The sequence below is a fragment of the Thermobia domestica genome, chromosome 4 (assembly GCF_964235325.1).
Source record: "Thermobia domestica chromosome 4, izTheDome1.hap1.1, whole genome shotgun sequence".
Classification (NCBI taxonomy): Eukaryota; Metazoa; Arthropoda; class Insecta; order Zygentoma; family Lepismatidae; genus Thermobia; species Thermobia domestica.
The window spans coordinates 199,557,660-199,701,838 of record NC_137457.1 but is presented as its reverse complement, the minus strand read 5'-3'; the positions used below and the strand labels follow the sequence as shown (position 1 = coordinate 199,701,838).

At 35.9% G+C, this 144,179-nt stretch overlaps 2 protein-coding genes across 2 annotated transcripts; both read left to right on the top strand.

The window, feature by feature from the left end:
* The first annotated feature begins 27,556 nt into the window (after nt 1-27,556).
* Nucleotides 27,557-115,331, top strand: LOC145683008 (uncharacterized). The gene is made up of 2 exons (XM_081754363.1): nt 27,557-27,885; nt 115,298-115,331. The coding sequence occupies exons 1-2, from the start codon at nt 27,557-27,559 to the stop codon at nt 115,329-115,331; spliced, it is 363 nt and encodes a 120-aa protein (XP_081610489.1).
* Nucleotides 115,332-115,440: 109 nt separating this feature from the next.
* LOC145683007 (protein GVQW3-like) lies at nt 115,441-116,055 on the top strand. Its single transcript, XM_081754362.1, has one exon. It carries the CDS (start codon nt 115,441-115,443, stop codon nt 116,053-116,055), a length of 615 nt encoding a protein of 204 aa, XP_081610488.1.
* The last annotated feature ends 28,124 nt before the right edge of the window (nt 116,056-144,179 follow it).

Below are 144,179 nucleotides of genomic sequence, written 5' to 3'. Positions count from 1 at the left end.
TCGCGTGGGCTCGCGCTCACTCGGGCTTGCGCTCACTTATCCCAAGTGAGTTCGCGTTCACACAGACTCACGCTCACTTGGGCATGCGCTCATTAATCCTAAGTGGTCTCGCGTTAACTAGGACTCGTTTTCACTTTTCTCGACTGAGCTCCCGTTAGTGATCACTTTTGTCAATTGGACTCGCGCCCACTCGGACTCGCAATCACTTCCTTCAACCGGGCTCTCAACTAGTCTCGCGATCATTTCGGCAAACTGGGCATGCCATTACACGGGTCTCGAGCTCAATTCCCTCAAATGGGCTTGCGCTCACTAATTCTAAGTGGGCTCGCGTTCACTCGAACTCGCTTTTACTTCTCTCGATTGAGATCGCGAATGGGCTCGCGAGACCGAGCTCGTGAGTTTGGACACATATGACAAAAACAGCGCATGCATGGCTCGCAATGCACATCCTTTTCCAAAGCAAACATTGTACAATTCTTGATACCGGTATCTCAATAAATAGTATTCCGTTTATACTTTTATACTATTTTCTTTTATAGGTCAAGTCATCGGTTCGGTTTTGTATATACACAGAGTATTGGTATACAACCTTTTCCTTTATATCTATTCCTTCTATCAAAATGAAACTTGGTACGCTCTTTTTTGACCCCTGTAGTATTTTTCAACATACATTTGGATTGTGTCCTTTTATCTCGGACCACTCCAGAGAGGGCAAATTTGATGAGAGGTATTTTTGAAGGGAATTTTTGCCAATTTCACGTTTTCAAATACATAGCACCTCTAGATAATTTCTTTCATGCTGAAGAGAATGAATTAAAAAGCATGACTTTAAATGAACAGTGCTGATGCAATGACTTTTTCACTGCGAGTCTACAATTTTTTATGCTAATAGAATTAATGGTCTCCAGGAACTTATTCCATTGTCCATGGCACCTAACTTTTTGTGCATGAGCAAATTTTTGTTATGTTTATCGAATGGACTAGGTTTGATTCGGATGTCCGGACGACACATTCATGTAGACATTTTCCTTGTGAGATTCGCATGTCATTTGAATACGGCAATATGGATACTGGATTGTCCTTACATTCCGACACATTTTTCATTAAAGGTATTTATAAATTCACTTTTTACACAAAACATACTTTCGGATACCGTTTCTGACACACACACACACACACACACACTATCTCTCTCGATGTATCCAGATTTCGTATCCTGTTTTACCCGGGGATATACTGAATGGAAGCATACAGTTTCTTTTTGGGACACGCGGAATGCTGACGTTCCTGGAGGAGTCCTCCGACCGAGAAAGATTTACAGCCACTCTTCCATTCAATTAGCTGCATAATTATAAGCATAATTCCTATTTCGTTGTTTTTACGTTTTGTTTACAATTTTAATCATTTGTCCTAGTATATTGTCCTCTTATTACTTCTGATTAATTATTTGTTATTTTGCTTAATATCCTATAGTCCTCCTGAATTAGCTATGATTTCGTTTATTTCTTTAATTTTTAATTTATTTCTTCCCTCTAGCTTTCTTCCAGTAACAGACCCCATAATACGTGATGTTCGGGTGTGCCTATTTCTTCGCACTGACATCTTGGATGCTCTATTTGTCCCATTTTGCGTAACGCGTGACTAACAAGTAACACTTCCCAAGTGTAACACTCCGATTTTGATAAAATTTGGCAGGTAGATACTACATATGAAATAATCGAATACGTGTTTTTTTATTTTCTGCGGGAAAACTGTTTTCGGGATCAAAAGCCCCATCAAATGTTTTGGAAGTTGGCACCCGAAAGGAGAAAACAAGTGGACCGAAGTGAACGAATTTGTGCACAGATGTTGTAGACGTAAAATGAGAAATACGTTTTTCGTATTTTCCTGGATAAAACGGTTGAGTGGGGCCTGGATCTCTTCAAACCTTTGATCGCGAAATATCAAAAATTGTAATAACAGTATACCAGAATTGCCTAAAGGACATGAAGAATTGGAGCAAATTTTGCGTAGGGAGAATAAGCAAAAGATAAACGAACACAAGTTTTTTTATTTTCTGGGGAAAAACGGTTTAGGGGAAAAGGATGCACCCAAAATTTTGAAATTTGTTGCACGAAAGGCAAAAAGAAGTAGACCTAAGTGAACGAAATTGTGCACAGATGTTGTAGACGTAAAACGAAGAATACGTGTTTTGTATTTTCTGGAAAGAAAAAAAACTCTTCGGTGGACCGAGGAGTTCCGTGGCAGAAGGATTGCAGCGAACAGAACGAAATTGTCCGTAAAACTTATGTGTACAATAAGGCCTTTCGTGTTTCACAAGTGTCTCCATCCGATTTCTTCAAATTTGGCAGATCAACAGTAAGCACAAATAGTATAGCGTACTTTATTGTATTTCAGGAAGCGCCTTTAACCCTTACAATGTTTTTTCCGCATAAACAAAAACACGTGTCTATTTATTTCTTCCTTGCTGTTGAGGTGTCAAATTTGAATCAAATCGGATAGGGATATTTGAGAAAGACGAAAGAGCTCATTTTACATATATAATATCTACATACAGTTTCATTTGCTTCGTTCCACTCCTTCCTGCAATATTACGGTAATATTTATTTTTTTCGGAGGGGGCCTTGGCCTCAACACTGTTTCGCCCGCACAAATTAAAAGACGTTTCGTTTGTTTTGCAAATTGCCCCTACATGAAGTTTCGTTGCAATTCTCCATATCCTTTAGAAACTTCTGACGTATACTTATTTGCACTTTTGATATTTTGTAATCAACGGTACAAAAGGTCTGTGGCCCTCACAATATTTTTTTTTTTTTTTTAAGGAAAATGCGAAACATATAGTCCCTCATTTTTCGTCTACAATTCCTGTATACAGTTTCATTCACTTTCGTTAACATATTGCCTTTTAGTGGTCAACTTTCAAAATTTTCTGTGCGGGCTTTTGCCCCCTAAAACCGTTTTTTCTCAGAAAATAAAAAAATATTCGTATATTTTTGTTTATTGTCCCTACACAAAGTTTCGTTGCAATTCTTCATGCCCTTTACACATCTGAAATACGGTTATTAGCACTTTTGATATTTCGTGACCAAGGTATGGAGGGGTCCTTGCCCCATTTAACCATTTTTGCAGGAAAATACGAAACACATATTCCCTCATTCTACGCCTACAATATCTGTGCGCAATTTCGTTCACTTCGGTCTACTTCTTTATGCCTTTCGAATATCGACTTCCAAAATTTATTGCGGGAGGAGGCTTTTGCCCCATAAAACAGTTTTTCCGCAGAAAATTAAAAAAAAACACGTATTCGTTTGTTTTATTTGTAGTATCTAGCTGCAAAATATTACTAAAATCGAAGTGTTACTATTGGGAAATATCACTTGTTAACATATAAATATCACTTGTTACAGTCCTGACTGGCAGCAATCAGTTGTAAGATTAAGTATATAGTAAAGGCTGAAATACTGCAAGTCAGAGCGATCCAGCTAAGAGTCGGATTCAGCGCAAAGGCTAGTGTACTTTGCTAGATTACTCTCACAGCTATTGCCTGAATGTTTGCTTTGGGAAAGGATGTGCATTGCAGACCATGCCTGCGCTGCTTTTGTCATACCTTTCGAAACTAGCGAGCCCGACGCTCCTGAGCACGGCACTCGCACTCAGCCGTGCTCTGGCTAAATAATTTTGCACCAGCCTGAGTGAGCCCTAGTCTCAATAAAATAAATAAGCGCGAGTCCGACTGACCTTTAGTCCAGTCGAGAGAAATGAATGCGAGACTGGATGAGCGCGAGCCTAGTTGTGAGAAGTGATCGCGAGCCTCAGTGAGCGCAAGCTCTGTTGAGAGAATTGAGCGCGAGTACGAATGTACGCGACCTCACTTAGGATTAGTGAGAGCGGGCCCTTTCGAGAGAATTGAGTACGAGTCCAGTTTCTGGAAGTGATCGGGAACCCGACTGAGCGAGAGCTAGGCTGAGAGAAGTGATCCCGAGTGCGAACCCAGTTGAGGGAAGTTAGCGTGAGCTTGAGTGAGTCTGAGCTCAGTTAAGATAAGTGACCGCAAGTCCGAGTAATTGCAAGCCCAGTTACTATAATTCAGCGAGAGCCTACTCGAGAGAATTGAGTGCGAGCTCATGTGAGCGTGAGCCCAGTGTGGGAAAGTGATCACGAGCCTAGTCAAGAGAAGTGATCGCAAGCTTGAGGCATGTTAATGGAAATGAGCAAGAGCCCGAGTGAGCGTGAACCCAGTTAAGAATAGTGAGTGCAAGCTCGTGTGAATTCAAGCCCGAGTGACTACGAGCCCAGTCGAGAGAAGTGAGCGCGATCCCCATTGAGGTAAGAGATCGCGATCCTAGTTGAAAGGAGTGAACTGGAGCGCGACCGAACTTAGTGTAAAATGTTCATCTATGGTCCATGGCAAAATGTCCTCGGGCAGTTTTCGCTCATGCAGTATTTGCATGCGTTGTTTCTGTTCTTGCGTGGTTTTTGTTCATACGCTGTTTGATGCGTGGTATTTCTATGCGCTGTTTTTGTCGTTACGCGGCTTTTTTTCATGCGCTGTTTTTGTCCTTGCGCAGTTTTTGTTCACGCTCTGTTTTTGTCTACGTGGTATTCGCATGCGCTGTTTTTGTCTTTGCTCGGTTTCTGTCAACGCGGTATTTGAATGCGCTCTTTGTGTCCTTTCGCGGTTTTTGTCCACGCGGTATTTGCTAGCGCTGTTTGACAATAGAGATTTTTGGGGTTCCACTAAGCCTGGGGTCCGGAGAATAGGCTCCACTGGCTCCGTCCTTAACCCGTTCCTAATTTTAGGAACACATTTAGGCAGTTTTAAGCATACCATTTTGATTAATTTTTGAAATATTACGCAATAAATAACTAATATTCTCTTTCTTTCAATCAATTTTCTCATGCAAAGCAGGACAAAAGACCGTCTCTCTATTTCACTTAATTATTTTATATCCCACTAAAAATAAACGACATTTACTACAGTTGTCACGGGTAAACTAATTATGTATATGCATTATAAATTGTTCTTACAGTGTAATTCTCCAAAAACAGTTTCTGGCAATACGGAAAACAGTTCCAAACAATGTCATACTCTATCTAAGTACATTATATAGCATGTTCCCGCTTTTAACAATGTAAGTAAGGGCAAAAATGTACAAACGTGAAAGATCTCCTCCCCAGATTTTGAAAATTCATTTACAAGTATAAGAAACTAAAAAAAAAATCAGTTTTGCTTAATCTCGTAAATCATATATTGTTGCTAAAAGAGGGACGTTTCTCCGGTCTCCAATTAGTTTAAAAAATAAGCAGTGAGACAATAAATTTATGTACAGCAAGCAAAAAGTCTTTCCAACAGTAGCGGCTCTTGAAGGAAGTCACTGCACAATTCTAAAATCCCGTCTTTCTGTAAGTAAAAACACAAACATTAGCTAAAAGAGCTATGTATTCCCCAAAACTACCGTATGTGTTCCCCCCATATACATATAATACAATACAGATTCCATCTCACACACCCTCGCTGATAAAGCTCGCAAAATCAACACAAAGTGATAATAATACTTCTTCCTTACTATTCGGCTGATGTACATGTCTTGAGCTCAAGTTCAATCCCCGGTGAAAGCTTGAATCTCACTTTAGGACCACGTCTCATATAGCCTCGGTGCTGAACAAGACGCTAAACTGAAAATCAAGTCAAGTAACACTTAAGGTGCTTAAAATATGGGTTCCATTCCCAGCGATAGTTCAGATCCCAAGATATATAATAGAATATTATTTATATAATAATACGAGTCTTGTAAATATAGGTCCGCGTTTCATATAGCCTGCGTATTGACCATCACTTAACTATATCTATCTGCTTTAGGACATTCATTCTTACTGATACAAATATCCTCGATGCTACAATATATCTTTCAACATTATCTATATTGTAGTTCTCAGTGTAAGCAGTCACAAGCTCCATTCCCGGGGGTCAACCAAAACTATAAAAATATTTCAGCCCATCCATTCTGAACGAAATTTTCCCTCTATTTACATTACGTAAATGCCGGTATGATACCTAGCATATACAGTAGGTCCCACACCGCATCCCGCAATCCTTTCTTCCCTCCTCAAATTCTATAATCAACAAAAACGTAAACCCATATATTGATACGTAAAGATGGCATCTAAATCCTAGTATATTCAAGTGTGATGAGTAATGTTAATCCTGCATTATGTTAACAGCACAGCTTAACTAAATTAATAAAAAATAACTTACCTTCCTGCTTCAAACTTCAGTCGTGGAACACCAAAACTACAGAAACACAACTCCAGGCGCACACAAAGACAGAAATAATCTGACTTTTCACAATCCAGTCTTATATAAAGAGACGTAAAAATGAAAAAACAAAATAAAAAAATACACGCGGTCAACTTCTGTTCATTCAATCTAGCATACAAAGAAACCCTACTACAATAATCCCCGTGGTCAAGTTCTGTTCCCACAATAATACAAAGGTGCTCCGCCCGAAACCAATCTAACACTTTTTTGTTAACAAAAGCCAACTCGACAATACAATACGGTAAATAATCTAACTAACTAACTCTAGGGCCTATGGAACCCGGAGGTTCAATGCTGAGTTCGCAAATCTCTTCACTGACTTCTATCCTTAGCCAACTGGATCCAGTTTCTACTTTGTATTCCTATCTGTGCGAGACCCATCTTAATATTGTCGTCCTATCTGTGCCTTGGTCTTCCTAATCGCCGTTTTCCGATTAGTCTTCCAGTAAAGACTTTGAAAGCGTTTCTACTTTCTTCCATTCTAGCTACAAGACCTGACCACCTAAGTCTCCTAGACTTCAAGACCTTAACAATGTTGGGTAAACCGTATAAATTATGTAGTTCGTCGTTATGAAGTTGCCGCCAATTCCCATTTTAGTTCCTCTTGGGTCTGAATACTCGTCTCAGGTTCTTATTCTCAAATACTTTAAGTCTATGTTCTTCCTTCAGAGTAAGCAACCATGTTTCGCAACCATACAAAACAACAAGCATGATTATCGTTTTATATGTTTTAAGCTTCAAATTGCTCGACAGAATTCGCGAGGACAAGAGATTTTGAACCGAATAGTAACACGAATTTCCTGCTTTTAGTCGACATTTAATTTCTTCGTGAATATGATTTTCGTCTGTTAATATTGATCCTAAATATTTGAAAGTATCCACTTTATCAAAATTATTATTTAATATATTAACGCATATATAATTTGCCGTAATAGATCCCGACGCACTTCCATGTATTTAGTTTTCTCTGCATTTACTTCTAAACCCATGTCCCTGCAAGCGTTTAATAAGATCTCTGCATTTCTTTCTATTGTTCTCCTATCATCCCCTATTAAATTTACATCATCAGCATATACCATTACCTAGAGAATACCGTTCAAATCTAGGCCCTAGTTGCCATCTTTGATTTTCCTTACAGCGTATTCCAGCTCAAACGTAAATAATAATCGTGACAACGCATCTCCTTGTTCCAGACCATTTTCGACGAGAAAGCTCGTGGACAAAAATTTTCCTACCCGGACTTTACTTTGGGATTCATTTAAATATATTTTAATTACCGTAATACAATTAGCTTTCTCGGTATTCCAAGTTCTGTAAGAACGTTGTATAATGTTTCTCTTCAAACGAGTCGTAGACCTTTCTAAAATCAATAAATAGTTGATGTACCGGGTTATTGTATTCCCACTTTTTTTGGGGTATTTGGCGAATGGTAAATATTTGGTCGATAGTTGATCGATTTCGTCTAAATCCGCACTGATAATCTCCAATAATTTCATCTATGTATGGGGTCAATGTTGCTAATAGAATATTTGAAAGGATTTTATAGGATGTTGACGAAAGAGAAATGCCTCGATAATTATTACAGTCAGTTTTGTTGCCTTTCTTGTGAATTGGAACAATAATTCTTTCCACACTTGTGGCAATTCTTCCTTGTTCCAGATAAGGAAAATAAGTTTGCCTATCTTGTTCCACAATTTTTCGCCTCCAACTAAAATTAATTCATCCGGAATTTCATCTACACCCGGAGATTTGTGTTTCTTTAATTTCATTATAGCGGTTTCTACTTCTATTTGGTTGGGTTCTGGAATATACGGTTCTGCGATGCGTATCTCCCTTTCCCCACGCACATTAGTGTTTGGCTGCGTGTTCAGCAAATCGTCAAGGAAAGCGGTAAATAATCACTTTTTTATTTTCAATACTTTAAAATACTCTCTTCCCAGTACCAATAGATATACCTCCGCTCTGGGCTGCAGCTTGTTAGTTTACACAAAATGTTGAAAAATAAATTTTATTATGTTTCTTTCTCTCTTTTCTTCTTTCCAAATACTAAAGGTTACGTGAGTGAACCACAAAGAATTTTTGTACTATTTAACTTTCACAATATATTATCTCGCTTCCTTTTTTTTCACAAAAAATATCTCCTATTGCCTGTTAGAAACAGTACAAATAAACACAGTATACTTCAAGCCGCAAAAGGCCACAAATGTAATATATATTTTTCTTTACATTATTCAATTCTTAACAAACCAAAAGTTACAATGGGAATAGCTTCTTCTATTCAAACTCGGATTTCTTTCATCTCACAAGATGATCCATTCTCTCAAAGTGATCTATTTCAAGCAACTCTCGTGCAGTTGTTACAAACCCAACTCATTCTATATACGTTCCACAGAACAAAGGTACACAAAAAACTGTATCTCCATGCCTTTTCAAATCCAACTGCTCTTTTCTTTAAAATCACATAATTTCGGTCTACAAACAATAACTAGGATGTTAGAGTTCTTCTTCAGGTAAGCAAAATGACTTAAAATTCCAAGAACCGATACAATACTCTGCAACTTCCTGTGTAGGGTGGATGTGCTAGTCTTCGACCACCCTCTAGTTGCCGACCACTTTTCACTTTAAAACCGTGTATTAATCTTGTTTTGCGATAAAAAGGCATGATTTTCCGTTGTAATTGAATTGCAGCTTATTCTGAACCAACCCCAAAGATACTTTCAAAATATATTGCACGTGCACTCACTAATAGCCAATCAAATGCGTGCTTACGGACGACTCACTGAGTTTCCGATAACATTAATCTGTTGCAAATGACAACGATAGCGCCCTGTTTTTCGTCCTTTTCCGTAGTTTTATCGCACCAGGTAAGAAATACACATATTATTCTGTTACATGGGACTGTAGAGCACATTTTAGTAATAACATTTTAATGATAATTGTAAGATTTGTAGAATAAATCGATAAAATATAGTGGTCGGACAATGACTTATGAAATATTCTTTGTTAACTAGTGCTCGATCACAGGGTGGTCGAGCACTGAAAAATTGTTGAAACGTCAATAACGATTAACTTTCGGTTCGTTTGCATGAAATGAGTTCCTAGTTGTCAATTCTGAAGTTATAATGATGTACAAAAACATTTACTAGTGTTCGACCACTACTTTTTGTAATAGATTTGTAATGGTCGAGGATTAACTTTTTTTTCCAGTGTCTGATCATGCTTTGCATTCGTATTTTCTGGCAGAATTCCTTGGTTCAAGCATTAATCCAGTGATCAATTTACATTTGTATAAGCATCTGCTGAATGTTACTGTTAGTAACTCAATATTTACCGAATGGCCGTGGCCCAATGATAGTGGTCTCGGGGGTCAGGCTACGGATCATAAGACGACAATCCACTTGGGGTTCGAATCCCTTTGAAGAGCAAGGTCGTTTCTAACTGTCCTCGATATTTCTGTGTTCGTGTCCCTGTCGTGATTGGATTACGCCAAATTGGCACGAGGAGCCTTGAGGCTGAATGTCCCGTTTGAGATGAAATTTAAAAGAAAACTGTAGAGCGTTCGCTTAGCATTCGGGAGGTCCTGGGTTTGATCCCAACGGCCGATCATCCTGATTAAGGTTTTTCCTCAGTTACACCAAGCAACTGCTGGCATGGTACCTACAAAATAAGCCCTGGGCGTCTATCTTCCAACATAGTCTCCCCCATTCTATCCCGGCCGGAACCTTAGATATCTAAAGGCCATGAAATAAATTCAAATTCAAGTAATTGAATATTCATGCAGTTTTCCAAGTTTTCATGCAAAATTAAGGGCATTGTTAGAGTACGACATTTCATTTGAATAATAAATTTATTATATTTGTGCTAATTTGTTTAATACTGAACTACACCATTCTCGCTTCGTCGTGGAACTGCATTCAAATACTGTTAGCGGAATATCTACCATCAGCTTACGTCTGGAATACGCTTGTTTTCCTTGCATGTCCTTAAGAATTTTTCTGTTTCTTTCAGAGATAATGAGTCTGAGTAGGCCTAAGCTTAAACTGCCAGCTTATTCAAACGAGGATTTACAAAAAGCTCTGGAGGCTTGTCGCAAAAAAGAGCACTCCATACGAAAGGCATCAGCAATCTATGGAATTCCTCGGGTAACGCTGATGGATAAAATTTCATGGTCGCAGTCCCGAAGAGCGAAGAATGGGTCCAGAACCGTACCTAACAGAGAAAAAAGAAAAGGGATTAGCAAACTGGCTCATTAATATGAGCAAAAGGGGCTTTCCACAGAAGAAACACGATCTTCTGAACAGTGTTAAGAAAATTGTTGATGCAGAAAAACGTAAAACGCCGTTCAAAGACAATCGACCTGGTGAAACCTGGTACCACGCTTACATGAGAAGACACCCGCAAATCGTGTCCCGCACTCCCGAAACTTTGAACAAGGCGCGATACGCTGTAACCGAGGAAAACATTCGCTTGTGGTTTCAGGACCTTGAGAAATACTTGGAAGAAACGGGACAATCTGATATCCTGAATGAATCTGAGCGAATATTTAATGCTGACGAATCCAGCTTTCAACTGTGTCCTAAATCAGGAAAAGTGTTGGGGCCCAAAGGATGGAAAAATGTGTACGAGGTGAAGGGCAACGAAAAAGAAACATTAACAGTGCTTTGCACATTTTCCGCAGCAGGAGAAATTGTGTCTCCAATGGTCGTATATCCGTATGTAAGACATCCTCCAAAAGACGTCATCAGTGCAGTTCCTTCAGAGATTTTTATAGGTAGATCAGATAGCGGCTGGATGCGAAGTGAAACATTCTACGAATGGATAGCAAACGGCTTCCTTAAATGGGTGGATGATCACTCTATTAAGAAACCAGTCCTTCTGCTAATCGACGTCCACAAGACCCACTTAACAATGGAAGTCAGCGAATTTTGTTCATGTCATGGTATAGTACTCTACTGGCTGCAGGGGGCGCGGTGGCTCAGTGGTAGAGCGTTCACCTCCGTTGCTTGGGGTCCCTGGTTCGATCCCAGCTCGCGCCGTGTGGACTTTGTGGTGGACAAACACCGTGCTCGTGGGTTTTCTCGGGGTTCTCCCGTTTCCTCCCACTTTCTTCATTCCACCATTTCACTCATTTCTCATTATCACCGTCTCCTTTAGCCTAACCGGCATAACCGTGGGACGTTAAACTTAAAGATTTCATTTCTACTGCCTGCCACCGAACACCACACATATTCTCCAACCCTGCGACATGTCAGTGTTCAAATCGTTAAAAACGGAATGGAAGAAGACAGTTCGAGAGTTCTACATGGAAACTGAGCAAAATGTTACACGCATTACTTTTGCACCACTAATTAAAAGAGTGATTTACAAGGCAGCAACCCCATTAGTAATTAAAAACGGATTTAGAAGATGCGGTTTATACCCGTTCAACCCAGAAGCAGTGGATTACTCTAAGTGCTTAAAAGACTCCAGAACACCTACAGGACAAACACACTTACTACTGGTACCAGCAGCAGTGTCAAAAGCGGATGTTGAGACTGCGGTAAAAGTATTAAGGCACTTTTCTGTATGGCTTGCTGAAGATGGCTATGATACAGAAAAAATCATCCAGTCGATAAAAGATGCTCAGAATGAGAAGGAAGGTACATCTGCAGCCCCATCTGAAGAGCAGTCACCTCTTAGAATGTCGATCCCTGTCCACACCGGCACTACAAACAATGCATCAGCCATTTTCCAAACTGAGAATACCAATATTCTCACAGAGATCTTGCAGACAATTCCATTTGTTGAAAACGATCCAGTTGGTGAGGCAGCAGAACCAGTTGCTAGTACTTCCAACACGTTTACTGAAGTCAGTGCAGCAGCTGGAGCAAATCAAGGAACTTTATCGAATCCTGCCAGTTCCAGTATTCTTGCTGAGTTTTGTAATCAAGGAGAGATGTCAACAACCACTTCTATTGTTCCGTCTCCAAATACAAGCAGTCTGTCTCTCACAACAAGAGTTGCAGCAAATCCTGTAAGTTGCTGTCTCACAGCAACTACTGATCCTGCTCCATTAACCAGTGATCAAGCAGCCACTAACAAAGTGACGCCATCAAAAAAATATCCCTAAGTTTTCACAACACCAACGTTAAGGAAGCATCTATATTGGCCAAAAAGCCCCATAGATAAGAAGAGATCTGGATACCGTAGTGGACAGCAGAGACACTTTTCAGCCATCAGCTCTGACGAATTCAGGACATATCTCCGAGAAAAAGAACAACTGGCAAAGGCAGAAGAAATCAGAAAACAGAAGAACAAAGAAGAAAGAGCAAAGAAGAAACGAGAAAGGGAAGAAAGAAGAAAGGAAAAAGGCAATAAAAGGGCAAAAGATGAAAATCAAGTGGACCCAATCTACAGTGTCCCAACTGAGGTTACAGCAGTGGACTATGGTGATGGAGCACCATGCTCTGATTGTGGTGAAATAATAAATGACTTTGCCAATGACGACCAGGACAAGCCCGTGGGCTGCGATTCATGTATGCGTTGGTACCATTTAAAATGTACTTATCTTGCTGGGCTTACATACGATGAGGTAGAGCAATCCTATTTTACTTGTGATCATTGTACCCGGGCTTAACAGAAAATGTTCAGTGCCTCTTAAATGTATGTAAGTTCTTACTATGTCTAAGTTCATACGACGTCAAAGTTGTTGCTTGTAAGAGAGATAAACTATAATAGAATAAGAAACAGGGGAGAAACCAAAGACAGGGGAGAAACCAGATGTTTCACAAGGGGAGAGACCACAAACTGAACATGAGAATTTACATTATTGTAGTAGTTGCCAGTTCAATTGTGCACGTGGTATATATTTTACTAGAAGTGTAACACAACAATAAGCATAAAAATGGAGAGTCACAGCAATAAAATAAGAAATGTGCACGTAGAATAGTAGTATATGTTTGTTTCTATATTCTGATTTTAAATTTAGTATATATTCTTTCATAGTTGTAAATGTTAATGATAGTAATTATTAAGTTGAATGTGTATGTTGTGATATTATGTGATATTGTCTCTGTGATGTAAATGTATGTAATAGTACATTTTCTGCTTATTTCAGAAAAAAAATAAGAAAAGAAAGTAAAGAGGAAATAAATAAAGCATCCCCTTTTTCTGTTAAAAGTGAATTAACAAAGATTAGCCTGCCTACTGTAATTAAGAAACACATCAGCCAAGTGGTGGTCGATGACTAAACAGTATGCGGTCGAACACTAACGAAAAGTGGTCAAACACTAAAAAAATCAGTCAATGCTCTTCCTCCGACTAATACTATATAAATAGTATAAGTTATCTCAGTTTTGGATAAGATATAGATAAGATATAGCTTTATGAACACACGTGTGCTAGTTGCGTCCTCCTAAGTTGTCCCACTCAGTGAACAAAGATTAAAGACCATATGAAAATGAGTTAGGTGGTCGAGGACTGGCGCATTTACCCTAATTTCACATGTACCCATTCAAACTAAAAGAATGACACGTACCAAACTCACCTCAGGCTCGTGACAATTATTTCTCGAAGGACTCGCTAAAGAAACAACTGTCATACGGAAAACATGAAATTCTTAGAATTCCAAAATGTTTCTCAAACGATACTACTGATTTCCATTCTCTCATATTTAAAATAAAACTCTAGGCAGTCTCAAAGAAAATGTAAGTGTGTTCCTAAACATATATCACATCTCCTTGTCGAACGTTAACAATGTCCGAAATTTTCTCGGTTCCAAATCAAAGGAACAACAACAACATATTCTTCACCAGGTGTATGTCACAGATGTTAAAATTCCTGGAATTTTAACTGCATATTCTCTCTCTCTGTCATAGACAAAAATACAATCTGTCAACAACAATAAAGAATTATCTTGTAAGTATAAAATATCGCCTCACCCCAGCTGATACAAACTTTAAACTCATAAATTAACTTCTTCTAACAACACCGCTCCACTAAAACCCTCTGATGGTTCCCCCTATTTCCGTACACGTGTGCAAGCTTCAAGCACCCAACACTAAATGCAAACTCAATTTTTTCTTACAAAACTTATAAATTCTTAAAAGTACCAATCAATGACATGGTTCCGTTATTTTCCAAGGTGTTGGTACAGCCTTTATCCTCTCCCATTTCGTCCACAAACAAAAATATTCCAATCTCAAACATTTAAGTTTTGATGTAATTCGAAAAAACGCCTAAAGATTTCCTGTCATCTTCAATCTTTCACTCCCCCGTCGCCAGAAATCTTTGCTTTTTGTAAGTTTTTACGTAGCACAAAGTGGAAAAGATCTAGTTCAACAAACAAATCTTTCCTTCTTTTCAAAAGTAGATGGTAGCACTACTCTTTTCCTCCTTTCATATAAAATATTTTGGTTAACTAAAGTATAATTACAGAATATTTTATTTTCTAGTTTATTATATAATATTAAAATCCATAGGAAAATTCAGTGATTAAATAATATGTCGATTACACTCAAACAAAGATAAGAAAGAAAAGTAGGCGGAGGTAAACGATTCGTTATCAGAAATAAATTTGCGACAGATATAGTACGGACTAAAGGTGAGTACGTGCATGTTATCCGAAGGAAGTCCGGCATCACGAGTCCGGTTCCGGTCTCAGCCCACTTCATAAACGGGCGGCCCATTTCGTGTCTCATCGGCGTGCATCGTACTTCTCCAAAAGATGTGCTGACGTCACCAGTAAGTAAATATTTGATTTATTTATGCATGCATTCAATTATTTTAATTGGTAGAACAACTTTAATTCGTAATTAGAGATTACTCTCACTGTGCTAAACATTATGCATATGTAAATCATAAGAGATCGTAATTATGAATTTATCTCATTGTTCGGAACATTATGTCATACGTAAATAACAATTACACATGTAAGGAACGCGAAAAAACTAATTCATATTATCATTAACATATAACTACCGCGTACTCTTTTATAACTTCAATTGTATACAGCGTACTTCTTCATGACTTCAATTGCAAGGAAACTCATTGCACTAAGTACAAATCCTCATTACAGTACATGATGTAAACTTAAAAATAAATCATAAAAGGGAACAGTAAGAACATTACGATACAAAATATCGGAAATCTAGCTACTTTTTCGCTGCAACACGGCAAAAATCACTAAAAAATCAGAAAATCTATCCATTTAGGGGAAAAAGTATTAGTGCAATTACTCTAATTACAGGAAACACTGCGGTTTTGTATATGGATTCCCTCCTTACCTACTATCTTTGACCGTAAGGTCGCAGATAGGATCTCTATAGAGCCCCGCAGCAGGCTAAGCAGAGGGAAGTTAGGGACCCAATGCTCCATGGCAAGCAGAGAGATGGTTAAGTAGCCAACAGAGCCCCTTAACAGGCTAAGCGACTGAGGTTAGGATTCCCAGACAGAGCCCCGTAGCAGGCTAAGGCAGGAGATAGGATAAGCGTAGTCCTGTAGCAGACTAGAGGCCTTGGGATATGTTACTCCTAATGTTCCGTGTCAAACAGTAGAAGGGTCACCAGAAAACTGGTACCAAGTTGCTGTCGTCCACCAAATTTATAGGAGTCCTTGGGTGGCGGTGGCGCGTCTGGAGGTAATAGTGGATCCATCTGATGTGTAGAATCCTCTTGCAAAACCATGTGCTGGTGTTTGTAAACACAGGCGTGTAGAATTGTTTATATAGAGCACCACGTGGGACATTGCAATGTCTATAATTCATTGCTAATACATAATTGGCAGTATTTATTCTGCTGTAGCAAATTGTATCAATTATTGTTTGTATTTTTCTATCACACATACAAGGGCCCCATGTTGTGGTTTCCAAGGGGGTCAAGTATAAGCGATGTTTCAAAAATAGTTTCAAATTTTGCTGTAACTAATGTAAAAATTCTATTGGATTTTCGATATTCTGAAGTACAATTTCCTCTAGGGACGAGCCCCCTACCTTGCCCCCCTTGATGGGCGCCCTTGCACACATATACTACAAACCGTTACACACGTACTACTTGTAAATTGTCACCGAGATAAAATTGATGATCAAATGAGAGCTAGGATATAGCTTATAACAGAAGAATGTGAGACTGTGTATTATGCAAGCAATAGTATACTGATTTATCTAACTTTCCATGCTAAAAAACAATAAACCTAACCATTTTCTCTAACTTTTCTCAGCACATAAAATTCCTTAACCAAACGTGTTTGCCAATTAATTCAAAAGATAAAGTTCTTCCTAACTACACATACTTAATTTCTAATATACATTGAAATATTGAAAATCACCCTCTGCAGAATTACAATCCATGAAGTGTTGAAGATTAATGATACCATCGAGCCAGTCTTCATATCTTGTTCCGTTCTTTGCTTCTACCTCTGTTGGTGCATTTCGAATGATTTGTAAGTCTCATCAAGGAGAAAAATAAAAGGGAAGAGAGAGAGAGAGAGAGAAGTGAAAGGAGCATGGAGATAGTTGAGTAATACCAAGAGAGGTAGTTAAAGAAATAACGGCTAATGAAAAGGATAGAAAAATAAACGGAAAGAAAAAGAAGTGATGGAACTTTGGTTCTGCTAAATGCACTTACATTAGCGGAGAAATGATTTGAAAGAAAGAAAATAGAAGAAAATAACGCAACCATAACCTTTAAAAGATCGTTAAGACATCGATTGTCGAATTTTTAGCTTGACGAGTAAAAAGGAAAAGAAATGATACATTCTATTTTATCCTCTTATTCCTAAAGCAGAGACAGAATCTCAAGTACGTAACCGTGCTGTTGTTTTGCTTCCACTTTAAAATATAGACTCACGTTCAATATAGTTTGGTGCTAAATTTCACAGTCAAAGAAAGAATTTAATACAAGGGAAGCATATAAATACTTCTATTATACTATCAGAAGTTTCTTATTGGTTAAAGAAAAGGAGTACGCATAGTATAAGGGGTGCGTAAACCAATGTAACTTAGATCGCGACCTACACCTAGATATATATAGAGTTGAAGTTGAAAATCCATATGCTATTGACCTTAAATACATTGTTTTAGTATGAGAAGTTGTTTATTAGCTGGAAAGGGAAGAACGAATAGGTATATGATACTGATTTTCATAAGGAAAGCACAAAATATCTTTCAGCACGTGAAAGTAGCTTATTAGCTGAAGAAATGGAGAACGTATACCATATATGCTGCTGTCCTTTACTATTGTGTAAGGTTATCTAATCTACAGGAAAATGATTAGGTCTTTCACGTGAAAATGATAGCAACAAAGTATTTAGAGGCGGGACTAAAGTAATGTATTTGGGTTTCCAGATGTGGTTTCTTCCTGTTCTGCCTAATGACCCTCTAGCACTTTACGTGGGACGTAAAACTCAAAGATTTCATTTCATTTCATTTTTTCTCTCTAGCACTTTGTAACAATTTTTATCTAATCTTCAGACAGAACAGGAATTCCTGCTCTGTCTAATTCATGTTATGCCTAATTCTCGCAAAAGGGATATTTAAATTTAGAGGAAAATTATTAGTACCCATTTTCCCTTGATATTCAAATACTATTCCAGAACCCTCTAAAATTAAATTCTCTGAAATGGAAACACAGTATATATACTGTAATTCATTACGGAAAAATAAGTCATACAGTCATATTAAAAAAAAAAAAAAAAAACTTCACATAAGCTCTATCTTTAGCATGAACCTCCGTGGAGGATTATTCTCAAAACTGTTCTTTGTAACGTAAGTTTTGCAGTAAAAACAATCCTAATGAGTCGCACACTATGGTGCAATACCTATAGTGTGCTATGACTGTCAGATCAAAAATCTAGACTTTGCTTTCTTTCAAATGCTACTATATTACTGCACACAAACTGATATTCGATAAGATTTTTTCTCATGGCTTTTTTCTCTCATTTTGTTCATTTTATGAACACTAAGAGAAAACTACAGCATAATAAAGCTTTTTCTTATATTTGACTATAACATCAAGAATGTAAATTCTATTTGAAATTGAAACTAAATTTGTATGTACCTTATTAGAGGAAAGACATTTAAAAAATAATTCTCAATCTTATTTATAAAACAGCTCCGATTAAATAATATAGTATAAAATTCAATTTGCGTAGCTTACGCCAGCTAGTAAGGACAACTAAATATAAGGCCTGTCATGTCTCCTTATTTGAAATAAGCAACTTAGGTTTCAATATGGAAAAATGGTTGGCCAACTACAATCAAGAAGTAGTTTATGTCAATTTCGGCCAATCAGAAGAAAGTATATGTTGCCGTTTAGAACTACTTCGGTGAGAAAACTGAGTGTCAACGAATTCTTATTTGTAATAGGCCAGATATTCCTCCACCTTCTAAATTAGAACTGTTCTATGAATTACGTAAAATTCTCTAATGGCTTTCCACTAAGACATGTACATCATATTTGCTTTGAATTTCAAATAAAATTTACTATCTTTGGTGTTAGTAACGTAATGAAAATATTTATAGCCCATTGTAAGTACTGCATCGCAGTGTACGACTCCTTAGAATTGCTTTTACTTGAAAGTTAATGTTACAGCGAGCAGTTTAGCGAGTGATTTTCCACGAAACTTAAGTCACTATACATATTACGGTGGGTCGAAACAAACGCTTTTCTTGAAATACAATCCTCGTTACAGAAAACTACATTCAACTTATGTAATTCAGTATTAATGGAATCAAACCTAACAGTTCGTCATGGTTGCATATAATATGTCTATCTAAAGAACTTTTGGATATAACGATAAATAGCCCATCTGACGCACTTGAATAGGGATTTTTTCCAGGGCCGCAAATTACGTTTAACCGTATAGTAAGAAAAGCGCGCCAGCAGTAAACGAAAAAAAAAAAAGACTGGCAAACGGAAAAAATAGCAACGGGAAAAGGAAACTGATTATCAAAAGAGACATTGAACATAGGCCTCTAATACTGAAATAGACTCTGAACAAAATTGTCATCCATCACGTAGTCATGTCAAGCGTATTCAATAATTTGGAGTGGGATACACCTGTTTCGGTGTAGGACGTTTCGCTAAAGGACGTTTAGGTGTAAGGCTGGTTCGGTGTAAAGTTTCAAATCTTTACACCGAAACGTCCAATCCTTCTTACGAAAGTTTTTCAATAGGAAAAAATAAACATTCCTCAAGTTATTAATTAGGAAAAAATGAGCTCATGAAAAAAAAAATAAAAGATTTAAACTAAAAATTAAATGTTGCCTTGAAATGTTACTTATCTGAACGAGAAGAGCACGCTTAATGTTTTCTTAATGTTGATACTAACAGAAGCTGGAAATTTTACTAGAAACTAAATACAAGTATCCTTATGTATATCATGTATTAGTGGAAGTGTCAAATCAGAAGCAAGACTTTGTTGGCGTTTGAGAGAAAAGGACGACGAAACTCAAGATACGCGCATCGGGAATTCGAGTCGAATGTAGATGCTTCGTACCTCTCATTACGGAACTTCTTAAAAGCTCTTCTAAGAGAGGAATTTCTACGTGGGATTCAAATAGAACGAATGGTGGAGATGAAGTCAGAAAAAAATGCCGTCGTTACAAAGAGGCTGAGCAATATTTGCACAAATGCAAACTTAATGATATAATTACTTTGTTAAAAGGAGTTGCATACAATTTTAAATTTTAAATTTTATGATTCTGGCTCAGTAGTAGAGCGGTGGCTCAGTAGTAGAGCGTTCATCTCTGGTGCATGGGGTCCCTGGGTCGACCCCAGCTCGCGCCAAGTGAACTTTGTGGTGGACAAACACCATGTGTGGGGGTTTCCTCGGGGTTCTCCCGTTTCCTTCCACTTTCTTCATTAAACCATTTCATTCATTTCTCATCATCACCTATCCGGCTTAATGAGGGACGTAAAACTCAAAGATTTTATTTTTCATTCTATCAGAATGCACTCCAATATCATTCTGTAATTGCCTGAATATTTTAAACAGTTTACGCTATGGCACGGCACCTACACGATGGCACTCTGAGTGTAAGATCACAAAATTCAAAGTACTTTTAAAAAAATGAAATTCGATTTTATTTTTTCCTGTGGAAATTAGGTCTCCCTTTTTCTTCATTACGAATATATAATTAATGCTCTAAAATATCTTTTTTTTACACGAAAACATTCCTTACAGCCAAATGTTCTCACACCGAAACATCCTGCACCAAAATGTTCTACACCAAAACGTCCTAGAGCCATTTGGAGTATATTGTAATAAAATAGATATGTATAAAAAAAATCAACATACGAGTATATCGCTAGATGAAAAAAAAAAAAAAACATATTCATTCAGGGATGTAGTCAGCAAGATGTCTTATGAGAACATGACTCAATGTGTTACTAAGGAAGAAAGAAGAATGCTATATTTCAACTCTGAACAACTTGACAAACTTCCATCAAACAATAGTAATAATAAAGAATACAAATATTTTTATAAGTTTCATTTAAATATCGTGAACAGGCATTCCAACAATCAGAGATAAGCATTTGTTTTCATTTTCTAATTTTGGCCAATCACAAACAGGCATTTGTTTGCACCTTACAGATGGATATGATTCTTTTACCATTGAGAAGTAGGTTTTTTCTCGATTGTAAAATACTATAACATTTAAATTCCACTCAACTGAAGAGCTTTTATATACACTATCTTACTACATGTATGCCTATAGTAATAATTGTTATTTAGGATAAGAACAGAAATCGGTAAATTAATGACACAGTAAAAGAATGGTTGTCCGTAATTGCTTATATACATCGCAATATGCAACCTAATCTGTTAGGTCATATTGTCCCAATTTCTATATTTATTTTACAATCATTCTTAATATTTTCACTTCTGAACGAGGAAATGTTGACCAAATTACCTTAATACCGAAAGTCACTTGATTTTCTAATACAAATTCTCTTATTACTACTTTTAAGAATTTTCCATGTCATGCCCCTCATGAGAGAGTATCAATTTATGTTTTCACAAGAGCAATTATATGTCTTTAACTATGTTATCGCTCAGTTAGTTGCACTATCGCAACCAGAAAGGATACGGACAAAATCTCGCGGCCGAAACCTCGCCGCCTAAAATCGCGCCTGGTTAAAACCTCGCCGTCCAAAAACTTTGCGGACCAAAATCTCGCTTGGCCAAAACCTTGCGGAATGAAACCTTTCCTTAAAATATACCCAATGAGTTTCTTAATATGCAATTCCATATTACAAATAATAATAATAATAATAATAATAATAATAATAATAGTAATAATAATAATAATAATAATAATAAAAGAAAAAGAATATGCAAAATATCGTGAACGTGGGCTTTCTCGGGGTGTTCCCGTTTCCACCCACTTTCTTCATTCCATCATTTCCTTCATCCTGATCATCCACGTCTCCTTTAACCTACAAGACATAATTGAAGGAAGTAAAAACTCAGAGATTATTTCATACTTTCATAAATACTGTATTATTAGATTTTGTTAGAATTTCTTAAGGTCACCGTCAAAGTGAAATAAAACCATCCCAGGCTCAAACCTCATAGGGTCTTGCCCCTATGACGGCCATTGTTCACATGATGGCTACAAGCACTTAATTTCAGCAGTAATCACAGAACGCCGCTAGTTGTGAGTTTTGTAGATGAAGAGGGCCACGCTGATTTCGAGATGAAATGGTCATCGTAGGGATAGTTGAGATAGTAGAACCAGCGCAGAAGCAAACGCTGGCGTCAGACTCTGCAGAAGTGAAAAGTATAGTTAGCGTTTTTTTTTTTTCCTGTTACTAAATTATTGCAATACTCAGATAATAGGGTAAACAGTTATATATGAAGGTCATTCTATGCTGATCCTTGGTAAATCTCTTGACGTTTAGCGATTCCCAATAGAATTCACTTGCGACGTTGTCAGATTTTCTGTACGTTAGTATGTGACTGAAACATCTTTTTCGAAGTGCCGTTTCAAGTTTGTGTGTGAAGTGAGTCAATGCTATCTCTGTCATTGGCTAGCCTAATGAAGGAGACCACGCCCTAAAAATCAAGAGATTTGGCGTTTCCTTTAAGTAGAAATGCATATACTTGTAGAATAAGAATTTGAATGTAAATTAGCAAAATCAGATTTAAAACAAAATTCCACTTGGAACGTCAGCATTTAGAAAAAATAGTTTTAATCTAAATCGTTATTAACCAGGCAATTAAGAAACCTTATGACTGGGTTATGAAATAAGACCTGCTTGTACAAGGTGTCCAATACAAATGCAACCCGGAGTTTGGGATAGTAGAACTTTTGAACCTGAAGTGATACACAAATAATGGTTATACCAAAATGAAGCCTTGTTCATGCATATGTTTTTAAACTAGGAAGCACCGATTGAAGTACACTAGAAATCACATAGTGTTTCCAGATGTAACCGAAGGAGGTATATATATATATATATATATATATATATATATATATATATATATATATATATATATATATATATATATATATTTGCAAAACATGTAAAGTGACTCATAACTCATACGTATGGATGTTCTGTCGTTAATTTTCAGTTTGTTTAGTTGGAGTAGCTTAGACACTCTGGAGCAGAAAAATAATTTTTCATTTCCACCGATAACTAATCGGATGAGGCCTCTGTAAGGAGAAACTAGGGAAATCGAAGTTTTCACAAATTAACACTCTTAATTCTCAACTTTGCTGATTTTTCAGTGCATCAAAAGGTGTGCTAAGGATCTGTCTACATATCCCTTTTTTTTTTTTTTTAAACAATGAGAAACAAACTGAAATTATCATGATAAAATTTTTACTTGCATGCACCCGGCAACACAGCTAATCATTTCTATGGGGCTATTTAAAGCAAGAGGTATACAAGAACAATTCTCGAACTATTCAAGACCTGGTAATGAGCATTCGCAGTGCCATTGAGAACACTAACACTTCTAATCTTCGTGAAGTTGCCGCCAACCTGGTGAAACATGAAAAGGATGGAGTGGGTCAAGTTTTCTGAGTGGGTCAGTGGGTCGTGGGTCAACACCCACCACCCACTGCGACCCACCAACTCTGTATGATTTACCGACCCACTCTGCTCACTGCATTGTAGACAGTATCTTCTGAAGACTGGTAAATTTGTCTTCGTTTTACTTTCAAAACCTTCATTTCCCTTTCTTTTCCATTTGTTTCTGTCTACTTACCTGAGGTGAATATAACTAACCAAAAAGAACTTCAGGCACTTTTGGATATTGATATTTGTAATTATAATAATAGCAATAGGACTTATACTACTACTTGGCTTTCAATACCTGTGAGGTTTTAGAAGAGATAACTACTGGAAAAATACATTTTTGAATTACTGTAATATATAAATTATTATATAAAAATTGAATGTAACTATGTGTGCCTGATCATCACGGTCAAATTGCAAAGTCAAATGAAATTATTTTTGGTATATAGTTAGGCCTTAATCCAAACTGAGATGTTATATTGCTTTCATTATAATGCATAATATCCTAAGGAGGTAGTGAGGATTCGAATTTTTGCGAAAAAAAAATAGTATCTCGCAAGCCGTTAAACTTACGGAGCTGAAATTCAGTGTATTAACTCTTTATTGAAAATAAACAGAATATGTTCTAGCATTTTTTTAAATTCTCCTTGATGGATGGGGGGAGCACTTTCTATATATGGAAAATTGGTAGTGAGTTGGTTTGTAAAATTGATCGAAAACGATCGATGTTGCTTAAGAAAAAAAATCAGAAACAAAAAATACAGTGCTTGGCTTCATATATCCATTGCTTTCTACTATAATAATTGCTGAAGCTTATGTTTATTATATGGACCGCTTACAGCACAGGGCAATCAACCCATAAAATTGTGAGAAAAATAGGCATAAATTTGTACTGTAAGCTTAATTACACGGAAATTTTAAGTTTTGATTGTAGGCATAATTATATGAAAAATTTTACATTTTTTCGCCTTAACGTTAGTCTACTTACGTTAATTTGGAACTTTGAAAATTCATCCTCTTTTCCACTGAAAAGTACCGATAATTAAACAAGGAAATAATTATACTATGATAATTGAATTGAAATTCATCGTAATTTGGCACATGGCAAACAGCAGTGTGGTAATTGAAGGGGAAGAAGGAGGGAAATTCCCATTCATCTCTCAACACTTTCCAGAAACCTCGTTCCCTTTCGCTTTCTAGACGATGGAGGGAACTTGGTAATGCCATCAAACCTTCATGTGTAAATACAAAAGTTAAATTTATAAACAAATAAGTAATCATCAACTTATCAGGCTTTAATTGACAATTTATTCACAAGATTCTCTATCGAAGGCGTGGTAGATGAAGTTTCTGTTCTCCATGAGTCGACATTGCCAACTGACATGGTCGATATGGAAAAGAAGTTGTATGGTGATAGAGAGATGATACCTCTTGCTGAGTATTTCAAAACTGACCAACAAAAATCGTTATCAGACTTAAGTCTAACAAGCATATTGTCGATGAGGAGTTGCAGAAATTGGGTAGAAGTATTATCAATTTCCACGACAGAGTGCGAACGGGAATTTCCCCTTATGAATTTACAGATGACTGATATTAGAAATAGACTAAGTGCTCAACATTGTTTAACTTGTTTGTTCATCAATGTTAATGGCCCACATCATTCCGCTGCAGATGGTTGACCACGAAAAAGTTACCAGCAGGAAATAAACCCGATTTCAGATTTGTTTTAAGGTGGGAAATTACGAATTATGGAAAATGTATACTTGTATTACTAATGGCTTATTTGTGTTATTCAACTTTGCACCTAATTTTTAATAAGTCTCTTCTTTGCTTTAGGTAAAAAACTTTAAATAAATATTCATAATAATTGCAATTATGCATATTTGTAACTTAAGTTTAACGAGGTGTTTTAGTGATTACATAAATTACAATTATGAGCATACTTTATGCAGATGCTCTCACATAGGGTACCCGAGCACCTTTCTACACTATGAAAAACTAATTTTTCAAGTCGTTTGTGAGAAAAATACTGTGAATTGAGAAACCATTACCTTTTCCATATTGTACAGGGGGTATTTTCCTGCGAGTAGAAGTTTCTTTTGGAATGCGTTCAGGAATTAACAATTGCAAGAATACTCTCTTAGTACAGTATATTTTAGGCACACACTAATTTCCCCCCCACCTCGGACTGTTTCAATTTCCTCACTGACAAACACTTTACCATATTATATTGTAAAGGTCAGATCGACCATTATTGTAAGAGTGGTGCTTGAGCGATTGACAAGAAATTCAAACTCCGATTAGTGACAATTTCACAGTCTTGTTTTATTACAAGTGTAAACTCTTTAGTCAGTACAGAAGAGGCCATAGATCGTGTTCAGAGCTGATGACGATAGATTCTGGTGGATGGTGGATGGTGAGTCAGAGTAGGTCACAGTGGATGAAAGTGGTTCATGATGGGTGGTGGGTTACGGTGGGTCAAAGTGGGTCACGGTGAGTGGTGGGTCAGAATGTGTCACGGTGGGTGATGGGTCATGGTGGGTGGTGGGTCAGTGGGTCGTGGGTCAAGTTTTCATTGACCCACGCCAACTCTGGAAACGTGTGAACCAGTGTTTGAATCAAAACAGAGGACACTCCCAGCGTCCGCTGTAGAGCTGGTAACTCATTTCTGATAATAGCAGTGTTGGCGGGTGCATGTAAGTAAACGTTTTATCATGATAATTTCAAAGTTTCTTTTTCGTTGTTTTTAGTAACAGCGTAATGTAGACAGATCCTTAACACACCTTTTGATGCACTGAAACATCAGCAAAGTTGCCAATTTATGAAAACTACAATTTCCCTAGTTCCTCCTTACAGAGGCCTTATCCAATTAGTTACCGGTGGAAATGAAAAATTATTTTTTCTGCTCCATAGTATCCAAGCTACTCCAACTAAACAAACTGAAAATTAACAGCAGAACATCCATACGTATGAGTCAATTTACATGTCTTGCAAAAAATTGATTTACACCTTTGGTTATATCTGGCAGCACTGTGTTTTTCCAAGTGTACTTCAATTGTTGCTTCTTAGTTTAAAAATATATGCATGAACAAGGCTTCATTTTGGTATAACCCTTATTCGTGTATCTCTTTAGGTTCAAAAGTCCTACTATCCCAAACTCCGGGTTGCATTGTATAGTGGACACTCTGTATTATCGATAGGATTAATCTCTAAACGAGGCCGGATCAAGAGAAAGGACTCAGAGATCAGTCCACAAAACAGAATGTTTAGCATAAATTTGTACTATGTAACAATGTGAATTACGTGTTACTGTTATCTTAGCAAAACATGAAGTAGTTTTGCGCCTCAATCCAAATTCTTTTCTAGAATCTCTCTATATAATAAAATCTAAAATGACAAAAGGATAGTACTTTATTTCCCACTGTCAAACATGGAGCGAGAACAACTTTTGATTTTGTAATTATTTGTTACATAGTAATTTTGGTAATTGTAAACATCTAGCTAGGTCTACTAAGGAGGAATATTGTAATTGAGTGCTATGTAAGTTTGTAGATCTAGTGCAATATGCTATGTGTAACTAAGTACATGGCTGTTATAAAATTGTTTTCATTTTGTGTCTTTTCAGATAAAAATGAGTCCTTTGCAACACAAGCATATCCGCACAACTGATCGTCAAAATTGGGATGAGGAAAATATGAAACTAGCTATCAATGAAATTAGGGATGGAAGTATGCCATGCAAAGCTGCAGCAAAGAACTTAAAGGTTCCTCGTACAACTTTGAGAAGGAAGTTGAAACTGTTAGCTACACCAGTTAGTGTAAAAGTGCCCACTGAAATGCAGCTAAAACCTAGGATGGGAAAAAACAGTGTTTTCTCCCTAGAGGATGAGAAGAAACTAGCCTGTCACTCTGGAAAAGAAAGGTTTTGGTTTGACGGCGAAAGATGTGCAAGTTCTTGCATTTCAATTCGCAGAAAGAAATATCCTGAAGCACAATTTCAACAAGGACAAACGTTGTGGTGGAAGAAAATGGTTAGATGGGTTTCTCTCGTGAAATCCATCATTATCTAAGAGAACACCTGGGGCTTTGACTCTAGCTCGTGCAAGAGGTCTTACGAAAAGTGTTGTTCGATACTTTAGCAAAACTTGAAACTGATGTTACGTCTGATACTATTAGCTGTGATCCTGAATGCATGAAATGGACTAGCGCTGAACAACAAACCCGTAAAGATGATAGCAGAAAGAGGCAAGAGGACTATCTCGCAGGTAACAAGTGTTGAACACGGAGAGAACATAACCCTTATAGCATGTATCAATGCAGCTGGACAATTCATTGCTCCCATGATCCTCTACAAAGGTAAAACACGTCGTCCTGAATATGAAAACAGATTTCCCCCTGGCATACTGGTTTTGCATTCAGAGTCTGGATATACTAATAGTGATCTCTTTTTAAACCGTCTTACAGAGAAAAAATGTAAACCAGGACTCGTATTACTCATCTTGGATGATCACACATCGCATACTCAAAATGTGGAAACTCTAGTAGAAGATGACAAGAAGTATGATGCCACAAACATAGTCATTTTCATTTTTATATAGGATAGATTTTCAAAGCACGCATTAGAATTTTTCTTCTCATTATTTCAATGCAATTACGTGTTATTACTAGACTTTGGGTCGATATGCACTTAGAAAAACGGCAAAATATGCATGAAAATATGCGCTTAATATCACTAAAATATGCACTAAAATATGCAAATATGCACTAAAAATTATAAATATGCACCAATCAAAAGCTAAAGTTAAATGAAGAATTTTATTATCTTTAGAGACAAAAGTTGTATTACTTGAACTACATATACTTGGTGTATAACTATGATGCATTCATACTACAATACACAACTATGTAGTTTTCAGTGTTTTCTGACAAAACAAACTGCATTTATCAGTCAAAACATTACTGTACATCGAAAATGTTCCTTTCGTGTCACGGATCGTTAAGGGACACTATTTGAAAGGAGCAATGTTACTTGTTGATAAATCTGAAATTCGTGCGTCGTTGTACCCATAAACACTTTATTTACATTAGACAAGAATTTTATGCCAGGGTTTTTAGCGTCTATTGACTGTGCGTTTCCAAGAAATGCTTGTTTCGGTTTTAATGTTTTTAGCTCCACAAGCATCGAAGGCTTCTTGAATATATTTGGTTATCTTGTTTCTTCTTGTTCAATCAGCTCACAGTCAGTATACTTATATAACCTCTCTCTCTCTCTCTCTGTATATATATATATATATATATATATATATATATATATATATATATATATATATATATATATATAAAAGAATGCGCCAAGTATCTGTTAATAAAGAATAAATATACTCAGAGAAGTAAATAAACATTTGTGGCTTAAGCATATAATAAAACCTACCTAGCGAAATTGAACAGGACTCGCAAAAATTTCCCTTAAAGGTTTTAAAACTAAGATAGATCTATAATAATAATAATAATAATAATAATAATAATAATAATAATAATAATAATAATAATAATAAGGTATATACATATAATGGACATAATGAGATAAAATGATGTACATAGCCCTGCCATATTCAGTTACAGTATTTATTTATGCTACGAATTAATACACATTAATCTTACAGTGAACAAAAAAGAGCCTACATACGGTTTCAAAGGCAAAGACAAAAAGTGGATTCTGTACCTTTATCAGTGCTCTTCCCTCTACTTTTGGCTCCCTTTTGATCTATTGTGTATATGATGGTCCTTTGTTTATGTCTCTAGACTAGCTAGAGAACAAGTTATTGGTATTTGGAAATAACTTTAAATTGCACTTCGTTCAAAAACTCGAACAGTATCTAGAGCCTTATATGGCGATGGACTAAAGGTTAAATGTGTAAGGTAACAAGTAAACGAAGACCTTCACAGACTACGTAGTTTATATACCTAACCTCTCACAGAATGTCTAAATTTTTTCTAAACGCTGCATTCCGGAACTTGAACATTAAAGTGCAATATTTTAACATCCGTTGTTTGCAACCCAAGTTCCGCCTAATCAAGAGAATTTAACCTTTTTTACCTTTAAATTCATGGAACCGTGAAATATTTCCTGTTGAAGACAGTTTTGACTATATTAATAGCCTGTATTCAAAAATCTTATGTTCTTGTTTAAAAGAAGATAAATCCACTTGAAATTTTTTTTCATTTTTTTTTCAAGTAAATTACCATTTACTGATAATTTTGACTTAAATTTAGTTGGGGTCTAGTACAGGGTGCGGCACGTAAAACCGGCCCGTCGTAATATTCTGGTATATTGTGTTTTTGGCAACACTTAAATAATCTACCTTCCTACCAAGAGATGGCGTGTCGAGGTCGGTTCGACTTACGTGACCTGCAGCAGCCACGTGCAGCCGCAGCCAGTGAAACTTGTCGAAACCAGTTGAGAAAAAGGCCTCGTTGTGTTAAGCCGGGTGAGTGTCAGTGTGTGATAATGCCGTATTCGATACCCGAGCGTGTTGCCATTGTTGAAGGGTTCGTTCTCACTGGATCTTTTGTGAAAACAAAGAATTTGTTTCGGGAGAAATTTCCAGGACGTTCTGTGCCAGCAAAAAGCACCATTCAGGAATTGATTGAAAAATGGCGGCGTACAGGATCGGTTCAAAATGCTCCCAGGAACAGACGACCATCTGTCTGCACACCTGAATTAAAGATGCAGGTGGAGAAGATAATGACAAGAAGTCCTCGAAAGTCAACCAGGAGATTGAGTCAACAGGTTCATGCGAGTGAGAGAAGTTGCAGACGTGTTTTAAGGGGACTGAAGTTAAAACCGTACCGGATAAGTGTTGTGCAAGAACTGAAGAAGCCTGACCTGCAGAAGAGGGTGCATTTCTGTTCATGGCTGTTGAGTAATGTTGCCAATGGTTTCTTGGATCCACTAATGCTCATCATGAGTGACGAGGCGTGGTTCCACCTGTCTGGGTACGTAAATTCCCAAAACAACCGGTATTGTTTACGGGCCGGTTTTACGTGCCGCACCCTGTAGCATTCTAGTCGTTTTTACATTGTACTTGTCCATTATATGCTTCAATATTATTTAAAAATGTATAACAATATAACTTTTTTACAAAAGTACTAATACATTTAGAGAAACATCAAAATTAACACATTTAAAACAGCAAACAGTAAAAATTAAACATAATTTTGGTACTATATAAACCGACAATTATAAAAACGAAGGATAATACATTATGATTAATAAGTGTTTCAGTCCTCTATATTTAGATTTTGCCATAATCCCAATCACACAATAATAAACAAAAATATCATTTTATACTGTGTATGTCTTTGAAGTAGCAATTATTAACATTCAGAAAATGTTTATATTTATTTTAGATAAAAATTTTCATCCAGCTTGGGTGAAGATGGGAAGGAGTTTAATATGCTAATGGCATTGCCTCTTTGTATGGCTAGGCTTATCCTTTGTGCCAAAAAGTAACCACTTCTAGGATCTGATTTATTAATTAATTTTGATCCTAATTCCTTTAAAAACATTCTGGCTTCTTTGCTAAAAACGCCCATTGTTTCCGTGGCAAACACAATAAAAATGTAATCTTCTTTAAGTTTTGAATATTTAGAATGTTTCCGCATACACGCTGTCTCTGCTGCACTCCCCGCTTCTTCACTAGTTGACGTTAAGTAAGATGGGGCAAAAGTATCTACACATGTTACATCCCATACTAGACACTGGCCCCTTTTCCAAGGTGTGAAAGTAATTCCATCTGGCCGCTTATTGTCATTCCGATACATTCCTGGTGGCTCTAAAATGTTAGGACAGTCTATACTGGTGAGGGTTCGTTTTATTATTTGATTTAATTCACTGTGACGTGAAATTCTCCCTCCACTTTTGATGCAATTACTTTTTGCATCAAATTATGTATAAATCCTAGAATATTTTCTTCTAGCGTAACATTGTCCGTTTCAAACAGTAATAATTTACAATATATAATATTGATACTTTAAATGGAATAAAGTTATTTGAGCGAGACATGGAGCATGAATGGGAAGAAGATAAAGTTATCGAAAACATAACAGAAGACTTAGTAGGAAAGTTACGTTTCGAGAGACCGAAGTGTGTATCAAAGCAACACAAACTTATATTTAAATACTCTCATAAATTTCTTAAAGGAAAACTTGGGAACTTTTCTTATCTCTGAAAGTAACTGCTGTGACAAATTTTAGCTTTCGTAAAGGAAATATTTCAATTAACACACGAACTACCAAAGGGTTCATTTTGACCCCTCAACATCATTCATCATTCTTTAATGTGTGCATACTAAGCATATGGCACCACTTTACTTCTCTCTAATGAGTGTAATCATATCATAAATATCATATTTGAATTATTTTTGGTTTTCTTTAAAAATGAAGATTTACCTAGAACTATCAGTGGGGTCATTTTGACACCTGCCTATTTATTTTGAAAATGAAAATGAAAGTGGTCAGTTTTACGTACCACGATTATGCCGGCTAAGCTAAAGGAGACGGTGATGATGATAAATGAATGGAATGGTGGAATGAAAAATGTGGGAGCAAACGGAAGAACCCCGAGAAAGCTTATGCAACGGTGTTTGTCCACCACCAAGTTCACTTCCTATTTATTTTATTCTGGATAAAGAAAGACGATTTTTTTGAGTATTGTTTATACTTTTTATCAAAGTGTATTATAGATGCTCTTGCATCAATTGTTAACAGCCATTAATTAGTAGTGGTTGTTTCGAAGAACGAGTTTCACTGTTTACTAATCACGTTGTCTTTAGGTAGTAAACAACTTACAGCAGCAGAGTTTCTATCACATTTATAGGATATTGACAACAGTGCTTCTGGCGATGAAGACAGTAACAACTGGTTTGAAAACGAAGATGTTACAGACTTTGAAAAACAAGATCTTTTCAGTAGTGCTGATGATGATGTCGAATATACTGATTCTGATTCTAATGATAACGATGCAAGGGAATTCTACTCAAATTAGTGGTAGGCCTAGTGAAGTGGCTCCGGATCAGACTGAGTGGACGGTAGTGGGTGTAAACAACAAGACATGCTGACGATTACAAAAACCTTATATAGTTCGTATCAAACCAGGACCCACATCATTCGTTATGCGTAATATGGATGATGCTTATGCAAGTGCACAAGACTGTTTGTAACCGACTCCATACTGCGAAATATAAAGAAGTGCACAGAAGCACAGGCCCGTCGAGTTTTAGATTATCCTAACTGTTCAACTTCTCTCGATGAATTTGATGTATTTATTGCCTTGAGGATGAATAACGTAAGTGTAAAGTGTCACGTCTGAAATGCTTGGCTGCAGCTTCTTTCGGAATGTCACGTCCAGAAACAGATTTTAAGAAATAATTAGATTTATAGGGTTTATCTCAAATCTACGAGGAGCAAAAGACGTAAAACTGACAGGTTTTGCTTATTTTCTGATATTTGGTATCAGTTTCTTACAAATTCCCGAAGGTGCTACAATCCCTATACTTCCTGCACTACTTATAAGTGGCTCTTTCCAATGATATCTGTCCATTTATTCAGTTCATGTGTAGGAAGCCGGACAAATAGAGTGTCACATCTTGGATGCTTGTTGAAGTGAAGAACAAATGATTTGTAAATAGTATTCCATATTTAGGAAAAGATGAAAAGAGGCCAACGAACATCTCTCTTGCTGAGCATTACATCTTGTGAAACGCTTCATACACTCGGGATTGCATGTAACGTCAGACAACTTTTTTACGTCTCTACATCGTGCAAAGGAACTAAAAATTAATGGAGTATGTTTGCTTGGTACTCTCCGAAGCAGAAATGGGGAATATCCATCTTCCATACATTCCCATAATAAAGGTTTGTATACAACAGACTACTCGAAACCGTCGACGATATCACTCACGACATATCAATGCAAGAAAAACAAATAAGTACTGATATTGAGCACCCTTTATACTAACAAACAGGTAATGAGTGGTCACAAGAAGAAACCTGAAAGTTTTGTTTTACTAGCAGCAGAAAATTGGTCCACTGTTTACCAGATGGCTTGTAAATATTCTGTCAAGACTATTAGATGGCCGGTACAGCTCTTTTATAGCCTACTTGATTTGGGTGCAATAAACTCTCTTGTCTTGTACGGAATATTAGTAGGATACCAATAGGAATATTAGTAGAAAAAACTTTTTCTCAAGTTGGCAAAGGAACATTCTGAGAAAAGGAGACAACAGCGTGTTTCGAAGGGTTTGCCAGCAGCATCACCGACTTCTACCGGAAAAATGGAAGAAGTGCGAAATCGGAACATGCAACGGAAACAAAACTCTCGATCAGTGCATTGAAATTGATATCTATATGCCTCAATGTAATACTATTATCATAATTTACGAGATTTACTCTAGAAACTTGCAATACTCGTTTATATGCAGACATTTTATATTTTAAATAAATGCGTAGCCTATTGGTATAATAGACGTTCCTGAGTTTATTTTTAAAATGATTTCAAGTGTACATTTATGCACATATTGTCTAACTTTTTTGGGTGTGGAAGACTATTGTTTGATACCTAGTTGAAGCTAGTGTAGATTGTAAAGCATATTGATTTTTATATCCCGTCACATCAAGTCTTGGTTGCTAAATTGCAACCTAAAACCTCTAAAACACAAGGGGTCAAAATGACCCCTTTGGTAGTTCTTGTATAGTTAATTTCCTGGTGGTTCTAGTGTTAATTTAGAGTTCATTTTCAAACGGGCTGTTCATTTCTTCCCGTAATACATTCTTCAACGGTTTCTTTGGAATGACAAAGAAAAAAGAGAAAAGCCACATCTACATTATTTCATTATTTCATAGTTTATAAACTCCTTACCAGTCTTCAAACTGCTATGAAAATAACTTATAAGAAGGCCAAAAAATACAGCACTGCTGAAATTTCATTTTTTGATGTTGAACAAAATAGAAAAGTCATCTTCTGAAAACAAGGTTACTTACTTTGAAAATATTATTTGCTTAATATACATTTTGCATAATATATATTCTTCTTGAATTAGGGGCCGCGGTGGCTCAGTGGTAGAGCGTTCACCTCTGGTGCTAGGGGTCTCGGGTTCAAACCCTGCTCCAAGTGAACTTTGTGGTGGACAAACACCGTGTGCGTGGGTTTTCTTGGGGTTCTCCCGTTTCCTCCCACTTTCTTCATTCCACCATTTCATTCATTACTCATTATCACCGACTCCTTTAGCCTAACCGGCATAACCGTGAGACGTAAAACTCAAAATTTCATTTTCATTTTCTTCTTGAATTGTCAACGTCTCCCAACCTCAATCCATTGTTTCAGAAGATAACTTTTAGAAGATTTTTTGGATCCGTTTAGTTGTAGTGCTACATACTTATCGAAATTATGTCCAGTTTTGCCCATCCAAGAAAACAATTTGTACCATTCAAATGAACAAAGGAGGGCTATTTCAAAATTTGGCCACATCGATCACGTGTAGTGCATCTTTAAATTCGAATTTTAACAAGCTTAAAATTTTGTTCAATTTTTGTGGACTCATGTGTCACCAACAAATCATTTGGCACTAATGAAATAAACGAGGTAGAGCCATTTCAAAAATTGGCCACTTCGATTACCTGTAGTGCGTCACCTTCAAATTCGAATTTTGTCCAATTACCATTAAACAATGTACTATTCAAATTAGCAAAGGAAGGGAACTTCAACATTTTGGCCACTTCGATCACCTGGAGTGTGACATCTTTAAATTCATATGTCGAAACTAGCTTAGAATTTCCCCTAATTTTTTGTGTAAATTTTTGTACTACCAAGATAGTTGATATTCGAATTTGAAAATGTCTCACTACAGGTGATCCAAGTGGCCAAATTTTTAAATGACCGTCTCTGGTTTATTTTAATGGTACAGAATTTATTCTTGGTGTTACAAAAATGTTCTAAATTTCGACACAATTCTGAGCTAATTAAAATTCGAATTTGAAGATGTCGCACTAGAGATGATTGAAGTGGCCAAATTTGAAATGGCCCTTCCTCGTTTATTTGAATGGTACAAAATTATTTCTTAGGTGGATAAAAATAAACAAATTTCTGAGCTAGTTAAATTTAAATTTGAAGATGTCACATTGCAACTAAATGGGCGCAGATTTTTCTTTTGGTATTCTTATACTGTCACATGACCATACAATTTCAAATCCACACACAATAGTAGCAACTTTAACTGCCGAGATGAGTGACGTGGAAATTTTATTGTAGGTGATTTGACACCGTTATTTATATATATTTTTTTTCAGAAAGGGTACAGTCACGCATCATTGACGGAAGGATGAATCACTCACCCCTTTCTTATTCTCCTTTCCATTACCTTGGAAAATATTCTAAACCGACAACAATGAACTATTTAAAGATCTTGAGTTTATTTATATTAGAAACTTGAAATTCCATTTGTTAGGAAAGTTGTTGGACGTCAAAGTTATGAATTTGGTCGCTCCTTGAAATATGCATTTATATGCAGTAACGACATAAACATGCACTAATATGCAAATATATGCACTATACAACTCTGCCCTTTTACTCCAAAACACCTGAAACGAATTTCTGTTTAAAGAGCATATTTATATCACGTCAGGAAAAAAGTGCAAATATTCAAAAATCCGAAGTCTAGTTATTACTAGGGATGCGCACGAGTCGAGACACACTTTGCAAAATTCGAGACGAGTCGAGACAGCTCTTAAAAATCTCGACTCGACTCGAATGTCTCGAAAATCTTTCTATAATTTTTAACATTATTTTGAAGAAAGTACTTATTCAGAAACACTCGGCACGAGAATTTTGGAAACTGGAGGACTTGTCAGGTATTCGAGGAGTGCTGTGGTGAGTGTCTTCAACAAGTGGCGAAACCAAGGGGAAACGACGTCCAAACTTCGAGGTGTTGGGCACCCCCAACCTCATTGACTAGGTAAACTCATGTCCAAAATTATTGTCGCATGTCCATAAATATGTTGTTGTAGCAATATGATGTGACAATGAATGCGCCCGTTATTTCTTATAATGTTAGTATGTGTATGCGGCAAATTTCATGTCAAAAGAGCAGTTAACTAGGAACAATAAAACGAAAATAAATCTTTCTTGTCCATTTAGCAACATTTTGTTTTACTCACTCTAATTTTCGTATTTATAATTATTTTCCTATGAAATTTACCACAAACATACATTTCCGGGTTATGTACATAGTATCAGTATTAAAAGTACCCTACAAAATCATTATCAAATTATATTGTTACAAGAAGACAGTTATAGATATGAGACAATCATTTTGAACATGAGGGTACATATATCGGACATCGTAGGCTGAGCAGACTGGTAAAACAGGACAGACAGCGAACTGCGTCGGAACTAACATCAGAGTTTGGGCCAAGTACAAGTGTGTCTGAGCTAATGTAAAATTTCCGGAAATTTTGAACCTGTTAGTAAAAAAACATTTTTTCGATTTCTTTCCGGAAAAATTGGAAACATTGAAAAATGTTTGTATTAGGTTAATTTTATTAGTAATGATATCTTTTTTACAAACGCGTGAAAAATATAAGTTCAAAAATTTCAATATTGCGAATATTAAAAGATAGCACTGAAAAATAAAACTATTCCAATTATTATCTGTATTAAAATACTAGATTTACGTGTATATGTTTGTCCCCTCAGAAAAGTTTATATGTTTGTCTGCAGTCCTTTCGACAATGAGATATTGAACCCACAATTGCTAGAAACGTGCCGTTTTCATTGATCGATTCCAAATTGTGTGTAAATTGTCCAGTTCCAATGAATATTTAATAAACATGACCATTAGTTCTTTATTAAATTTTTAGGGGCACACTGGAAGTACTGAAAGTTTTGAAAAAGTAAAGCTTCCATACCCTAAGAGTTATGTATTCCAACATCACATAGTTGTATATAGGAATTTTATATTTCTCAGGTGCTTGCTTGATGGCCAAATGATAAGAAAACGGAGATAACCATTTCTCCAGTCTAAGATGAATCTTCATTGTTTGGAGAGTTTTTTTTTAAATGAACTCCCTATATAACTGACATAATTAATTGTATGTGAAATTTATATACTTATTACATAATACATGCAAAAAGAAAGAAAACACTGGTCATATATGAATTAGAAATTCTAACCACCAGTAGCCTTAAACCTTGCAAACGGTGCGAGATATTGAAAAAAAGTCGAAAAATTTCCCCTTTATGATACTCCTTGCCGATTTTTATGAAGGCGTTCTTCACTTGTATCGGTAAAGGGACACGTACAGGTTATGAGGAACGACAAGGAGATTCATACTCATATGTGAATGATGCGCTGTGTAGAGAGCGCAGGTTCAGCTAATTGAAAATTAATAGTCTGCATTTATTTCTGTTATGTCCTTTATTCGTGGATGTGCATTTATTACAGAAATTGCCGTTACAGTTACATACATGCATTAATTATAATTACGTACAAGCCTACCAACATGAAGTGTTCTGTTGCAACGAATAGGTCTTTTGAATAAAACTGAGCTCTCAATATGCTCTTTGGTCTGGTGAAGTTTTGTTAATTTTAACCAAATTACTTCTTAAGAGAAAGAGCAGTAGTTATATTTCACTTATACTCATGCACTAAAATATATAATTACTATTATTTAATATTTTAATATAGACACTTATATAAACTTTATGTACAAAATCTTGTATCTAAACAAATACATGTTCTCTAGTGCGACAGATTATCTATTACAATCAAAATGAAAGTGACTATGTTTCTACCTTAATAACTCGTGAATCATCAGACCGACTTCGATAAAATTTTCAACATAGATCAGGTTCGGGATGATTTTTATCATTTCACTTTGAAGGTTCAACTTGAGGGAAGGGGAGAGGGTAAAATGACATATTAGTGTCGAATCCACAATTTTCAGGATCGCTGAAATGAACAACGACACTTCCGATCCCATTTAAATCAAAATTCAGCCCCACAACTTGGAAGAGGGAGGACATATATAAAAATTATTGAAAATGGCCGGTATTAGTGTCGAATCGATAATTTTCGAGGTCGCTAAGATGAACAGTAACACTTCCGGCCGTTTGAATCCAAATTCAGCCCCGCAACTTGGAGGAAGGGAGAATATATATATATATATATATATATATATATATATATATATATATATATATATATATATATATATATATATATATATATATATATATATATGTGTGTGTGTGTGTGTGTGTGTGTGTGTGTGTGTGTGCCGATTTTTTCTGTCCGTACGCAACGGTGCGGCATACTGGCATCTTTTAATGGTAGCGGAATATTTCGTTTTCTGTCTTAAAAACGGGTTGACAAGAAACTTAAAAAATATCAAATAGTGAATATATAAGTTTATTGAAAATCAGAGATTTGTTTGTTTGTTTGTTTTCGTTTTCTTTTTTTCTTTCAGGAGAAAGAGCTGCAAATCTTTGTTCCTTTTTGAAGCCATTTAATAATATTCAGGACATTTCCCTCGTTGGAACGTCCTCGCGCTTCTCTTTGTTCATTCCTTTTTCACACGGTAATATAAACCATAAAGACTTTGAACCGACCAGATTTTTTTTGAGAAGATTGACGTCTCACAACAAATTTGTCTGTCGCTAATTCATTGGCCATTCCATAGAGATGGAAAGTTGAGGGTTGAATTCCTGAAATAAATAAAGCAATAAGGCAAAAGTAGGCGGTGAGCTAAAGTCAGACTCTCTCTCTCTCTCTCTCTCTCTCTCTCTCTCTCTCACACACACACACACACACACACACATACACATATGCATACTCGACATGGGCATTCAGTAAATGGAAATGTGCAGTGCATTCAAGATGCAGAACTTCTAGAAAATTTCAATTGAATTATCTATACAAACCGGCTACAAGTCTTTTGTTTTGGCTACGGGTGCAGTCCAAACTACTGTTTCCTCCTACCAATTTTATAATTTAGGATTTAGCTTCTTACGGGATGTGTAGACTACCGAAGAACCACACAGATGTTATCGAAACTACTGTGCTATTGTTTCTTTGTATGCTTTGGCAGAAAATTCTTTGGATATCGAAGCCCGGTCACTTTTGTTACTTGCGGACACGTTGAGAAAAGCAATTTAGTAAACCAAGCTTTCAGTCTAAATCTTCGTCGCGCTCTGAAGTTTGCGCTCAATTACAGCTGGAAAAAATCGAAGTTCTGACCGCAGTGGCTCAAAAGATCCTGTGAATCTGAACATTTTGCAAGCTGCTTCGGTTTCGGGGACACTAAAACGTGGTGGAATGAATTTTCAGCAATGAAGTATCTTCCATTTAGTTGCTCGTGTGATTTGTTGCGTGGTGTGGCAGACAAGAAAGCTGTAAATATTTTCGAATAATGAAAATTTTAATTGAATTTTAAACGTACCTATAAGTGTGTAGTGTGTAGAGGAACGTCGAGTAGTTATCTCCAGATATGACAAAAAATATAGTCGCTTTTTTAAAATTGCCAAGGACCATGTGAGTACATTTCTTATCCTATGAACCATGTCTTAAAATATTATGCTGTCTTTTCGTAATTTACGTTGCTATCTGGAATAGTCTATAAAACTTAGATATTTCAACAGGGACGAACGCAGGGGGTGGAATTTGAGGGTCCGGAACCTCCGAAATCCTGATTTTTTCTCCAAATTTAGTCTAATTCTAGGGGCAAGTTTACAAATTTTAATAAAATTTATCCTCAAATTGAACTTGAACCACCCGAATACTTTTGACCCATCCGAAATACATAGGGTGTCTCAGTGGTAGAGCGTTTACCTCCGGTGCTTGGAGTCCCTGGTTCGATCCCAGCTTGCACCATATGGACTTCGTGGTGAACAAACACCGCGCCCGTGGGTTTTCACGGGATTCTCCCGTTTCCTTCCACTTTCTTCATTCCACCATTTCATTCATTTCTCATTATCACAGTCTCTTTTAGCCTAACCGGCATAACTGTGGGACGTAAAACTTCATTTCACTTTTCCTTCTCCAAAAAGTTCTGCGTACGTGCTTATATTTCAATTATCTTTTATGAAAATGCTGTTCTACTCAAAAGTGTTGGGTTTATATAGATAGATAGATAGATAGATAGAGAGAAAGAGAGAGAGAGAGAGAGAGAGAGTAAGATAAATAGATATAGATATATACATGATCGAAAATGGCGATCGAATCCATACTTTTCGGGGTCCCTGAGATTAACAGAAGGTGCCGTTTGAATCCAAAAATTCAGCCCCATTCATACACCTAAGATGGGACGGGAACAGGTAAAGTAATTGAAAATTACTGACATAGTGTCGAATTCATAGTTTTGTTTCTCGATAAGTTCATTGGTGATAGTTTTGGTGACCTTTATGTCCAAAATGAAACGTATTCTCCCCGTGCGAAGAACGGGTATTCTACTGGTCTGTAATAATAACGAAGGGAAGAGTCACATATTCAATCCTTTAATATATTTCTCGCTGCTCAAATTTACTCACTTGTGCAGTATATGTGTGTATGTGTAAAAAAGATTATATCTCTTTTTGAGTTATTCGAAAAACGTAAAATAATAGAGAGGGAGGATTTTACCAGAAATCCGAAAACTAAAAAAGTAAAATTAAAACCTGTTGCTTTAAGAATTTTTCCTGTTTGCAAACTACATTGTATAATGCTGCAAACATGTTACAGCAAGTAAGATTACTGTCATCTGACGAAGAAATAGTTCTTAAATTATATTTTCCGGTTTTTGTTCATATTTCTGAACAAATTATTTTTTATTAATGGGTTCAAAATTTTTGGAGATTTTACCGATCTCAATAAAATTTTAAACATAGATGAGGTTCGGGATGCTTTTTATTATTTCACTTTGAAGGTGCAACTTGGGGGAAGGGAAGAGGGGAAAATGATATCTATTAGTGTCGCATCAATAGTTTTCGGGGTCGCTGTGATGAACAGTGACACTTCCGGCTGTTTAAATCCAAATTCAGTCCCATTAGTACTCTAAGGGGGAATGGTGGCATGTAAAGATAATTGAAAATGACCGATATTAATGTCGAATTTATAGTTTGGGGCTCCATAAGTTCATTGGTGACAGTTTCGGTGCCCTTTGTGTGTAAAATGAAATGTACATAGTTTTGGTTCTCGATAAGTTTATTGGTGATAGTTTTGGTGACCTTTATGTCCAAAATGAAACGTATTCTCCCCGTGCGAAAACGGGTATTCTACTCGTCTGAAATAATAACGAACGGAATTTTCACATACTCAAAACTTTAATATATTTCTCGCTGCTCAAATTTACTCACTTGTTCGGTATATGTGTGTATATGTAAATAAGATCGTCTCTCTTTTTGAGTTATTATATAAATATACAAAGAATAAAGAGAGATTTTACCAGAAATCAGAAAACTAAAAAGTAGAATTAAAACTTGTTGCTTTAATTATTTTTCCGTTAGCAAAATACATTGTATGTACAGTAATACGTCGATAATCCGAAAGTCAAAAATGCGAACGCGGTCCCTAGAAGCTTTTTACATTTTGTTTTAATATAACGCTATCGATAAACAAACAATAGTGTGTCCGTCGACGTTGTGTGAAGTCAGAGTTTTTACAAAAGTTCATTCATACGTAATTGTTTGTCATATTGTACATATTTTTATTTTTTATTTTCTCTTTTCTATAAGTTTTAAGTGTGACTTACAAGATCAGTGTATTTTAGTGCACGAACAGATTCTTCAGAAACATTAAATGTAAGTAACCTTTCATATGGTATTGGTGTATGTGGTGAATAACCACTGTATCGATATAAGAACATACCGTACACTATATGTAAGCCTAAGTCGCATTTTCTTGGTTTTTTTCGAAAATCCGAACTACCTGTTTTCCCAATTAGTTCGGATTTTCGAGTTCCTACTGTATATGCTGCAGACATGTTACAGCAAATAAGATGACTAGCATCAGGCCAAGAAATAGTTTTTAAACTATATTTTCCTGTTTTTGCCAATATTTCCGAACAAATGATTTTTTCTAATGGATTCAAAATTTTCGGAAATTTTATATAGAGCAAGGAAGACATCTATAAAATACATGTTTGATTTAACATATTATCTAAAATGATTCTGGCCCCGCTATTTTAACACTTCCCTACCATCAAGGGGGAACTTCATAAGATTGCTCGAGATAATTTTAATGCTTCTATACTAATTAAGCTAACTAGGATTATATTTTAGTTTCTTTTGTAGCCATAACTACGTTCTATCATGGTGCTAACTTTGAAGTGTTTGGATGAGTGGACAAATTTCCCTATTCTAATTCAAGAAACATAAGTACTCAATTATTTTAACTCTAAACTAGTAAATACGAAATAGTTTTAATTTTGAAAGCATAATATAATAAAATATTCGAAAATTTCAATTTAAACAAATTTTCCGTTTTTTTCCAAGTTCGGGAAAACCATAAAAAGCTGGCTTTTTACCCAAAATTTCCGTTTTTTTCCCAGGTCTTCACAAAACTAGTCTGAACACACAGTGCACCGAGGACTCCAAGAATGGGTCTCCGCTGCCGACGACCCATTCATGTGCGAATGTTAACACTACGATATCGGCAACTACGACTGAAATGAACACGTGACCATCGCCACTGGACGTTGGCATAGTGCCAGAGCGTTTCATTGTCTGATGAATCCCGATAACTTCTTCATCATGATGAAGGGAGGGTGCGAATCCGTCGTATTCCAAGGGAACAGCTCTTTGACACCTGTACTGCGAGACGGAGACAAGCTGACTGCGGCTTAATTATTATCTGGGGAACATTCACGTGAGCATCCATGTGTCTAGTGGAGCTCGAGCAAGGCACCATGACGGCCGAGGCGTATTGCACACTGCTTGCAGACTACACACACCCGTTCATGACGACCATGTTCCCCAACGGTAATAGCATTTCTCGACAGGATAATGCACCATGTCACAAGGCCAGGAGTGTGATGGAGTGGTTCGAGGAGCGCAGCAGCGAGTTTCAAGTGATGTGCTGGCCCCCAAACTCGCCGGATCTGAACCCAATTGAACACATCTGGGATTTGATTAAACGTGACGTCAGGGCGCATCGCCCTCTCCCCGGCATTAACGGGAATTAGGTGACCTGTGTGTGCACATGTGATGCCAACTCTCTCCAGCGACCTACGAAGGATCATTGCGTGCATGCCAAGACGTGTCGCCGTTGTTATCCGTGCCAAAGGTAGGCATACTGACAATTAGGTAGGTAGTCATAATGGTCTGGCTAATGTGTGCGTATATTTTAACTCGTATATTTTGTCTCGACCCAAATTTCGAGACGTCTAGTTATTACCAAATATGTACATATAGCAATATATAGAGCATTCTACATCGAAGAAATCGTAGTGACAACGTTTTATACTGACGACATTTCTTCCCAGGCGAGATTATGTCCCGCGTAGTTTAGTCCAGGCGAGATTCTGTGTCCCGAGATCAGTACCGCGAGGTTTTGGCCAGGCGAGATTTTGGCTATGACGAGATTTTGGGACTCGAGGCTTTGGCAAGGCGAGGTTTTGGCCAGCAGAGGTTTCGGCCCGGCGAGATTTTGGGCCGCGAGGCTTTGGCCAGGCGAGGTTTTGGTCCGCGAGGTTGTCGCCGCGAGGTTTTGTATCCAAAACCAACCAGAAGGATAAGATATCTTCGGTGAAATTATAGATGGCCAACATATATCGCGTAGATGTACTAGTAGTAAAATAATGATGATCTATGAATGCTAAAGTAATTTCAGAGAAGCTGAAATGATGTAAGAAAATCAAGAGGTCCTGACAGCAACTGCAATTGTCGGGAAAATAATTAGTATTAAATTTCTAAATTTCCCTTAAATCTAAATATCACTTTTTACGAAGATGAGGCAGAAGGGGAATTAGGCAGAACAGGATTCTTGTTCTGTCTAAAGATAAGATTACATAAAAAAAAAGTGTGTTACAAAGTGCTGGAGAGTCATAGGCAGAACAGGAAGACACTGCTCTGAGCTTAAGGCTGCAAACTAATGCGTCACTTTCCTTTCCATGGAATATCACTTTCTTTGTTAGTTCCTCCTAAATTTACAAAGTATATTTTTAGACTTGCAAACTATTTTATCCATAAGTATGGGAAGTTTTATAAATGGCCATGTTCGTTCGTCCTTCTGTCATGTATCAGAACAAAAATGGGAAGAGATAGCGATATTATTATATAGATCCTATATTACAAGAATTTATTCAACGGAAAGAATGAAGCCCGTAACTGTTTATGTTTATCAAAGACAAAAATTTGCGTCCTATGACAAATTACGTAATTTAAACCCACGGCCCTAAATAACAAATTCTTACAGCAGCATTAGAACAAGCTATTATGAGAAAATCCTCGATTTTCTTACTTGATATTTTAGAAGCCAGGGACACAATAAATGATCGATTAAAAATCTCATTAAGTGATGATGACTTACAACGTGTGCACCGTATCGGAAAGAAGAGAAATGGCAATGCGCGCCCAATTGTCTGCAAATTCTTCTCGGACAAAAAGAAAGAGACTGTCCTAAGAAACAGGATCAAACTTCGAGGCACAAATATATATATTGAACAAGACTTCTCTTACAGAGTTCGCGAGGAGCGCAAAAAACTAAATCAGCACATGATTAAGGCAAGAAGGAACGGCAGCTTTGCCTATCTTCAATTTCGCTATCTCTACATCGATGGCAAGCGTTATAGTCTATACGACCTTGAACCAAACACGCGAGAGGCAGCGGTCCCCAGAGAGAGAAGAGAAACACCACCAGAACCCTCAATCCCCGCGGCGAAGGCAGACCTAAATAATGGACAAAAAGAGGAAAAGAAATGTTCAACCTCCATCTCGAATGCAACGGCAGAAAGCGAAAACGCATTTCCACCCCCTCCAGCTCTAAGGTCATCCACCCGTCAATCGAGTACACAAGAACTCTATGAACAGAAAGACTACCCCCTCTCAAAACTCCTCCCCCTTCCCGTACGGAATATCTCGTACGGAAACAATGAAATAACTGTGACAAGGCTCCGGTTGAAGACCAAGAAAGTGTAAGTATAGATAAAGACTCTCTAAAAATATTCTATCAAAATGCTCGTAGCTTACGTGGTCGAACATGTGATTTCTTTTGTGGTGTATTAACTAACAATTACGATCTAATTGCAATCACTGAGACATGGATTAACGAATCTCATTATGATGCTGAGTTATTTGATAACAGATATACTGTGTTGAGGCAAGACAGAAACTCTGTCAAAACCTGTAAAACAAGGGGTGGGGGTGTTCTTATTGCAGCCCTAAGTAAACATTGCATGTTCCTATTGGACAGGTGTGATGATAATTATGACTGCTTGATTGCCAAAATAAACAGTGAGGGGAAAACAATATATATTTGTGTTGTGTATTTCTCACCGGGATCTAATATTGAATTGTATAATGATTTATTTACTCGACTTGAAATTAATTGTCCTCAAGGTTGTCCTGTTCTCCTGATTGGTGATTTCAATTTATCGGAAATAAACGGTACGGAATTTAATTTTGAAACAAGCTCTTCTAAATGTAAGAATTTATATGAATTTATGTCCTATTATAATTTGCAATCATTAAATAATGTGACGAACGAAAATAATCGTACATTAGATCTGGTTCTCTCTAATATAACGAATATAGAAGTCAGTAGGGAATATTGTCCACTAATTCCAGAAGATGTACACCATCCATCCTTAGTAATAAACGTGATGCAGCAGGGGACCGCGAAGATTAAAAAGAAAACTAATATATCAGGATATAATTTTAGGAAAGCTAATTTCTTAGAGTTGTATCTTGAATTCTCATCTATTGACTGGAACTGCCTAAAGAAATATGAAAACGCCAATGACCTAGTTGATAATCTCTATTATATTATTTATAGTGTATTTGACAAGTGCGTGCCACTTAAAAACAACTCAAGAACAGCTTATCCGTGCTGGTTTACACATGAAATTATCAAAAAAATCAAAACTAAAGCAAGGTATCATAAAAAATACAAATGTAATAAAGAAGTAAATTATCTCAATAAATTCAATGAATGGCGTAGGGAAATAAAGAAAGAAATTAAGCTGGCATACAGAGCGTTCATACAAGATTCTGAAAATAACATTAATAACAATGCTAATGAATTGTGGAATTTTATAAAAAATAAGACTAAGCATCTTCTTGGGGGGAAATTAAATTATGAGGGACGCGACCTTTATCATAATGATGAAATAGCTAATGCTTTTGCACAGTATTTCTCGTCAGTATATGTGCCAGATACAGGTTTCACTGACATTCCTACGAACAATTTATTAACTTTTGTAAGTAACAAACTAGAGTCACTTACCATTGAGGAAATCACTCAATCTGAAGTAGTAATGGCAATCAAAAAATTAAAGCCCAGAACTGCTGTTGGCCCTGATGGAATACCTCCATATATCATAAAGGGTTGTATAGATGCGTTTACATATCCGCTAAGGATTGCATTCAATCTCGCTTTAAAAACATGCGTTTTTCCGGATAAATGGAAATCATCTATAGTTTGCCCAATACCAAAAACCAATGATAAACACAAAATAAATAACTACCGGCCTATATCAATTTTACCTACTTTTGCAAAGATATTTGAACAAATCTTATACCGACGGATAATTGACCACATCCAACCCGTAATCTCACCTTATCAACATGGCTTTATCCCACACAAATCAACAACAACAAACCTTGCACTTATCACAGACTTTATAGCAAATTCCTTAGATGTAGGATGTCAGGTTGATGTAATATATATAGATTTTGAAAAAGCATTTGACAGAGTCAATCACAAGGTATTATTACATAAGCTAGGCGAATATAATTTCTCTTCTCCCTTGATCAAGTTCTTTTCATCATATTTAAATAATCGTAAACAAACTGTTATCTACAAGGAATATAAATCATCTGATTATATTGCATATTCTGGAATTCCCCAGGGCTCTAATCTAGGTCCGTTATTGTTCCTTTTATTCATTAACGATCTCCCTGATCATATATTATTAAGTAACATATTGCTTTTTGCTGATGACCTCAAAATATACGGTAGGATAAAGACCATCCATGGCTGTCTCGATTTACAACGTGACATGGAAAATATTGCTAATTGGTGTTCTCTTAACAAACTTAATGTAAACATAAACAAATGTAACATTTTATCGTTTACCAGAAACAAAAGTCAAATAGAGTTTGATTACTCAATGAATCAGATCTTACTAAATAGATTAAATTCAGTCAAAGATCTTGGAGTTATATTTGATACGAAACTGACATTTAATAACCATGTAGAGAACATAGTTAACGAATCTCTCAAGATGTTAGGGTTCATAATTAGAACTGGAAAGGAATTTAACAATAGTACTACACTAACAAAAATGTATTATGCCTATGTCCGATCAAAACTGGAATATGCTGCTGTGATTTGGAACCCATCACAACAACAATACAGACACCAAGTGGAAAAGGTCCAATCTAAATTTATCAAATACTTGATGTACAAGACAACTGGAATCTATCCATATTATGAAAATTATCTAACATTAATAGACAACTTCTGTATCCCTACACTTGAGCAAAGGCGAAATGTGACAGATTTGATTTTTCTCCATAAAATAGTACATAACGAATTTAATTGTACGGATCTCATATCAACATTAAATTTTCGTGTCCCGACACTTAAAACTCGTGCTAATAACTCTGGTCTGTTTTATTGCAAAAAAGCAAGGACCAACGTATTATTGAAATCACCAATTTGGAGAATGTGTTCTACTTACAACAAAATATGTATCAAACACAAAGAAATTGACATCTGCAATATGAACTCTAGGTTTAAGAAAACTATTGTAAATGTATTATGTAATACACCAACACTATAATTGGGCTTATGCCTGTTGTGTTGATGGCAAATAAATAAATAAATAAATAGACTAGAAATAGAAAAGTAAAGCCTTGTAATTGTCTAAATATATTTCTAAGGAAATTTTGTGTAACTTTAGCAGTAAATTAAAATTGTGTAACTTTCAAATATGGTTATAATTATACTTTGCAGGAAAACGTTTTGAAAATACATTTTGTACAAGAGAACTTTCAGTGAGATATACCGATATTTTCTTAAAAGTTATACGTATTGTCACAATGTATTTTTTAAAAATATTACCTAGTTCCGACGACACAATTTCTTAGCTAGATTAAAGATTTTTAGCGTATTATGATGAAGGACTTGATGAAATCAAACAAGCACTTTGCTATTTACTTGAAAATTTCAGGCCCCTCTGAAAACAAAAAAACAAAAAAAAACTCAGTTCGTTATTATTATTGTACTGATGCAATGTAAGCACAGTTCTGAAGGAAATTATTTTAAAATACTTCTTAATTTTCTTTATTCTCTTTATATTATTCAATTTTCGTGGTATAGAAAAACTTCAGTCTTGGTGAAGAAGGATAAAAACATGGAGGTAATTGTGTTCCTTAGAAATTTCAGCTCTGGTTGTATTGATAGTCGGCAGGAGCTGTCACGTGCAGTCGAATATAGGTGAAAAAGAAAAAAAAATCCTCTGCAATGAGTGATAAGCTAATTTCCTGTGAACTCCATCCATTTGCTCAGCTTTGTGGAGTCTCACACAAAGAGCTGGAAATCGATACTCTACGTTCCTCTTAGTTGTTTCCTCTCAAAGGAGCAATTATAAAATAAGTAAGAACCATACTTTTCTATAGACGACAATGAAAACTATCGTATAAATATTGGACAAGATTTAATTTCCTTTCGTGTTTTGTTTCTGTAACTTAAACCGTTCTTAATATCTACAAAAATTAATTATTTTCTCCATTGTAAAAGACTTTTCAATTTCAAGAAACAAAATTTGTTTTAATTTCCTAAGATATTTTCACATGTATGAATTTGAAATACATGCTCTTCCTTAACAAAATGTTAATCTAAAATTCCCATAGATCTTCCACAATTTAGCAGTTTTTCAAAAACATATGACTAATTAAGAAATATAAGAAAATTAAATATGTCTAATTTTTTAATGTAATATTCATGCCATGGTATGCACGTATTCCAGCAAACTGGAAATGCATATATACCTCGTGAGAAAAATGTATTTGATTGTGATTTGTTTGCCACTTGTGTATCGTTACTTTCAGCTCTTCATCACTTCGGAATAGCTTGCCTCTCATTGTCTTTAAGCGGGCCGAAAACATAGAAGTTTCTGAGCCAAAATCTAGAGAATAAGGTGTCTGTTAGTGAAAAGCAAACGCAAGATCAAGACCCAATACCTGGGTCGTCTTCGTCTTGGTTTCTACAGTATTGCATTGCTTTCAAAAAATCTTATGACTTTCATAAGTAAATTTTATTCTACATATAAGAGATAATAAAAACTACGGGTACCATTCTGTCTTAATGCGTAAATAGTAACAGAAATATATTTTTTAAATGTAATATTCTCCACCTTCATGTGAGTATGATATCATAGTGTACAGAATAACCGAAGTTCAATACTACATTTCGCTTTCGTTTCAGAAGTACATTACTAATATCTTTTGTTAGTTTACTTTTAGTTTACCTGCTATCTTAGACACACAATCAGTGTTTGTATGATTTGACAGAATTCAATCATGAGCTATCGTAAATGAATCAAATGATGGCCAAATTAAATCCTATACTGAAGTTCCTACCTTGTAATATTCCTAAAATTGTGGTCCCTGTCTTCTACACACCATTTCAATTCATTATCGTTCTCTATGCTTCGGGTGGATTTCAAAGAAAGACCAAAGATACGTAGAGATAATGTTTGACTAATGTTTATACTTGTCATTTGCCTTTGCTAACAAGAACTTGCGTCCCCAATGCCAGACAACTAACGATAATGAGACTAGTCATGACTCAAGAGAGTTCTAGGAGGCAGAAGCGAGTGATCGAAAGTAAAACTACTTTTAAGATTGGGTTGTGTTGCAACACATTGCTGCAGAACGAATTATCAATGTGAACCTTGTGAATTTAAAGTCTATCCGTGGTCAATACACTCAACTCTAAAAACACTTTTGTTTCCATTGTAACTTTAATGTAAGTAAATATTAATATATATTAGACCGGCAAGGACAACATAAACTATTCAGAATTACGTTGAGGAAAACGTCAAAGTCTGAAAAGTAATTTATGTATATTGTATAAAACGAAAAAAACTCATACAAATGCATGAAATCTATATATATATATATATATATATATATATATATATATATATATATATATGTATATATATATATATATATTTAGCTTTGGTTGATACAGTATTTAAATTTTAAATTCGTACTCCTAGACTTTCTGAAGTGAGTAAAAAGCAAAGAACTATTTATGTTGTTTCTTTGCCAACCACTAATAGCAATAAATCACAAAATTTTCTTTCAACAAAACATAATTTCGTTACATACTTTTATAGTTCAGTCTCTAACAACAACTCTCAAACATATTGAAATGTATGCATGCACACACACGAACACACTGAAACATCCCTACACATACAGGTTCGGTTCGTATTCAACGCCTCTGAGGTGTTTTGTTGCAAGAAAACATACTAATGTCCACGTAACAGTATGTCAAAAATGGGTCGCTTACCAAGATACGTGCGATTGAAAGTATGGGAGAACGCAATACAGTACTTAACACACAGAAGAAAGAAAGAAAGAAAGAAAAAATATTAGTCGCAGGACTGATGTTGCATTCAATGTAAGTGAAGCAAACCATTGCTATGCAAATATGTAATTTGCACCCTTGTGTAACAGATCCATGAGGGATTCTCCCAAGGAAAAATTTGGTTCACGAAACTTCTGAGTTTTCGTGGCTTATTTAGAGAATCCCTCGTGCCTCTTGTGCACAAGGACGCCTGTTGTATATTTGTAATGCAATGCTTTACTTCGTTTATGATCGAATGCTGCATTGGCTCTGCGATTCACACTTTTTTCTTTTTTGAAATGTTGAGCACCACGTTCCATTTTTCCATATTTTCAATCGCACATATCTCGTTTTTGGAATATTCTTACCGTATATATTTATTTACATGGGATTAAACAACTCAAAATATTATAAATGGACTTATATATGAAAAGTAACTTAATGATCTATGAATTCACAGTAGAATTTAAAACATTTCCCTTTTTACTTCACATTTATTTTGGATCACTCAATGAAGAACTCAAGTTTTTATTGTTGGAAGTTCTTGGCCCAAATAGAACGTCTGCAAGACTTTTGCAAGTTGATTTTGGTCTTAGGCGAACCTTGCAGATATAGTCTTGGTCTTTGATCCCTAGGTCTTGGTTTTTGTCTCGGTCTTGTATACAAGATTAAGACAAAAACTGTCAATCCACTGCTCTTTCGCGTTATTTCTTTGCCCTTCTTGATTTTGTCAAGCCACTTAGCATGAGGATGTTTATTAGGATCTCTTCTTATCTCCTGGTATCTAGTGAAGAACTGCTTTGGCCAGCAATCATTTCTTCTTGCAATATGAGGCAGTCTACCGCCAGTTCAATGCTTTTATTTATCAATGTCTTCGATGGGTAGGTTGATCCAATTCTTCACCCTTCAAGCTCTAAGATAAATGATTACTGCCCTATGCCTATCAGGCTCTAAGGATGAACATCTTACTCTCTTTGGTGGATATCTAGAGTCAGATATGTAACCCTGAGGTTCTGTTGGATAGGTTTAAAGGTGGGAAACCCTGCACTCCTTTCCTCTTAAGTTTGGGTGTGTATGCCTCTACGAACGAGACCTTTACTCTTTTTTGAGCATTTATGATAATCTAAATGCAGGAGTATGCTCATACACAGAGGCAAATCCCTGATTGGCTATTTTGGGTCACATGACCCAAATCTCATACGTTCACCACACAGAAAAATCTCTCTGAGTAGCTATTTGGAATCACATGACCCAAATCATGAGTTAACCTTGTATTTTACGCTGAAGTTGGGTATTTAAGAGCCTACTTGTATTACACGACTTTTCAACTCATAAACCACTTCCTATAGATTAACATAACAAAACGTAGTCATCACATAAGACCTTGATCACATGTGTTTTACCAACAGGAACCACAGAAGTATGTCTTAAATACTCGTAAAAGAAAGTAAGGTGCTCATCTACAGGTTAATCTTAAAAGATAAGGGATGCAGGGTTGACCAGCTTTTACTTCTATCTAAGAAATATATAGATGCACGTTTCTAATACTAGACACCCATCAGAGAGAATAAGATGCTTGTTCATAGTGTCTGATACACATAAGACTATAAATACCCATCTTAGACAATGAGGATGCTGCGTTAACACATGACATAGGTCAAGTGACTGCTAATGGTCAATCAGAGTGTTTTGCTTATGTGTATGCTCATATAATCTAGGTCATGTGACTCCTAAAAGCCGATCATACATATTTCTCTCTCTCTCTCTGTGTGTGTGTGTGTGTGTGTGTGTCTCCTGCATTCGGATTGGCCGTAAATACTAATAAAGGAAAGTAACGTGCTCGTCATAGAACCTTAAATCCAATCTTAAAAAAGAAGGAGTACACCCCTTCTTAAGAGGCATAGAGTTGGCCAATCCTTAAACATATCCAAAGGAAGCTCAATGATACCCATCAAAGAGAGTAATGTGCTCATCCACAGAGCCTGATAGAAAACTGTAGTAATCCATTATACAGCATGAGAGGTGCTCGGTTGAACTCCACCCATTGAAGGAAACCACAGAAGTACGTCTCTGGTCCTAGTTACCCATCAAAGATAGTAGGGTGCTCATTTACAAGACCATAAACACATCTGAGACGAAGAAAAACGTCAAAAAATTGAAATTAACTTTTTGATGATGTTACCCATTGAAGGAAACGGCTCACACGCATTCAAAAGAACCACAGCAGTATGCAGCTGCTCATATATATCCATGAAAGAGAGTAAGACGTTCTTCTATATGTCCATAAACACCCACATATAAGTATAGGGACATAAGCACCAATCTTAGAGCATAGGGAGTTCATGGTTGGCCCACCTCATCCATCATAAGGCACAAATAACGTCAAAAACTATGAAGACTTCATCTCTTTGGCATTTTTTTTACCTGTCCGAAAGAACGAGCTAAGTCTCCAAATTTTCAGAGGTATACATTTAGAATAAAGACTCCTCCAAAATTTTTAGTACCCCGAAATTCTCAAATTTATGCGGGTAGGCTAATACACTCCCTCGCAAATTTTAAGGATACAGATACGTACTTCTAAAATCAAGATTAACAACCTGAGACGTCATACCATGTTACTGTGATCAATCACCGGGGTCATGAGACTTTCATCAGTCAATCAGACCGATTTTCCTGAACGCAAGGAGCACTACTGGTAGAACCTGTTAGAAGAAGTGCACGAATTAAGTAAACTAGCAACGGTGATTAATACAAACAAGATGTAAAATCCAAAATAACTCAGGCGAAGTAGACATTAAAAGAAAACCAAAAGTCTCTAACCAGAAATATCGACATAAAATTGAAGAAAAGGCTGATAAAAGCGTTTGTATGTAGTGTGATATTTAAAGTATATGCGGCATGGACTTCAGAAGAAGAAGAAAAACAGAGTGGAAGTCATAGAAATGTGGTGCTATAAAAGGATATTGAAAATTAGATGCGTGGATATGGTATGCAATAAGAGTATTGTAAATGGTAGAAGAGAACAGCAGTATGCCGAAGAATATTTAAAAAAGTAGGATGATTGGACACGTGAGATATGGAGGTATACTCCTATTAGCTATGGAAGGAATAGCGGAATGAAAAATATTACATTCAGAAATATAGAGATCAAATATTACTAAATGTAAGAAAGGAAATGATATGTACAAGGATATGAAAGGTTTGGCTCAGGATAGGAAAGAGGGAAGCTGCGTCAAATCATTAGAAAGATTGTTGTCCCCTAAGAATAAATTTATTTCGATATGATAATTAAAAATTTCCTCCTTTATGAATTTAAACAAACGTGCAAGATGGGTAAAAAGTAAATATATATTTAAAACTGTTATAAATTCTCTAATATGATTTTTAAACATTAGGAAAACATTTACATGTTCTTGTATAAGAGAACAAAAGGACATGTTGTTAACGCCAGCGATACAATTGATAACTTTCTGAAGGAAGTCAATTGGAATGTTGGCAATAACCTCTTTAATTTGTGCCTCGAATTCTTTCATTGTGCGAAGTTTGAACTTTTACTTCTCCTTCTTAGTCAATCTCCACAAGATAAGGTCACACAGAGTGAGATCTGGATTTCTTTGTAGCCACTGGTAAGGTCCTCGTGGTCCAAGCAGACGCCAAAAAAACATTTGGTCCAATAACTTTAAAGATTTACTTTAAAGTGGGATGGCACATCATTTTGCATGAATACGAGGTCATCAATATTTTTTAAAATTCCAATACTGTAGATCACACACACCCTTGAAGCATCTGAAGGTAACAGTCGGTATTTCGAGCATCATGTAAAAAATATGGGCCAACTTGTCTTGTAGCCGTCATTCCGCTCTTCACGCTCACTTTGGGTTAAATTTGTATTTGTTTTATAATCATTTGCATATCATTATCACGTGATGCCCGTAACGACAAATATGATGATTGACAAAACCTTCAGCACTTAATACGGTCTCGTCACTCCACACGAAGTTTTCAAACAGCTACCAATCTTTTTGTTAGGTCAGCGTTAATTCCCCGGATTCCATCCTTCAGTCCAGCCCTCAAATTTCAACTCTTGTGTACACGATTCGAAAAGTGCATTACCACCTGAAATTCTCCTTTTCCTGCAATAGCAGGCAACCCAAAAAGCTAATCGGTTAGGTTGGTTGGGAATTAGAAAGGCGTTGGGCCAACCTCAATTTTGTTACAAATATATCAGTGTGGCAAACTCCAAATAAGAAAATAAAACAAATTGTTAAGAATGACAATTTTATTATTGTGACGGAATTGGATGACATAAAAAGTTACAAAATGATCTTACTTAAGCAGTGTTAACAAGGTGAATGGCAAGAAACAGATATCAGAGGAAAGCATTTCTCTCTCCCCAAAAAAATAATCTCATAAAAAGGAGAAAAGTTACATAATGTAAAGTTTTAATATAAAAGCCTAACAGCACAAAAACAAACATCTACAAGAAACGAAAAAAAGACAAACACAGAATAAGGTTCACCAGTGGCGTAGCAGACTTCAGACAGACAGTCACTTTCGTCATTCACCATTAAATGACATAATCCTAAGAGCGCTGATATCTGAAAACAATCAGTTTGAGAACCAAGAGAATGCAGTAGATAAGATAGAAAAAGACTTGATAGAATAAGTTTTGTTCATAGATGGCCATTTTTGCACTGGGGTCACTCGGGCTCGCGCTTACTTCTTTTAATTGGGCTTGTGCTCACTCGCGCTCGGGCTCAGATTCCTCAGTTTGGCTCGCGCTCTGCCTCAGTTCCCTCAGTTGACTCGCGCTCGCTAGCGCTCGTGCTCACTGCCCTCAGTTGGGCTTTCACTCATTTGCGCTCAAGCAGACTTACTTCAATGCAGCTCGGGCTCGCAGGTAATTATTGAGCCCGAGCCCGATTGAGTACAAGTGCTGAGCTCGCGAGCATCGGGTTCGTGAGTTTGGAAACCTATGAAATGGGCTGATTAATGACGTACTCTCCCCTCCAATTTCCAGTCCTGATGGAGTTGTTACAATTAATTGGCATTTTTAACTTTCCTATTTTTTTGACAGCCCAAGCTATTAACTGAATGAATATTTGTTAAAATAATGTCAGTCACTATTGTATCGATTCTCATTGTTTCTGCTTGTAGAATCTACTTAGATAGAGCTATCATTTGTTTAAAAAAATGTGTTTTTTCTTGCCTCTAAATAGAAATACTTGACACGTTAATACAGAAATTTTGTTAAAATAGCTGCATTAACAAAACAAATTTAACCAGTTCCTCAAGACAGGTTGTTTATGCAGCTGAAATTTCCGATACTGTTGATTGATTGTCGTTTAGTGTTCTCTTTTGTCGGCGGGGCTATATGAAACGTGGACCTACAGTTTTAACGTGGAATTCAAACCATTGTCGTTCAATGATTCACTAGGAATCGATCCACAGAACCCCGTGCACCAAAGGTTCGCGTGCTAGCCATTAGACCAGCGGGGAGGGCTTGTAATACTTTTGTCCAATGATTTTTATTAGGAATAAATTGAAAGTGATTTTATTTTCGTTTAGTCAGCGTAAGGAAGAAGACCTTCAAATTACAGTATGATACACTAATTTTGAATATGATAGCGCAAGTATTGAACAATTTGTGGTAAGAGAAGAAATATAAATTTGTGCAAATGAAATGAACGGTTAGAAATAAATTGTACGATATATAAAATATACGAAAATCCGCTTCAGCAAAATGAGCCAGATTTTGTTTTGGGTAAGCAATTTAATACTGCGACATTTGCAGAGTCGTTTCGAAGTATGATTAGCGTCGTACTAAAGGCTTGACTACTGTAGGAAACATATGTTAGTTGAACTCTTTAGTATGGCACTAATCACGCGTCAGAACGACTCCATAATGCACATTATTATTAATTTCACACAAATGTGCCACATATCATAGCACAAATGCTGAACATATTTACCTGTTCTGGGATACTTGTTCATCAGCAGACAATTATCTCGGACATAACAGGAATCAAACATTATGCATAGATATCTCTTGTTTTTAACTAACACACAAATTCTTTGGTTTTCTTGTGTGCATGTATGTGAAAGAGAGAGAGAGAGAGAAGACAGCTTTATATCATGCGATCGAACCTTTGGAGTTATAAGTAGAAATTTAGGGAAAGATTTCAGGTATTCAACATTCGTGAAATTACAGAACTTATAATCATAGCTGCTAAAAGTTTACAGAAAGTGTTAAACTTTATGGCAAAGGAAATAACAGGATCTGATATCATTGATTATAAGTGTTGGTTAAAACCATTTTATAAGAAAAGACTATCTCTGTGGAAGCTAAAAGCAAACCAAGAGATAAAACGGAACTTTCTCTGACCCCTTCGTATTGGTTTGAATGTAACACAAAGAAATAATGATACTTCAGAGGATATTTCAATATCAATAATCTCCTTCAACATATATTCATTCTTAGTCAAGTTGGCCCGGGACAAAAGGGCCCGAGTCAAAAGAACCTCACGTCAAAAGGGTCCCGCGAAAAAGGGCTTGAGTGCAAAAAGCCCTCGTAGAAATAGTCCCATGGCCAGAAAGCCTGAAATCAAAACAGAAGTGGAAATCAAAGATGCACGAGGGGATAGTGCCACCTTAGTAAGTAGAAGTGATTGTCCAATAGAAGGAAGAATATCAGTGGTTATTAGAGACAAAAAGGAAACTTGAATGGTGATCTTAATTTTGTTTGGTTGCTGTTTGTTCTGCAACAATCCCTATCGCTTAAGTCGGTTCTCGATGAAAGTTTGCTTTCAACCGTGTCTCTCTGAGTTTGTAGACGTGGAAGACCCGGGCTCGATTCCCGGCGGAATCTCATGTGGTTCTAATTCCACGTTAATCAGTAGGTCCTCATCTCATACAGCCTCGCTGCTGAAAGGGATGTTAAAGTGAAAATCATATCATATCATATCTCTGAGTTGGTATTCTCCAGACCAAGCCCAATCAGACTATCTATTAATGACTGTTCCCTTAGTTCTAAAATTCAATTTCTGCCCCTGAATCAAAGTAGAAAAATACATATTATATGAATAATATTATCTTGAAAACGTTTCTTTAATTTTGGTGTAAGAACATACATGTGGATCTCCATAAAGGGTTAGTCAAAAATATTAGAACAGAACAATAATAACGACAAGCGTGAACGGAGGAAAATCAAATATTGCAATTGGTGTTATTACAGAAACTGCATTGGCTTGGAGTGTGGTCACCGTGGAAGCCATTTTGAATTACTATATATTGCGGATCGTACATTTTTAATGGAAAAGGCTATGATCTTACACTTCAGTTTAGGCTTTATATTTCCACAAATGTGAATGTGAACTCATTTTTGACACATTGCCATTTGTTTATGAGACAGGGTGTTTGACATATGTATCTAATAGAAAAAAGTATCATGACAGGGCAGTAACAAAGAGACAAATTGACAAAGGAAAAGTAAATGTTACAGGTTGGTATTGCTGTTAAAACTGCGTTAAATGATCATGGCACCCAACTTGAATTCCGCATATTATATACCATAAAATATTTTCAAATAGACAGGGGTACTTGTGTCACATAAATTTAGGCTAGAATCTTGCTACAAACGATAATCTGAATTAGGGATGCGCACGAGACAAGGTTTGAGACTGTCTCGTCTCAAAAATGTAAATGTGATGTCTCGACTCGAAAAATGTGCATTTTTGTATTGGAAGAGCTGTGTCTCGACTCGGATATTCTCAGGAAAATTCTGTCTCGACTCGTCTCGTGAGCATCCCTTACTGAGTCGACTTTTGACCGATCTCTACTCATTTACGCGATAGTGTGTGCTAAGTTTGACATTTGTTTCTAGTAGAAGAAAGTATTTAGACAGGTAACTAAAAAATAGTACTTCATTGAGTTCTTAACGTTTCTATGTTCGTTTGCTTGCGTTTGTAAAATATTGAGAAGTTACCACATATGTATAACATATTTTAATAGTAAGTATATTTGTGATTAATTGTTACTTTACGACTATAAAGCAACAGAATGCTTTTAATGTGCAGTATCGAATATTTGGTAGAGCTCAACAACGTCGTTCAAATAGTAGTGGGTGATAACGATGTTTCTTCTGGTCAGTGTATTGTACCATGTAGAGTTAATACGGGAAGGATATAATGGTAGAATTGCTAGAGAGAAACCATGTATTACCCAAATTAAGAAATATAAGATACTTAAATTTTCTAGAGCTTTCGAAAATAAACCAAAAAACTGGCGGGAATGTTTTTTATCGACAAATTTAAGTTAAACCTGCATGAATATAATGGTAGAATAATAGTTTTTCGGCAAGTAAATACAGAAATAAACGTCAAGAACTTCCAGCCTACTTTAAAATACAGAAGAAATATATCTTAACGTTCTTAAAAGGACTTCTAATTTTATTAAGATATTGATCCCAAACAAAGTATATGTTGTAAAGAAAAGATTGCCTTAAAACTGCCCAAAAGTGCGCTAAACCCCACCACACAGTACCGGCTTTAATCCCATTGAGAATCTTTGAAACGAATTGCTACTTAAGATAAATATATACGAGTTACAGTGAACGAAGGTTTGAGAAAAGCATTACGTACAGATTGGAACAATATTTCCGCACACTACACCAGGAAAATTGTAACAACGATGCCGAAATGCTTAAAGAAAATTATAAATCGTTGTGTGTTTGCTATTAAATACTAACTGTATTAACTTGGAGGGATAAAATAATTTTAGAGGACATTTTATAGTAGTTTGTTTAATAATATCTGAATTTTATGTGATCAACAGTGTCCACATCCCCATTCAATGTAGTTTTTGCAACAACACACACTTGCAACATTTGCTTTTCCTCCGCCACATTATTATTTTGTTGTCCTGATACTTTTGTCTACTACACACTAATGTCAAACATAGCACACTTTCCTCGTAAAAGAATGAGGATTGGTAAAGAATGAATCATATTCTCGTTTGTAGGAAAATTGAATCTTAAATTGATGTGCTAAACATACTCCTTTCAATTTAAAAATATTATATGATATCCAATATGGCGGAATCTAGGATGGCTGTCATTGTGTCCACGCTCTCACTCAGTGCAGTTTTCGCATCAACACACCTGCAACCTTTTACTTTTGTACGTCTACGTGTCTCTTTGCCAGTCCAGATACTATGGTCTACTAGATACAAATGTCAAACGTAGCACCCTATCTCGGAAACGAATGAAGATAGATTTTTTTTTAAAAAAATGAGTTCTTCATCTCATCTGTGGGAACATTCTAGCGTAAATAGATGTGTCAAACACACCTCTTTCCATTCAAAAGATATTGTGTGATATCAAATATCGCAGAATCCAAAGTATTTGCCACGAAGTCCATACCTCATTCAATGCAGTTATCACATCAGTACCCATCTGCAATATTTACTTTACCTCCGTCCACGCGTATCGTTATTACTGGTCTGTCGTAACATTTTTACTAACCCTATATTTTTTCTACATGTATGTTCTTTCAACATAAATAAACAGGTATGTCCACGTAATATTTTTCATCTAATAAGCATTTTTATACTTCTGAAGTTTTGCAGGCTATATCTCAGATTTCTTGACGTGGGGCCTTTTTCTCAGAGGGCCCTTTTGACCGGGGCCCTTCTGACCAGGGTCCTTTTGACTCAGGCCCTTATGACTAAGGCCTTTCTGTCCTCGCCCTTTTGTTCGGGCCCTTCTGACGTGACACCGGTTATAGGATAGGAAGACATCATATACAGAGGTACAACAGTTATTTAATGCTACGTTTTCCGAACGTAACCCAATTTCGAAGTCAACTGCCTAAGAGACCATTGAATGTTTTGCAGAAAGGTACCACATGCGATCAGGAAGGCCGAAACAATGGAGCAATTTGGCAGTTTCTTTGAATTTACAATATTTTGTGGAAATTCCGCATTCATTGAAAACCAGAGTTGCTAACAAGCTAGGCGTTTCCCAGAGTTCAGCGCAATGAATTTTTGTACGCTATGCTCTTTATGTAAAGTCATTCTGAAGTATGATTAGAACCATACAAAAGAGTTCGATTAACTTATGTTAATTGCAGTAGTCAAACCTTTAGTATGACGCTAATCATACATTAAAACGACTCTGCATAAGGCGGTATAAGTTTAAACCCTAGGAGAATGCGTTTAGTGCATGAAATAACGGAAGACGACTTTGATCACCGCATTGAGTTTTGCGAAGTAATGATATGAAATATCGATGACAGCAATATTGTCGTAAATGACATAGTACTCACTGGTAACGTTCAGACTGTCAGTTTAACGTCCCACATTATGCCCTATAGGATGACGATGATTAAAGCAAGTGAATGATGATGAAAGAACGGGTTAAATCAAAAGGAAACGAGGGTACCCCGGGAAAACTCACGTATACAATATTGTCCACCACAACCTTACTTGGCCGGGAATCTAACCAGTAGTCCTACACCAGAGCTAAGCGTTCTACCACTGAAAAACCGTGCCCCTCCCTCCGGTATTCTTTGATGAAGTGATATTTACCTCATATGGTCTGGTGAACCGAAAAAAATATCACTATTGGAGCGATGAAAACCCACATTGATGGGATGTTATTTCCAAGAACAGAAGTGCAGAAGCTACTGACAGAAATAAACTACATTCTTAATTAGAAATATTACGAATGATATAAGAGAGATGTCAAATTAAAAGTAGGAATGCAAAATATTTTTTGAATACGAACTGTGGTTTAATTAGGAATACAGCTGGTAAATAATAATATTGGACTACAAAGGTATTCAGAACTCTTGCTAGAGGAAATATAAATATATTGAGATTATTATTATTATTATTATTATTATTATTATTATTATTATTATTATTATTATCATTATTATTATTATTATTATTATTATTATTATTATCGAATTGAAAATTCAATGGTGCATCTGAAATCAGGTAAAAGATCAGAAAAAAGTACGTGTAGCCAACAAGCGGTAAGAAATGTGTGAAGTATTAAGGGCTTGCATTGAGGGTGCCAGGTGAACATGATTGGGAGCCACTGATATACGATATTGCATTGAAGACGACCCCTTCTGTACACGTCGTTCTTTGTCTAGGCCTTACTGACATGGAATCAAATAAAAAATAATGAAACAAGAAGTATATTATAAACAAAAAATCCTTACTAAAAACTATTATATATATATTTTCTCCACTAAATCTCATCAAATTATATATATAGATATATACATAATATTAACAACTTGACTTCGGTGAACATTACATTATTCTTATTATATATTAACGGTGCTAACCTAATACGAAGCCTTATAATAATGATTTAAAAACGGCTGAAAGACAAATGACAAACATTACAAACAAATAGCATTTGTTTGTATTTTCTGTTGCATCTGATCAGATTTTATACGTATATAATTATTTTACATTACAGTATATTTTTTGAACAACTTGACTTTGATTAACATTACATTGTGATCATTATATTTTAGAAGTACCAATGTTGCATAAAACTTTACAATAAGATAAAAAGAGTAAAAAAAGACATTACTAACAAAAAGTATTTTTGAGATAAACATATTACATTTATTATATTTGAAAAGTACTTACTTAACATGAATCCTTACAAACAAAGAAAAATCTTTATATCTTCTCGATTAAATTATATATATATATAATATGTGATTCGGGTCTGAAAGGGCCAGTGTCACTTTTTGACAAAAATGAGATGTTCGTCAAATTTTAACGCTTATAAATGGATATTTTCTTTTGCAAGAAAAGCAAATGTTAATATGAATAGTATATATACTCCAAACTACTTCGTGTTGCCATTAGCCCTTTTAGTCCCAAGTCGCAGATATACAAATTATGTGAACTTACATTGATAAATTCTGGCTACTTTAATCTGTTTTGAAATTCTTCCAACTTATATTGGATATAAGTTTATTATCATTTTTGCTTAACTTTCCAAATGCCAAATACCATTGACATTTGTCTCAAACTGCTTACGTGGATTGCAAATTAAAATTGTGAGCCAAGCCACGAAGATAATTCTCTAAAGGTCTTTGAGCATACTCCTGTACAATAGTACGTACTCGATTTGCAGTTACTCTGTATTTTTTTCTGCCGGTGGCCAATACTTGTCTAGCAACTTCTATTAATTTGATCAACAGAGTGCTCCTTTAACCGTGTATATTCGACGATAACCGTTTGCGATAAGATAAAATTCGTTGCGCCATATAATTTTATGATAAAATTACGCGCATCTCTTTACTTTATTTCATAGTTCTACCATATTCACTTTTTAATAATCGGCGACAGTTGCCATCGAAATTCATACAGTTATACGCATAATAATAATAATAACAGAATTACAATATCAATTACGTAAACAATACCTTCGAATAAAGAGAAAAGTAACTGTCACGCTGGGATTCGAACCCGGGTCACTGAAATGGCAGTTCTGTTCTTTCACACTTGATACAAAGATAAGAAAATAAACTAGTAGCTATGTTACATAAACATAGCACACACTATTTCTACACGTGTTGATGCAATTCAAAGAATGCGAAAATAATGTCTGCCGGCTTTTCTTCTTTAGAAATTAGAAGTTACGGTGAGGAAGAATTGCAGTAATATAAGTCGGGACCAGTTAAAAACAATGAAGTAGCCTCATCTTGAAGAACGCTTCGCGATATTTTCCTCATTGACGAAGGTCTATATCACTTGTTTTTGAGTTAAAGAAGCAAACCTCGAGTAAGTCATTGTGACACTCATAAGGAACATCTCCTTATACGAGTATTGGTACGAGTATTTTGTGTATAGTCTTACATGCAATGCTTTTAACTAGCTAATAGTTTAGGCGGAAGATGAAGTGACGAGGTGGGTAAGTGTTTAGCGCATTGAACTTATATTCGACGGACCCGAGTTAAAATCCCGGTCAGGTTCTAACTTTTTCAAATGTTTCAATTTCAATTTCAATACATACTCAGTGTGACAAGCAAGATGTTCTCTCCTTCAGAAAGAAAAAAAAAGTTGGAATGAGGAGAATTGGAGGTCTCTCAATGAAGGCAATCATTTATTAACTTATTTCCAGCAGTTGTTCTAGATTTGATATTTTCGTCCACTTTCTAGCATTTTCTAATTCATGTGTGATCAGTACTTTTATTTCTTTGAATATACAGTATATAGTGAAATAATACATTACATACACAACGATATTGAGATTAACATATGATGTTCATTGGACAACACGCTCTGAACCAGAGAGGTTCATCTCAGAATGGAGAAATGTTTCGTACGTCATCTACTCACAATTTTACTTGCATAAAGACTGGATTCAGTGCGACCAACTATTGTCAGAGCCGAGAAAAGTTACGTGTAAATTGGGTTGCATCTGTTTAGGCGTTCTCACAACTGCAAATTACCTGGACCCCAAGTTATGGAATTAGAGCACTTAGGGGGGAGAGACTTTTGTGGTTGGGTGTACATATATTTTTCTAACACGAGTAACACTATCTGCTATTGATCTAAAATATTCCAAGTAATTTTTCCTCTTTCTTTTTCTTTCCTTCTTTCCTTTTATTTCTTACTCCCGAATTTTGCGCCACCTTACTTCGGCAGCCAGGGCCGTTGCCCCACTCACCCGCACCATGACACGGCACTGATCAATACCTACCTGCAACACTTTTCTCTGTTCACATGAATCGTAAATGGCTGTCGTAATAACTTTGACTAACACTGTATACAGATCCACATGTACGTTCTTTCAACACAAATCAGGTGGTGTCCACTGAATACTTTTAATCTAATAAGTATTTTTATATTTCTCATGCTTTTCAGGCTATATCTCAGGCTTTTTTGACGTGAGACTCTTTTATCGCGAAGCCCTTTTGACTCGAGGCCCCTTTTGGCGCAGGGTCTTTTTGACTCGCCCTTTTGCCGGGAACCCTTTAGACCCGGCATCTTTTGACGCAGGGCCCCTTTGACTCGGGCCCTTATGACCGGGGCCCTTTTGACGCGGGGCCCTTTTGAGTCGGGCCTTTTTGTCGCGGGGCCCTTTTGACCCGGGCCTTTTTGACGCGGGGCCCTTTTGACCGGGGCCCTTTTGACGCAGGGCCGTTTTGACTCGGGCCTTTTTCCTCGCCCTTTTGTCCGGGTCCTTCTGACGTGATACCGTCCTGGCAGCCTAATGGACCTCTGTGGGAACCAGTGTAGCCTCTATGACTAAATTTTGCAAGCAATACATGTAATTAATACATTATGCCTAGGTAATACATTCTGCTTCTGGGGCTCTCGTACTCCATTAGTATTACTAATCAGCAACTGCTAAATTTCCTTCAGGACAGAGAAAGTATAATCCTCAGATCTTCTGATCATAGTATTTAAAATCAAATCGTAGGCTTCAAAGTATTTTTCGTGATATTATTCTTTCGATGCTGAACATGATCAGTGTCGTCGTATTTTGCCGTATCAAGCTTTTTTGGGATTCTTCTCTGCCGTAATGTAGGACTCAAAGTTAAATCTTCTGCATTCTTCAAAACGTTATCTTAAATTTCAACGAAGTCATTAAGTTTCGACTGAAAGGAATGCTTCGTTAATTCTGCTCGTCTATTCATCACTTCAGCTTCAGCATTGATATTACTTTTCTGTAATTGTTTGGAAGAATATTCTGCCAAGGAAAATGTAAAAATATATACTATTATACACATACTTGTTATTGTCTTGGTTCATTCTCTTTTTCTGGTACTAGTTCGTTCATGGGATATGCACTATCATTGACGTTAGAAATAATAAGAAGATGTTTCACCAGCAAAGGGGATCTATAAGTTTTAGTGTTCTCCATATTTTTTTTTCAAAACAGGAAGTTTTCTGATTAACCTACACAAAGTGCAGGAGAGAAGAGCAGAAGCTTGTGGGCCAAGCGAGAGCTCTTTTCGACTATATTTGATTCTTAGATGCCGAAAAATTAGTTTATTTTTTCCTCGTTCATTTATGTATTTGTTCGTTGTCACTCACTCGATGGACACTGACAAGTAAACCTTACGTTTGGGTGAATCGAGTTGCTGACTAAGACACATATAAGCAAGTAGTACTAAATGTGGGCAGTATTTCAGTGAAGTTGTAGGTGCGAAGCTCCAGGGATTTAGGAGATATAGCTACCAGAACATCATATGGAAGTACAGAATAGTCTTCATACAGTTGGAGGTAAAAGCCCTGTAGGACCTCTTGTAACGACAAAAGGTGAATAACAAATATATGGGTACATATTAGGACTAGGGGGAAGTCATATAGTAAGGGTATACCTGACGGCGGCCATCTTGAAATCCGCCATTTTGAATTAAGGTTAAGTTTTTAAAATAGGAACAGAGTCATATGATACATGATTTAAGGCGCAAATTTAATCAGAAGAAAAATGGTGACATTAATTTTGATTTACGCGCAATTGGTAAAAAGTTACAGGGGAATTAAATATTGTTGCAGCATATGTATTAGTCCTTTACCCCCCCTTGTAAATTTCGTGTTAATGATAATAATTAAATAAAAAGCAGGTGGATACATATTAGGTCTATGGTAAGAGTTGCCTTGATGGCGGCCGTGTTCATATCCACCAATTTGAATCAGACAAAAGTTTTAAACAAAACGTATAACAGTGACACCTTATAATAGCAAATTTTACCATAAATCCACCGGTATAACCATTTCTGCTTTATCATTAAACAGCACTTAATTAAATGGGAATATGATAATGCAATAGATAACTTCGGGCTAGAAGTTAATAAGAAATACAATGGTGGCGTAACAAATGCTGGTTAATGATAAAGCAAAAATGGTTATACCATTGGATTTATGGTAAAATGTGCTATTATAAGGTGTCACTGTTACGCGTTTTGTTTAAAACTTTTGTCTGATTCAAAATGTCGGATTTGAACATGGCCACCATCAAGGCAACTCTTACCATAGGCCTAATATTTATCCACCTGCTTTTTATTTAATTATTATCATTAACACAAAATTTACAAAGTGGGGTAAAGGACTAATACATATGCTGCAACAATATTTAATTCCCCTGTAACTTTTTACCAATTGCGCGTAAATCAAAATTAACGTCACCATTGTTCTTCTGATTAAATTTGCGCCTTAAACCATGTATCACATGACCCTATTCCTATTTTAAAAACTTAACCTTAATTCAAATTGGCGGATTTTAAGATGGCCGCCGTCAGGTATACCCTTACTATATGACTTCCCCTTAGTCCTAATATGTACCCATATATTTGTTATTCACCTTTTGTCGTTACAAGAGGTCTTACAGGGTTTTTACCTCCAACTGTATGAAGACTATTCTGTACTTCAATATGATGTTCTGGTAGCTGTATCTCCTAAACCCCTGGAGCTTCGCACCTACAACTTCACTGAAACACTGCCCACATTTAGTACTACTTGCTTATATGTGTCTCAGTCAGCAACTCGATTCACCCAAACGTAAGGTTTACTTGTGAGTTCAACAGGGCTGGGTGAGGAGCAGAAAAGTGACAAAGCGAAAATGAAACAATACTGTAAATGCTCCTGTTGTTATACTCTAGTTTATTTGACAGAATGCTATCACTACATTGTTTGCGTGGTAGTTGAAAGCGGAAAAAAGAAGGAAAAACACTATTAGGAGGTAAGGATGATGGATGAAACACAAAAGCAGCACACACAGTCTTTGAAAGTAGAACGCCATTTTTATTATTACGTCGTTGTCAATAATTGATTCCACGGAAAAACTTAGAGTGGTTATTCATTACTCGATTTCTATTATAATTTTTAATACGTCGTGACTTTTTAAATTAATACTTCCCTAAATATTGAGCGGGCTTTAACCCGGGCAGCCTGGCGGTTCCACCGCCTGTGGTTGTAGACAATGAATGAAAATCCAAAGACCGCGGTTTAGCCATCGTAAATGTCGGCTTCAACGTCGCACAAACAGCGATAAGTGTTGAAGTTCCCATGAAGACTGCTTAACGATGGGTAAAGCGATATCGGGAAACTAGAGAATCCGCTAGACGTTCAGGTAGTGGGAGAAAACGTATAACAACACAAGAACAAGATAATCGGCTTATTGCTGTTTCATAGCAGAGACCACACACGACCCCCGGCTACTGAGATAGGTAGCAAATTTCCCTGCTTCACGATCTACTGCTAGAAGACGGCTTAGGAGAGCGGGTCTTCATGCTTGTGGTGCTGCAAGAAAGGAAGTCCCTTCACAGGACCATATCCGAATGCATCTTGAATTTCCAGAGACGAACAGGCATCGAAATTGAAACGATGTGATCTTCACAGATGAATGTGTGTTTTCCCTTGAAAGTTTAGGACCAGTTTTCGTGTGTAAGCCAAAAGGAACCAGGCATGACCCACGATATGTCTACCAAGGACGGCACTGTGGGTGTGTTTCTGTGTCATCCTGGGCTTTCTTGATGTCAAAGGGGTTAAGAGTACTCCATCACACAGACTTTTCTTCATCGCCTCCGTGGTGAAGTCGGAAGGAAAAGCGCTTAGTAATCATAACATTGGTTGTTCGCGCCCACCCCTGGCTACTTGATTTTAGTGTTTTTAAGACTCACCTTTAATGTAAACAAATCACGCATATAGGCGATTTAACACATTATGAGGTAGTAATTATCTGATTCATTGGCCCTCGTTGCTTCTCTGCCGTTGCTTTCAAAACGTATGTGGGGCCACCGCGGATCGTCGCTGCGGAGTTGCCAATTCTTGGCGACATGTTGCTAGTTGCCCATCCGTGGTGGACCTACGCGTACTGGCGGTCAACCTACGCGGTCAACCATCAAACATATTTCCAATGTAATTAATGGAAATAAAATAAAATCGAAGCTTATTGTTAGAACAGTGCAAAATTATAATGTAGTAATTTTCACTATTCCAAAGAGAAAATATTCTTTTTTGTGTAAAAACTGTTGGCTTTACAATCACAATACTTTCGTTTGGAATTGGATGTAATGGAAATATACAAGTTATACATCACATTTTGCATCCAATATTACACCCTTTGCAACACTCAATGTCCAGTGGTAATAACATATGGTGAGAAAAATTTGCACAAAATTATAATCCGTTTAAAACACTCAACATCCGCAGTTTTGTTGTGTTCTCTGTTCGTTAAACAAGGATGGCATCTGGACTTTAATGTACAAACACCTTTACGCCATATCTGCTGCCCTTGCAACAATTGCGGGGAACTTTTTGCATGGATGACGCGAAGCACGATGTATCAATTTCATTCAAGCAACTACGAATTTGTCGGATGAGACCTGCAACGGATGTTGGGTGATAATTATTGGCATACACTTGTTTCTTTAAATTTGCCCAAAAGTCCTCAATAGGCCGAAGTTGAGGAACATTAGGAGGATTTTGATTTTTGGGTATGTAGCGTATGCCATGGCTGCAAAACTTGCTGTAGCGTAGTGGCAGCCTAAATTTGGCCAAAACACGACATTGTCTCCACGATGATATGTGTTGATAAACTGTTTAACTTTTGGCAGACAGAACTTCACATAACGTTCAACGTTTAGCACAAGACCAGTGGTGGAAAACTGCGGCTCAGAAAGTCCCTTTTTACTCATCGCAAGCTATAGCAACACCTTTTGTGGATATTTTGATTTGGGAGGAAAACGCACTGAATCAGGCACATCAGCAGCTTCTAGATCGTAGTACGATTTCGGCTGCCACTCGTGAATGTCTAATGTAAAATAGATCTCATTGTCCATCATGCAGAGTACATTTTTAGTAGTGAACGTTTTCGTGGCCAGAGTTCTTAAACGTTGTTTCTGAATCACAATTTGTTGTTCCGTAACCTTCGGCACAGTTTTCCGTTTACGTCTGGTAATTCCCATTTTCTGTAAAGCATTCTTCATTGTATTTCTATCACAGTGAAATTTCCTACCAAGTTCTCGGTACGAATTTGCGACCTTACTGCAGTAGCTCGTCGAAGTTGTCTCAACACATTGAGATCACTTAAAGTCGATTTCCGTTCACTGCTGATCATATTTTCCACTTCATACCCTTCTCTACTTTCGGCACAATATTATACACCGTTCGTCTTGAATATCACACACTCTGAAAGCGTTTCACAAAGTCTGACTTTTAAACATTCGGATTGTCTTTCCAATATTGTACGATTATTTTACGACGCTGTTCCTCATTTAACGCCAAACACATTTCGTTGTGTGTCATTCTTCTCCTGCATTTACCAATGCACGACAGATACACTAATGTTCCTGCATATCTAATATCGTGTGCCAGGGTTTGCAGTGTTGCAAATTTTGTGCAATTTTTTTTCACCATACATTATATCGATAATCATTGTGACACATTAATATGATATGTGATGTTATGGTACGTAATTAAATTTCATACAGGTTAAATTAGTCGGTGGACTACCGATGGGGAATTAGCGACATCTTGCCAAATATTGGCGGTTCAGCAGTGACGATCCACGATGGCCCCATTTATATTTTGATAATTATATCACCAGTGGCCCACAAGCGACAGAGACGCGGCGAAACGCCAACCAACCAAAAAAAATATTCCTCCAAGATATGGTAAATTGCCTATATGCGTGATTTGTTTCCACTAAGGTGAGTTAATAACAGTATAAATCAAAAAACAAGTACAGTATTATCTCCTGTCTCCTTCACCTCCATTCTCAATTGTCTGTGTGTTTGAAATAAGGCATAATTACAGACGAACATCTACTGGCGATATTTAAAAAATATTAAATTATAATACTTTTAAAAATAGAAATTGAGTTGAAGTGATTCGAACCCACGACCCTCTTACTCGTAAACCGGAACACTACCTACCGTACCACGAAGCAAATATGAAATACTAAGTACAACAAATTTACATGTATGTGTTGATATAACAAGGTTTACAATTGAGAAGAATATAACAATTACTCGTTCCTTCCAGCTCGACGGTATTGCACATACCTAGGTCAATATTACAATATTTCTCGGCATTTGTTAGTCTACATTAGTGAGGAGAATTGTTTGTATTACGAAAAGATACTATAAACATTGTGAACTGGGTAAGACTCTAACTGCCAACAGTAGGAAGTGAACACTCAGAACGTAAGAACACCTTCCTTACCAATACGCTAAGAAAAACACGACTGCTAGAGACTGATTTTGAAGGTGTTGATGTGATGCGTATAGTGTTGCCACGAGACAAGACCTTTCTCGTGTTTCGTCCCATCACGCGAAACGAGACGAAACCCTTTGGACGAGACGCGAGACGAGACAGACTACTTGTTTCGTCTCGTTTTCGAGACTACACACGAGACGAGACGTCTCGTGAAATGTCTCGTGTCTCGAAATGCATAGTTTTTGTATTTAAAAAATACACACACAGCAAACAGAATGGCTTCGATGTTCTAACATTATCTTCCTCGGATGACACATTAAGATGATGTTAGAACATTGAAATCTTTACGCTTGCTGTGCATGTGTCCTTTTTTTAATAGAGTTAAGTGTGATAGCATTCTTAGCTTGTTCTTATTAAATTACTTCCTCATGTTTAATTTTTCGGCTGTTTCTAGTTTACACTACATGATTTCTTACAGTAGTTTGAGTCTAACATTTATAGTTGAAATGTAACTTTTGATTCCATTGCATTTTATTGTCAATAGTTAAGATACCTTAAACCTCATTTAACTGAGACAGAGGAAATAAAATGTTCTAAGATATTTGTGAACTCGAACCCATGACCTGGATGGCTTTTGTATGTGTCCTTACAATTACTTTTTACAACGTATATCCTGCACAGTAAAAAATAGCTGTGTTGATTCAACACAATGCGGTGACTTAGCGGGACTACCAGTCTTTGTGTTAAATCAACACAACACACCATGTTGATTTCGGTAGTGGGAGAAAAAAGTTAGCTACAGTGAGATTTGAACACGGATTACTCAGTTAGAAGTCGAGCGTTTTACCTACTTGGCTAATTCGGCAGACAGAAAGAACACTTGATTTATATAGTATAGAGATATATAAAAATGTTGCTGAACACTAAACACAAAATTACTTTCATGACTTATACCATGGCTTAATTACTTTTTCATTGGTCAACTAAGAAACAATTTTCCCTGTCCCTTTCACTACCCTTTCCATCGTTTTTAGCCAAACTACACCAGCCACAGATGCGATGGCCAAAAAGTTCTCTCATCACACATTTTGTTATAGTCTCTGTAGGCTGTCATGGGCATCGCTATTACTAGCGTCGAATCATAATAATAAATACGATCGTAATTGTAGTTTGCAAGTTCCATTTTCTTCTACACTTTCCTTGTCAAAAACATTCTAATATTATCATATCTAATATAATAAGTGTGTTAGGACTTAGGAGTGGTTAGTGAAGGTTAGGAAGGCCACGGTGCCATTTTGAACCTGTCTTACGACCGTCTTTACTATTATAATTGACGTGTGCTATTATTATTTCCAGTATCTCAGTAAACATGCCTATCTGACTTGACTCGCGGTTTTAGAGAGTAAGACGTTTAGGAAGGCCTATTTCAATTCAATTTGCGATTTTACTTCGTGTAAACATTACTTGATATTAGTGTCTTCGTCTTCGACGTACTTATGGACAATTTATGTTCATGTATTCAAGCTGGTAAAACAAATTTTAATGTTTCAGAAAGTTAAAAAAAAAAAAAAAAAAAAAAAAGAAGAAGGTCGAGGGGCCTCAGACCAGCGGCGCAAATTTATCTTCAACAACGGGGGGAGAGACGGGTAAGACCAATCCCATATTTTTTCTTTAACTATGTTCCAAATATTTATGAAGTTGAAAAACAACACGGTTGAGGATTAGGGGAGCAGAGTTGTTTTGAACATTGGGAGGCAAGCAGATTTGAGGCTTATTCTGAAGGGGTGAGACAAGAGTCATACTATGGTAGATGAACCTGATTTCTGAGGTGAACCTGTTATCTTATATCAGGCAATGTGCACTGTAAAAAATGTCGTCTTAAATTTACTGACCGATTACCGTCAACTTCGCTGCCATCCGATTACCCTAAATTTTACGGACCACCGTTTTTTCATAAAAACGGCAGACCGTATATTTAGAAGCAAAATAATATTGACCGTGTTTAGAAACAAATTTGGTACCGTATATTTTACGGTAATTTACAGTTATATTTAGGGGTCGTTTTTTTTTTTTTAAAAAAAAAAGCAGAGGTGTGTTATTATTGTACAAGATTTATGGTAATTATCACACCGATTAACTACCTAGAGGTCATTGCCGGTCCAGCATGCCCTCTTGCTAGATCCAGTAATAATTCTTGTTGGGCAATATATATTGACCCAATTTTCATCGAATTGCTGGAAACTGTACCAGTACACACACTGGCTAGCAATAATTTTTCCTCCATGGATGCAACTAGAGAGCACACTGATCCACTGGTGTTAAAGACTACTTAACTAAAGAAAACACAAAAGTGAACGAAAGAAGCGTTGCATCTACGACGTGCATAATATCCATAAGAATAAAAGTTGAAATTAATTCTTAGTTTGTAATATCGAACAATTGTTCTGATATCATCTTGAACATACATTCCTTTTCCTTTTCAAAATTACCAATTTTGTCATGTATTGAACAAAACACCAGAAGAGGATTCGATATTACATACAAAAAAAAAAAAAAAAATACTTCTTGAATTTTATAGCTGAGTTTTTGCACGCTTTGAAGATGTAGTTGGAACAAACATCCATGTTCTTTTAAGATATTCATAAATCTATATTCTGTTGCAGTGTTAAGACTAGCTTTATTGCATGTATTTTCGCTATGAGTATCAGTAGACTAATAGACCTCAAATATTCTAATCAGCGATTCATTCGATTAGTCGCATTATTATGGTTTCAGATAACCAAGCAGCCACCCGAAAACATAGCTTAGAATGACCAGAAGTACGACTAAACAAGTGTAAAACCATATGACTTCTCACAACACTACTTACAGTATCCAGTATCCGCTATCCCAAATTAATAAATATGTGTTTGCATAATTATGTAACAGGGCATTAATACTCAAAAAAAAAAAAAAAAAAAAAAGTCACCAACTTCCAGAGTATCGAACTTTTGCATATTTATTAAACGCTCAATGTATTAACAAGACACCAGAAGAGATTATACATACTCAGAACAAAATTAAAGATAAAAACATTTACAGAAATATTTTTCAAATCTAACAATTCATTTATCCAGAAAAAATAATGACAGCATGGGCGCCCAATGAAAATTTTCTAGGGGACTCATCTCCCTGGTTACTATATACCCTATTACATTTGGTATTTTTTATCTGTATTAAGAAATTTAATACGTTTTCATTAGCTAGGGAGCGACCCCCTGTCCTTCCTTCGGGCACAATGGGTGGCAGTATGTTTTTTTTTTTTTTTTTTGTAACAAAAAAATCCAGTTGATGCAACACAATTTATGTAATGCTGTACTAAGTACGGTAAACTATGAAGCACTTTTCCTAAAAAGTTTTTTTTTTTTTTTTTAATAGTATTTCAACATAGTGGTTCTAATTCTAGCTTCACCACCACTCGTAGTTGGCTACATTATCATAAGACTTTAATTTATACATTCAGCAGCTTCTTGGTTTCGAATCGTTGCACTTTGGAGCGATCTGCTTGCCACGATAGCCAACTCAAGTTTTGTTTGTCACTGAACAAAGTTCACATATTAACATGGTGCTTTCCAGGCCCGTATCCACGGGGGGAAAGGGGGGCCGGGCCCCCCCTAAATTTTGGCTGGCCCCATAAAATTTCACGGTAGGCTTGCAAATGAACTATAATATGGTGATAAAGTATAATATGATTGGGTCGCCCCCCCTAACTTCTACCGGGCCCCCCTAAATTTCTGGGCTGGCTACGGGCCTGGTGCTTTCCCATACATTACTTTGCTTAATGTTGAATTTCCAGGATATATTCAACAGTAGTAAGCTTACTGTATATATCACACCAGAAAACCACACACTAAACACACAAACAAACAAACAAAAGAAAGAAACAAAACAAATCAAAGCACAACACATCCGAACCTACGGGCCATCAATCCTCGCTTCGAACATGTGCTTTTTCTCTCCAATGCGCATGCCCGACACAAACATCTGACAGGAAAACGGTCTCCTACTATTATTTTAGAAAAACGGTAAACCGTATATTTTTCATGGTAGGAGGCACTTATTTTCAGCGTTATTGGTTACAGTGTAGATGAAGTAGCAGTAGGACACAAATCATCATATTTCTATCCCAAAAACATATTTCAAATCGGAATATTGGGGGACTGTCCCTCCAGTTCCAAGATTGGGGGACATGTCCCCCTTACCCCCCGGATTTGCGCCAGTGCCTCAGAGAATTAACTGCAGAGAAATATGATCTTGTAAACTATTTGTGCTTGCCTTTTGAACTTATTTGAATTTATTTTAGGACCTTTGGACAACTTTGTCTCACACGGAATTGATGATGATGAAAGAATTAGAGGAATGAAGAAAGTGATAGGATACAAGACAAGTCCGAGAAAGCACACACACTCGATGTTTGTCCACCAGAAAGCTCACATGGCATTAACCGAGATCGAACCGATTGCCACACCACCAGAGGTGAATGCTTCACCGCGAAGATACCGTGACAATTTTTGTCTTGTGTGTTCTGGGTAATAACTTTCTGCATCTTGATCAGCATGATGTAGTCTGCTACATTTTGCTTTCTTTCCCATGATATGCTGTAATACTTTAAGAGACGAGACAAAATGAGACAAAGGAGACTAGACGGGACAGAATCTCCGAGACGAGACGGGAAAAGCACATTTTTTTTCGAGACGAGACGCGTAGAAAACGTATGCTTAATGCTTGTCTATGTACAGCAAGCAGCAGGATATATATTAGGAAAGGTGTATGAACATTTATTTTGTCTTTTTCAATTATGAGATTTATTATTTAAAATCATACTAGAAAAGCCTTTGAAGCTCTTTCCAAAACAGGATTTCGAAAACAAGAAAATTTGTCAGTTTCATAACAGTGCTAATGTGATGGCAGGATATAAAGAAGTTGTTCAAAAACTATTGAAAGAAAAACTTCAGAAACTAGTCCGTTATATTCATTGCTAATACCAGTAACTTCATTTTGTAATAAGTCATGCTTGTCAAGCGATCACTGATACGAATGAGTATTTTGTATTAGCCAAATTGCTGCATTTTTTTTTTTTCAGAAAATATCGACATTGACATCAAAGGCTAAAATCTAAAGAGGATGATGGATCAACGTTGTACTAGACACTTGGAAACAGTGGAAATTATTCAAGAGAATTCAGGAGCTGTAGGAATTGGTGTTTCGACTACAGCATGTAAGAACATATTTTCTTGTCTTAGAAAGCTTCTTATACTACAGAGAAAATCAATACTTCACAATACAAAATTCTACCTTGTTCTATTGGTATTGAAACCAGTATTGAAACCGGAAGTAATAGTAAATTTAAGCCACTTTCAGTTTCGGTAGAGCGTTGTGGATAGCCATTATATGTTGTCCTTTAGACCCTGAATTGTTCACAAAAAAAGCTCGCTGTTACCTTTTCGTTCTATGACGATAAACGTTGAAATAGGAAATAGCTAATTTGAACCATTTCCGGTTTGAATAGAGTTTTGACGGAGGAAATGGAGCTTATTCTTAAGATGCTTAATCGATTGCAAAACAAAAGCTTTTCTCGACATATCGTTTTTGCTCTGACACCTGGCGACAGGCGGGCGGCTGGAGGTATAGACAAACAAAACAGTTTAGAAGACACTTATGAATATCATAATTTGCAAGTTTAATAAAAATAGTTCTATGAATAATTAGTTGACAACACATTATTAAATACTACTACGACACAATAATCAACACGTCGCAGATACTGATCTTGCTATGATCAAGTTTCATTGTATATTAATCATTTTCATAGGATTAAGGAGAGCTGAAATCTTGTGTGTTGGACTCAAGCCACCCATGAAGATGGCATGCGTTGCTACTGGCTACAAACTGATTTTTTGTCAAATGAAAAAGAAAAGAGAAGGGGGGGGGGAGAGAAAAGAAAAGATTGTTAACTGTTCTTCCTTTCATAGATGTGAAAGTTCCCATGAGAACTATATACCCTTGCTCCAACATTCAAGAACAGTGAAAAATTTGACATGGCACTAGGGACTAGTCAGCGTTTCAACGACTTTACACTCCAGGGAGCGGTTTTAGCTCTTTCCCTCCTGTACTGGGTTATAGAAAAAACGTCGTTGCTACGTATGATCCCGTTGACATTTTTAGTTCATCCGGAAGATTTCTTTCTTCTAAGTATTTGCAACACGTGTTACACATACTAATACACAAACATAAAAGGCAAGTATATATTGGAAAAAATCACACATTTGATGACACTGATAATAAGGCTTGTTATAAAGAATCATAAGATCACGTAATAATATTTGTCTCATGGAATTCTTTGTATGGGAGAGAATACCGCTTCTATGGAATATAATACTTTCAGATTATTTTGTAGTGTTATTGGTGTGTAACAAAGTGTTCAAAGAGGAGACATCTTTTTTGAGCTAAGTAAAATAATATGCTTAAATTTAAATCATTATGCGCAGTTCCAGAGAAGATATACACAAAATGATTTCTTTTGAAAACTTAAAAATTCAAGCTCTATGATCTAATAATGCGGTAGACCCTATATCATCACTAATATTGTGATGTATGACCCTATATCATCACTAGACCCTTTGCACCAGGAATATTACAGTATACTGAATGCTTAAGAAGATATAACCCAAACTTACGACCCTTAACACTAGTATTTTAGTTTCTGTTTAACTATAGCCTCTAAAGTTAAGATGGGTTAATGAAAATCAACATGGCATACACGAGATGCCATTACATTCACAAAAGTTTACTGTGTGATGTACGCTTAGTGCCCAATTCATCATCGAACCGTACTTCTTTGAGGTCGATGGTTCAAATGGGCTAATGACAAGGCCTGTCAGCTAAAGATACGCCAATATGGTTACCACATTTCTTATTACTCAGTTGTAGCAACACGGGTGTTCCAACTCAACCATTCTTATGGATGTTAGAGCGACCCCATATGTTGTGTGTAATTTACAGTAGATTGAACTTCAATATTTCACTGGTTACAAGATTGTTGGAAGTTGATTTGCCCTTCCTGCCCAGCGCGATCTACTGATTTATCTTCTGTGGCTTTAGATTTTGGGAGTAACTAAAAGCTCTAGTGAATTAGGAACGTTAAAACTCTGAACTTGTTGAGTTAGAATATTATTTCCTACGTCTAGGCTATTACTGCAGACCAACTGTCTTCTGCAATTGATCATGCTGTAAGCCAGATTCTGTTCATAAAACATCAGGATGGATCTCACATTGAACAATATCCCACACCTCATTTTGCAGATGTAGATTGATAATGAATACAGTGTTTTTCTTGTGTAAATGCGTTCACATGATCATCTGCGTCGCTGTTTGTTCAGTAAAATATTTACAGTAACATTCTGGCTTTGGATTTATTTTCTTCTACTTATCTACCCGCAGCACACATAGTAACCACTAAAGCACGCTGTATTAATAGTAGTACTAATCAATACCACGAGACCTATAGAGGACATAGTCACAGCCTTTCTTATGAGCTAGCACCAATAATGATGTTTTTCTTCCACACCTCACTAAATTGACGTAGTTCAGCGTTACAATTTCCTCTAATGCCAAGACTTTCTTTTTTTCTTTTCTTTTTTTACCACACCAATCGCTTCTGCATGTCCCCAATTACACGTACAGTACTTATACCAAGTTTCGTTGTATTCTGTCCAGAGTAGTGCTCTCAACGGGTCGGGTCGGGTCGGGTTGAAGACCGACCCGACCCGACCCGACCCGTGACCCGAATTGACTGACCCGACCCGATGACCCGACCCGACCCGACTGACCCGAACCGTGATCCGATCTGATTGACCCGACCCGAGCTGACCCGATTGACCCGACCCGACAACCCGACCCGAGCTGACCCGATTGACCCGACCCGACAACCCGACCCGAATAACCCTACCCGACAATCCGACCCGAGCTGACCCGACTGACCCGACCCGATAACCCGACCCGACCCGTAACCCGACCCGAACTGACCCGATCCGAGTCGGGTCGGGTCACGGGTCGGGTCGGGTCAACCCGACTCGTTTGAGAGCACTATGGTCACGACACTGGTTGAACGCCAAAATGCACTCACATTGGGAAACTAGTTTTAAAAGCATAATTTTAGAAAATAAAGCATAAAGCATAATTTAAAATATATAGCACAATTCTTGGAAAATTCTCTTTAACTGAAAGTTTAACATACTGTGTTAATATTTTTTAAAGCCAATATTTACAATGCAAAATCATTGAGAACATAACAATGCAACAATGAAAAGCTTATTTTCATTTCTGTAAACTTTTCGGTGTAATCATTTGATGTGGAGAAAAGAAAGTAAAAGAAGAAATTTTTCCGCCGACAATGAATAGTATGCAAGAACTCCATACTATATTGTTACAGTGACGACGCCAGCTTTAAGTTCTTAGGGGGGCAAAGAAGGGGCAGATACATTTTCGAGGGGCGGCTATTTGCCATACCAAAAATGACATATTTATTACGTTTGACTTATTTTACATTACATTGTGTATTTCGTTGCTGTTTTTATGTTAGATCTATATGATTATAAATTAAACATATTTCAAATAAAATTTGTAACCAACAAATAAGTAACGTCTGCACATGAAATATTTTTCAATGAAACTTTTGAAGCCTAAACATAAATTGAATTATCTTCGCGTATGCTACAAGTAACACATTCGTCTATATGCTACGTATCTCTCGCTCTCTCCCTCCCTCTCTCTCTCTCTCTCTCTCTCTCTCTCTCTCTCTCTATATATATATATATATATATATATATATATATATATATATATATAGAGAGAGAGAGAGAGAGAGAGAGAGAGAGAGAGAATTTACGAGGAGCTGCTGAAAATGTCGTAGTCCAATCCAGAAGGAGTGTAGGTACTAGGTAGAAAAATGAAACCGTAGTTTAGAAAAACATATCTCTGTATGTACAAATATAAATTTTCATATTAATAATGAAATTCTTATTGTTTCTCAGGCCTCTGAAGTGATTATGTGTGCCCAAACAGATAATTTCACGAACATCCAGATCCTTACTGTTATAACATTTTTGTTCCACCAAGGAAAGTCACCGAAGTAAATTAATTAGGAAATCAGTGAAACACCACGGGACTCTTCTCCGTTACATATAGTGGTGAAGAAGTAAGTGGCTTAGTATAAACGTAGCAATTTCTCAACAAATTATGCTTTACATCCAGGATGATTAAAAGCAATGACTCTTCCTGGAATCATGGATGCAATTTGTGACATTATTCTTGAAAATTGCAGCATTTCAGCCAATGGTGGATATAGCCCGAGGCCGGAGGGCCTAGGCCACCCCAGTTTATGTGTGACAAAAATAATTTAAGCTATTTATATTTATTATAGTCTGAGGTCTGCACCCCGCTTTCTCAGTTTTTACCTTCTCAGCAAAACTTGTGTCAGGGATTCTGGGCATTTCTTTGGAACTCGTCGGTAGCATAATTCAGAATGGCTTGGGTATGCGCAAGTTCTCGGCATAATGGGTTCGCAAAATATATGTCAGGAGAATAAAAGGGTAACGGCATTAAGAGAAGTATTCTTCCAATTTGACCGTAATGCTGATCAATTTCGCTGACGAATAGTAACCATAGATGAAATATGGCTGTACCACTATGATCCTGAATCGGAACAACAGTCAATGGAGTAGTAGCACTCATTTCTCCATCGCCCCAAGAAGTTCAAGACACAGAAGTAGGTTGAGAAACTGTTTGGAACATTCTTCTGGTATAAGTATGGAGTGGTAGACTACCTCCTCAATGGTCAGATATTTAATCCAGAATCTCTACATTACTTAAAAAACTGAAAGAAAAATTCAAAGTTCAACGCTGCGGAAAATGAAAAGAAAGGAATTCTGTTCCTTCAGGAGAATACACCTGTTTATCAAGTCCCTGCGAACATAACTGACATTGCATAATCTAGGATTTCAATGTCTAGATCATCATTCTTATTCCGCAGATTTAGCTCCGTCTAACTATTACGTGTACTTATTTCCCAAACTTAAATAACACTTGAAAGACGCCATTTTAGATCTGATAGGGGTAGTGCTACGAACAGTGGTGCGAGGAAATCTAGATTTTTTTTAACTTTTCTGCAAAAGCTGGAGCACTGTACAAGGTAGTATATTGACTCTCGGGGGAAGAGAAGAAGAAGTAAAACTTCACCAATCCACGTGCACTCCTTCTGGGTTGGGCTACGAATTTTTCAGCAGTTCCTAGTCAATATGGTAGACGTCACGTCAGTACTTTGAAACAAAATAAGTAAAGGAGCACTAGTATAAACCAATTACTAACTAAAGATCAGCACTCTGACAATACATTTTATTGGGAATCAATTTCATTCCATAATTTTATTATTATCATTTGCAGGAAGGGAAAACACAACTCTTTTTATCTCCTTCAAAAAATTAAGCCCTGGTAGTTGCAAACTAAGCTGTTATAAGCACATCCTCTGAATATTGGAAGCCGAGAATAATGTTTCAGAAAAAAGAAGTTTTAAATAAGACAAAATATGAAACTGAAAACTTCAAACCTGGACAAATACAAACAAGTTACGTAACTGGTTTTACCTTTCTTTTGTTTCCAATCGAAGTTGATCCAATGAGAAGAAAACAAGTCGACCAAATCTAGTATTGTTCGCTAGGCACAATTATTAAAAATCATAAGAAAGAAGTATATAACTAAAATTTACCTCAAAAGGGGCTAAATTAGAAAAAAGAAATATGCGTGCATACCCAGACGCTCAAAGAAGAAAGCTTGAGGATTAATCTGCCACATAGTAAATTCATGGAAAGTAGACTACAATTTGTCAATGAGATTGGTTATGATACTGATATATAATACTACATGAAGAATGTTTAAAGATTGTACGAGTCTGGGGGGGGGCAATCTAGGTGGTAGTCAGGGGGGCAGAAGTAGCTACTAGGGGGCGCTCGCCCCCCTTGCCCCCCTCTGGCGTCATCACTGTATTGTTATGTTTACCTTTTGAACTTAAGCACTTTCTGTACTTTTTGGTGGCATCTTTTACTTTACCTTTCTGTATATATGTACCTGTAAGGCGCACGCAAATGATAGAAAAAATTTATTCGAGCAAAGCACATCTCTTTACAATGAATTAAGTAGAAAGTTCATTAAATATAAGAGAAACTAGTTGCAAAAAAAATCAATAAATAGATCAAGATATTTAGAATATTTAATGTATAATAAATATACTTTATAAACGATTAATGTAAAATATTCATTGAAATTAACAATAAAGCATAATTTAAAAAAAGCATAATTAAACAAGAAATAAAGCATAATGGGGGTTGCTCTAACAATTAAGTTGTATGAAGACGAGAAGAAAACGAAAGGTGATTCCTTAACGAATTTCGTTGATCTTCTTTCTGTCTACAAAAACGCATTCCTAGAAACCTACAAGCTAGGAATCATTTCTGTGATTATATCAGTTTCTAGTGCTACATGTGAAAGGTCATTCTCTTCTTTGAAAAGATTAAAGACTTGTATACGCAAGTCAATGACTCATGATAGGTTGAAAAACTTAGTGTTACTTTATATTGAGAAGAAAATTGCTAAATCGTTAGATCTTTAACAAGTTGTGGATATGTTTGCTGCTGCCCACACGAATAGAAAGATCCTCTTCAAGTAGAGGCATGAACCTATAAGTTATTTTCTTTACCTGTAAAAGTGTATTTGCTTCCACTTAAGTCAACCAGCTACACATATTTTAAACGCCATGATTAAATAACTATTTACTTATATTAGAAATCAATTGCACTAATGAATTCTAGTTGTTTGAGGTACTAAATTCTTATATTTTCACTGTTTTCCAAAGAGTAAAATCATGAACAATAAAGATGGAAATATTCACCTTGAATACACACACACACACACAAATATATATATATATATATATATATATATATATATATATTGGAGATGTCCCCCTCAAAATCCTCTTGGGCCCTTCATTGCCCCCCCCCCTGAAAAAACTCTAGCTACGCTACTGGGCACCATGCACCAGAGATGAATTCTCTACCACTGAGCCACCGCGGTCCTGCTTGGGCTTGGTCGTCCATATCCAATCTCTCTTTTGGCGTTGCTTAAACAACTTCTAGTTTTGTTCTAAATCCAGACTCCATATTGGCGTAGATATTAATATTACAGTCGATTGGTAAAATCAATCTTCCACATTTAAAAATTAAAGTACACACAAGTAGAAAAATAAGCATTTATCATAAAAACACTAGCTGCAAGTGTTCAAAATATATTTATGGTTCCTATAAAATCAATTGAAAATTGCTATTTTTAATTAGGCAGCTAGTGAAAAACAGCAGCTTTCGACTCCAGCCGAGTTTAAACTCAACCTAAACTCAGTTGACCAAAGTGAACTGACCCGACCCGACAACCCGACCCGAATAACCCGACCCGACAACCCGACCCGAGCTGACCCAACTGACCCGACCCGACAACCCGATCCGAGCTGACCCGACTGACCCGACCCGATAACCCGACCCGACCCGTAACCCGACCCGATTAGCCTGACCCGACCCGTTTGAGAGCACTAGTCCAGAGTCAACGCGAGAAGAAGCAAGAGGACGGGAAGGCACTGATGTGGTCTTCCGCTCCAAGACATGTATTGAAATGTGGGTCAAGTAATATAAAGCGATTATTTTCGGTGTACATAACTATAGCTATCTCCCAAAATGTATCTGTCCCTTCACTTGTCTCCATTGACGAAGCTAGAGTGGGACAGGGGGCTAGCACCCTCCAATCGCATCATCTGCCCCTAGCTGCCCTCCAGACAAGGTATATAGCCAGGATTATTTCATTGGGACCTACTGGGAATTGACCCCGGAACCGCTCGCACCAAACAAGAGAGCGTTAGCGACTACGCTACGCGGGGCCACGAAATCTATTTATTTGAATGTTATCTATTTATTTAAATTTGTATGCTAATTTATAATTTTTAGATCGCATTTTCGCCAAAGCCAAAAGCACCCCCAGGCCAGAACCGCATCTACGTTGAAAATGTGATCGAAATCGGTCGGGCGGTTTAAGAGATTAAGAGTCACATAGTCACTTTCAATTTTATAATATAGATTTGCTGAATCCGTAATATTCACGAAACTAATTGTCATTACTTAGCCCACGAAGTGAACCTTCATTGTTTTGCCAAAAATACAATAAATCTGCACAAGTGTTAATTTCCTAACTCATATTGTAGCCAAATGCTACCGGGATCATTTTTTTAAAGAATAGCTGTTAACCGAATCCGAATACTTACTTTACGAATACATACGAAGTACGATGCCATACCGCTTTAAAATGTACCGTATATTACATTAAAGAGAGAAAGTAGAAAGTTAAGAAATACTGTTTCTAATTTGGACTGCTGTTCCGCTTAACTCTGTATTATTTGAATACCTTAAAAAGCAGAGTTGTCGGTTGATCACAACGTGATACAATCACACTAATCACATGCTTGAAGAGCATATGAAGCCATACACTATATACACTTCAGAACAAGAAGTATACACACGCTAAGCTCAGTTGAGAACTTTTACCTTTTGTATTGTGAATACCTAATGATGTAGGATCAGGCTATTTTATTTCAAACTAAACAATTGGAGATACGCATGTTTATCCAAGATTCTACTATGAAAAATTAAAAAGAAACAAGCCTCTATAACACAAGAAGTAATAGAAGCTAAGCTCATTGATAGGTGTTCAGGTATAATTGTGAAAGAAGGAAAGATATGAAGATTTGTTTGCTCTTTCAAAAAAAAAAAAAAAAAAAAAAAAACCGACAACCACTGACAAATTTTGCATATCAGAGAAGTCTCATGTCTCATATGGTTTCAAGTAAACAAGCTGTGAATCACTTTTATCACGTTCTGTTCTTATTTTGTCTTGTATATTCTCTGTCAACACATCAATTCAATGGCTCCGCCGAACAACGTTGCAAGTGACAATAATGCAAGTTTAGAGAAATCGGGAAAAATATGTTGATTATGTATAGGTTTTAAATTTACTTTTTCAGTTTCAAGCTTCGCCTTTTATATCAAATGATGTTACATAGAATTGGAACTTCTATTGCAGTACCGTTGTTCTATTAAAATCTCAATGTGACAAATTGTCGCTTGCATCGTTGTTCGGTGTAGCTATTGAATTTATGTTCTAAATTTCCGGCGATGTATATGAAGCGTTCTGACGAATATGTATAATTACGGATTTAAGTTTCGAATCTTTTTCCATTGTATACTTGAACTATGCTGTAAAAAGTCCCGTAGAACTTAATTCATAAGAATTTAGTTCTTGCAAATCTAAGTCCGCATCTTCAATCCTCACGATATGGTGAACAACTGCGAGAAACTGCGCTACACACTCAACATGGTGCTCGTGTCTTGCGGTTATGCACCTAGAATTATATTAGCATATTTTCTACTGTACTCTCTTAAGTTTTTACTTAATTTGAATTTCTTTTGTGTGGCTTTTAGAGGAAGCATCCTTATCAAATCCGTTCCCTCGCTTCAATACTCAATTCCATTTACAAAATCTTGACACAGTAGTCTGATCCCGTAGGCTGTTCCTTAAAACTTCCTACGACGATAGCAGAACGCGTGGTTCCTTAAAACGAAATGTTCTTACGAAGGTCTTATGTGATACCACTGTCTTTGGAAACTATATTCTTTTTTACCGAACTTTGTTTTGAGGTATTCACATAGATTGAGTTGAGCGCGTCATTTGTCCCCACGATCCATCGCTTGTGCAATGTAATTTGAGATTGTAGCTATTGCACTGGACAACTCGCTCTGAATATCATCTACTGAATCTTCAACGTCAGTTTTTCACTGTGACTGTTGCTTTGAACATTTGGTTCACTCGACGACTCGAACGACTTTATCTTGAACAAAGTTTTGTCTAGAAGAAACACCATCACTTAGAACGCATTATTTTCCTTTCTCGTAATAACACACATTTTAAATGAGTAGTATAAACAATGACATAAAATATACCTTGAGAATTTGAAAGGATTATTCTGTATATAACATTAGTCTCTTCAAACCAAGAACTTTCTGTATTAATTCACTAGCCTATTGTGGATAATATTTCCTGATTTAAAAAGATGATTTCTTTTCTTTTTTTAAAAAATGTTTTACAATACTCGTGCATTTGATCGAAGTTCAAATTGTTTGCGCTATCTAAGATTCTCCAACAATATTATTTGACAGGAACTATTTATAGTACGATGTTAACATTACCTTGATACAGAAAAATATATGGAGTATCGATTTAAAAAAGAAATAAATTTACTAGCATGAATTCAAGTATGGTTTTAAGAGTGGCAATTTGTTTATTAGTATGATCGTTGTCACCAAAAATTTTGTTTTACATATTTAGACCAACCTAGTACAATTTGAAAGAACATCTGAAAAAAATATGTAATGATTTAATTCAGAATATTTACTGTTCTTATGTAATATATCTTAGAATTCATTCTTAATTCTTTTGTTAGTCAAAATGCGCCTAATGTAAATATCAATGGACAAGGTTGAGATCAAAATAAAAGTCCTTATTTAGGTTTCATATTTTTGTGCCCCATACTCGCCCTGTTACTTTAACATGTGACCTATTTGAGCCTCGAAAGGACGAAAAATAGTACCGATCGATGAACGACATTTCTAAACTAATAAACTTGTTATAAAACATATCAAGCAATGTATATTAATCTTTTACTTGGGGAGCGCAATTAATTTTGGGAAGCTCGGGCCTTGTGCGACCCCCGTAACTATGGATCTAGCCCATATATGTTACATTGGAATATAAGTAATATAAATCTATCATTTTCGATACACAATAGTAGATGCCCCCTAAAAATGTTTCAGTTCCTCCCATTCCATTGCCCTCCCCCAAAAGGAAACTTAAAGCTGGAGTCATCACTTCTCGCTCTTCTAGTATTGCCACAAGAGGAGACATTTCTCTTGTCTCGTCTCGTCTCGTTTACGAGACGAGACAGAATCCTTTGAGGTGAGACACGAAACCAGACGCGATGTCTCGTCTCAAAAATGCAAACACAGTTTTTGAATTGGTTTAAAAATTTTCAACTCGGAATAAATTATTTGCCTTCGAAATATACACCAACGTTTATAATTTGAAATGAGGACTATCCCACAAAGAACAAGGTATATCTAAAGTTATTTTTTTTTCAAAATGATTCTTACAAACAGCTTTCATTTCCATTTTTCAATCTATTCAAGTTTAATTATTTTGTGATAGTGCTCCATATTCAAGTACAATATTAAAGCATTCATCCAGATCAGTGTTTCTGATTTTATTCCGGGAGCTGGTGGAATATCTATGTATAAAAGTTCTGTTATAGAAGTATAAGTTCTCTTAATGGCAGTTTTATAAGTAATTAACCATTGTTTCATGGTCTTTCTCGTTCCGCACAAAGACAGAATCGTGTCAGCCTTTTTGGCACTGAGTTTTGAAAGGACGCTGGGTTGATAAAAAAAATAAAAGTTTTATTTTTATTGTTTTATGATGCTATTCAAACCTAGGCCACTTTTGAAATCGGAAAGTCACATAGGCCCTCCTTATTCGTTAAAGTGGCGCCAGAAGTTCTGAAACAAAAAAGGATTTCAGAGTAAGTGGGGAAGGCTTGCCTCTCGACTGTACCAACGGTATTGACAGATATGCGTGTTGTAGTAATTCATTACTGGTTCAATTCAAACTAAGCAGTCGTCATTGGACGATTGTAGTCGTGTTGTGTTCATTAACCAAACCAAATTTGGTTTAAAAGTTGTAATTTTAACCACTTAGCATAACAGCTGTTTTTGTGTCTCAGCCGCTTTAGTGTTACCTCGAAACGAGACATTTCTCGTTCTCATGTAGTCTAGTAAACGAGACGAGACAGGCACATCTTTTTGAGACGAGACAACCTGAAGTCTCGTCTCATTGCAACACTACCCACCTTCAAGAAATTAAACCTAGCACCGTTTTCTTGATAAGCTACACTTAAATCTGTAATTCGCTGCTGCTTACAATGCTATTTTCATTTCCGAATTTCAGCTCAGAATTTCCCTTAAAATTATGCATAGGCCTATGTTCCAAATAATCCCAGCTATCACATTAGTGCAAAATGCACAATGCAAAAAAAAAAAAAGAAAAAAGAAAAAAAGAAAAGAAAGAAAAAGAGAAAAAGAAAAGAAAAAGAAGAGAAAGTAAATAAAAATAAAATGTTATTGATTGAAAAGAAGTAACAGAGTCTGCCATCTATCGGACAACTACCTTTAAATCTCTGCCATCTAGTGAGAGAATCGAGAAACTCTCGAAAGCTATTCAAAGAGGTGTAATATAACAAACAGGTGAGGTTGGGAGGATTACAAGGAATTAAGTTTTGATAAAAGAGCAACAGTTCACATAATAAAGCTTTTGGAAAATAAAGAAAAAGAAAATGAAGAAAATATAGAAAACAATAAAGAAAACAAAGCAAATGAAAAACATCTTACATGTGAAAATTTCTCATAATCTAAAAAATGGGAGTAAATATTTTCTACGTTAAAAATATTATTTTTCCTATTCTTATCCTTTCTTCTTCTTCTTCTTCTTCTTCTTATTATTATTATTATTATTATTATTATTATTATTATTATTATTATTATTATTATTATTATTATTATACAATTTTTAAAATATAAAAAAATGTTTAGCAATTTATATTCAAAACTTTTTATTGATGATTGCTGATATTTGGACCAATGATGATTTCAGATTACTCCCAGAGAAGAATTATAATAAACAGAGGTTGAAAGTAATACTGCTAAAATACTAGTAACCTAGGTTCAGTATGATCAGAGAAATGCCTCGGGGGATATCCTAGCTCTGGGGGAATGCTCCGGGTTACCTCCTGAAATCACCATTGGTTATAACAAGACAAAAATTTTATTTAATAGATATAAGTAGATAGAGCTATTAGAGGAAGTTGCTAAAACTATAATTAAAATACAAGTTTTAAGAAATAACAAAATAATGTTAATGTTACAATGATTGTAGCTACTTTCATGTATTTAAATGAACAACAGTGTATGTAATAAGCGGCCAACATGTAAATTATGATTGATTCCAAGTTGTAACGAGTAACCGAATATTTTTCCCCTTCAGACCAGGGTTGTTTTGTTTAAAACAAATGATTAACACTTGTTTTAAACAATTGATTTTGTTTAAAACAAATTTTATACACGTTTTTAACATTTTGTTTTAAATACATCTATTTTTAAGGCTTGTTTTAAACATATGTTAGTTTTATTTTTATTTTTTGTAAAAAAAAAATCTGCCAGACAAAGAAAATTATCAAAAAGTGATCCCGTTTTGAAGGCTATTTTCTTCCCGTACAGTGTTGCCACACTTGGTACAATTATCAAATTCAGCCCTTTTTGTCATAATCCGTTGGTACAATTTTCAGCCCCTTTTGTGGAAAAAGTTGGTACAATTCTATCCAATTCAGCACCATTTAGCAGATATTTAGTACAGTTTCAAAAGTGTCAGTAATACTTTTCCTGCATCTCATGATTAATTGATCGATTTGTTCCTCCTTTTATATATATATATATATATATATATATATATATATATATATATATATATATATATATATATATATATATATATATATATATATATATATATATATATATATATATATATATATATATATATTTCATATATAGCCATATACCGTTTTGATTTATTGGTCACTTTGAAATAGAAGCGTTTGATTTCCTTACAATACATATCAAAGATGATAACTGTTTCCCCTTTTAATTTGTGGCCTCTGTTATACTTCCTACTTGGGAGAAAAGTTTTATCTATTTCCACAATTGTTCGGGGTTTTCCTATTTGGATGTTTTTAAAAAATAATTTTTAAAAAGAGCAATTTCATGATTTGGACTCTAGGAAAAAGGAGGCGGAGTGTTCTAGAATTTTACATCTTTTACTTTTGTATTATAGAGCCATGCATTACACTGTGATAAAATAATGAATTCAGCACTTTTTGTTTTAATTTGGTACTATTTTTCAGTCCATTCCCGAGCTAGGACTGTGAAAACACTGTTCCCGTGTGAATGTTTTGATTTCTCGTGGCTACTGCAGATCGATGTGGTGGTACACAATTTGTTACGTCTCTTTCTCCCTTGGTTTTCTTTATCGTCTATTGTATTATTTAAACGTTTATTACTAAAGTTGGGAGAAAGTGTTGTAGTCGAAGGTTGGACTACATGTAGAAATGATATTAAACAATAAATAAAAGAATTATCATTGAAACAAGTTTTGTATTGTATTCATAAAACAAAGGGCTCTTTACTAAATAGCGGTTCTGGAATTAAAATATCGCAGGCATTCGTTAATACATACCGTACAGTACATGTTGGTTCTCAGTCTTCGTACAACTTCGAATGAGTTTTACGGAAAGAAAAAAGACACCATTTCGGGTAAACCGAAGAAATTTATTTTATACGTTTAGAACAAACATAGGTTGCAGGATAAATTGGACTCCAACTTAGACTTTTGTAAAAATATTTTTAGATAAGGGTCGTTCAGAGCACAAGAATCCAAGTTCATTTTCAAAGAGGTTCATTTTTTGCTCACCAAACGTAAGATCTTCGTAGCGAGAAGTCCGAAATAAATGAACCAAAATCCACGTGAAAAGGTGTAGTGTGGGCTAGAGTTTCATAGGACACAGCTAGACAAGAGCGTTTCTAGAATGGGGGAACAGGAGGGCTAATTTAAGATATTGTGTACGCTGCAACGTGAGAAAGATTAACAATTCAAGCTCCAAATGTCATTGTTAATGATGTTCAGTTAAAATCCATTTCCATGGAGCTATAAGCTTATATTGCTCTTTTGTATTTTTTTTTTCTTTTTGACCCAAGGATTCCAAAGGTGGCTCTACTTTCGAGTTTCGGGCCTGCTTAAAATTCTGGAAATTGTGCCTAAGCAACTTTCCAGTTTTGATCATCTAGGCCTATATTTCCTCCGTATTTATTCGGTGTAAGTACTTCAAACTTGTTCTGTTCGACTTTTCTTATCAAAAAGTTTCTAAATCTGCCTTACTGCCAGCAAAATCTGAAATTCAGAGTGGGAGTGGGCGCGGCTGCCCTCCTGCCTCCACTGACGCCCTTGTCTAGCGGCTCTCATATGAAACTAGCCCACGCCCTTTCACTTGGTTTTAGTTTCATTTATTTCGTACTCTTGACTGCGAAGATATTACGTTTTGAAATATCATTCATTTGCTGAGCAAAACTGAACATTATTGAAAATGTACTTGGATCCATTGTGCTCTGAATGTCCCAAATATTGTTTTTCTTCAATACACAGGCAATTATTGAGTTGCACAACCAATACAACCAATACACAGGCTTGCAGAAAATATTCTAAAATTAGCACAACATGAAATGTGCTTGAAACATCACTTTTGGAAAATTTATTATTTTAAAATAATTTTATTAGTATCAGTATTCCGAAATAGCAATCAAATTTTTGCAACTAAAATTTCACCCACCTCCAGGTGATCAATTGAGTAAAAATTATGTACATGTTTGTACAATTGCAATAATTATACAATTACTTGAGTCAAATACCGTAAAAAATGTCATATGAAATCCAATGGTCATTCGAAGTCATTTCGCAAACCACTGGTGTTACACAAATTATATTAAGTAAAAAAAGGAAGAAAAAAGTGCGTTATTAGTGACATTTCCAAAACAGCTGGTGCTACAAAAACGAAATTTGATATATTAAGGTGCATTATCACCAGTGTACTACGAAAATATTTAATCTTTTTTCGAAAATCATCTTGAACAAAAAGTGGCCAATAAAAAATCATCTTCAACAACAAGTGGTCAATAAAAAATCATTAAAAAACTATATAAAAGCTATTTTTAGTCAAACGATTTTATTTTTGTTATTAAAGTTGCATTAATCAGTATATACAGGATAAATCTGTAATACTGGTTGCAAGTAAAGAGTAAAAAGTCTTAACAAATAATTTATTACACCATTCTGAAATGTTTTAAACTGTTCAAAATGTTTAAAACATGTTTAAAAAATTTTGAACATCTTTTTCATGTTTTAAATATTTGGTCTAGGAATTAATTCGTGCGGTTTTACAAAATATGGCGTAACTAGCTTATTGTCCCATAGTTTCGTTGATCCAAACATGCGTTGAAAACTACTGTCATTGAGCATCTTGTTTAGTATATGTCAGTTGCTTGAAGCGGAAACAACAACATTTTTTCTTCAACTGAAAATGGCGCATTTTGTGCCTGATAAAGTGTTTTTGCGGGGAGTTATTCTTCATTGCTTTAACATGAAGAAAAGTGCTACCACAAGTCATCATATTTTAGTGGAAGTGTTTGGTGACCATGCTCTAGCTGAGCGAACGTGTCAGAAGTGGTTTGCACGGTTTAAAGGTGGTGATTTCAGCTTGGAAGACCAAAAGCAATTTGGACAGCCAAAAGAATTTGAAGATGAACAATTGAGAGCATTGCTTGATCAGGATTCGTGTCAAACGCAGGACGAACTTGCAGAAGCATTTGGAGTTGAGCAAACAACAGTTTTCAAACGTCTCAAAGCCATAGGAATGATTCAAAAGATGTCTTATTGGGTTTCACATGAATTGAAAAGAAAGACGTTGAAAGAAGAAAAACCGTTTGCGAATTGCTGCTTCAAAGACAGAAAAGGAAGGGATTTTTGCATCAGATTGTAACTGGTGATGAGAAGTGGATTCATTACGAGAATCCTAAACGAAAAAAGGCCTGGGTGAAGCAGGGTGAACCAGGTCCTTCACAACCGAAACGAGATATTCATTGTGCAAAGGTTATGCTGTATATATGGTGGGATTTGAAACGTGTGGTGTACTATGAACTTCTGAAACTTGGTGAAACTATTAATGGACACCGCTATCGACAACAATTAATGCGTTTGAAGCAAGCTCTGGCCTGAAAACGACCAGAATGGAATAACAGGCATAATAAACTTATTTATCAAGATGATAACGCTCGACCACATGTCGCAAAACCGGTCAAAACCTATTTGGAAAATGTCGGATGGAAAGTGTTACTCCACCCGCGATATTCACCAGACACTGCTCCGTCTGACTACTACTTGATCGATTGCATGAATAACGATTTGATTGGACAGCGGTTCACTTCTTCAGAAAATATCGAAAAATGGATCTTTGATTAGATTGCGTCAAAAGATGAGGAATTCTTTCGACACGGAATCCGTAAATTGCCTGAAAGATGGGAGAAAGTAGTGGCTAGCGATGGACAATATTTTTGTTAACGTATTCATTTACTTTGTTTTTGAAATAAAGCTTCAACTTTTATTAAAAACCGCACGAATTAATTCCTAGACCAAATAAATGTTGTCTTCTTTTTTAAAAAAAACTGTATTTTTTCCAACCCTGCTTGAGACTAAAGACAGATCAGTTTATTTTCAGTTTTAATTCAAGAGCAAAGCTATATGAGACAGCTGATCGTGGGATCCGAACCACATGAGCTCCCGCCGGGAATCAAACCCAGGTTTTCCACGCCAAAGACACGTTTGTAACCAATAAGACACGGGGAAGCTATGGATCAGTTTATAGACTGCCAAACTCAGCTATGCATTAGTTTGAGAAGTCTTATAAAATGGCTTTGCCCGTCTTTCCGACCGGCTATCTGTCTACAGGTATCAGAGTAAAAACTTCGAGAGATATCAAGATGCGTTTTTTTGCAATCGATTCAGCAAGGATAAATTCCATCTTCTCTGTTAAACTGTTAAGAAAATCTGAATTGGTTGAAATTAGCCACTCCTGGTTTCAACACTTTTAGCCTTACTGTTAGAATAAAAACAGTAATAGATAGCACTAAGTATTTTTTTCTTTGCAAGTAATTCAGCATCTCAAGGAAACATATTCACCATCTGCAACTCCCCCAAAACCGGAACTGGTTGAAATTTACTAGTACTTCCGGTTTCAATTGATTTCAGTACGGATCAAAAACAGTTAAATGTATCTAGGAGTTACTTTTTGAAATTGATTCAGCACTCAAGAGTATATTCCATACCCCAGGACAGTAGTTTTCAACCTCTTTTGTCTGACGACACACCTTACTGAAGGTTTAGGACAACACAACACACTTGTTTGATAAAAATAAAAACAACATAATAATAATTATTGTTATTATTACTATTATTATAAAAATATGAAACAATAATATGTATTATAATAGTGAAACTTATTAGTTTATATAAAGACTATGTTGCACTGAGCATTATTGCTGCCGATGGAGATGTTGACTGGTACAGTCTGTTTCGATTTTAACAAATAATTATTAAATTATTCATGATTATTAAATTCTAAAATTACGGGACACATCTTAGGGGACTGCGTGACACACCAGTGTGCTACGATACATCGGTTGAGAACCACAGTGCTGGGATTACCCTCTTTTAAACCATAAGTAGTGGAAATCAACTATATTTGGTTTCAACATTCATTGCCATAGAACAAAGACTGTATTGGATAAAACAAGTGATTCATTGCGATCGGTTGGTCGTCTGAAAACATTATCACAACCAATAACACACTACTAAAACCAGAAGTGGTTGAACTTTACTGCACTTCTTTAAATATTTACTTCCATAGAGTAGACAAGTAAATGATATCGAGAAGCACTTTTCCGCAGTCAACTCGTGTCCTAAGAAAGGTTCCATCCCCTCCGTTGACTCTTTATTCAAACCAGTAGTGGTATAAATCAACAATTTCCAGTTTCAACATTCATCGCTATAGAACGAAAAGAGTAATAAATAGCGACAAACGGATTTTAACAAACGATTCAGTAAGGTATCTCAATAGAATACCATCACCTTCCAATACTCTACTAGAACCGAAAGTGATTAGAATTTGCTAATACTTCCGGTTTCCATATTTATTTTCATTGAACACAATCTGTAAGGTATATCAAAAACTGCCTTTGACAGATTCAACGAATCAAGAATGACTTCTTGATCTATCTTTTGAAAGCGAAGCACTGATCGCATAATTGATAAAAGAGAAATAGTTAGCGACAAGCAGATTTTTAATATGAATTCAGTACCAAGAATATATTTAACTCCGATTTTATTATTTTTAATGCAGCTAGAGGTAATAGACATTAATTATCAGTTCCAATTTCAATGTTAATCCCATAGAAGAAAAACAGTAAGAGATAATCGAATAATGGCTTTTTGATATGGATTCAGAGGTAGATAATCTACTTTTAATTCTATTCCTCTATTGCAACTCCTAGTTATAGAAGAACTACTTCAAGTTTGAGTAATGGATTCACATAGTTTGGAAGTCTACGGTACATTCACACTGTGAAACGAAACTCACTTGTTTATTATTACTATTATTATTTTTATTGGTAGTAGTAGTAGTAGTAATGAGATTAAATACATTTGTTTTTCAATATTATTGTTCTTTTTTTATATATATTTTTATTTTTAAAGTATACTAACGATTCCGCCCAATACTTCTGCCAGCTGTGTATTATAGGTTATAATCATGCCTAATAAAAAGCTCTAATTGCTTAGCTTAACAAATTTATTTAATTCTGAGTCTGCCAATCAACCACACTTTTCTAGAATTATTTAAGGATATCTTTACACACAACATTCCAGCAGGTAGTGAGATAGTGTAAAGCGTGCAAGAGACAGAGTAGTTAGCGACAATTGTTTACGTGATTGTTTAGTATCACGGGAAAAACGTTTGGCGTTTTAAAGAATTCTTGTTGTGCCCCTTGTCTTTCTACAACCAACATTACTAATAACATAAGCAAGGTTGTGTTGCATAACATTCTAGGGTAACATAACTGACACTTTACCCCCTGGTATTATCCGTATTTTTATAAGTCGAAGTAATCTTTCCGTTATTGTAGTATTTTTTCATAATTTACGATGTATTATTTCGCAATATTTTCAAGAAGGTGTGAGTAAAAATATAAAGAAAAAATAAATGTCTTGTACACAGCAACGATAAGCATCGCGCGACATCTATGAGAGAAACATACTACTACTGTGCTTCCTGCCATCTGTTGAGAGAGAGCATACCTACAACAACAATTCTGAAACTAGGATTCAAGTCAGAAAAGTGAATGATAAGTTATTGTGTAATTAGTTTGATGTTTATGTATTGACTTGCGAAAATTTCGAAAATGTACGATTCTTATGTTATTATTTCATCTGTTCGTATGTTATTACATCCTAGCTTTTCATATCGTCGCATCAACGGTAACGGGAAATCAGTAGTTTCGATAATCAGTGGAAATGCTCTAATTTAAAGAGCACAACCAGAGTTCAGGGAAGGAGCGTAACTACAGTGTTCAAATGGCAAATGTTCAGTCTTAGAAGAAGGGGCCCACCCATGACAATGTAGAATTTTTATTTAGGCCTATTTTTAATGTTTATTTTCTTGAAGAAAAGACGTTTAAAATGAAAGAGATTAAACACATGGGACTCAAATGCGTACCATTTTTAAATCTTAAGTTATTACCGAAAGGAACTCATAAGATATCTGTTATATGCATGTGTAATGCAATAATGAAATAATAGGATGATTATGCAATTAGTAATATTAGAGGAATCCTGTGTTGTGTATGGACGTAGGATTTACATAGTATAGACCTACTAGATGAAGAACTAAATACAATTAAGAAAATACGTCATTTTTGAGTCAAGAACTGCACAAATGTCTTAATATTATCCTCACTCTTTGCAACATCTGATCTACGATTCTGAGTATACAGAGGAAAGAGGAGGCAGAAGGAAGAAGGTAGTGAAAATTAAAGTAGCATTGTAGAATTGCTAACAATGCTATTCAAGAGTCTTTATGTGTTAGTAAGATATTTTACAAAAAGTAGAAATACTCAATAAATCAGAATAGAAGCTACTTCATAAATTTACCAGGAGCCTGCACATCCTTCATTATGTACTATTAATATTTGGTAGTTACGTCCCAAATTCTGAGAGTATTTCAGAGTGAGTTCTCATAACTCTGAAAGTTTAGTTTTACGTATTTTTGAAAGAAAATTGTGTTTTTAAATTATATATTGGAAAATATTCTTGAATGAGAGTATAGTAACATAACAAATTGATTTATAGAGTACTAAACCTCTGTTTTAGAATTCGTCATGCCATTCTGAGCGTTTATCTTTCGATCTACATATATTAAAAGAAAAGAAAAACTAGAACAAAATTGAAGCCCACATTTTTAAATAATGATTATATATATAGGATGTCTCACCTAACTTTGCGACCTGAAATATATCCGAAATGACAAAAAAATTGACAAATGTGGTTAGGCAGGAATATACCCGTCAGGGATCTATAAAATTCTGTAAACAACAAGTGCCTCCAGGGGTTCCATCATAGGGCCCAACTTGAAAATTCCAAATGGAAACCACCTATTTGATCTACGATCAAAACTAAACAACTTTTACTTGAAGCACGTTTTCGCTCTTCTAATAGATGGCGCTGTAATCGCAAAAAAATGAATATCATACGTACTACTTTGCTACCTCAGATATTTCCGAAATGGCGAAAAATGTGACAAATCTATTTACGTAAGAATGTACACATGTTAGTGGTCTATAAAGTTCTATAAACAAGTGCCTCCGGGGGTCCCATCATAGGGTCCCAGGGGCCAAATGAAAATTTTAAATGGAAATCTCCAATTTTTATTGTACATTCTGATTCTACAATCAAAATAAGCAACTTTTACTTTCAGCACATTTTGGGCCCTGGGACCCTGTGATGGGACCCCGGGACACTTGTTTACAGAATATTATAAATCTCTGACATGTGTACATTGTTACGTAACTAGATTTGTCATGTTTTTGTCATTTCGGAAATATTTGAGGTCGCAAAGTTGTGGGACGTACGTATGATGATATTCATTTTTTTGCGATTACAGCGCCATCTATTAGAATAACGAAAATGTGCTTCAAGTAAAAGTTGCTTATTTTTGATTGTAGAATCAGAATCTGCAATAAAAATATGGTTTTTGATTTGAAATTTTCATGTTGGCCCCTGGGACTCTATGATGGAACCCTCGGGGGCACTTGTTGTTTACAGAATTTTATAGGAGTTTGACATGTGTACATTCTTATTTAACTAAATTTGTCACTTTTTTTTTTTTTTTTTTTTTTTTGTCATTTCGGAAATATTTAAGGTCGCAAAGTTATGGGACGTACGTACGATGCAATTCATGTTCTTGCGATTACAGCGTCATCTATTAGAATAACAAAATAGTGCTTCAAGTAAAAGTGTTTTATTTTTGATCGTAGAATCAGAATCTGCAATAAAAATAGAGAATTTTCATTTGAAATTTTCATATTGACCCCTAGGGTCCTAATGGGGCCCCTGGGGGCACTTGTTAGCATAATTTTATAGATCCCTGTCATGGGTACATTCCTTCGTAACTACATTTATCATTTTTTTTTTTTTTTTTTTTTTTTTGTCTTTTCGGAAATATTTCAGGTTGCAAAGTTAGGTGAGACACCCTAACGCCTCAATGAATAATATATAAATGAAGCAAATTATTTAAAGGTATCTTTCTATTTATTTTTTCTCTTTTCTTATTTTCTATTTTGTGTTTAGTGTGGGTGCTGAGAACCACTCACAAAATTTCTGATATGGTGCTCGAGCCTTGTAGCACTTTAGAGTTTTCGCGCCTGCGTGGTTCCTTCAGCCTTGTGATTACGCAATACATTTAAGCCAAATACGTCTGTTACTATAGTGCGACACAAATGACGTTATGTCTGAACACCAATTTCTACGTGGGGCTAGGGTCAGTTAGGCACTCGGAACACTCCCCACTTTCTCTCTGACAAGGCGGTGTTGCCATGTTCTCACTCTCCCCTCCCTCTCCAACCTTCGCTCTTCCTTTTACCCAAACGCCAAAAATTAGAAGGGCGAAAGATTCTGTTCACTCAGGATCATTTGATATTATGTTTGTAGTGGATACAAAATTTAACTTCAGTTTGTTTTGTAAAACTGTTTGCAAATTACATGTGTCTGTTAGTATTTAGGATCTGTGTGAGTTTTTTGCACGTTAAGTGTATATACCGGCACGTTTAGGTATATATTCTGCTATTCTTTTATTATAATAATGAATTTAAATTCTCGTGCACTTTGATTCCTTAACACAATAATCACTGAAGATAAAATACTACGAAAGACTTACTAACGATACAATAAACTGGGCTTTCTCACCTCATTTTATATCACGACCCCTTTTATCACATCCTTGCCTGTAATCCCCATAATTAATTTCCGGTTTCCAATAAGTTTTTCATTATTGCTGCCAATCGCTTACAGTTGTAAGTTGTATTCTTCTTTTTTTTTTTTTTTTTTTTTTTGCTTCTGGTGTTTCAATTTGCAGTTTCTCACCAGTTTCTCCTCCTTTTATTCCAATTTTTTTAAACTAATCTTTATTTGTTTAATATTCTTTGCTGTATTTGGTAACAAAGTATAGAAATAAAAATATGTCTATCAAAATTAGAAGTTTAAAAAATATATATATATTTTTAAAATACATATATTTCTGCTACTAGGTCCTAATTACAAGTATCGTTTTCATTTCCTTTCGCGATCCCAAGTTGAGAAACCCCGCGAGGGACAAAGTGGACAATTTATTGCGACAAAAAGGATGAGGTTTTTTAGTTTAACGTCCCACACATATGCCCTTTAGGCTAAAAGAAACAGATGATTGATTAAAATAAATATTTGACAAATTATTATTATTATTTTTTTTTTTTTGCTGTCCCACCGGAAATGGAACCAGGGGCTACGTGCACCAGAGCCATAAGCCATACGCGCTAACCACTAGACCAGCGGGAAAGGCTAATTTATGATATAAAGAAAAATGAATTATGTTTGCAAAATAACCTTCAAAAGGCATAGCCCTATTTGTTTAGTTTATGTAGTAGTGATAAAGAATCTATCTGAGGAAAGAATGGAGAAAAGGTTACTTTAGGGCAACACAATATGGATGTCGATTTGCTTCATATAATATAATATCATCGCATGCCTTGATTTTTATTAATATTAACGTGTTACAAGAAAAATGCAGTCGACCAATGTTTTTGTAAAAAAAAAAAAAAAAAAAAAGTTTTCTTTTCAAAAAAGTAGTAGTAGTAGTTACATGCGGAAAACAAATGTTATAATATTACTCCCCCACGAAAACAACAAATATTACGAAAACACTTCTAACTTTTCTAACCTCAATTTACACACTGGTCTGTCTAGATCAAAATTCAAGGGGGGAGTTCCTGAGGAATTTTCTCTGTGGAAGCCAAGTTCTGGACTAAATTTTGAACACTGGAATTAATAATACGGAAGAAATAATACATACATACATGACATACCTTATCTTGCTCTAGGAAAAATGTTTCAATGATTTTATCATTGGTTTTAGATATAATTCGGTCCTTATCATGTGGGACCAGTGACGTACACAGAATTTCATTAACGACGTGCAAACTTAAATAGTTTCAACTTTCAAAATACGCGCGTTACAAGAAGTCAAAAAAGAGTGTGATATAACAACATTTCTTATTTTAATATAATGATTTGTATATATTTGAACGTTGGTAAATGTTCTTCACTATATACGCACAGTCACTTTAAAAATGTATAGTTTTTATACTATAAATCATGTAACACTAAAACAATTTTTGCTATCTAAGCCTTGGGTGAACTAGTTTCCCATTAGATTTGAAAGATGTCTCGTCTTGATAACGATACAAGGAACATTACTTATATGTTTCTCGTCTCCTCTCTAATTTGAAAATACACTCGTCTCGTGCGCAACACAAGCCTCCAACCAGCCTCAGAGGTTTGGGGGAGGGCATGAATATGTTAGGGGGGCCAAGTCATTAAAAAAATCTCTTACACATAGCTAAATTTTGTTTTTTGTATTAATAATAGCATTTGGTGTTAAGGTCTAGGGGGGCCACGAAAAGTTTGGGGGGAAGGTTCCTTAGCCCCCCCTCTAGTTGTGGGCCTGGCGCAACACTACTTACAGTCTTACTTAAAACTGCCATATCGATGCAATTGATATGATAAGGTTACATTTAAAGAGTTATGTAACACGAAAGAACACTAATTTTGCACTAAAGAATGTCGCAAAACTTTGTTATAATGCAATAGACAAAGTTGACAATTTATTCTGAAATAATGTAATGAAACATGAATGGGACTTAATACAAAAGGCTTGGACAACGCGAGGAATTTTTAAAAATGGTCAACAAACGTGTCACACTGTTAGGAAACAGTGACAGCAGCAATGATGATGATGATGATTATATCAATATTAGCTCTCCATGATGGAAAAGACGATGATCATTAATATGTACTGTACATCAAGTGAGTTTGTCGCCACAGCATTTTATTTTTCATTTCTCAATAATAAAAAAATGTCGTTTGTTAAAATTACATGTTCATGTTCAAATGATGGTAGTAAAAAGTTTAAATTAATATTCTTGGCGAAAGCGTATTTATGGTTACGGAGTACTTTTCCGCCTCTGCCCATTTTTTTCCTCTCTCTCTCTCTCTTTTCTTTTCATCTGTTGAGTAGAGCGCGAGTGGCAGATCTGTAAGTATGGCAACTCAGCTCTGTTGACAGTCGGTCTGGGGGTGTGTAATGTGTTTACAACCCCTATTGGTTGAAACTTTTTTGTCGTCTTGAAGAAGAGCGTTGCAATAACTGAGAACATTTCACTACTCCGATAGTACATTTAAGCACTGGCCGGTATTTTAACAAAACTTCTTATTTACACATATAATCTTTATGAAATCGAAAAAGGACTATTATTTTCAATATAGGCCTATTTTAATTTCAAACAACTTTTGTACTTATAATGTGTTTCGGGTATTAAGGGCAAACAACATTGGGTCTGCTTTTTTATTTACTCAAAATGAAATGAAATAAAATCTTGAGTTTAACGTCCCGCGATTATGCCTGTTAGGCTAAGGGAGACTATGATTAAAGGAAATGAATAATGCGAGAATTGGTTGAATGAGAAAGCAGGAGGAAACGGGAGTACCCGGAGAAAACCCAAGAGCACGATATTGTTCACCACAAGCTTACTTGCCCGGGCATCGAACCAGGGACCTCACACACTATAGGTAAGCGCTCTACCATTGAGCCACCGAGCCCCTCCTGACATAAGGCTGGAAATAATATATTACTCTACTCAGAAAAATCATTATAATAAACAGGTTATATCTATGTAGCTGCATCGTTTTTTTTTATATTATTTTTTAGTTTAACGTTCCACGTTATGGCCTGAGACTAAGGAAGACATTGATAAAAAATTTAAAAATGATCAAATAAAGAAAGCGGAAGGAAGCAGAAGAACCATGAGAAAACCCCGCATATAGTGTTTTGTGTGCGTCCTACACAAAACAGACTTCGTGCGAGTTGGAATCGAACTAGGAACTCCACATACGAGAGATGCGGTAACTGAAATAATTCTTTCAGAGAAGTAACATACTCCATCATGGTTATATGGTTCTGTCTTCTCACATTTTTTATGAGGCTTGGGTTCGATTACCAGTGGGAGCTTATGTTTTCTACTTCTAAGTTAAAATGCCTTACGTCGCCAACGCTCGCTCAGTTCCCTCTCTAGCAACTGAGTTACGAATCAAATCTTGTTGAAACATACTAAGCGAAATTAAAAAAAAAAAAAAAGTGATTAATAGATCAAGAGATTTTAAATAGACAAGGAATTAATTTTATTCATAACTCGCTCTATTTATACTCCTTATATGACATATGGGCCTGCAGGTCGTTCAACCGAAAAGTAAAAGGATATATTTCTCGCGTACGACTCGACAATGAAGCGGAAGGGAATAACATGAACAACAAAAATTGAACATTTTTTTCTTTCTGCATTAATAGCACAATATAGTTCTTATAACAACAGTAACTACTAGAGTTCATAAATTTGCAACACTGTTTTTAGTTCGCATATTTTCCGTCAAATTTGTCATCTGTGTCGCACTATACATGCTTCTTGAGTGACCTGAAATGTCCATTAACAATATCTGAGAAAAAAGTATGACAACATGTCATTTGCAAGCAGTATGTTGTGTCCCCGTTAGAATTAGATACATAACTATTAGAACTATATGTCAATGTTAGAAGAGAGAAACAACTATAGGCACAATACATTATTTAGCAACGCACATTTTATGTACATAATACATAAACTAGCCATGCAATAGTTGTAAATTTGGAGCAAAGTGATCGACCTTTACTGATTTGGCCTATTCATAGAATGTTTTTAGTGCATCAATTGTTTTCGTGAACTAACCAACATAAACAGTTGAATTTGATTTAGCAGCGAAAAACATAATGGCTTTGAAAAAGACAGACAGAGTCATGTCGGGACACAGGGCATTTTGTCTAAAATCGGTACTGTCCCGTAAATATCGGGACGGATGACAATCCTGTATATAGACTGAAACCAATATTTCTGGCCTTCTAGAATTATAGAGATATAAAATGCCTGGTGTCAGGGGAGTTTCGTAGAACAGAGAATTTAACGAAAGTGTAGTTGATAGAAACAATTACCAAATGGGGACATGGAAGTGCTCGAACGACGCTGTACTTGCTTTGAAATGGAAAGACGGATGTGTGTGCATCTTCAAAAATTTCATAAGTTGATCGCTTTTCTTTTTTCTTTGGTAAAAAGGTCGTCATATGCAAAAGAAAAAAAGTAGCTAAAATCATCCAAACATTTGATTGTGCTGCTAGTCAAACTTTTTGTATGTATGAAAAAAGTATCATTCATATGTATATTGCAATGCAACTAATATATATATATATATATATATATATATATATATATATATATAGAGAGAGAGAGAGAGAGAGAGAGAGAGAGAAATATAGAAGTGACTTACCTAGTATATTCTGTAGTCCTTGGTGCATATTTTCATCAAATAAATATTAGGTTATCTATAAGTTAATAGATGTTTTATTTCAAAACCTGAAAAACATGTAAAAACTATAGATCTGTGAGAGAAAATTTACAAGAAGGAGCCCTAACCTGAATGTGTTAACACCGTTCATAAGAACACAAAGGTATATAATGGTTTAAAATTTGTTCATCAACAATATAAATATAATGTGGAAGGAATAAAAGCAGTTTAAGCGCCAAGTTCTAAAATCAGTCGCAAGATGGAGTAAGCAAAATACAGCGAATATTGCTATCTGGTGGCAAAATGTTGAACTAATTGATTCGTGCGATGAGGTAGGTTAAAAACAATACATCCAAAAGTTAATAGCTATTTGTGTATAGGGAGGGAAGAGTTTCACTTTCCACCTTAATATCACATTCCATTTTTAGATTCTTAACATAATAACATTCTCAACAGTGAGTTCTAATAACACGAAGAATGACCATGAAACCCAGAAGTTTTAATTTTACAGAAAAAAAAGAAATAACAAGAAGAAAAATGAAAATGAATAGAAGATACTGATCACCACACTAGACTTTCTCCTTCCTAATTTTTAAACTAATTGTGTCGTGATTCAGTTATTACTAAAGCATTTATTTAAAAAATAAAACATTAACAAAATAAAATATTAAAGCATTGACAGGCTTTTCCGCAAAACTTTGCAGAAAGCTCACCGTCAAGCAGGGACGTAGCCAGTATTCTGAGTTTGGGGGGAGCCATACTTGCAAATGGAATAATCAACACACATACACACACACACACACACACACACACACATATATATATATATATATATATATATATATATATATATATATATATATATAGTGTTGCAAATAGAAAAAAACAGTTCGTATGTTTTCAGAAATGTACGTTTTTTTTAGAAAAAACATTGCCTCTTGTTTTTTTCTAAATTTCGTTTTTTTTTTCAGTCATTTGTAATGCATCTTATGTCTATTTAAGTATGAAATATTTTTATGTAGGTGTAATCACCGTAAAATGCAACATAAATTAAACGCTAGAAACTGATACGCTACAAATATTTTACAATTTACATGAATACCATACCTATTACCAATTCGGGTTTCAGCAGTTTTCATGAATATCAACTAAGAAATAAAAGTAGAAATGAAATTTTGTTTTTTCGTGAAAGCAGTACGAAAATAATGTCACGAACAGTATAAAATTCAAATAACATGTCTAAAGGTAAAAGCTAATACTAATTTGCCTAATAGTATTTTTCTAAATATCATATATAAAGAATTTGTCGAGTATATATATATATATATATATATATATATATATATATATATATATATATATATATATATATATATATATATATATGCAGAGCCGGCTCTACCATATATGCAACACGTGCATTTGCATGGAACGGCAAGTTTGGAGGGTTCGGCAAAATCTGTCATAAGTATATTATTTAAATTAAATATTTATTGTAGGAAACAGACTTCCTGATGATGGTAGATATATTTACTAAGCTGACCTATTTGAATACTACATTCATAAATTATGTTTAGGTTGCATTAGTTTAAGATTACATGGACAATGCTAAAGCAAATGGTCGAATAAATCCGAGCACAAATTGCTTGATTGTTCTCAAGTGCAAGAATTCAATTCTCGAATAGTAGAGAATATCTGTTCCATTTAGTAAGTTATTCAGTTTTGATATGACAACTAGTCTTGTTTTTATCAGAAACAAGTTCCTTATCATTGAAGATAGGAACAAGTTTTTTTTAAAAAAAAATGTTAACAGATGTAGAAGAAAAATCAAGAAATAAAGATAAAAGAGCTAGTTGCACTGGAATTGCAAACTGATAGATTGAGATTGAAGCTCGATAATGAATTCTATAAAAAAGGATCATCACCTTTCCTCTGCAGGTGTGTTTGCTTTATCTTTTACTAACATAATAGATTAATATTTAAGGGAAAAAACAGACACAACGGGATTGCATTTTTAGTAAGTAGGTATTTAAGCCTTTCGAAGTGCAACTGCACTTACCCTCCCCTTCGTTGTTCATGCTGAAGTAGCATACTTAAAATCATTACTTTTAAGATTTGTTCTTTCTGGAGAAGGGAGAGGCGGCAACTTATGCCATTGCACGGAGCGACAAATTGTCTACGGACGGCCCTGATGATATGTATATACAAGACGTGAATATAGGATGACACAATTTGAAGTAATGCGGGGTGTTTCAAAATTAATATGAGGGTTTTGAAACTTTGTAATATCTATTACAATTAACTTACGATTATAAATATTATATAAAATGAAAGAGCAACTCAAACAGTTTTCCATTGTTTCTTCTGTCTGCCGTTAGAAAGAGCAAGTAGCAAAGATGGTGACTAGAGAGCAGAAAGCTTTTTGTGTTTTAATAAAGACTGAATCTGTACAGTGTAACCGTCTATGTGAAGAATATAAAGGAGACACTTGCAACTACGTCCTTATCGTTTGCAGTTGCTACAGGTCTAAAGCCTACAGACTACGGTTTATGTGCCAATTTCGCAAGTGAAATATTGCTGCATAACAATGAAGATTCTCTGGATCGTGTCGTCTTCAGTGATAAATCGACATTTCACCTAAGAGCTAATGTGAACACTCATAATGTTAGCATGTGGCCGTCAGCAAATCCTCAGGAGATGGTACAGTTGAAACGAGACTCCCTTAAATTGAATGTGTTTTGTGCCATATGGCGGAAAATCTATGGGCCTTTCTCGCCTATCGACTAGATGTGTGCCGTGTGACGAATGAATCTCACATCGAACACTTGTAGCAAATGCTGTTTGAGGTGCTCTTTTACTTGATGCATTGCTTATAATTGTACGTAAAATGTAATAAGTACTACGGAGACTTAAAACCCCGATATTCATTTTGAAACACCCTGCATTTCTCACCAATAGTGTTGGAACTAAGATGTAAAAAGGAGAGAAAATTTTCCTTATAAAGTTATTGTTTACAACAAGGATATTATTATTAGTCGAAACTAGAACTACAACAACAACACGGGTTAATAGTAAAGTATATATATATATATATATAATAAAATGTACACTCGGTGGCCCAGGTGGTCAAAGTGGCACACACGGGTGTGTCACTGTTTTAATCCGTTCCTGAGTGGACACTAATTTAAGATATCGGGATATTATTCTTGCCAAATGTGGTTGGACCATAGTTTATCGTATTAATTTCTTTTTCTTCTAGTGTCGAATTTCCCTCTCAAATTTCACCCCAGTAAAAAGTTCGAGAATTTTCTAATTTCGAATTTCCTTTACTTCTTTTTTCCCTGTAGCTTCCTTCGTTGTAGAAAGACCTCCTTAAGACTGCCAGGTAGATACCTTGGATGGATACCTAACTGTTGACATTAATTGGACGGGCCTGCGCGCAGTATTGCCAATTAGGGAAATTAAAATTTCCCTAAATTTGGGCAAAAAATTCGAAATTTGTGTTTATAAATCCGTAACTATACGTCCGAGTGGAAGTCAACTTACGCCAATCGAACATTTGTCCTTACTTAACAAACGGAAGTACAAATCGTTACAATGGGCGTAATTAGGGGGTGCACGAAAAATTCGTATTTAGGTTCTAACCCTTGATTTTTCTAGTGTTTTCCTACTTTTTTGTTTACCGCAAAATATTTTTGATAATTAGAAGCTTTGTTTCTTCAATATCGCCACAATACTTGTAGGATATATTAGTGGTGTACCAATGTTTAATTTAAGATAGTTTCTTCATTTAATAGATCTCATAGATCAGTTCTTCATTTAATAAAGTATAATCTATATTTGTTGTTACATATGATATTTTCCCCTCTTTTGCATTGTAATGAAAACATTTATACTAGAAAGAAAGTAGTCAGTTATACTTGTATTCAGCACAGCTGTTGTGACATTCAATGGGTTTGGTGCTTTAAAAATATTATTATCTATACAAGTCTTACTCTGTGTTACTCTTACTCTGTCTTACAAGTCAACTTCCACATCCTGTTTACAATTTTTATAGACATCTTTAGGAAAGATGAGTGAAGAACAATTACAGCAGAATTCAACAAAGTTAAGCAGAAGTCAGTTTAAGTTTGGCAACCCAAATGTCTTTACTGTGCTTCAGGTTGCATAATTGAGCACATGGACAAAAAACCGCGCAAGGGCAAAAAGAGCCCATGGACAAAAACCGAGCAAGAACAAATCAACGCATTGACAAAAACCGCGCATCCGAAAAATAATAGATGAACATTTCGCACTAGGCTCGCTTGCGCTCGAGCACACTGTTTTCAACTGGGATCGCGCTCACTTACCTCAATTGGGCTCGCACTCACTCGAGCTTGCACGCATTTCCTTGAAGCGGGCTCGAGCTCGCGATCACTTCTCTCAACTGGGCTCGCGATCACTTCCCCAAACTGGACTCGCTCTCATAGGGCTCGCACTCAATTCTCTTAAGTGGGCTCGTGCTCACTCGGGCTTGCGATCGCTAATATTAAGTGAGCTCACGTACACTCGGTCTCACTCTCACTTGGTCTTGCGTTCACTAATCCTAAGTAGGCTCGCGTTCACTCGGACTCTAGCTCACTTCTCTCAACGGAGTTCGCACTCAATTGGGCTCGCGCTCACTTCCCTCAACTGGGATCGAAGTTGCGATCACTTCTCTCAACTAGACTCGCAATCATTTCCCCAAACTGGGCATGCGATCACACGGGCTCGCACTCAATTCCCTCGAATGTGCTTGCGCTCACTAATTCTAAGTGGGCTTTCGTTCACTCGAACTTTCTTTCACTTTTCTCGAGTTTCTTGTGATCACTTCTGTCAACTAGACTCTCAACTGGGCTTGCAATCACTTTCCCAATCTGGGCTCGCACTCGCACTTACTTCTCTTGACTGACCTCACTCTTACTTTGATTCGCGCTCACTTATATAATTGAGGATTTGGCTCGCGCTCAATTATTGAGCCCCGGCCCAGTTGAGCACGAATGGGCTCGCGAGTCTAAGCTTGTGAGTTTGGACACATATGCACATTTTCTCCCAAAGGAAATGTTGTACGATTCTTGATATCTCAATAAATAGTATTTGCGTTTATACTTTTTGTATTGTGTTCTCTTTATAGGTCAAGTCATCAGTTCAGTTTTGTATATACATAGCGTATTAGTATACAACCTATCCCTTCATATCTATTCCGTCTATCTAAACGAAACTTGGTACACTGATTTTTTAACCCCTCTAGTATTTTTCAAGATACATTTGGGTTGTGTGCTTTTGTCCAAGTCCACTTCATAGGGGGCCAAATTTGATGGGAGTTATTTTTAGAGTGAATTTTCACAATTTCCCGTTTTCAAATACGTTGTGAGCGCCAATATATAGCACCTCTAGATAACCACCGCGAGTCTACAATTTTTTATGCTAACAGGATTAATGTGGTCCAGGGACATATCCCATTGTCCATGGCACCTAACTTTTATTGCATGAGCATATTTTTGTTATGTTTATCGAATGGGCTAGGTTTGATTCGGATGTCCGGACGACATGTTCATGTAGGTTCCTTATGTGATTCGCATTTGAATACTACAATGCGGATACTGGATTGTGCTTCCGTTTTGACACATATTTCTTTAAAGGAATTTATAAATTTACTATTTACACAAAACACACTTTTCAACACGGTTCCCGACACACACACACTCGATATATCCAGAGTTCGTATACGGACTTATACCAAGTGCAAGCATACAGTTTCTTTCTGGGACACGCGGAATGCCGACGTTCCTGGAGGAGTCCTCCGGCCGAGAAAGATTCACAGCCACTCTTCCATTCATTCAGCTACACTATTATAAACATCATTCCTATTTCGATTTTTCTCCGTTTTGTTTACAATTTTAATCATTTGCCTAATATATAGTCAACTTATTAATTCTGATTAGTTATTTGTTATTTTGCTTAATATCCTGTAGTCCCCCTCATTAGCTATAATTTCGTTTGATTCTTTCTTTTTTATTTAATCTTTACCCTCTAGCCGTTCTTTCAGTAATGGACACTATAATATGTGATGTTCTGGTGTGGCTATTTCTTTGCAATGATATCATGGATGCTCTATTTGTCCCATTTTGCGTAACGCGTGACTAACAAGTAACACTTCAGAAGTGTAACACTCCGAGTTTGATAAAATTTGGCTGGTAGATGCTACACATGAAATAACCGAATACGTGTTTTTTTTATTTTCTGCGGAAAAACTGTTTTACGCGGCAAAGGCCTCACCAAATGTTTTGGAAGTTGATGCCCGAAAGACAAAAATTAGTTCACCGAAGTGAACGAAATTGTGCACAGATATTGTAAAAGTAAATTGACGGAATATGTGTTTCGTATTTTCCTCGAAGAAACGGTTAGGGAGGCGTGGATCACGAAATATCAAAAATGCTAATAACAGCATGTCAGAAGTGCCTAAAGAACATGAAAAATTGGGACAAAACTTTATGTAGGGGGAATAAGCAAAAGATAAACGAATAGGTTTTTTAAATTTTCCGCGGAGAAACGGTTTTATTGGCAAAAGCCGAACCCAAATTTTGAAACTTGACTTAAGAAACGCAAGAAGAAGTGAACCGAAATAAATGAAATTGTGCATAGACATTGTAGAAGTAAGACGAGGGAATGCGTGTTTCATATTTAAAAAAAAAAAAAAACTGTTTGGTGGACCGAGGAGTTTTGTGGCAGAAGGATTGCACCGATCCGAACGAAACTGTCCGTAAAAATTGTATATGTACGATAAGCCCTTTCGTGTTTCGCAAGTTTCTCCATCAGATTTTTTTAAAATTTGGCAGATCAACAGTAAGCACAAGCAGTATGGCGTACTTTATAGTATTTCAGGAGGCGCCTTTAACCCTTACAATGTTTTTCCGCACAAACAAATACACATTTCGATTTATTTCCCCCTTGCCGTTGTTGTGTCAAATTTGAATCAAATCGGATACGGACATTTAAGAAAGACCAAAGGCCTTACTTTTCATATATAAGACATACACACAATTGCATTTGCTTCAGTTCACTCCTTCCTGCAATATTACGGTAATATTTACTTTTTATCCCCCCAGTAATGCCAACGCCAGCACAGATTAGGATCTACATAGTTTACATATTTTATCCTCCTCTGTTTTGCCAGAATCATTGTTAAATGTAATAATATAAGAAATTAAATCTACATTCAAAACATTCTAGTAAAACAATTACAATATAAGATGCATGAGGTAAACGTATGGCTAGAAGGAGAGAAAATCGAAGACGTTAACACTAGAAGGACGGGGCGGTCAATTTGACTTTTTTTTCTAACTTTTCCAATTGCTCTACTCCAACCATTTTACTTAGAAGTTTGAAAGTCCTTGACTTCTTATCATTTATAGAACAGACTATGGTGTAACAATTTCGAAGACTCTCACGTCATTCGGGGGGCGCTATGTCGCAATACCCCCAGAAGGACGAAGCGGTCATTTTGACCGCCTGCTTATACTGACACTGAAAACATATTTAATTTGCAATTAATGGTCCGTAATTTCGTTGTAATTGTGGTGTATGAAGTCATTGTTATTGGAACAAAACTTTACGCGCGCACGGGCGTACACTCACACATTATACAAGGTGTTTCAAAACAACACCGACAATGTTTGGAAGGTGATTCCTGACACCAAAACTACAAAAAAAAAAAAAAAAAAAGTATAGATCAACCTGGTTGTACAAATGCTTCCTTTCGGAGTTACAGGCTGCCAAAAACATGAAAAAATGAACTTTAAAGGCCCATAGCTCCAAAACTATGTGACTTTCTGTAGTCAGGTCAAGACTTTATTTAGGAACTAGTTTCTGCCCTATCCAAATATGCAATTTCAGAATCCAATGGTACTTTCGCAACAATTTTTATAGAGGTAGTTGGTGAGTACTTCAAATTACATATCCGTAGCCAAACTCCCTATATAAAAGTTGTTGCATGAGTAATTTAGGATTCTGAAACTTGAATATTTGGATAGGGCACATAATAGTTCCTAAGGAAAGTCTTGACCCGACTACGGTAAGTCCCATAGTTTTTGGAGCTATGGGCCTCTAAATTGCATTTTTTATATTTTCGGCAGCTTATAACTTAGAAAGTAAGCATTTGTGCACCCAGGTTGGTCTATACTTTTCATCTTATCTTGTGAGAAATCACCTCCCAAACGTTCGGTGTTGTTTGGAACACCCTATCTATCTACCTCTCTCTCTCTCTCTCTCTCTCTCTCTCTCTCTCTCTCTCTCTCTCTATATATATATATATATATATATATATATATATATATATATATATATATATATATACAGGTATAAAGATAGGTAAATAGATAATGTATGCTTTGTAGTTACTACGATCTAAGTTTCCACATATAATGAACAGTTGATCAGTAGATGTCCTTGTTACTAACATTTCTGACATATAATCCATTGTAAATATAAGGAATTGTATAACACGGACATTTACAAAGACAGTAGCGATCGCACACTGACAGAATATAAATGCAATAGGAACAAGTGTGTAGGTATTTTTAGTACTATTCATAAGGCAGTTCGTGTGTCACAAGATAAGACGAAATCTCAGACTGTACTTTATTACAACGAAACACAATTTGGGGTCGATGTAGTTGACCAGATGCTTTGGAAATATTCTCTAAAATCATCCAGCAGGAGTTGGCCGGTTCAGGTGTTTATAATGTGATGGATATAGCATGTCTCAATTCCTGGATTGTTTATAAGGAGGAACGGAAAGATATATATATATATATATATATATATATATATATATATATATATATATATAATAAGAAGTCAATTCCTGAGACAGCCCGCAGAATGTTTGACTAAAGCTGTGCATGTGCACGACAAGAGGGACAGTCTCTCGGATGATGATGAGCAACCACAATAGAAGATGAGAAAACAATGCCAAATTCTGCTATATAATGGTAATAATACGAGGGAGGTGTGCAAGATATGTAAGAAGTGTATCGGTAAAACCAGGAAGCAAGTGTGTTGGAAGAAGTGTGTTACTCAATGTGTGTTCAATTTGGAAGAGAGAGACGATAACAAAAAAGTGATTGATTTATATGTAAACTTTTTCAATATAAAACAGGAAAACATATTTCCACCACTACCAGGCTCTTAGCCAGCCCCAAAACTTAGGGGGGGGGGCTGAAGTTAGGGGGTGCCCGATTGAACCATATGATAGTTCATCACCATATTATAGTTCTTTTGCAAGCCTATTTTTAAAACTTTTAGGTGGCCAGTAAAAATTAGGGGGGCGGCCCCCTAGACCCCCAATGGATACGGGCCTGACGACTACGCAATAGATATTCTGTGGTGAATAAAAGTATTTGAAAATGTATCCAAATATTCTTGTACTCTTATAGTGAAATAAAAAGTTTATTGTATATGATTGTTATAATTTTGCAGACAATAGAGGACACTGAGGTAATCTATGGCATTTGCCCCCAAATTTCCTTTGCACAGTACCATTTTTAAATAATACTTCAAAATTTAGTCTAAAATAAATATATAGTTTTAAGATCTTTTAAAATTTATATTCCTTATACTAGGTATATATAACATCTGTATATAATACATACTTTTAACTCTGTAGTAAAACTAAATTCTATTATACTATGTAGCTTTTTCGTTTCTAATTACTTATTATGAAGTAATTAAACCATTAAAATTTATTAGTTAAAAATTGGAAATCGGATGTCATAAAGTAATACCACAGAAGGTATCCAATTAATGTCCAATAACCCGCTTCCACCTTTAAATATGATGTAGCGGCCAAATTGACCGCTTAGTCCTTAATGGGGGTAAATTTTCCCAGTCCTTCTAGTGTTAAGACGTTCCCCTATTTAGGAAGTCTAATATGCTTGAACGGAAGAAGTGAAAAATACGTAAGTTCCAGAATTGCGCAGGTTAAACAAGCATTCAATAGGAAAAGAAGACTACTGACATCAAGAAATGTGTCGCTGGACGTTCGTAAACGATTTGTAGACACTGGCTTGGAGCGTGACGATATACGGATCAGAGACGTGGACATTGAGAAAAGCTGAAATATCCAAGTTGGAATCATTTGAAATGTGGTGTTGGCGAAGAATGCTGTGCATATCATGGACCGAAATGAAAAGGAATGAAGACATACTAAAGAAAGTTAATGAAGGACTACAGATCATGAAGATAATAGGAAAAAGAAGAAACAGCACACTTGGCCATCTTATTCGGCACTCCGATTGGATCACCGTGCAGATAGAGGGAAAGGTAGAAGGAAAAGCAGAGAAGGAAGACCGAGGATAGAATATCGAGATGCAATTACGAAGAAAAGACCTTATTAAAGTATAAAATAGCTCTCCCAAGCAAGAGAAAAGTTTTAAAATTTCCTTGTCCACAAACCTATCTATGATTGAGGTGAACAAGAAGAAGATATTACAAATCCCAGCAATGGAAGGGGGTGGGCATCTTCCTAGACTTTGCATATTTTGGATTTTATGATGGATATCTTTTTAAAAATTTATTGTCGCATAAAAACAATTTGTAACATACAATTTTCAATAAATATTTGGGCTGGGGCAGGCCAAGATTTGGGGAGGCCGGTGCCCCTCATGCCTCTCCCTTAACTACGTCCCTGACCTCAAGAATAAATACTACTCAGGAAATTTTCATTTGAAATGACATAGCTACGAAGTCAGTCCTTAAAGTAATATGACTGATTTTTTTCTTTTCTCTATACAGACAGACGGCGGTTACTCCACCTGATGTTGGTTGAGGTGGGTCTAAGGAAAGACAGGAATCAGCGCCAGTCGGCTGCCAGCCATAGCAGGGTAAAGATCGCTCGTCATCGTAACCTCTGCGAGTGACCCTCGTCACTCTGCGTCATGGCCAATCTTTTGGAACAGCGTTACGCCATCAAATTTTGCGTGAAGCTCATTAAAATTGGGAAAGAGACTCATGAAATGATCAAGACCGCGTACAGTGATAATGCCATTGGAAGACCGAGTGTGTTTGAGTGGCACAAGCTGTTTAGGGAGGGGAGAGAAGAAGTTGAAGACGCTGCATGGTCAGGACAATCTTCGAGCTCCAAAACGGAGGAAAATGTTGCAAGAGTGAAGAATATGCTGGATAGAGACCAAAGATTAACTGTTCGCATGATTGCCGATGAACTTGGCATTGCTAAAACCCAAGTTCACGAAATTGTGCACGAACAATTGCAAATGAAGAAAATTTGTGCAAAGTTGGTGCCGCGAGCGCTGACAGGCGAGCAAAAGGACGTTCGCAAACGGATCTGCCAGGACCTTCTTGAAGAAGTGAGGGAAAATCCAAACTTGTTAGACAATGTGGTGACTGGGGACGAGACGTGGACGTTTGAGTATGACCCTGCGACCAAACGTCAAAGCGCGGAATGGCACACCCGAAATTCCCCACGCCCTAAAAAGGCGCGCATGACGAAATCAAAAGTGAAAAGCATGCTCATCTGCTTTTTCGATTTATAATGAGTGATCCACAGGGAATTTGTTCCACACGGACAGACTGTCAATGCAGTTTTTTTATCTCCAGGTCCTGGAACGGCTGAGGAAACGCATCGTCCGCGTCCGCCCAGCCATCGCCAACTCCTGGCGACTGCATCACGACAATGCGCCGAGCCACACAGCCTTCCGGGTGGTGGCGTATCTGGCCAAATATAACATTGCAACCTTGCCTCAGCCACCCTACAGTCCCAACCTTGCCCCACCAGACTTTTTCCTCTTTCCCCTCCTCAAAACCATCCTGAAAGGGCATCATCACAGCTCGGTGGAAGCATTACAACAGGACGTGACGAGGCAGCTGAACAGCATTCCAGTTTCCGCCTTCCAGGAAGCGTATGAAAACTGGAAATCCCACTGGCAGCGGTGTGTGGATGTAGGAGGATCATATTTCGAAGAATATTAAGCGTAAGTGTTATTTCTGTCATTATCTTATTTTTAATTGACTCAGTCCTACTACTTTAAGGACTGACCCTGTATATTGTTATAAATGAAACATTTAAACTAGCATGACCAAATTTTGAGAAAATAATCTCTAACTTTCCTTTTATAAATGTCTTTCAACAGAAACCCTTATGCCATATTATAATTTCATTAATAAAATATAGGCCATATTTATGAAATGTGAACGAAATAATCAAGGTTTCAAGGAAAGCGCTCCGAAAACGTGCCTTAAAATAAACTACCTCTTGTAAATTTTTAACAAAAAAATATATTGACACCATATTGTAGCGCTACGAATTATCAACAAAATGATCTGATTCGTTTTCGAGAGAATGATCTAAAATGGACTTACTGTAATTGGTATATTGGTGAACGAATATAAAAGATAATTAGAGCAATTGAAAAAAAATCACAAATTTTGATTTTCATCCTTCACAAAACCTATGATTTCTAGGTGAAGGAAGATTTCTTTTAATAAAAGAAAAAAACTAGGTAATCTTATTAACACCTTGAGTAAAAAATTTGATCTGGATACGTATAATGTACTTACATACATTGGAATGAACGGAAGGACGTTCAGATATCTACTTTAAAAAATTCTTTTTCTTACATACAGGGCAATGATTTAGATATACGTATAAATACGTTGAAATCACAGATTCGATTTTTTAACGAACAGTGTACTTTTCTTACATCCTGGCTCTGACGTAAAAAAGAAAAATGGAAAAATAATAAAATAAAACATAAAAAGGTTCGTTCACTAAGATTATTTATTGTATTATTATTATTATTATTATTATTATTATTATTATTATTATTATTATTATTATTATTATTATTATTATTATTACTAATAATAATAATAGAAAAATGAGAAGGTATGTTTCCGAAAATATAAGGTAGAATTGCAAAATTTGAACGCGTTTCAGGTTACGATTTCTTTCCAGACAGCAACGTTACCAAAAGAGATGATTATTATCATCATTATTAATAACGTAAAGTTTTACTAATAACGTAGAAGTAGTGGCATATACTGAGAAAAATCCATTCTCCGAACAGCGGTATATCGTACAAATATACGGAATCCTCTTGCTTACTATAGAAATCAGTATGGAGCATACGTTATCCATATGCTACATACTCACTGCCTTTAGATGTTACATCATGCCGTTGCAGGATGTCTGACATGTAACAGTTTTCCTTATATCACATGCATATACTTATGCTATATTCCTCAGCTATATGTTATATATATATATGTCCATTTATATGTGAGGTCCTGACCGCCTATATTGTTTCATACGGAAAGTGGGTATAGAACACTTATACGGAAAGTGTTATAAAACATGCATTTTCAGTCATACGTCTGCTGCACTTAAGTCCAAAGCTGTAGGAATTACGCATGTAACCTACCTTTTTAAGTATGTCTCCTACAATTTTTATCTCAGTGTAGGGATACATTGTGTAAGATATATGCACAATAATACAGTATAATTTAAGTATTATTACTATTAGTACTTAAATACCGATATAAACACTTGCCATCGCTAACAAAATTTTGTATATGCCACTGATATACAGTATAATAGGTATACAGCCTGGAAATATTGTCAATTAGTTGATTTGTATGGAGTTTAACGCCTTTCTCTGGAAATACGATTATACTTACTAAACTAATCAATATCCTTGGACACATAGCTTAGTTCAATTTTTAAGTCAACGAGACGCTAATGGAGATAAACACTTACTCTTTTAGAATCGGGAACACGAAGAAAACACAAACTGTTTTTCGCTGTGATATTTTATAAATGGTTAATAATTAGGTAAAGAAATTTAAGGTTTAACTTTTAGTTTCACAATACTTCTCTAAAATGTGGAAATGTGGGTATGCAACTAAAGAGAACCCCAAAAATCAACATTTTACACCACACACACACACACACACACACACACACACCTGTTTGTCTACCCTACAAAAGGCGTATGCGAGCTGGGCCATAGGGAAACCGAGTATGCACTCATATCTGCTTTATTAATGGAGCTATTTTCCTGATACGCTCCCAAAAGTTGCGTCATCGATAAAACTACATTTCCAGAGGCACCAGAATGCAGTATCTCGTCCTTGACTGGGTACGTACAAGTGAGCACCCCACCAACTGGGCATTTGCAAAACGAGTAAATGTAACAAACGAAGACACTAACAAACAAACAAAGATATTGTGTGTAAAATGTGTAAAATGCGAGTTCAGTGAGTAAATTTGAGCAATGCAATTAGAGCAATTGCTTTAAACACTAGTTAACTTTGTAACAAATGAAACACATGGATTAATGCTGTTGACTTTCTTGGGTCCTTCAATTTCCTTCCACATTTCCTTTGCACCAATTATTTCATAATCTTTCACCCTCATTAATCACACGTCTATTATAAGCTATAGAGTATAACCAAGGGATGTAAAACTAAAAATTTTATTTCATTTCATTTCGAATGGAATAGCGCATTGATTTAATCCCCCGGGGAAGTTAGTTTGTGGTGGACAACATCGTTTCCATGGGTTTTCTCGGAGTACTCCCATTTCCTTCCACGTTTTCATTCCACTAATTATTCCATCACCATTCACTTGCCTTAGCCATCGCCTCCCGTAACCTAACGGGCATAATCGTGGGACGTTAAACTGTAAGATTTCATTTCATTTTGAAATGGAATGGCGAGACTAAAGTAGGGTTATATCTGTTATGAAGGTTATTGTTTCTTTCTGCACCGAGGCTGTATGAGAGGGAGACCTATAGTTCAAGGTGGAATCCGAACCACTATAATAGTTCAGATTTTATAATTGCTTCCATGAGACAATGTGACCGAAGAGACACGTGCCGGCTACAAAGCCAGCGGGAGAACAATATTATATGCCTACAAAAAACACCAAAACAAGATACATTATTCATACCAGGTGGGAGACCCAGGTTCCCGGCAGGAGCTCATGAAATTCGGATTCCATTTTAATCAGTAGGTCCCGTCTCATATAGCCTCACTGCTGAAAGGGACGTTAAACACAAAATCAACTTAACTCAACTATTCGTACCATCGAATTTAATATTTTTGTTATAACGTCGAAAATGAAGTACTAAACGTCAAGAATACTGCAAAACAAGATATAATATAAAACAATAAAACGAAACAGGCAGTAAGTTTAAAATTGACAAGGGAGGGATTTTAAAACGTTAAGACTTTATCATGTTACTTGCATTAACACTTAGCAACAACACACAAATATACTATTATACTATTGAACTAATATACTATTAGTTCATATAATATGACTAATATACTATTGAACGTCGTAATCTTGCATCACTTAAAACTTCTGTTGCTCTGGAATATTATAATTTATTTGTCTAATCGAATCAATTTATCTATTTTAGTATTTTATCCGTAGTAACTATGAAACAAACCATAGCTTATTCTAATACGCAATGTTTTCAATTTTAATGCGAATGGTTAGCAAAAATCTGTGCATTCACTTTTTTGACAACTTTTTTTATCCGTCTGCCATCACATATTTACAGTACTCTTACATACATACATACATACATACATACATACATATATATATATATATATATATATATATATATATATATATATATATATATATATATATATATATATTACTTCGGTCTCTCCATGAAATCCATATATTTGCTCCCAAGGGATTCAACCAGCGGCGTGCCGTCAAGGGGACTAGGGGACTTGGGTAGTCCCCTGGCATTTTAATGAAAGTATTTTGTGATAAATATATACCAAAGAAAACGAAAATATTGTTTGTATTTCTCTATTTTCGTAAAATAACACTATTTCAATTGTCCTGACATAACTATAGTCAGCGCCCGTGTGCTGGGTGCGACAGCGAAGTGAAGATCGGAAACGCTCGGGTTTTAATCGGCTTTTCTCGGGGAAGGGAACAGGGTCCAGCCAGCTAGTCCTCATATTATGTTGTCTAAGCTCTAAGCACGGGCGTTCTGTCGTAAACGAATTTAATGCTCGTTGGCTTTTTACAGTTAATATTTTAACGCTATTAAATTTACAGTATTAATCTTGACACTTTAAGAAATCTAGTGAAGCGTGAACTTTTTAGATTATCAATATACTTTGCAAATGACTCGAAGAAGGGGACTCGTCTGAGAAATCGAGTCCCTTGCAGAAAAGCGATGGCACAAGCAGTGATATTACTTCAATTGGTATAGGGGACAATAGGGGTGGGGATTGGCCGTTTCAATCTTGTATTCTGGACCATTGGATTCCTTAATTTTCAAGAAATGCAACAAATAATAACCAGTGGTAGAACAACTCCAAGCATTTCCATTTAGACAAAAATGAAAGATTATATACATAATATCAAAACGGATTATTTTGCTTCTTCGAAATAGTTAACTGCATGTAAGACAAGAAACAAACTGTATTGCTGGTCTTGTATTCTGTTCCACATAGAAAAGGACGTGTGGAAGAATGATGGCTTTTGTGACATGAACAATTTTCACAAGCCCAAGTTGCGCCTAGAAATATGTTATTCACACCCGTCCACAATAACTAAATTGAAAACTTTCGGGAAACCAGAATTGATTTTTAATTGAACAAGCAATGCAGAAGTTGATTCAAACCGAGAACTAATGAACCGATTGATTTATTCCTCTTGTTTTATGGCTAAACAAGAGCTATCATTTAGAAGTCATAACAAACAGGAAGATTCTGTCAATTAGGGAAATTATATTGAAGTAATTCAGTTACTTTCTAAGTACGAAACTAAATGGACTTGCAGGGGCGCCTGGAGAAAATTTTCTAGGGAGGGGCCCATCTCCATGGTTGCTATGTTGCGTCTGGTATTTCTGGTATTTAATATACGTGGTTTGCTATATTACGTTTACATTTTTGTGAGCCAGAGGAAGGTCCGGGCCCCACCCTACCCTCTCGTTCGGGCGCCCATGTTGACTTGTCATCTTCACAGTGTTATGAGCAAGCTTAACAGAGATATTTTATTTATTTTATTTTTATTATTCATAAAATTTGCATATTGTCACGGTATGCGTGTCACGGCACTCCAAAATTATGGAAAAGGTTAAGATCTAAATTTATTCATATCATTAATTGGTTTCAGAAGGAAATACTAAAATGTTTGTTTACTATTTTGAATTGTTGTAATTAGGTTGCAGACATGTTATATCATCGTATTACGCATTGCTGATGCTTGTTGTTTCTTCAAGGAATAGACACGAGTCTGCAGTGTCATAAGAATAACAAAAACAATACGAAACAGATAAATGTAAAACGTTGTAGAATTTATGTCAACACATACACATAACCAAAATTAGGTAAAAGTGTGAATTTCGCAGACATAAGCTGTCTGGAGAATCTGGTCAATGAAAGAAAATGCAGAAATTGTGAATAAGCACAATTTCGGCTCAGAGATGTAAAACTTCAGAATTTGTAATCAAGAACAACAAAATTCGTCATCGTGAGGACGATGATAAAAAGCTATTGTTGGACTGAATTGGGATCAGTCTCAGGAAGTCTCTATGATCAGTCTTGGAGGAGTCTCCATGGTCAGTTCTGGGAGATCCATAGCAGCGCTAGTCTCCAAGTATTATCATTCTCAATAGAGCCACTATTGAGATCAGCTGGTTAACTACGTTCCAGTGGACATCCATCCACTGTGAGGAAGTCAGAAGACGAACTTCGCAGCCAGAGGTTCGAACTCAGATCATCGAGGTATGTTTAATACATCTCTGATATTCTAACGTTGACCAATTCACAAACAGTTCTATGAAATGTGAGTTAACATTTTTTACTTAATATCGTACATCACAACACCATCATAAACTCTACTAATTAAACGCTAATTAATAAATGAGTACCATAAAGATAAACAGTCTTAGTTATCATTGTATCACCTTTCGCATGTTGGTATATAAAAATCCTACGCTGTAGGTTGGTGGAGATAGAAGGAGTTTAAGGTATTCCTACCTGTTTCAGATAGCAGGTAGAAGCAACGGATACTGTATGCTATTATATTTACATCCCTATATTCAGAAACAAAACACTGTATTTGTTGTCATGGCGGAGATACTGGTGTTCAATCTCAGTTAAAATAGGCCTCTTGCACGCCAAGTATTGTAAAATAGTAAAATAGGAAAAGAATAATAGCATGCGTTAGGTTGATTATTGTTAAAAGTTAAGGCTGAAAGTGATAGTCATAGTTAGATTAACCCTCACCACCCACCCACACTGATAGTTATAAGAAGTAAAATAGTTTATAACCATGTTGTCTTTGTTAAATAACCACAAAGAACATTATCCGGTTCTTAAGGATAACGGTGAACCGGCGACGATTTTTTCAGACAGTCGGTATTATAGATTGGACCTGGGAGTACTTAGAGGTTTTCATGAATATGGTCCGACGTATTCGTCAGAAAAAGAAGAAGTGATTAGGGAGAAAAGACAACTATGGAAGAAACAAAAATGGTATATGGTTACTTTTCAGCGAAAAGACTTTGATGTCAATGAGTTGATAGAACTAGGATACCGTAGGCATTTGATGTCAATAGTATCTGGGGTGGTGGAAGTATCGTTAAGCTTAAAGAACGCCACGTTCTTTGGTTTAAAGTTGGATGGCTTATCATATCAGATATGTGGAATTTTTAGAGAGTGTGTCGACCAAACAAGGGTCAACACTTGGCTAGAAAGGTTTAAGAATACATATGATTGCTCGGACGCAATTCAAATTGCGGACGTAGTAGGGATGTTTGCATCGTTAGAAAAGAAATCAAAGATCATTATATCAAGGGAGAACGTACTGTTAGATACAGCAGCGTTTGCAAATTTCTTTTTGGAGAGAAATAAGAGGCGTTATGGCAAATATTAGACATGTAAATAGAGGATAGATAAAGTCATTAGAATGTATATAGTATTAGTATTAGTTATAGTTGTAAGTTTTATATTATGGGATTCGGTTACATATAGACATATAAATAGTTAAGTACGATTATAGTTAGAGTAATTATAAGTATTTTTAGGAATAGGTTAGTCACTAAGAATTATTATAATAATTATTCAGGGTGTAGGATTTGTAAATTGTTAATATTTTGAGTAAGATTTAAATAAGTAATTTAAAGATGAATTTAAAAGTAAACACTAGAATTTAAAGTAAATAAATAGAGATGTCTTTACGACATAGTAAAAATACATTATTAAAGTAATAAGGATTTTAAAGTTAATAAATAGGATTAAATAACGAGATAATAAAGGATAAGTGATTATGACTAAGTAGCTATCTGGAAAAAAAAGAAGAAGAGCATATTAGTAAATAAGGGGAGATAAAGGCAAGAAAGAATGAAAAAAAATGGTTGATGAAATTTAAATGTGTAGTGATTAAGTTTAAATATAGTAAATATATTCAACGTAATTAGGACATTCTTGATAGGGAAACCTAGGTAGGTTAGAAATCACATTTTCGTGACGTTGAACTGGGAGTGCACCAAACCTCTCACGAAAATTTGTAGGAACACATAAGTCTTCGGCGACATTAAGGCGGTACAGAGAGGAATTAGATACCCACTTGTCGTTTCGCAAAGCAGTGAATTTTTTTTTTTTAGTGAATATTACCTATTTAGCTGAGTACTTAGAAAGATCAAAATTTTGAATTTTTTTTATAATTGGATTGTAGGCATAGGAATAATATAAATGTTAAGGACATAAATGTTAAGGAAAATTAGGAATAGAAAATAGGCTTGCTATCTAGCGATTAAGTTAGACTAGTTAAGTTCTAGGATAAGGAAAGGTAGAAAATAGACTTATCACAGGCATTTAAATTAAGGAATGAGAAAATGAGATGGATAGATCGGGAAAGAGAAAAAGAGAAGGAAAATAGCTGAAGATAATAGAGATATAGATAGCTAATTAAATAGAAGATACATTAATAGATAATATATCATGAATATGACAAGGCAAGATTTTGATTAATCTTGAAATATTCTTATTATGACTGGAATTGACGCTTATTAATTATTAATTACTATTATGGATATTATATTATTAAATTTATGATTATTATATTACAGTAATGTTAATGAAAAAAAAGAAGCTAGCTAAATAAAGAAATATATGAGTAAGCAATGAATATAGATATACGAGTTGAGATATAGAACTCGAGCTATAGCTATAAGAAATAATGTAAGCTTACTATAAGAGATATTTTTAGGGGAAATAGGACTTTGCTATATGCAGTCAGTGAAGAAACCCTTAATAGATACAGAACATTAAGAGACGAGTTAAAGTATCATGTTTATTAAACTGATCGGAGATATCGTTTCAGAGCTTAGGCCATTTGGCAAAATGAATTAATAAAGTATTATTTAGCGCTATTAACATTACATTATTATTAAGATTATTATATTATACTATTAATTATTATTATATTATTGATTAACCCTGACAGAGACGAAAACTTAGATAGTTTTTGGTTTGCAAGGCCAGCAACTAAAGACGTTTAAGTTAAGAACTAGGAATAGACGAATATGGAGTACAATAGATGTACTATTGAGTATCGAAATAACATCTAAAGATATCAATTTTTATTTAATTTATACCCGATTTTGACAGATTTAAAAATAATATTTTTCAGTATGGAGAAGAATGGAGATTTAATAATTTTTTGTAAATAAATAAATAAATAGGAGTAACGAAAGTTAATTAAATAAATAAAGTAACTGTATGCAAAATGGTATTTATCAGATGTCTTGCGAGTCAGGCCGCAAGGAAACAACCAAAGCCTATTCCCAGATTCATGGAAATATGAATCTGCATCAGTAAAAATCCCGAATCTGTAAATATGTTTTGTATACAGTGAATTTTGATAAAATAAGTGATTTAATAATAAGAATAATTAAAGAAAATAGGTTACGGGAAACATAATTAATAATAAGAATAAAAATATTTTTAAATAAGACATGTATAGTATTTTAAATAGTGTTTAATAGATAATATCAATAATAAAAAGTAGGGTACTTACCATTCAAAAGTAGAGATGATGGATTAAAAAGTAGAGGATGAAAAAAAATAACACTGTCACACACGTAAAAATAAGCACGCATCACGTATTTTGCACACTTCATTTAAAAGAAAAAAAAAGTAACACATTCAGAATCACATTTTCACATTTTCACTGTGAATTGGTTAACTTATATATCGAGGTGCGGTTAATTCATACAGTACAACTGTAAAGAGTGAAAGAGTGGACGTGGATCTTCAAGTGTTGGAAGGACGTTTACACGTTGAGCGGATATATAATCTGGTCAAGGTTAAACGGAAGTCGCAGAAAGAAAGAGAATGAGAAATAGGAAGTTTTTGCTAAGCTCATCATTTTTAGCATAAAAGCGTTGTCGCGAAGTTGACATTGAGTTGCCAACTATGTTGATCAATTTGGTGCAAGTTTGCTGAAACTATAATGCTGTTTATGTTAGTGATTTAGTGTTTTGGTGAATTTAAGATGAAAAATCATAAGTGAAAGTGTATAAAGATATACTCTAGTGTGTGTGTATAGTGATTTAGTGTTTTGGTGAATTTAAGATGAAATATCATAAGTGAAAGTGTATAAAGATATACTCTAGTGTGTGTGTATATATAAAGTGAATATTAATAGATCAGTTTCAATTTCCCTAAGAAAGGACTTAGGTTGGAAACATTCAGTAGTGTGTTGATGACAGACAAAGTTCAAGTAGTGTTGAGTTTCGACAACAGATGGCAGATACATGCAGATACATGCAGTATACTGTTATCAAACAGAGTTAGATCCATAAAGAGAAAGAATTGAATGAACTTTAAAAAAAACAGAGAGAAAAGGAAAATTTGTGAAAAATTAATAATCATTAATTTTTGTTTGTTTTCTCAACAATAATTTTTGGCTTTCGATTTAAAAAAAAGAATTAATAATTAATAATTTTGAAATTTCATATACAGTGAGTTCTCCGAAAGCCGATCTTTTGCAAAGATCTAGTCGGCATCGGAGATGCCTCAGTTTAAAGTGGGGGCGTGTCACGGTATGCGTGTCACGGCACTCCAAAATTATGGAAAAGGTTAAGATCTAAATTTATTCATATCATTAATTGGTTTCAGAAGGAAATACTAAAATGTTTGTTTACTATTTTGAATTGTTGTAATTAGGTTGCAGACATGTTATATCATCGTATTACGCATTGCTGATGCTTGTTGTTTCTTCAAGGAATAGACACGAGTCTGCAGTGTCATAAGAATAACAAAAACAATACGAAACAGATAAATGTAAAACGTTGTAGAATTTATGTCAACACATACACATAACCAAAATTAGGTAAAAGTGTGAATTTCGCAGACATAAGCTGTCTGGAGAATCTGGTCAATGAAAGAAAATGCAGAAATTGTGAATAAGCACAATTTCGGCTCAGAGATGTAAAACTTCAGAATTTGTAATCAAGAACAACAAAATTCGTCATCGTGAGGACGATGATAAAAAGCTATTGTTGGACTGAATTGGGATCAGTCTCAGGAAGTCTCTATGATCAGTCTTGGAGGAGTCTCCATGGTCAGTTCTGGGAGATCCATAGCAGCGCTAGTCTCCAAGTATTATCATTCTCAATAGAGCCACTATTGAGATCAGCTGGTTAACTACGTTCCAGTGGACATCCATCCACTGTGAGGAAGTCAGAAGACGAACTTCGCAGCCAGAGGTTCGAACTCAGATCATCGAGGTATGTTTAATACATCTCTGATATTCTAACGTTGACCAATTCACAAACAGTTCTATGAAATGTGAGTTAACATTTTTTACTTAATATCGTACATCACAACACCATCATAAACTCTACTAATTAAACGCTAATTAATAAATGAGTACCATAAAGATAAACAGTCTTAGTTATCATTGTATCACCTTTCGCATGTTGGTATATAAAAATCCTACGCTGTAGGTTGGTGGAGATAGAAGGAGTTTAAGGTATTCCTACCTGTTTCAGATAGCAGGTAGAAGCAACGGATACTGTGTGCTATTATATTTACATCCCTATATTCAGAAACAAAACACTGTATTTGTTGTCAATATGCAATCTAAATTTTATATTCAGATTTAATATATATATTTAATTAGTTAGTTATTCTTTATACATTAGATTTCAAGCAATCATTCTGATATTTTATTTTATTTTAAATTTCATTAAGTTTAGTGGCATAACAGAAAACTGATTTTTCTTTTATATATTTGTTGGAAAGTTCTGTATGAATTTTGAAACTTCAGGGAGATAGAGGTTAGTGACCTTTAGAGTACCAAATATTGCCAACCTATAGTATCTAGAAAATACTATAATCAAGGTTCTCTTAATGTGTTATAACTATTATAGAAATATATTGTAAGAAAAGGAAAGAAATTCTAAGGATGGACAAAACAAAATTGGCGACAGAAAGTCGCTGAGCAATCTTTTGTTAAACTGTACACACCTAGATACGAATTTTCGAATACAATACGTGAGAAATTGTTTCACTGACCGCGATTTTCACACTTTTAATGGAACCGCTACCTCTCCGGTGGGGGTGGTTCAACAGTTCTGGGTGCCTAGTCAGCGAACCTTCATCAATTCAATTTTCATATTGTTCCAGGGTTACCAGAAGGTACTGATATATGAAATATATTTTTGAATATAAATTCCAACCTCTAACAATTCTTGGACAGATCCGATATAGTTATATTAGTATGTAGAATCGCGATCCTTACCGTATTTTCTTATAGAATAGCTATTTTGGCAGTTTGCTATTCTTTGCTTAATTTTAAACTCAGTATGTTGATTCTGGCACTCCCGGCATGCCTTGGAGTGTGATGGAAGGTAGCAGAAGACAATTGTCTACCACAAACAAGTTGTTTGGTATTTTTTTCTGCTTTTTTAACAATGACAACTCCACCCAAGTTTATAAATGTAAAATAGAATATTTAAATATTGGTTTTCAACTTTTGTTACATGTCAATTGTAATTCGTTAATCAGTAATATCATTAATTATAAATGTAAACAGAAAAGGATATCGGTCAATGAGAGAGGTTGTTTACATTCGAAAATGAAACAGTAACCGCTAGAGGGATACACGCGTCAGACCTCTCACAAGCAACCCTTTGTGAAAGAAAGTCCCGCTATCCTCTGACAATGAAGAAAAAAAAAACTTTTGCAGCCCCGCGAAGGAGGCGAGTTTTGGTAAAAGATAGCATTTGTGGTATAACAAAAGGAAATGAGAGTAAAACATAGAGTTAGTTGAAGATCGACTGTCACCAAGGTCAGACAATAATTTTTTTTTTTTTTTTTTATGAGAAACTGAGAGTTGAAGTCATATCTTCATACATACATAACTTCAGCCGTAAAGAATTGAGCACAGTGTTATATGGACATCTGTTATAAAAAGATATTTATTTTGAAGAACCACATTTTATTTGGTTCTAAAGTATATAATCGTTACTGACAAAGTTACAACTGAAAATGTCTGACAAGTAAACGAATATCAGTTGCATACCAAAAGTGAAAACACTATGTGTTAATAGCTGAACTTCATTTTTACATCATTGAATTATTTTATTAAACACAAGATGCCAATGTGTTTTATCAGTATTCTGAATAGAAGATAACATCTAAAGACAGTGACTTCCAATGAAGGATAATTGGACCTCTCCCGGAGAATCATCTGGAGTGAAGTGTAATTACAGTGACTGTGAATTGAAATATCTTGTTTAAACGGTTTAGTGACAGTGAACATTTGAATTTGAGAGAGATCTCTATTATTATTTTTTTTTTAAATCATTTAATCAATCAAGTTGATAAAAAAAATATATCTATTGAATATCTCGTGTGTATATATATATATATTGCGTGTGGTGTTGTGTGTTCAGTAGTGAAATTAAAAATAAATATAGGTGCATTTTCTAGAAAGTGTGTGGAGTTTTTAATTGAATACTTAGCCGCAGGGTGAGTACAAAATAACTTGTAATTTATTATTATTATTTTTTTTTACTTTTCAGGCATTTCAGGATATGTTGTGTCTGCCGGATTTAACTAATGCAATTGATGATAAATTCACATTTTCTTAATATTAAGATAATATCTGACCTAAGTCAGAGCTTCAAGCAGCATTACTGTCCCTAACGGGGCAATGGGACGTTAATATAGAACTCATGTTTACAGGAATGTAAATTCTAACTTTATTTGTAATTTGGCTCTACCGACACTAAATTAATTTTTTTTATTTTTTTATATTTGGCTAATCAAAATTTTATTAATTATTTACAACATTTACATATCATTTGCATATGTCGTACATTCCTGTGGTGAGAGGGTGAGATGGGTATTGAAAGCACCTCCCACCTATCTCATGCTCTTCACAACAGCATGGAAGTGTTTAAAGGAACATCAAACAGAATTCAGAATTATATTATTAAATGTGTTGGTGAGTAATTTTGGATAAAATTAAGTCAGAAATAAACAATACACTTCTTACAGCAATAATGTTGGACACAACTACGGACATTGCAAAGATCTCTCAACATTCAATCGGTACGTGAAAGACGGCAATTCATGAAAGATTTATTTGTTTTGCAGATGTTACTAGTGATTGCACTGCGACTGCTTTAAGTGAGCATGCTTTCCAAATTCTCTCTCATTTTAATTGTAAGCAAAAGCTTGTAGCACTAGGCTATGGATGGAGCTGTCACATTTTCTGGACATTTGAACGGTTTACAATCTTTTGTGAAACGGTGTTTGAGTGCACTCACCATACACTGCTATCATCACAGACTCAATCTCGTTGTTCCACAGGCTGTTAATCACATCAAGGAATGTAAAATATTTTTTTAGAATAAGTGGCATTCCAAATTTCTTTTCATATTCATCGAATCGCTGTAACGCGCTTGCTGAATCAGAAATAACTAAGCGATTTCCAACGGTTGCCACTATAAGATGGAATTACAAAATTGTGAATGCAATAAATGAAAATCAAATAGAACTCTTACGGTGTTCTGAGAACATTGTAGAAGATTCAGATAATTGCGACACCGAAGCTTTCATGACTACAAAAAAGAAAAAAAAAAGAAAAAAATGTGTGAGTTATCATTGAAGGATTTCGATTTTGCATTTCTACTAAAAGTTTTCAGTCATTTTTTTTTTCGCGCATGGATATACTATTCAACATTCTTTAAAGTAAAACCTTGGGTGTGAAATATTGCATCCAAAAAGTACAAAAGATGGTATCTCAACTTAGAAATGCAAGAAACGATTTTGAAGACTTATAGAAAAGTAGAATTGGATGACAACGGGAACCTTCTAATAAAAGACGTAAAGTAGATGACTCAACAGATTCAGAAATTAAATACGTGCGTCTCTTCAATGACATTATTGATACTGTGATTTCAAGATCTCAGTGATTTACAATTTCTTGAGCTGTTAGATTTAAAGAATTTTCAGTGCTTGAAATCTCGATTTCCTGATTGCTTGTTTTTGACCCTTAAATCAATTTACGGGAGTTTTTTTTTTAATTTTAACAATTTGCGGAGTGAATTAATATAGGTTTACAGACTCTTAAATTTTTCAAATAAAACTGTGACTGAAATTATCCATTTCTTGAAAGAAAGAGGCTTGGTTGAAGAAGCGTTTACAGAAACATATAAATTGTGTTTTTTGGTGTCAACAATAGTACTCAGGACCTCCACTCTACAGCACAATTCTCTTCGAACCTAGTCCCCTGTGAGAAAAGTCACGGCACGCCACTGGATTTAACTGTTAATTTAATGAGAGAATGTCGAGACCATTGGAATCCAAAATTAGTGACCAACAAAACTTGATCCCTGGCTTCTACGTATGCACCATTGTTCTCTCGGTTTTCTGTCCTACCGGCTTGTTTCAAAGACTCACTGCCCTTACGAACTATTGCGAAACTCAAATGCTACTAAATGATTCATATAAGCATTATATAACTACCTATGAGATTTCGTAGTTGACTTCCCAACTTCATGGAACAAAACCTAATTGCAACATCCTATTCATTAATAATAATAATTATTATAATATAGAGATGCAAAGCCTCGAAAAAAAAAAAACGGCTTTTTTGAAAAAAAACTCGGTTTTTTCTGCTTCGCTTTTTTGCTTGGGAAATTTTGGGCTTTTTACAAAATTCTGCTTTAAATTGATAAAGCAGATTTTGTTTCGCTTCTCTATAACACAAAAAGTCATTTAATTAGTGGCTGATGCCGATAATAATAAAAAACCTCGAAAATAAACCATGAATTTCGAAAAGATATTTCAAACAATTTTACTTCTCAACATATTTACATTATGAATTCCAAAGGATTAACCAATGTATATAATAAGAATTTTTTAACCTCCTATATATAAAAGTAAGCAGGGTTGAGAAGAACCATGGTTGTTTTTTTTTTTTTTTTTTTTGGCTTAAATCAGGTTTTTTGGGTTTAGATATTTTGCTTTATGTATTTATATTACATATTGACGGAAATAAGTTTGTTTCGCCTTGGTGTTATTATGCAACAACAGGGTTATGCTGGAAGAGGTCGCATAAGCTTAAAGAAGTCCGGTCACTAAATTTCTTAAATAGAGAAACTCCCATCCTAGCCATCGGGAAAATCCCGTCATTACTCTAAATGTAAAACAAAAACGGAAAAATCCTGTTATTGCTTTGCATGTAAAATTTAAAGGTCAACGTATCATAATCAATACGCTAAAACTGAGGTATTAAATAACAAATTTAGTACGTACATATCATTGAAAGTCCAATCCAAGCTAATGTTGGAAGCTACGTAAGCAATCGATAAATTATGCCAATTTCTATCAATATATTTAAGCAACCTTGGCTTCTTTATAAAATAACAGGCATTCAGGCATGCAGAAATATACAATTTGGTTTCGTTTCGTATGTTCAGGCTTAACATCCTTACGTAATACCGAGGTTATCAAGGAGAAAACTCGCTTAAAGTTACATCCGAACAGCTACTTTGTTTACGCATGAAAGAAGGGTTGTGGTTCAACCGAGAATTGAACATGGGACACCTTGATTAAAAGGTGAAAAGGAAATAAAACTAATGCAAATTGTTTGATGTGTGAAAACATCACCATGAAATTCACACGATTCGTATTTTTCGTTCTTTTTATTTTTTTGGTTTAAACCAGTTGTTTATTTAAGAAAAAGAAAAAAAAAAACAGCTGGTGTAAACCAGCCAACCCTAAAAGTAAATACTTCTTTTTAAAAATACACAAAGAACTAGCAAAATTCTATGTAGTATTTTTACTTCAAAATATTCCATACCCTCTTTTTGGAACAAAATAAAATTAAAATAAAACATAAGAGAAATACTTAGATTTATATGATACACTTAAAGGCTGCCCAGCTAGAGCTTTTGGTTCTGTATATTCTTGAAATGCTATAGTTTTCTATAACCACCATTACGGTTTACTCAGTCCTCAAGTTTTTTGAATTTTTAACAAGAGCGATTCAACATATGAAGGGTGTGAGGGAAGAACATGGTAACCCACAATTTTACTATTTTAAGAAATTAGAGATTTTCTGCTGCACAATGCATTTTGAAAGTTGGAAAGCTGATTTTTCACATAATACTATACATGAAGGACTGAACGAAGCGGTATGCGTTGCTGTCTATCTGCTGCATAACTCAGCAATTGAAAATTTGTTGGTTACCATGTTCTTGGCTCACATCCTTCATATCATGACGGAACTCTCCCCACCCCACCACCACCAAAAAAAAAGGACTATGGAATATATTTAAGTTAAGATAAATACAACTGCACAACAAACATGACTGAGTGGAGCTTTTGCGCTTCTATCGGGAAATTCGGGATTCAACCCAGCATTCGAGCATTCTGACAAAGCTTTTCTGCATTCTATCTGTGAAGTAGAAATAGTGCGTGTACTGTGAGTTGGCTGACTTAATCCTAGCGTTATTATTACTAATTACTAGCAGTGACTGTTTTGCGAAGGTTAGAGGGGTGTTCTTTCGGACTGAAGCCTGTTCCCCAAAATTACGGAATGTCTAAAACAAAGGAAATATCTATTAGTTATGCCTTTACTCATAAACTTTAAGCTCCCGTCAAATAAAAATTACGAATGTTTAGAAAAACTTAACATTAGTAAGAAAATTCCCTCTCAAAATATTCTTCCAAATCCGCCACTGATTCTCAGTATAAAATGATCTTCAAGGTTGTATTCGGAAGATTATCGCTAAATATATCAACGAAACGAAATATTATGCCTGTACTCATAAGCTTCAAGCTCCTCCCAAATAAAATTAGGACATTTTAGAAAACGAAACAATCAGAGAAACCCCTCCCAAAGTACTTTTCTCAATCCGCTACTGATTATTTGTATAAATTAGTATTCAAGATTGTATCCGAAAAATTATTTCTAAATCGTTGCACAGCTACAGTATAACAGAAATGTGGAAGTACGGTTTGACGGATATATTGAAAAACGTACGCTTTGACGAATATAAAGAAAAACATAAGTTTAACTTTTGCGCTAGAAGCTAGAGTACTAAGCTCTTAGAAATGAAACACGGATGACAAACTAAAATGATTTAGAGAAGAAAAAAATGTTGATAAATCAAAAGTTAAAATAAAGTCAAATAGCCTATAAAATTGCCCTCAAATACTACATTCTTCATGTTAGCTTTAATTCGTAAAACATGTGCTCCATCCATCTTGATGGTGAATTTCAGAGCGAAATATGGCATTTAGGTCATGGAATTCTTATCTAACTATAGAATATACTATAAGAAAGCTATTTAGATAGAAAAATCATGAAAATAAAAAAAGCCAAAATTTCCAAAATTCTCGTTTTTTCCCAAAAAAAGCAGGCTGTTTATGTGAAAAAAACCATAAATTCAAAAAAGCCGGCTTTTTTGCATCTCTAGTTGCTACTGTCGTTGCAACCATAACACCGATCTGAAAATAAGCTAGCAATTATTTATTTCAAACTAATTTACGGCTTAAAACTTGTTCCAGAGGCATATTGAAACGTGTGTCGGATGGATATTGCTCTCAATAGATTTGCGTGCACCGGAATATATTCACTGAACCCTCAGATATTTACAAACCCTACTATCTCTCCGCAAACTTGATTCGTGTTGCAAGATGATACACTAGATCTACCTCTAAAGACCCACAATGTTCAACTTCATTAGGGGTTAAGGAAAATGGGGATACTTCTTGTTTATCGTCTGCAGCGAATCCTTGTTCTCCACATATGGCCGAGAAATCAGAATCTACTCGTCCATCAACTAGTAAAGAGCTCTCCATTAGTGAACAGTTATAATCATTGACGGAAAATCGCAAGAGACGTTTAGCGTCACGCACCAGAAGAACTGAGTAAAGCGCGATTCCATATAAGAGGCAAATTGAAAGAAAAAGTGATTTTAGGAAATGAAGTAGCAAAGTAACGTCACAAGAAGCTAATGAACCACTACACAGACAACGAGAAAATATTAACAAGAAAGCCCCACTAAATGTATAATTTATGGTGAAACGTTCAATGAATGCTGGGTGCAGTGTGAATCCTGCGATGGCTGGGTTCATGAAACTGCACCTCAATTGAGTCAACAGATATCCATTACACGCTACCACTGTTAGCATCGTGGATAGGTTTTCTTATTGTTCCTTCTAGGTGTAGAATATGATGTTTTTCAAACATCTTACGTGTTCCTTAGTGCTCGCCAATATTCCAAATATGTGAAATTTAGCGATCTGTATTGCCATTTGTCTATTTCATTATTTTAGCATTTATGTCGATATGTTCAGTTTGTTAATAAAGTTCACATTCCATATTTCAGGCTTATTTCGGGGCAATTTTACATCTTTTTACCAAGAGGCAGTTCAATGTGTTAAAATGTCTGGGGCTACCTCCTTTCCCCTAAAAAGGTGAACTAATATTCACATGTTTATATTTCCAGGTTTACTTTCGGAAAATTCTTAGCACTCTTGAGTTAGGTACTAATTTGTGCAAAACAAAAAGTTGGACACCAGTCAAGTCCCTTCCTGAAATTGGCGGAGGCAGTGCTCCCTTACACCACCCTTCCGCCTTGTTACGGCACTACGAGTTTTATGAATCCTGATGCAGGGACGACCATGTTTTCAATGATTTTGTATCCATTCAGCACAGGTTGCTAGTATAGAACAGATAATTAGGCCCAAATGAAGATCAATAATACAGTGAGAGCAGCTAGATTCACTTCTTCCACTCTTGAATAAAATTCACAAAACATGGTTACTTCCCTTTGCAGTATTGCTACATGATTTGCTATATCTATGCGATGTGCATTGTTAAATCAGTGTACAAAAGCATTTTTTCTCGCTACAAGTGAATGTCGCAAAAGACCAACCAAAGATACAAATATCTACCAGGACAAACTATATAAAATCAATAGATTTCGTTCTGAAACAATCACAGGAAAATATGGATGTTATCAATATGGTTGTTTAGCATGTGGAAAACATTTTAGATATCAATGTTCAGCTAGGAGCGCACAATGTAGGGATTGCAACGAATATAATCATTTTGCACACTATTGTTCAAAAGGTATACAAATAGGTACATAAGAAGAATCAATGAGTTGCCTGATGAAGATATTCAGAAGGAAGACAAGATCTTCATCCTTACTGAATTACAGAAGAATTAGATGACAGAAGCAAATACGAATGTAGAAGATGAACGAAATTTTAGTTCAGTGGAGATTTTATGTTAAGCTCCATTCAGGTAGCCAATACAGAGAAGAAAATATGTTCACTAGTAATTAATCGAATTTAATTGGTAAAACGAAATTCAGAGGTTAAACACGAGAATCTTGAACCAGAAAATCGATAACAGAGGAATCAGGTCTGTAGACACACCGACACACCGACAAACAGGTAGTAGAAATGGAATACCTTGGTATGAGTCAGGGAATACGTACAAGGTCAACAATAATAGAAGGAAAGAATACAAATTATAGAAGTCCAAAACAAATATGGTAAACAGGTGAGAACAGAAAATAAAGTTACGAAAGAAAGAAACAGAAGAAAACAATACAGAAATGTAGATAGTAAAATAATAAGAATGTGTAAAAATAAAAGAGAAGGCGAAGATATAAAGGGATTAGTCAAGAAAAAAGATGTAGAGGATAAGTATAAAGAAATGATACAAAAAGATGATGGATGGAAGTCTGAAGAATTAAAGCAAACCGTTGAGACACAGGTGAAAAAGAGAGTCAGAGAGAAAAAAGGAATGCGTACAAGTTTACTTTTGGCGCACCACTAGAAACAATTGTTAAAACTTATAATTCTTTTACTAATTTCCTTCTTATTATCCCCTAAAAGGTTTCCCTTGGCGACATGAAAATGTCTCACTTGGCATAGATAAAATACAGGGATGAATAATTAAATATTATAGTGCAAAAACTCAAACCAACCTGCCTCAGGTGGCCATTAAAACACGAATGCTATCCACTCGGGTCAGGGAAGAATAAAGCTGGTGGGTCCGTACGCTAGCGCGGGAGTGCGTCCGAAAGGAACAAGTCTGTCAGCAGTCGGGGATATGTGCGCAAGCCAAGATGAAAAGGAATGGGTTTTGTCAATGGTACGAATTTCAATAGCACTTGTAATTTTTTTTCCAGTAACGTTGCACTTGAACATATAAAATACAGGTTTTTTACATTGTGCAAAAATATGCTGCCAGTGGAAAATAACATCTAATAGTGCCATCTTTTATATACACTCACTTATTATATCCGACGTAAATCACTTGTGATCATTTTATACTAGAACACTACACTTGTAAACCTATAATACAGAGTATTACTTTGTATTTCATTCTGTCGCCATTTGTTCCTTATAAACATGCCTATCCATACAAAGAATTGAATTTTACATGTAAATAGTTCAAAGTGTCCTGCGCCAAAGCTACACCTGCACATAAGAATGAGATACAGGTGAAGACGGGGCTTAAGAGGGAAAGAAGCTGCAAAAAGGAGTGAAAAGAGAGAAATTTTTGTATGATGGTTATTAGTAGCGAAAAATACATTAATGAAGTGCCATCTGACAAAGTAGAAGAGGAGAAGAAAACGGAAAAAGAGTTCTGATATAAAACAGTTGAATATTTGTTGTTTGTAGTTGAAAGATAAAGTGTTGAATGTTTGTTGATTTCGGCTCCTATTGCCTATTATTTCGTGTGCTTGAGGGAACTCAAACGATGTTTTCGAATATCGTACCTTTTGATATGTTAATAGTATTGAGTGAAGTCGGGAGAATTATCGCGAGGCTGCGCGGCTATATGATCAACGGTTTCTCAATCATGCTGGGCAGTCGAGGAAAGCGTTTCGTCTTGCACTTGGTGTGCAGAGGACTGGGCATGTCCCTTCTCAACACAAAAGACGTCAGCAGATCAGGCGCCGTGTTTAGGATAAACGGTCTCCCGGCATCCTTGCTGCAGTCCATGTGGTTCCCCAAATCTCGAAAACACGATTCGCCAGGGATGCTGCGATAAGCAACATGACGGTTTGGAGGATTCTGCTCAACAACGTGCTCCATTTTGACCATGTTCATCTGAATCAGGAACTCCGAGAACAAGATTTACATATCCGTCTAGTTTTGTCAGGGGATAAGTGCCAGGAAACCCATGTTTCCACCGGGACATTCTGTGGACGGATGTAGCAACCTTCAAGAGTAATGGAGATGTCAGCATACACAACGCACACTACTGGTCCAGTTTGAATCCTTTTTTTTTTTTAAGTGTCTACGTGCACTACGAACAGAGAAAAATGCCTGTGCCGGTGGACTGATAGTAGCAATTCAACTTCAAATAACAGACGTAGATCCCAAACCGCAGAATTTAACGATAAGTGTTTCCCGTTAAAGTTGTTTCTATTTCAATAATACTTCCAAAGAAATCGAAATTGATACCAATTTCCATTTGAAATTTTGGAGTTGACCACCGTGGATGTATCCCCGCTACGCCAATTGATATAGAAGCATCACCATTGATTCTTCACGTACGATTTGGTCATCCAGTTTTTTGTTGTTTGAAATGTCTGCGTGTGCTACGAACAGAGGAAAAAGACTGAGATGGCAATTGGTCTGAAGTGGCAATTCAACAAATAACATAAGTAGATACCAAACCGTAGAATTTGACGAAAAGTGTTTCCCGTAAAAGTTAATTCTTTTCAATATTACTTCTAAAAAATCGAAATTGATACCATTTTCCATTAAAAATTTTGGTGTTGACCCCCTTGGTGTATTCCCGCTACGCCACTGGATATGGAAGTATCACCATTTGATTCTTCATGTACCATTTGGTCATTCCTTTTTAGTTTCCAGCGTCTACGTGCACTAGAAGCTGAGAAAAATGTCTAAGACTGGTGGTCTGACACACCCTCTTCCCCTCCCTACATTGGACCGTCAAACTAAAATGATAAAAGTCATCCCAGGTCCGAACTTCATCCATGTTGAAAATTTGAATGAGATCGGTTTGGTGATTCCAAAGTTATGAGGTTTTACTAGTATATACCCGCTTCGCTGGGTGAAATGAAAATTTAAATGCACAATTCCGTGTCTCATGTGTTCTGTACCCGTGAAATATGCTGTTTTCGTTTTTAATGGCATCGAATTAAACGGCATCGGAAAGATTATTGATCACCTCGGCGATCCCGAATACCACGTATTCGACGCTAATATTAATCATTTTCGATCATTTCATTATCTCCCAAGCTACGGGGCTGAGTTTGGTTTCAAACGGGATCGGAAGTGTCATTCTTCATCTCAGCGACCCTAAAAACTACGGATCAGACACTAGTGTCGGATAATTTTGAACATATATATATATATATATACAGGGTGGGCCATTTTAATTAATCCACGGAAATATCTAAAAAATGATAAAACATAGAAGAAATGTTTGAAGTACACGTTATATATTGCTAAGAGGGAAAACCATTTCCGCCAAAAGTACCCCTCCGCACACCCCGGAAATGGGGGTAACGGGGGGTAACTTTGAAATGTCAAATGGGAACATGGGTCGAGTAATACCTCGTTCGAAAGGTCTTGAAAAACTAAGTAACGCTGTACCAAAATTTGTTTCATATGGAGTACCAGTTTCAAAATGGCCGCCATGATATAGTTCGGAAACTCCAGTAGCCGTAGTATGAAAATCATGGGAGGTAGATGAATCGAACAAAATTGAAATACGTAAATATCATAGGGCATATCGAATGATGTGACCTCTGCGATCCCAGCGTCTTTCCTGAAGGGATCTTGTGAGCTAACTTCAAAATTTCAATGTCCGACCGGACAACAGTTCGGGCGTACGCTTGACCTACCCAATGCTGTTTGGAAGGCAGACTTCAGGGATAGAGAATTAGTGCACTCAGTTAATGCGGATTGCCACAGTCAAGGGCGCCCATAAGGGGGGCAAGGGGGGCTCTCGCCCCCTAGAGGAAATTGTGCTTCGGAATATCGAAAACTCAATAGAATTTTGAAACTATATTTGAAATGTCGCTTTTTCTTGCCTCCCTTGGAAACCACAACATGGGCGCCCTTGGCCACAGTTACATTTTGATCAACTATTAGCACTCATGTCATATTGTGAGCTTGAGGGACGAAACAGTGTGTGCGTATATCCCCGAAATGCTTTCCGAATAACCAGCACGTTTGTAAGTTCCAGCAACAGCATTATTCGACAACTTCTTTCGTATAACGTTCCTTCTGTTTTCGTATCAAATCATACTTAGCCATACAGATATGCGTTACCATTCAAATAAAATTTCACCTTTTTATAGTCACTACAGCGTCATCCTTACAAACAAATGTTTCAACCATACCATACCTATTTGTAAGGTAGCCTTAATTTGCGAATTAAAGTAGAGTTCTCATTTGAACTTTCACTGTTACTTTCCACCCCGCTCACATACAGAGCACAGGAAAAGATTATTTTGCAGGACTTGGATATCTCTCTATACATTATGGCAATTTTACTCTAACATTTTTATCTCTGCTGTATCATTCTCGAGCCTTGGAACGCCTCCGTGGTTTTCCTATTTAATTTTCGTTATTTTCATTTATCTCTACCCGTATTCATACTATGGGCACTAGACGTTTTCTTAGACACATTCACCATGTCTTAGCGATCATTTTGAAAACGGTGTCTCATGTCGAAAATATTCTTACAGAAGCTGTTTGATATTCATTTGTCTATGTAACATGATGTTACTCGCTTCAAGTTGCTATTTGAAATTTTCAAGTTGGCCCCGGATACCTTTCAGTGGAGTCACCCCGACAACACCTCTCGATGTGCCTTACGTCAGTTACCTACTCCAGTTTTTCTTCTGTTGATTTATCTCCAATCGCCTTCATACTACGGATACTAAACCTTTTCTCTGACACTGATACTATGTTTCGGCGGTCTTTTGAGAACACTGCCATTTCACGTCAATCGTTTCCTCCTGCAAGATGTTTGATTTTGCAAGATTTATCGAACGAGGTACCACTCGACTCATGTTACTATTTGAAATCTTGAAGTTAGCCCCCAAGACCACTTCAGGGAGGCCATTGGGATCACAGGGACCACACTATTCGATATTCCCTATGATGTTTACGTATTTCAATTTTGTTCCATTCATTTACCTGCCATGATTTTCATACTACGGCTACTGGAGTTTCCGAACTATATCATGGCGGCCATTTTGAAACTGGTGCTCCATATGAAACAAATTTTGGTACAGCGTTACTTAGTTTTCCAAGACCTTTCGAACGAGGTATTACTTGGCCCATGTTCCCATTTGACATTTCAAAGTTACCCCCCGTTACCCCCATTTCCTGGGTGTGTTTAGGGGTACTTTTGGCGGAAATGGTTTTCCCCCTTAGCAATATATAACGTTTACTTCAAACATTTCTTCTATGTTTTATCATTTATTAGATATTTCAGTGGATTAATTAAAATGGCCCACCCTGTATATATATATATATATATATATATATATATATATATATATATATATATATATATATATATATATATATATCCCTCCTCTTCTTTCATGTTGTGCGGCACGGCATTGGATGTGTTACCGGTCATCTCAGTGACCCAGGAAACTATGGATTCGACACTAATATGGGTTATTTTTTATTTCCCTCTCCCCCTCTCAGAAGACGCGCGGCTGAATTTGGAATTAACACCATACGAAGTGTTATTGTTCATCTCGGCTATCCCAGAAACTATAGATTCAACACTAATTTCGAATCATTATATCCCCCTCCCCCTTGTTGCGGCCTATGTCATCGGAAGTATCACTGTCCATCTGAGCGACCCCAAAAATGTGGATTGAGCACTAATATCTGTCATTTTCGACCATTTTTAAACGTTTTACTCCCCCTCAACCAAGTTGAAGGTTTGAATCTGAATTTAAACGGGATCGAAAGTATCACTGCTCATCTAAGCGACCCAGAAAACTATAAATTCTACTGATAGTGGACATATTCGACCATTTTTAATATATCTCTTTCTCCCCCTTCTTCAACTTGTGGAGCTGATTTTGGATTTAACCCGGATCGGAAATGTCTCTGTTCATCATAATGATCCCGAAAACTATGGATTAGACACTAATATTGGTCATTTTCAATCATTATTATATACAACTCCTCCTCCCCTCAACCGTGCTGCGGCACACGGCGTCAAAATTGTCACTGTTAATCTCAGCAAATCCTAAAACTATGGATTCGACACTAATATTAGTCATTTCCGATCATTTTTAATGTTTATTCCTCTCCCCTACGTTGCAACTTCCCCCTCCTCAACTATCAGGGCTGAACTTGGATTGTTACAGCATCAGAAGTGTCACTGTTTCTCTCATCGATCCCGAAAACTATGGATTCAACACTAATATTGGTCATTTTGATCATTTTTAAATTTCTCCTCCTTCCCCCTCCCCTACGTTGCATCGTCAAAGTGAGTATCCTTAATCCCTGCCCGAAAACTCATGTATGTTGAACATTTGATTGAGATCGGTCGGATGGTTCAAGAGTGATGAAGTCACAAAGACAGTCATTTTTATTTTTTTTTTACATATATCTCCCCCTTCCCCTCCTCTATACTTGCTCGTCATAGTGAAACGATAAAAAGCACCCAAGGCCCGACCCTCATACATGTTGAAAATTTGATCGAGATTGGTTGGGTGGTTCAAAAGTTATTAGTTTTTATTCATGTCCCCCTCCCAACCCCCTTCCCTAGGATCTACCGTTAAAGTGAAATTACAAAAATGTTTCCACATCCGAACCTTATGCATGTTGAAAATTTGATTGAGATTGGTCGGGTGATTCAAGAGTGATGAAGTCACAAAGACAGTCATTTTTATTTTTTTTTACATATATCTCCCCCTCCCCCTCCTCTATACTGGCTCGTCATAGTGAAACGATAAAAAGCACCCAAGGCCCGACCCTCATACATGTTGAAAATTTGATCGAGATTGGTTGTGTGGTTCAAAAGTTATTAGTTTTATTAATTTTTATTCATGGTCCTAAGTGCTGACTCGATTTGTGTCGTCCACATTCGTAGCTTCGAGAGTTAACTACCCACGGCGTACATGAATCAGTCCTTCAAAAGGTACGATATTTTATAGCAATCATATTGGAAAAGCTCTCAGCACATCAATAAAGTGGCAGAATTGGTAGAAATGATAAATGACATGAATAATTTTTAAAGTATTACATAAATAATACAATGAAACAATTAGCTTTTAAATTATAATCTTAGTGTTGACACTGAGTTGAAGTATACATGACGTTTTGAATTATGTTGCGTACTATGTATGTCGCTACTTACTCTTATAAACACTAGAATAAAGTAACGATCTTTTGAAATTATATATATATATATATATATATATATATATATATATATATATATATATATATATATATATATATATATATATATATATATATATATATGTATGTATGTATGAGATCAAAAGTATCCGGACACCCCCAAAAACATACGTTTTTCATATAGGCAGACATTTATCCAGACCATTACACAGGAATTGCAATCTGTATCATGATCCACTCCAAGCACTATGACAGTTAGGCGTGAGGTGAGAAAACTTGGATTTCATGGTCGAGCGGCTGCTCATGAGCCACACATCATGCAAGTAAATGCCAAACGACGCCTTGCTTGGTGTAAGGAGCGTAAACATTGGTCGATTGAACAGTGGAAAAACGTTGTGTGGAGTGACGAATCACGGTACACAATGTGGCGATCCAATGGCAGGGTGTGGGTATGGCGCATGCCCGGTCAACGGCATCTGTCAGCGTGTGTAGTGCCAACAGTAAACTTCGGAGGTGGTGGTGTTATGGTGTGGTCGTGTTTTTCTTGGAGGGGGCTTGCACCCCTTGTTGTTTTCCGTGGCACTCTCACAGCGCAGGTCTACATTAATATTTTAAGCACCTTCTTGCTTCCCACTGTTGAAGAGCAATTCGGGGATGGCGATTGCATTTTTCAACACGATCGACCACCTGTTCCTACTGCACGGACTGTGGCGGTGTGGTTACACGTCCATAACAT

Excerpts from the sequence above, each read along its gene's own strand:
- LOC145683008 (XM_081754363.1), top strand. The coding sequence starts at position 27,557 with ATGATAGCAGAAAGAGGCAAGAGGACTATCTCGCAGGTAACAAGTGTT. Across the intron at positions 27,886-115,297 it reads CTAGTAGAAGATGACAAGAA|ACAGACGGCGGTTACTCCAC; the intron begins GTATGATGCCAC and ends TTCTCTATACAG.
- LOC145683007 (XM_081754362.1), top strand. The coding sequence starts at position 115,441 with ATGGCCAATCTTTTGGAACAGCGTTACGCCATCAAATTTTGCGTGAAG.